We start from the raw sequence: 140988 nt of genomic DNA, 5'->3' as shown, positions 1-140988 counted from the left end.
TGGAAAAGGCGGGTGTCCTTTAACATAAGATTGTAGTAGCCAATTTTAAGTCAGAAGGATTCTGTGGAGTTTCAATGAACCTTCTAGAACAAACTGTTCTTTGATCAGGAAGGTTCAAAGTATTATGACGGTTTAAGGTGTTATAGAGTGCAACTATGCTTCGCTTATAGCACCGGAACATAATATCACACCATTATGACCCAATTTCAACCTCTTCTCTCAGCGCACATATACATATTCATGAACTCACTAATCAGAGACCAACTATATGCATGCAAGAAAGAGGAGATGTTAATTATTACCAGATGACTCAAAGAGCACAGAGTACTCATTAAGCGTTTGGTGCAAAATAAAGAGATGTATGTGTAAGTGCTGAAACTATGTTTTTATATTTATTTATTTATTTATTTATTTATTTATTTATTTATTTATTTGGAGGGAGATACCTGGAGAGATAGGAAGAAAATAAAGGAACAGTGCAATAAATTGGATTTAAAATACCCTATCAGTGTAAAACTAATATTGAAATATTAAATAAAGATGACAAAGATTAAAAAATATTCAGAATATGAAATAATGTCACATGGGAAAAAACACATACATACACACACACACATAAACAATATTTTTCCTTAAAATGCTATATATTAATGCATGGGACTAAAACTTTCTGATTTTGCTCACACTGGGTATAACAAATTATATTTAATATAAATAATTTTGATCTTTTTTAATGATTTTTTTTCTCTCTCTATTTTGTTACACTTGTGGTGTTCCAAGTCAAAAATTACTGCTCTATAAAAAAAAAAAAATCACTTGTACATTTTTTATTATGCTATATTATTACCCCATACTGGTTTTAATCTAATGAGAGATTTACAAGTGATTTTTAAAAAGTCAGGAACAGGAATTAGATAAAGGATTTTCAGTACAGCACAAGCAGAATTATATTCACTATAATAATTTTCTTTTTCAGTTCCATGAGGTGCCAATGCACACAAACATTCACAAAATCATTACTTGTTTCCCATTCAATGCCAGCTGCCATTCTACAGCGGATATGTCATATGCAATGAAAAGGGGCAATGGCAGGAAATAGGAAGTTGGAAGCTTTAAAAAAAATTACCCATTTCCTTGAAAGCCTTATGCGATCTCCTATGCAAAGTTAGAAATGTCAGATGTTCCTTCATGTAAACAAACACCCAACATCCAAAGACTATAAACACACACTGCACCTTTTGCAAACTGTGGACTTATTCAAATCTTTCATAAAATCAGTAATGTTTTACATTATCTTTTGCATTCTATCATTTTGTATTTCAACGTCTTGGAATTACAAAAGCACAAAATGTCTAAAGCACAACTGTTAAGTCATTTAATTCCTAGTTCCTCTACAAACCTGCTGCTGTCAACAACGCATTGAGCCGCTATGATAGAGGAATTATCCCACAGACAACAGCGAATCCTAATCCTGTTACTCTGGGATACCAACCGATGCTAATGTGGTTTGATGTAAACTCCTTCCCACAAAATACATCAAAAGAGATTTATGAAAAGAATATGAAGCAATTTAAAAGACAATATTTTGTTATTGATTTACAAAGGAGGATTTCTTTGGATAACTTTTAGATTCATGTGTGGAACCAAATAATAATCCTGTAAATAGAATTCAGTCTAAGGCCGGGGGGAATTGATAATTTAATGGTTGTATAGAATTGTTTAGTTTCAGCTACTGAACAAAAAACAACAAGTGGCACAAACTAACATGACTAGTTGTAATATAAACATGGGTGGAACTTTTAAACGATGACTATAAATTTAGGAAATTTCATTTGTTTACTCATTCATACAAAAACAGCAAAAAAAAATAAATAAATAAATAAAATTGAAAATGCACTAATGTTCAAATTTTGTTGCTCAAAAAAAGCATCTTATGCTCTCCAAAGCTGCATTTATTTGATCAAAATACAGTAAAAACAGAAAATAATTAAATATTGAAATGAAATATTACAATTTAAAATATAAAATATATTTTAAAATGTTACTCATTTGATGGCAAAGCTGAATTTTCAGTAGGCATTACTCCTGTATTCAGTGTCACATAATCCCACAGAAATCAAATTAGGTCTAAAACTCAGCTGAACTGGGATTTTTATTTTAAAGTTAAAAAAGGGATATTTTATTCAAATACTTAAAAGTATGTGCTGTATTCATGAAACAAGGCCACATACTTGTACCAGACATGTGTAAATTGAATGTGAAAAAGCACTTTAAAGCTGTAAACATCACAAGACTATGTTTAGGATGAAAACAATAAATTTAGTTATATTGGTAAAATCACAAGAAGCATTAAAATACATCAGCACACACTTTCTTTTGAGGGATGAATACACTCTGCTTAAAATAGACTGAAAGGTCAGATACATATATATATATATATATATATATATATATATATATATATATATATATATATATATATATATACATACACATACACACATATCACTCAAGCCTCGATGACAGTGTAGACAAGGATGTGAGACCTGATATCAAGTGAGCACAATATCATAAAAACCTCAGGCAGACACACAGTCCTAGGCTATATCAGCATATAGTATTATGATCTCACATCACTGCATATGAGCAAACATTACTGTACATCTATGCACATGTGCATAGGGACATCATTAGGGGAAACAACTGAGCGAATGACTGTGTGTGTGTGTGTGTGTGTGTGTGTGTGTGTGTGTGTGTGTGTGTGTGTGTGTGTGTGTGTGTGTGTGTGTGTATCCATATACCTCACAGAGGTGTGAACTAAAGAGTTCAACTCACAAAGCTCTGCTAACTTCAGATCCGTTTCCATCCAATCGGGTTCTGAGTAGCTATAACCTCAGGGAGCTTGAGCAGCTCCAAAAACTGCAGCGGGGAAGATAAAACAGGAATTTGTCTAGTTCACTGACTGTATCATCTTCACTGCAACCATAAAGAATTGGAATCTGTTGAACTGCATCAGTCACTGCCAAATCCTTGGCTTTACACCCTAAGGAAATTCACAATAGCGATCAATAGCGACCGAGTGGCGGGTCAGGTCTATAATAGGCATCAGCTGAATATAATAGATGAATCTGAAGATGAAAGTACAGTTTCACTGCTCTTATGGGAGGGATTGTGTATGATTCTTGCACATTCTCCAGTTTGATCGATGCCATCACAGACATTACTCATTTTCTGACCCTACTGACTGCTCCACAGGGCACAAATAATAAAAAGCCCTCTGGGGAACCGACCGCTAAATAACGACTTATCCTGACATCAGTTTCCGAACTGAACACATCTCTTAATCTGAGGTCCACACAATGGAGAATACATGGGTGTTCCAGCAAGGGTATACAGTAATGACAAAGGTAAATAGAGTACAGGCTGCTGCAGAATGTTGTTTCTAAGAAATATTTTTCTGCTTTTGCTCTGCAGTCGATAACTCATGTTAAATAAACTTAAACATTATTTATAATGTAGACAGTGCAAAGAAATTAAAACTAACATCACAAGTGTCAGTGCAAAGGATGCAACAGAGTTAAAAGTTGTTGACTTTGTGTCTTCAGTTATCAAATACCCACAAAGCTAACTCAAAAAATAGAGCGGGGTAAAATGGGTCACCGTGTTAATCCAGCACTGAGAGATGTACTTCAGAAATACATTAAGAACTTGTTTTAAGCCAATAACTGTTAATAACTGTTAATAATAACAACATTTTCCACATGGCATTTGTCCAAACAAATTTATCCCACTCTAAAAATTTTGACTTGCATTCAAAATCCTGGGCTCAGTAAGATTTTTATTTTATTCATTTTTATTTTTTTTATTTTTGGAAAGAAATGTATACTTTTAGCAAGAGTGCGTTAAATTGATTTAAAAAAAGTAAGACTTTTACATTGTTACAAAAGATTTCTATTTTAATTAAATAAATGATGTATTTTTGCAATCAAACAATCCTGATAAAAATGTACCATGATTTCCACAAAATTATTAAGCAGCACAACTGCCTTCAACATTGATAATAACGTTTCTTGAGCACCATGTTAACATATAAGATTAATTTATGAAATATCATGTGACACTGATCAGATAAATGCAGCCTTGGTGAGCATAAAAGATGTCTTTCAAAACTATTTTAAAAATCTTACCGACCCCAATTTTTTTGACTGGTAGTGCTGTTGAATCGCCAGGATATAAAACACTGTCTTTTGTTTTGGCTACAGATTAGACATGAATTATTCAATAATGCATTTCTGTTTAAATGGTATCTGTGGGATACAGCGTGCCAGATCCTTCAGGGTAAGCGGCTCCATTAGTGAGCTTTGCATCCAAATTCAGGAAATGTTAAATATCATAAAATTATGAAAACTGTTTAAATATATTCCAAATATTTAAACTTTTCAGACTGGTTTATAATGCTTAGTAAAATAAGACTTGGTAATGAGAATTTACATGTAGCATAGACTTTTATCCAAAGTGGCTTAAAAATGATAAATAATAGAGGCTGAGGCAAGTAGAATCATGTCATTTTTAATAATTTTATTGAATTCTCTGTAGCTAAAAGGCAACTTAAAACATTAAAAAAGTACTCTAAAATGATTGATTGTAAATTGATCTTTTCAGCATTACATTGTTTTTAAACGGTTAAGTATTTCCTAAGTATTTCCTTCACTTTCATGAAAAAACGTTATCAGCTTCAAGTGCTGGGAATTCACAAAAAAGCCCAAAAATCTGTGCAATTTCATGTTGTTTGGAATGGCTGTGCCATCAATACAAGAAACATCAGGGACAATCACCAAAGGCAGTGCCACAATATGAATGCTGCATGTGTAACATTTGAACTTTTCTTACGTCAGCAGCATTCATGGCTGGATATGCTAATGAAGGGCAGCAGTAAAGCAGGTGAACAGCATATGTGATAATGGCTGTTTACTTTAATCATAGCAGTGCCCTGCACTGCCCGGACAAAGCCCTCCACTTAAAACCCATCAGCAATTATGCTAAATTGCTTTATTTTCCAAACCAGCAGTTGTCTATAAACAGGATGTGCTGCTTTTTCCCAAAGACCTTCTGTAGAGGTAAGGGATGTCCGGGCACCAAGCCCAAACTCAAACAAAGCCATTAGCAAACTCAAAAGAGTTACACGTGCCACGAAAGAAATCAACACTAATGGATAGCCAAAGAGCAGCAAACCATTTCCTATTAACTTCTCCTATTATCTCTGTTAAGCCAGAAATAAAGAAAAAGAGGCAAACAAAAAAAAGAAATTATCACTGATGTGTTCTTAATTACTTCCTCATATTTGTGACTAATTACTCCGGACAAAGCCTCAGCCTCCACTCCAAAAATTTATGAATGAATGAATGAATAAATAAATAAATAATATATTTTATGCAGATTTGAAGGTAAATGTAAGACTTTAAGACTTTTTTATGACCAAGTTTTTTTTTTTATGTTGGGGATAAATTTAAAGGAACACAATATGTCAATACGTTCTCTAATGTAAATGTCTGGGGAGCTCTGCTCCCAGACACTACAATATGGAAATAACTTTTATTGTACTTCTGACCAGTGATGTTCTTCCTTAGTATTTCTGTCTTGTTTTCTCATGCAAACGTTTAAAGATTCTAAAATCAAGATTTATTTACTTGAGATGAAAAAAATACATAAGATAAGTAGTCTTGTTTTCTGTGGAATTGATTAAAATTAAATGAGTTTATGCTTGAAATGAAATGACTTAAAGCTTAAAATGCTTGAAACAAGAACAAATTTCTGCCAATTGGCTCACAAAAAGCAACTTACATCTAAGAAAAAACACGTTTTTACAGTATATCCGACTGACAATTAATTGTTCTAGTTTTAAACATAAACTAACTGTATTTTGGTCGATTTTTAAGCTACATTTACATGAGATGCAAATGTTAAACAATTTAAGGATGTTTAGGTATTTTTATTCAAAAACTTTTTTGCAATGCATGCAACATTTAATGCTATGACTTAATGTCATGACACAAATTTAATTTACTTGCTCTAATTTAAGACTTTTTATGACCTTATCCCATTTTAAGACCCCCTGAAAAAATATAACTGGAAAATATCTACAGTACTATAATGAAATATGAATGATATACTTGTTATGTGCAAAAAAACTGGGTCAGAAAAAATGATTGCTTCTGAATGGGCTTCTACAGCATGGGATAAATAAGTCATGATAACCAGACAAACCTTGACCCCTTGATCCCTCCAAACAAATTTATCATCTTGAAATCCAACAGAGCAAAGATCTCTGAATTTCCTGGTGTGGGTTTGATGAAGAGAGGCGTGCAAGTTCGCTCACTTCCTGCAAGGTGAGAAAAAATCGTTCGGCGCTTAAGAAAACAATGCTGCAATCACACAACCGTGAGCTGCAGCAGAGGTCAGAGGTCAGAAAAGATGATGAGAGGCAACAAAACATTGGTCTGAGTGAGGAATAAATTCCTTTGACAAAAATCACAGTTGAAGCCTTTGATTTGCTCTAGAGCAAGATGACCTGTTGTTGGTTGTGTCTTTCTTTTTGGAAAATTCTGAGGAGGTGGCACATAAATACAGTGGGCCCCAAAAAAGTATTTTACTTTCAAGAAGCATTTAGGCATTTATGAATGGCAATGGCAATGTGTTATATAATGAAATATGAAACCATATTTCCAAATAAATATAGCACAAACACATTTCAAGCAAAACATTTTACAAAAGAAGTTTGTTTTACATCAACAATAGAGATGCTGTTCATACAGTAAATTATTCAAAAAGTATAGTACGTCCAGATTATATTCATACTACAACACTTTTATACTATACAGAATGTTCTTTTTTAATGGTTGCAAAGTAATGACTTTTTCAAACAAAATACCTCCTTAGAGAGTATGTGATTTTGGATGCAACCATGATCTTAAAATAACCAAAATGGCTAAGAAAAGCGAAGGCACTTCTGAGAAAGGTCAGTCATTTGTTAGCAGATGCCATCTGGTTTGATATTTTGCAACTAGCGCAATGACATTCATACATTTTTATGTGTGTCTTAAGTGTCTAAACACTTTTTTGGGGACACAGTATATTCACTGGGGAGACAGAAAATCTCCAGATTTCACTGAACAGACAGAAAGTGCTCAAACTGATCTAATAAGAAGGTCTGTAAATGACACTGGCTGTACAATCACATTAAAGTAAGCAAAACCAAAGATATGCCATAAGTGCACATTTCTTAATGTACACGTCAGTTTTATTTGAAGTAAGCAATGAACAATCTCAAATATACTGCTGAAAACTAATTATGTTTACCATGTGTCAAGTATGACATACAGTATTATTACATTCCCAATCAAAAACAAATAAAATGAAAACTGAAATAATGGTTGCATTGAAGATTAAAGCTGGTCTTAAATTAAATAAGGCACTCTTGGTAAAGTGTTTTTTTTTTGCATTTGTGCTGTTACTGTGCTAGGTTACTTTATAGCCTATACTCCAACTAAGATTAACAGCCCTCAGCAGTGCTTTTGCTACAGATTCATAGGCCTTCTGTGGTGGCAGTTTGCTTATCAATGGGCAAACAGGTTATGGGTTAATACCATTATTTTCTGAGACACACTTTTCTGAGATGACACTTGCTGGATTAAACATGTAACAAAATAGGGTCACAACAATGTAGCATACTGCTAAGTAGTCTACATTTCAAACTGTGCTATATATACAGTACTATTCCATTCCCACAAAATGCATTATTTTGTGGAGGAATGAACTTAGAAATGCTTTAGGTCTGTTACATTTAGTAATCAATAGATGAGATAATTTTGTTAAAGCGATGTTGTGAATTTTGAGTAAAATGTTAGCGAAGTTTGGCAATTAACATAAATGTTGCAAATGTTCTCTATGAATAAAAACTTAATTAAAACTAATGAGTTTTCTTGCTGCTTCTATGCACATCAATTCCAACTGAAACCCAGAGAAGGAGAACCCGGGCTTTTTGGTTATACGGCTTAAAATATAGATTAAGTCCTAGTAGTCTACCAAGGTGTTTTTTTTATTTTTTATTTTTTTACATGTAAACTACCATTAAACCATAAATGTAATAAAAAAAGAGATCAGATCTTAACTATATTTAAATTATAGGAAATCTGTCCAAATCGAGGCGTTTTTGTGACACGTTTTATTTACATTCAACACCATCATTATGCTTATAAATTAAGTAAATAAGTGAATTTCAACACCATATATTCCATATTCCGTGTGTGTGTGTGTGTGTGTGTGTGTGTGTGTGTGTGTGTGTGTTTGATGACAAACTGAAGAGCGCAGAAGAGCGGCTACAAAGTAAACAAGATCAATCATATTGCATATGCAAAAAGACAGAGCCCAGGGATTTATCAAGTACCTTTACAGCACACTGCTGTGTCTGAGTAATATATTCCATCCATTACTTCACACGTCAGGTTTGGCCAATAAACGACATACAATAAATCAATGGACTATTTTGATAAAAAATGCAAATGCCGCGGAATTTCTTATTTTTTTAGGCAAGTTTTAGATTAGGCCTGTGAAGCACAAACATCACATGCTATTTTCCAGAACAATGGAAGTGTCCTAGTGGAAGCTGATTCTTCCACGCCTGCTGTGAACAGACAGCCTCATTGAATTCTCTGCTGGTGTGTTTTGACGATGCTGTGCGCTTAGGAAAAATTAATCTGTCATATTTACTGCTGTATAATTTTATTTATAAGGCATACTACATTATGAGTTCTGATGGGAGGCAGCCATCTGGTGGTGAAGCTCCTCACTGCATACTTAATAACAGCACTTGATAAAAAATACAAAAAGCAGCCTACATGCACATATTGTGAGTGTGTTCAGCGTTGACAGGGGTTTCCTTTAAAGCCCCAGTGTAATGGCTTAACCTGTGCCATTTTCTTACCTGTAGGTATATTTCTTATTAAACCAGAGAAATTTGTGGTGGGACAAATTAAAAGGCTCATTTCTTTTTATTTTTTATTTTTTACCAAGCATCCATTAGATAAGTCACAACCGCAAACCTGTATTTGATTTGCCATAGGCCTATGGTATTGCTAATCAGAGACTGACCAACAGAGCACATTTACTGCTGGTTTGCAGAATGTAGAATTAGATGTGAGTACAAGGTTTGTGGTTAACATTACATTTTATTCTATTATATGAATTAAACAATGACATAAGTGAATTTTGATGTGTGTGTGTGTGTGTGTGTGTGTGTGTGTGTGTGTGTGTGTGTGTGTGTGTGTGTTTTAAGAAGCTGTGATTTGCTACAACCGCTACCACAGTGAGAGTTAAATGCTTGTCGATTCAGGCAGCCTTTCTAGCAACTTATTAGCAATAGTTTTACATTTGAGGTATTACTCTGTATAATTTATGTTGCAGAACAAAATGTTAAAATCCTAAAAGCTAAACCAAAATTCTGAGTTCTTTAAATTGTCATTATTGAGTGAAAAAAAAAATATTAACATAAACAGAATAAATTTAGAGGATATACATTTAAAGGATACATTTGAAACATTATACCAAAGTGAATGCAAATCGTGAGACCAAAAATTTATTATTTTGAGTTACTAATATCTAATAGCTTAATGATGTATTGTTGGAATTAATGTTAAAGGGGTCATGAAATGCCTTTTTCTTTTCTTTTTTTGTATTGTTCTCTGAGGTCCACTTATAGTGTTATCAAGTAATAAAATCAATAAAAAAAAATAAAAATATATATATATATATATAATCAATCAAGAAAAAAAAAAAAAAAAAAAAAAAAAAAAAAAAAAAAAAATATATATATATATATATATATATATATATATATATATATATATATATATATATACCCCCTCATCATAACGCCCTGTTTGAGGCGTGGCGGATTGTAGAATCGGAAACACACCTATATTATTTTCTGTCCTGTTTTGACCCCCTCATCATAACGCCCTGTTTGAGGCGTGGCGGATTGTAGAATCGGAAGTAAACGCACACTGCTATGTTTGGCTAACAGTTGTGCATGTTTAAGACGTTTTAGGTTAAAAACCCATAAATACTCAGTTCATATCAAACGATCTGTAATAACAGACAAAGCAATAGTGATCACGTAATAAAAACAGTTACTCACACTTGTGTGGTGCCTGTCGGATACAATATAGTCGGCACAGCATCGTCTTTTTATTTCAGTCTTTCAGAAAATCCTGCGTTGATTTGTCCCTTGTTTGTAAATGAATCCGCGGTGAATTGAAGTGAACAAACGACCAAACTTTTACTGACGCGGTCTGGAACTTTATTAAAAATAAAGCTAACTATTTCCTAATGTTAGGATCTGATGGAAGGCAATGCAAAGACTGGGTTTGTCCACAATGTGGCAGTGCAGCATCTTGTTGTCTTCGGAGCATCTTTTCTTTGTTTTCTGTGTAAACCTGCGTTCCTCTCTCTCACTATTTACACTACATGCGCGAATCAGTGGGCGGGGCTAAACAGGCAGTGATGTAGAAGCAGGTGTTGATCATCTTCTAATCAGAAAGTTTTGAGTTCTTAAACTTACATCATAAACTTAAAGAATACCTCTTACAATTAAAAATAATAAGTCAAAATCATTTAGGGAATTCTCAGTTCATGACCCCTTTAATATAAAATGTAAATCTAAAAAGTGTAACGTTTTGTGTGACTTACACAGCTCTACATGTACTTGCATTCAAGTTTATCATCATAACCCACCTTTTTCTGCATTTCTTTGTGCTTTGAGATGGTCCAGCACATCTCCACTACTCGTCTGATGTTTCACAGTAGCAGAAAGGCAACAGAAGCCTGACAATAATCAAAGTTGTGTCACAGAAATGGCATCTGGCTTGTATTAGCCAGGCCAGTGGTCTTTTTCATACATACATGAAATGCAGAAAAAATATTTGAAAAGACACGCTTTGCTATGTATACTTTACAGAGGTCCGTAATAGAAGTTCACAATTTGTCAAGAAATGATGCTGTAAAATGTAGCTTGTGCATTGTCAAAGGTTTTGTTGCATAACTGAGGAAAGGCTTCCAGGATAACATGTTTTTCAAAAGTAGATGTAAATCTTAAGATCTTTTTGTGCACTATTAAAAATCTATCGCAGTTGAACAGATGTTGCATTGCTGTTACAGCATTGTGTGATGCTCAAGGGTTCTGTTTACATTATCAGGCTCGCAATGCATTTGATATCTTTGTAATTCTTGACCTACAAAGCAAAGGCTTCACATCACACCCAAGAGGAACACAAACATCAGAGTGCAGTCTTTATTGTTGACAAATTCCCTTCTGAGCAATAAATTCCTGACAGAGATATATTGTTTATAACACTCATGAAACCTCATTAGTAATGATCTCTCTTTTATTCTTTCTTTCCTCTTGTCCTGATGGACATTCTTATTTTTAGAATTTAAACTATAACTTCAAAAAAATAAAATAAATAAATAAATAAATAAAATATGTTTTTTATATATATATATATATATATATATATATATTATATATATATATATATATATATATATATATATATATATATAGGATTGCAAGGGACAGCAACGGCCACTAAGCACAGAGATATCCATAAAAACACCCTTCACCTTATGTTTATGTCAAAGGTCCCCATACACAGAGACTGAACAAACTGTTCCTGCATTTAAAAAATTCTGCTGTGTTACATAGATTTGGTAAGAGGTGTTGACTACAGCTTTTTATAAATATAAAGAGTTTGTGTTGTTCCTACAACACAATAGCTGTTCTTTTACTGTGAAGTAACAAACATATCTGCTTACAGCAACTAAGAGAACAGGTTATTGTTGCCACCTTATTCCTCATCTTAATTTACCATTAATAATTTAAAAACTGACACCTTTGTTGGCAACAATGTTATTTCAGACACTATTCCAGTGGTGACGATCTCCCTAGCCTTTGGACTTCTTTGAAAAAGGCAGATTTAATCATTTTCTTTTAACTAAATGGCTATTATATAAGAGCTGTCTGTAGCATTGGATTCTGAACTAGCTTTTCAATTGGTCTGGTTTTTTTTTTTTTTTTTTTTTTTTCTTGAAAAACATCTACAGACTTCTAACCTTGCTGGATATATGTAAATTTAATAATGGTGAATGAGAATATGCTTCCAGCCCAAGAGGCTGCCAAAATCTACCACACCAACTATGTTAGAAATGCCAGGGCCATCGGTGTCTTGTGGGCCGTTTTCACCATATGCTTCGCCATCATTACCGTGGTGGTCTTCATTCAGCCCTATTGGATTGGTGATAGTGTTAACACCCCGCAGGCAGGATACTTTGGGCTTTTTCACTATTGTATTGGCAATCCGATCACCTCCGAATTGGTCTGCAAAGGAAGTGTGTTTGATTTTGGTTCGATCCCCTCCGGGGCTTTCAGGACTGCTATGTTTTTTGTAGGCACCTCAATGCTCCTTATCGTAGGCACCATTGTGTGCTTGGGTCTTTTCTTCTTCTGCAACTCTGCAAGTGTGTACAAGATATGCGCATGGATGCAAACATCTTCAGGTGGGCAAAGTGTTTACTAGGTTAGCCTTGCTAATAAGCATAATTTAATTAAAGCAGTTTAAAAAGATGAAATTAGGCTACAAAATAAAAAAAAAGTGAAATATTTTTATAAATATATTTACTAAGGGTAGACGCCTGAATAAGGTTAGACATTTGTATGTACTTATTTATTTGCTATTGATCACGAGGCTGTGAGGGATAGTCGCACGTTCCATTCAATGACGTGTACTGTCATAACAGTCTCCTGCCGTTCTTGTTCGATACTAAAAAATGAGTTAAATTCGCACTGAGCCGCGGAAGAGACTTTCCGTACGTGTGCGCGACTCGAGACGGACTGATTATAGGCTACTTATATAGGCAACTTTTCCTTTATATGTCAAAATGTCCGTCTGGGTGAGTTTTCACTAAACAGTCAGTTACGTCTTTAGTAAAAATAAACAGTTTGAAAGGTATTTGAATGCTAGTCAGTAGCCTATCTGTGCATTCCGTGACAGCATCATACCTGCTGTTGTCTGTCAGCATGTAAAAGCATTATCACCTTGTGCGTCTATCATTCACAACCCCGTTTTCATTCGTGAAAAATTCAATATTGCCTCTAGTACTACCCTAAATAAATGGATATTGTAGGCATTTAAAGGAAAAAGTTATAGAAAAATGTAACCTTTGCACTTGATGTTGTAGCTGTGTTGATGGTGATGGGTTGTATGATTTATCCGGACGGCTGGGATGCTCCGGAGGTGAAGCGGATGTGTGGTGAGAGGACGGACAAGTACACGCTGGGGAACTGCACCGTTCGCTGGGCTTATATTTTAGGCATTATCAGCATCCTGGACTCAGCGTTACTGGCACTGCTTGCTTTCACTCTGGGCAACCGACAAGACAAACTGCTGCCAGACGACTTCGAGGTGGAGGGTAACGGTAAGAGAAGTACTAGAATGATTGGGAGATTAATTAAAATGTATTCACGACTCATAATTCAGAGCAGAACATTAAGTTACACTGGCTGTGAGCTCGACAGATTCCCACTTTGAAAACCCAGAGTCAGAATGTGCCGATAAATTGATTATTAATGTATCAGAAGATTAATAATATAATAATTATCCATAAATAATGTCAAGTTTGTGTCCTACTAAATAATTCATGAATATATTTAGGTTGCAGTAACTTGTAGAATTTTTAAATGCACAATTTTAGTGATGTTGTTGTTTCCTTTTGTTTATAGATAAAGCCTGAATCCAAAAGATCTGAACTGCAGTGCTCATGGAACTGGACATTCAAAGTAAAGGAAATTATAACAAAAATTCCCAGATTGACAACCCGTTTCACTGTACTAAAATGCTATCGAAATAATCATTTGTTTTTCTGGACTTTTTTCTATTATTTTGTTCATATTTAGCAATACAACAATTATTTAATCTTTACTTTTATCTGTCCAAAAGGTCAGTGTGCATTACAATGAAAAGTACCCTGCTTTTTCACCTCCAATTTATAACATATCAAGGTTTTTGTTTTGTTTTTTTGTTGAAAAACGCAAATCAGACAAAAGGGTGCACCCATCTTCCAAATGCTTTATTAAAACACTTCTATCTGGCTAAATAATCTTAGCTTAGATGCAATATTAGGATTTCTTTTAAAAACTGTACATGGCTGTAATATACAGATCAAGGCAAACTCTTTGGTACACATATATACAGACACACACGCATGCACATGCGCCCACACATAAACCATACATACAACACACACTCGGACAATAAATTTTTTTTTTTTTTTTTCTTATGGTGGTCCTTGACAGATACTCACTTTATGTGGAAACATCATGTACACAAAATGTACTGACCATGAGTGAGAAGACGTCAGCTCTTTAAAATCTAATCTGCGGCAGACTAGATCAAAACCTACTGAATTAATAAACACAGTTGAGAGAGGTGTGGCAAATCTTGACACAGAACAGAAACAATCTTAATTTATACTCTACACTCATAAAGGTAAACCAAAAAATTCACTTTTCATAAACCACCATTACTTTCCCACTCAGAAAACTACAAGTAACAAAATTATCTCTTTTGCATTGCACTGGAGCCTGAGTGGTCGGTACTCAGGAAGACTGGACTGTATCTCATATTAGTACTGCAAAAAAAAAAAAAAAAAAAAAAAAAACTTATCAGCCATTGCAATTTTGTATGTCTTCAGAAAATACCCCAGATACCTAAACAGGTCTAGATTTCTAAATCTAGCTCTAGATTTCATCCTTTGCCAAAATAAGAGGGATGGCAATGGGATTAAGGCAGGAGTAACCCTCACAAAAAAACCTCTCAACTCTGGGAAGAAAAAAAAAAAAACAGCTAAAACAAAACCAGGCAGGTTTACTATTCCTCTGATGAGCCAAGCAAATGAAATCACTCAAGTTAACAGAAGAAAAATAACTATGCCGATATGCTCTATAAACTGGAAAGTGATCTGTTGCAGTCTCTTGAGTTCAGGGCCTGAAGTATGTGCAGTGACAGCAAGAGGACACTAAACGGCAAGCCAAGGGTGTCGCAGACAGTCAGCAGCAGTGGCTCTTTTCTCTGGCAGGAGTTCCAGCATTGGAAGCAGGAAATCAGTGAAGATCTCGGCCTCCTCCCGAGGCCACTCGTATTTATCCATCAGTACTTCCAGTAAACCCCACGGCTTCAGTTTAGTGATGTGCTTCAGGTCACCTACAGAAGACACACACTTAGAGACCAGGCTTCTCATTCCATGCAGTACTCTAGCACTGTTTTTTCTTTCCTTGCAACATTTTGGCAGGGTTGCTCTGATGAGGATTTTTGCAGATGATACAGAGTACCCATTTCTTATCATGGTGATCGGCCAATCAATTTAACTTTAAAATAGCACTGGTTAGTCTTCAATGTATGAATAAACAATGACAGACAGCAGCAGGTTTTTTTAGGTTGCTGTCTCTTTGAGACCTCGTACACAGGTCTAACTGTTACACAAGTTTTGTTTCTCAACTGTTTACATTCACTTAATAGCCTATATATCAACAGTGTTAAGTATAAATTGGTTTACGCAAATACTCATCAAGATGGTCATTTTGACATAATTTTGTATGTATTTGGCCATTTACGCGCAATAAGGCGCAACACAACTTCATTCTGTGTCCGGCCGGCACCATCCCGAACAAGCTTAAACACCATCGACAATGGTGGATGTTGCGTTGCTATTGATGTTCATGGCTTTAAGAACCTACATCAGCATCCAAACACAGCGAATCCAACATGTTCGTGTTTAGCTGTTATTTCAAATATGGTGGTTAAAAGTATTTTGTTGGTCACAGTAACCCCGGCCCCAGCCCCTGCCACAAGCAGTTCTTACTTCTAGCCCAGCAATGTTTTGGTGCTACTTACGAACCATTTTTCCTGGTTCAGAGCTGGTGTTTTGGGTGTCGAAAGACAAAGAACCAATTTGAAACCAGGCTCTACCATTCAAAAGTTTGGGGTCAGTATTTTTTTTTTAAAGCAGTTACTTTCATTCAGCAAACTAGCATTAAATTGATCAAAAGAGACTTTTACATTGTTCCAAAAGATTTCCATTTCAAATAAGTGTCGTTCTTTTGAACCTTCATGGTTTCCACAAAAATATCAAGCAGCACAACTATTTCCAACATTGATAATAAAAGTTACTTAAGTACCAAATCACCTTAAGTACCTTTAAGTAATGCTGCTTTGGTGAACACAAGAGACTTGAAAACATTAAAAAAAAAAAACATTTAAAAAAAAATGTTATCAACCCCAAACATCTGAACAACATTTAACACACAATGAATATTTAACATTTAAGTTTACAATGCAATTTAATCATATGAAGTGAAATCATGATGACTATATATAGAAATGTATTCATAATGGCCACATTACCTTTCTTGGAGAAAAACTCCTTGGAATATTTTCCGGTCAATATGAGTTTGCGTGGGACGGCTCCCAGCAGTTCAATGACCAAAGCAATGTGGTCTACCATCACACACAGAGAGGATTGGGTGGGGGGGTGAGAAGGAGGGGAGGACGAAACATTGGACAACTTTATCAGACAGTGTTAATACAGTCATTCACCCATCCTGAGAGAACAGAGATGAGAAGGAAGGCAAGGAGACACAGCCTTATCCAGCACAGACGGCGATCACATAGTGAAATATTTTCACATCAGAGATTCAGATGAAAGATTTTGAGAATTAGACTTGTGTAAGTGTAAGTGTTTTTGATGTTCTCCTGCCTCTTGTAGCGCTTCAAGCTAATTCAGCCGAATCATGCCACAATTCTGTGGCTTTGAAGCTACAACAGTTCATCTATTGTTATGAGGGCCCCCTCAAACTTGTAAGAAAAGCCTCTTTGTGAACAACTGGATTGTTGTGCCTCTTTGTGAACAAAACATGTGCTGTCAATGGAACTGCTGGATCTCCTCTCTTCCCCTTCAAAACGCTCCCTCAGGGCAGGGCTCTTCCTGACTGACAGGCATACCTTTATGGCTGAAATATTCCTGTGAAAATTTCCCACTCAGAGCATAGTGATGGGGGATATTCCCCAAAAGCTCAATAATCAGAGCAAGGTGGTCTGAGAGAGAGAGGGAAGACAGAGACAGTAAGAGAACATGATCATGGAATGGAGACAAGCAGAAAGAACCTGGACAGGATCTAACAACAAAAAAAAGAAAAAGAAAAAAGGACAAACTCAAGGCAAATGACAGTGGGCCAGAATGACAGATTACAAGCTTAACAGGGCATTTAACATCAGTGTCTCCAGTCAGCATATTAATGTTTATTACATGGCTCTATGGAACACAATAATGAAAATTATGAAAATTTAAACAACAATCATTTTATCTTAATGATCTTGTTTTCATAATTGTTGGAAGCCAAAATCATAACTGAAAATATCATTTGAATAATTACCCGGCCTGACCACAGAGACATGACTTGGTGTCTCCCCGGTGTACATAAACAGAACTGGAATAAGCAACGGATAGAATAGTGACTGGAAAAAAAAAACCATGAGACACACAGAAAGGCAAGGTTCTCTGCCGATAGGAAAATTCAATAACTACCTTTCTCTTTGACATGAATTAAACTGGAAGGTTGAAGTGTGATCTAATTCTGCTCACTCCATTTTAAGGAAAATTACATCAGCTGATTCAAGTGCAACTGTGGTCTATCACAAGAGTAAGAACACAATATGTTCTAAGCAGAAGCATAATGAATCATTACTGGTCTCTCCAGTTTGACTTCTGGTCTGACCAAATCCTGCTAAATACCTTGCATATATACAAAGTGAAAGCATAGCAAGGCACTATTTACAACCAAATGCTTAACCTCTGTAGCCTTTATACTTTGAGCGCCATGAAATTATTTGCCTTTGAAATCAATAGAATAATCTGAAATTTCACTTGGTAAGTATTGAGTTTCTCATCGCTTTTGTGTATTACACCTAAAGCAACAACCACACAGTGGCTCAAAGCATGCAAATTCTGCTCATTACTAACATAACTGCCAAGGTCTGTTTAAACAACATTTCCACTCCAGTGCAAAGACAACTAGATCACAGATGACAGAATGCCATAGAAACTGTTAACTAAGCTTGACGGATGGATAATAAATTAGGTTTCACGTTTACAAGTTCTTCCCACACACAATTTCTAAGGCATGCAAAATTTGCATCTTTCTGTCTTAGTTTATTTAGTTACAGCATCAACTAACAACAGAACACCAGGAGGAACAAAGAAACATTGGTCAAAAGTGGAGGTGGAGGAAGTGAATATCAAGAGGTTAAAAGAAGAGACAGGGTCTCCCATGCATTTTAACAGCAGGCTCTGACTGTTAGCAGGGAAATAATCACAGGATTACAGCTATTGAAGCACTGTAATATCAATACATATTAAGACAGAAGAAAACAACAAACAATAAATAATTAAGCAGGTATTTAAATTATATTGCATAGTGGCTGTAGTGAGACATTAATATGATTGTCAGTTAATCCCAGTAAATTGTCAGTCACATTAAAAATTAAATGATTGGGTATGTCCTTCACTGTAGGCATGTACATGCATCTGTAATCCAGATTAATTATTACTGTACATCTTTCCTCAGTAAATGTAATGGAGGGAACATTCATCATTTTTTTGTATTTCAGGCAGAAGGAAGAAATATTGCATTACCTTCATCTCTGGAGTAATCTTCACCAGAGTGGGGCTCAAACAAATAATCACCAGTGGCCAATTCAAATGCCTGAAAAGAAAAAGAGCCATCCAATATCAGGTCTAAACTCTAACCAAAGTGATTTACCTGTTCCCACAAGGATGCCTGTGGATTTATGTAAAAGTAAAGCTGATTAACAAACTGATGAACGACCATGTGTAGCTTCTCACCATGCAGGCTGTGCTCCATATGTCAGCGGGTGTGCTGTACCCTGATCCCAGCAGCACTTCCAGAGAGCGGTACTGTCGGGTCTGAATGTCTTCAGTAAAGTGCTTGTGCTGAAGAGCAGAGAATTCATATCAATAATCATATAGAGTATTTGGGAAAAAAAACATGAAATCAACTTCTATATTTTCTTTCTTAATAAATGTCTGTGCACCATTTATCAGTCCACACTCAACCAAATAAACGCACACTACCGTTCAATAGTTTGGGGCCGATAAGATTGTTTTAATGTTTTAAGTTTGAAAAAAAAAAAAAAAAAACCTAATTATTTTTTTCATGGTCACTAAGGCTTAAAAATACAGTAAAAAAATAATATTGTGAAATATTACTATTTTAAATGACTATTTAATTTAATTAAAGCATCACGTGATCCTTCAGAAATCATTCTAATTTGCGTTTTTAGAGATAAATGACTACAATTTGGATTCCATCGCTTTAAGATTCTAAGATTCTTACCACCCAGCAGGCGTTGCCAAGGTCAGCAATCTTGACCTTGATCTTGTCTGCATTAAGTGGGTCCAGTGGATTGATCAATAGGCTTCCAGACGACAACTTATCTGAAAAAGGAGGAAAAAGCTAATCAAAAACAACCTTATGTGGTCACTATGAATTGTCATTGTAAAATGTCTCATCAAAAATGCTCACTATGTGTTTACATGAAAATAACAGTATTGCAGGTTAGGAACGAGTGTGAGCAAATAATGGCACTTTTCATTTTTATGTGAACTACCCCTTTAATACAAACAGTTACCAGCATGTAAAAATAAAAATCTCTGAAAAACCTCACTAAAAGAACTAAAAAGCCATAGAAAATAGGGATGTGCAATTAATCGCATTCGATTGTCATGCGCATCTCATCATTAAAGCCGGTCCCGTGATTAGTAGTAAATCACCATCACCTTCTTTCAGACTGAGCAGCTTTCACTAAAGAGAGCCGTAGTTCACTGAAAAGCTAGGCCATATCGCGTTCGAAATCGAATACAATTCATCTAAAATTATGAGGGCAATTTTGCCTAACTGTCAGTGAACTACGGCTCTGTGTAGTGAAAGCCGCTCAATCTGAAAGCAGGTGATGCTGATTTACTACTAATCACGAGACCGTCTTTACTGACGAGATGCCATGACAATCGAATGTGATTAATTGCATAGCCCTAATAGAAAATTCACCATTCTTTAGCTTATCCTTGTTCTGTTCCCTGGCTCTGGTTCTAGTCTTCTGCTGATCTTGCTCTCCAGGTGGCAGCACTCCCTCCTCCGGCTGCTCTCGGCCTGAGGTGCCATTACTGTAGCCGGCCTGGTCCAGTTCAGGGGACTCTGCCCCATTACAGTACTTGTACATGCTTTGAGCTGTGTCCTCTGGGCCTGTGTTTGCATTATGGTGGTCCTCTTGTAGCAGTTGGCCATGTCGCTGGTCTCCTTGATCGTCCTCCTCAGGCTGTGTTTGACTGGAGTGCATACAGCCATTACAGTTGAGCTCAAGTGAAGCATCTGAGGTTAATCTCTCTCTAGTCTCCACTATTACACAAGAGGCAGAGAAACAGAAATATAATGGAGATGTGTTAATGGCAGCTAATTTGTACTTAATAACAGGTTGCAAATAATATCTAACTCTAAGCAACTTTAATTAACACTAGCACTATAAGAAAATTATTGATACAAATAGAAACTAACTTATTGTGTCCTCATTAGCAATGTCCTGCAGTGATGCCTGTCTTAGTGGGACACAGGAGGGGGATTTGGGGGATTCTGGGTCATCCTCCTCTTCCTCTCTGCCTTCAGGCCCAATCTCCATCTCCTCCAAGTCCATAATGCACTTCTCTAAGAGCTCCGCTTGACGCTTCTGCTTCTTCTTTAGCTTCTTTTTCTTGTTTTTTGACATTTTTGGAGCCTGAGGAGAAAATTCTAGGTTATATGACAAATAAACTTACACTACCATGCAAATGTTTAGATTATTTTTTTTGTCAGACGTTTGTCAGATGAAACAAGACTCTCATTCTTAACAAGGCTGCATTTATTTGGTAAAAAATAAAAATAAAAAAAAAACCGGTATTATTGTGAAATATTACTCCAATTATTTTTTTTTTTAAATGTTCAAATGTAAATAATTCCTGTGATGGCAAAGCTGAATTTTCAGCAGCCTTTATTTCAGCCTTCAGTGTCACATAATCCTTCAGAAATTATTCTAATATGCTAATTTCCCGCTCAAGAAACATTTATTACTATAAATATTGAAAACAGTTGTGTTGCTTTATATTTTTGTGGAAACCATGACATGTTTTTTATCAGGATTCTTTGATAACATTTATTTAAAATAGAAATACTTTGTATCATTATAAATGTCTTCACAATTACGGTGGCAAGATTTTAAGTTGTAAATAACCCAGAACATTCCTGGAATTGGGAACAGCAGCTCAAGATTATATTCAGAGGGCTACAGAAAGAAAGAGAATGATTGAATAGTTTTCTTCAGGACATTAAAATAATAAAAATGAATTGAAATGAAATGTATAAAAATATCTGCTAAAGAAGGCAAACATACCTGTTTAGGTGCTGGGGCAGTGCTCACTGGAAGATAAAGGTCAACACAAGTCATTGTAACTCAATGACGGCTTGCAAAGTAAACCAACTTTAAGTGCAGAATGCTAGAGGGTAAGAAAGCTAACCAACAAGTTGTGTTAACGAGAGAATGTGAAAAACTACTAGCTAGGGAAAAGTTTACACAATCAATTGCAACTGGTTGAAGCTGTGTAAAAAGTATGCTTCACTGTTTGTGTCTGTAAGCAGAGCTGTCGTACCTGCTGACCCAGAAGGAGGGGGAGCGCCTGCTTTCTGCCACTCAGTGGCTTCTGCAGCCAACCGCCTGATATACAGCTCATCCACGCTCATGAGAATGTTCTCTGGCTTAATGTCTGTGTGGATGATTTGACACTTGGTGTGCAGGTAATCCAGACCTTGAATAACCTGAGATTTCAAAAATGCAGAGACTCAAACAACTACAGAAAATATATATTAGCACCTTTCTAAACATCCTGGAGCAACACAACATATAATATTCAACAAGCATATAAATCACAAAACCAAAAGGTACATAATATAACGCTGAATATTAACAATACAGTACTTTTACAACAAAGCAACACAACATTATTACATTATTATTATTGGTTATTAACAGCTCTCTGAAACAGATGACTCTGACTGCTTCCGATTCTAACTGAGAAACAATCCCACAGGATTTTTTTGTTTGTTTGTTTGGTTTGTTTTTGAAAGAATGCTCACCAAGTGTGCATTTATTTAATTAAAAATACAGTAAAAACAGTAATGTTGTCTTCAGTGTCACACGATGCTCATTCTAATATGAAAAAATTCTTATCAATTTTGAATACAGGAATTTTTTTCAGGATGTCACTTGATGTCACTTTTGATCAATTAAATGCAGTCTTGCTAAATAAAAATATTAAATTCTTAGAAAAAAACTTCTGGCATTCATGCACATTATCCCTTACAAACATGTCTGTTCTAGTGGTTTCATTAAAAAAAAGATGTGACAAAGTAAACAGGTTTTTCATTATCAAATCATTCTGAATTTTTTATAAAACCAAAAACGTTAAGCAAGACTGTAAACCCATAATAATACATCTGTAAGTGATCCACTGAATCCAGGACAGCAGTTAATTAGTCAAACTGTAATTATGTTAAAACTGATCTGGTTGTGCGGTGATGTGCTGACTTACCTGTCGAATGATGCTCTTGACACAGGGCAGAGGTAAGCCTTGATAGTTGGACTTGATAATCCATTTAAGCAAGTGGTGCCCTAGAACCTCAAACACCATGCAGACATCTGAAAGGTCAAGTGAAGGTCCAACGCTTTTAAAATGGAATCCGCTGTTGGTAGGAATAAATGTAGAACTTCTAACTGAAAAACATGTCTAATCTCTGCTAAGCTCTGTAAAATCGCTACAAAGCAACAACTCTTTCAAAGTCAGCATTCACAAGTGCCCTTGTAAAAGTATTTGCAGTATCTAAAAATAGCACGAGACACCTGCTTTAAGACTTATTGACACATTTTCTCTCTCACACACAGATACACACAACATTCTTCATATTCAAGGATACGAGTCCCATTGACCCCTGAGACCTTGAAGTCATCCAGTAGCTGCACAACCATCTCTCTGTTTGGATCATCAGGGTCTGTATTTCTGACCTGAATACAAAACGCAAACAAATAAATAAATAAAATTAAGCATCGTGGTTCAGTGATATACCAAAATATGCTTGCCTGGAAAAAACACACACACACACACACACACACATACACATATATATATATATATATATATATATATATATATATATAAAAAAAAATTGTATATTTAGATTAAAAATAATTAATATAACTGATTAAAAATGATTTAGACAATCTATGTGTCATCTTCATTGTTTTAACCTTTCCTTTTTTCTAAAATAATTATTTAAATAATTTCAGTTTCAGAAGTTTCTTTGGATACTTACAGATCTGAGTAGCTTTATTTCATCCAGAGCTGTTTCAGTGTAATGCTCTGCACTCTTTACAACCTTCATGGCAACAAACCGCTTCCCTCTGCAAAGAAGAAAAAAGGGAAGAGAAAACCTGGATCATGCATTTGCAATTTTGGCACATTATAATGTGTCTCATGTTATTTCAAATGACAAAGCTCATACTGGATGTCCCAGGCCAGCCACACAGTAGAGAAATGCCCCCATCCCAGCTTCCGGATCACGTGGTATTTGCCATTTAATAGGTCCCCTATTTTCACATGGTGATATCCTCCTGAACAAAGCAGAACAACAATCCTTCAGCTTGTATTCAGAAAGCTCATCGATCGTCATTTTGTTAGGGACTGATTTTGAGCAATCATTTTAAAGTACATTTAGACAAAAATAGAAATTAGAACTTGACCAGACTTTTGACATTTTAAAATAAGTAAATAATTAATAAAGTAAAAAATAATAAAATAATATAAAACAATAATAACATCCATTTTACATTAAATAAATAAATAAATAAAAATCACAGATATCTGAAACACGCAGAGAATGATGACATTTCTTTATTTACAGCACCAAATATCCATTTCTTTTGCAGTTTACAGTAATTATGCACTTTTAGGAAGAATTTTAGTTTCACCAACAGATACTTGCAAGAAAAAAAAACTAAAACAACAACAACCATGAAACAAGGAAGTGCCTCTAGTCATGTCAGCAATTTTAAGTCTCGTCTATATATCAAGCTGTAACTTCTGCTGTTAAAAAGAACGTATAGAGCTTTGTCTCCAACCTTTGCAGTAGTCATTAGGATCTTCTTGCTCTTCATCGTCAGAGCCCAGGATTTCCTCATCAGGCTCCTGTATCTGGGTCTCTGTAGGAGGTTGCTGCTGTTGTGATGCCCCACGTGGAGGATGTGCTGGCCTGAGGGATGATAGCTCATTTCATTTAGGTCAATGGACAAGCATTACAGCACATTCTATATAGGCAGGTCCTCTTACAATTTTAAACTCTCATAAAGCAGATATCTTACATTAAAAACCCCATGATGCTAATTTTTACAAGGTATAAATATTCTGACAACCGTTTCAGCATGAGATTTTCATTTCTGACATGCTACAATCAAAGGACCTACATAAAAACGCCTTTATTTATTCAATGAGCTCACTAAATAGCCAAACTGAACTGACCTGAATAATGCAGCTATATAATCTTTTGTAGAATTGCTTTTTAGGTTAAACAGAAGTTGTAATTATAACTAAAATTACTGAATCCTGGTCAAAAAACTTGCTGCTAAGCTGCTTTAAAATAATCTGTATTATAAAAAAAAAACAACAACAACAAAAAACACTTCATTCTGAAAATTGAAAGTTCTATATTTTAATTGTTAGTTCCATGAAGAACTTTAAACATTCATGGAATCTTTCCAGTCCTAAAAAGTTTCTTTACAATGAAAAAAGGTTCTTTAGATTATTAAATTAAATTAATGTTCTTGACAAGAAGAAAAAAAGTTTTATGCCAAAATCCCCATGGAACCATTATTATTAAGTGTAAATAAATAAACTTGACTTTTTGACTTAACTTGACTAAAAAAAAAACAACAAAAAAAACTCTGCTAAATGAAACTTCATCTGTATCAATCAACTGAATCTAAATCCAAGAAACACAATGTGCACACAGCCAGTGTTCCGTTTTCTACCACATAAACTCTTTCAATAAATACAATGCTGACACACTATTGAGTAAAAAGTCTACCAGGGTTTGAATGCATTTCACTAACTGCATGTATCCATGCTTGGTTTAACCCAAGCAAGAAAATCACTCGTTACATCATTTTAAAAACTGAAGTGAAAGTAAGTGCAACTAGATACTGTGCATGCCAAAAAGATGACTTCATTCTGCCAAAATATTATCAAATGAACCTGGGTTAACAGGTAAGACTGAATAATCAGAGCAAACTCGAGATGACTCATTCTGTACACATTAAAACAGTGACATCTAAACTGACACTGCATTTAACAGCCAACTCTGCAACTTCCAGGACATAATTAAAAACAAAACAAAAAAAAAGTCTACAGACACAATTGTACACCATATTATGGTTCCTAATATCATAATGTCCAATAATCACATCCCAGAAAAGTGTTTAACTGTGCATGATCCAGTTTACATATAGGCAGTCCTTCTTAGGTCTAGTAACATTCAAATTTTAAAAATCCAAATGATCAGCCAAATAAAAACTATTAGGAAAAAACAAGGAAATAAAGAACAAACTCACTTCTTGGTCGACTTCTTGGCTTTGACCCTTTTCTTCCTTGCCTGAAGTGCCAGAACTGGTGTGACAAATGAGATCCAGCATATGACAATGAAACTATTAATAAAAATCACTTAAACTCAGTTGCTCAAAGGCAGTTAAACATAGCCTGACCATAACACAGGGGAGACACAGACCGGTTATAGTGATCTTATGTAATCTTATATAATGCACATAAACAATACACAGCGGGGTGTTTACATTGTGACAGGAACTGAGCGCTTAACATGCGTGCAGACGTGGCTCTTTAATAACATGAATGTTTTTATCTATTCTCACAGCGCCAGAAACATGGATGCAAAAACGAGGCTGAAGGAAATAAATTCCTGAAGTTTCCACGACAGCAAGGAGGAAAACACAATCTTTCAACTCTCATCCAGCTGATACGTGCACGCGCCTAACGTTACTCATCAAATTAACGTCTATTTAAAACAAAAAAAGGGATTTGACATCGCTTAAAGTGAAGCAGATACAAACCGACAATAAAACATGTTTTTAGGGCGTGATGAAAATAAATTTAGCTCACTTCAGCTGCAGACTGAGTGGCTAACGTTACATGCTAACGCTAAAGACACCAACCCATGCGTCCCAATACAAGACAAAATGCGCCTTTTTGCTTTAATATTACACTCTTCGTTTGAGTCAGAATGGAAGTTAGTCACCTTGCCTCATGTATAATCGCTATAGCTTCAAACAAGGCAAATATTATTCAGAGAAAGTCAAGGAAGAGATTACCTTTTCTCTCCATGTTGGCCCCTTAGTTAGCGGCTTGGGTGGCACTGCGCACGCGTACACCTCCGGACACGCGCGTCTTGACTCTTGCACGGTCACGGTCAATTTTTTTTAATTTGTCACAGTCATTTTTTAATGTATGTGCTTGCGCAATTATACATCGAATGAAAAGAGGTGACAGAAGTAGCCAGACGTGCGCATTTTAAACTACCAAACGATGATTTCGATAAACACAAAAACAAAGCACAGGTTAATCCACGGGACAAAAAGTATCATGATAGCCATAGTTACAGCGGTTACTATGGTAAATTATGGTTACTGGGTAATTTTTGTAAGAGATTGCATCTTATCTCTTATCTTGTAAGAGATAAGAATTGACATTTGTCATAAAATGCTTTTGAAAACACATTTTAAATTAAATCCAGACCCAAGGTGTTGCATAGAAAAGGTCAGTAATGACCTCACACTCTTTTGTTCAACCTAAAACAAACATTCAAAACAAAGAAGCAGAAGTTTCTGAAAAATATCGGCCTTTATTTTCAGTAAACAATGGTGTGTTTGATTCCGTGTTTTCTGTCAGGTGCTAAGGGAGTTGCAGCTTTTCAGGTTCATAAATACCACCTCAACAGTACAAATATCTTGCTCTGCTTTCATATTTGAACATTCAATTAATAGCATTTTAAAAAGAGCTACTGGAGGCAGAATCAGATCGAATATAGTTCATAGTAGCAACCTCAGGTGGACACACACACACACACACACAACCTCACACTTTCTCTCCCCATGAAACATACACAAACAATGTGAAAAAGATCAGAAATAAAACAGCTACAGATTCCAAAAGCTTTATGAAAAGAATAATTTACAAATAGCCTAAACTTATCACCGATATCCAATGCAACAATTTACATGTTTCATCCTAGCTCTACCAAAGGAGCCTCCAAAAAATTCCATCTTTATGAAAACTGATTGAGGAACACTGTAAATCGTTAAATACAATGCCCATTATTTGATTGGAAAAATATATATATTAACAGAAACTAAATGAAGAATGTTTTCTGAACGTTTTAAAAATACTGCAAATGTGACGCATTGTACACAGAAAGAACAGCACAACTAAATACTACGAAATTTCAGGGAGATATTACATTTACAAGTAGACTTGCATGACTGTCATATATGAATACCTTGGAACTGACCAAAGCAAATTGTTAAAAAATAGTTGTTGATATTATTACCATCACATTCTTTTGAAGAGATTCAATGTGTAAAATAATATTTTCTGTCTTCCATCCTGTTTGGCCCAGAAGACAACATGAAAAATATGAAAAGAAACAGTCAAACATTGTACTGACTGGCTGATTACAATACTGCCAAATGACAGCATTACTGTAGAAGCAGTACAGTTGGTTTGATTGCCATCCAGAAGAAAAGGTCAAGATTCCATTTCATCTCCGTCAAAGACTGGCGGCTCAAAACTTATCACCTCTTCATATGTCTGACCTGAGCAGGAACAGAAAACAAACAATAAAGGTTGTGATTGCAACATACATTAAAACATAAATCTAGATTATCCTAAATAATGGCTTTATCAAAACTGAACTGACATAGCCCCTTATTTTCGTCAACTAAAACATTTTTTATTAACTGAAATAAAGCTGGGGGAAAAAAGATATATACATATTAGATAAAAAAAAACTTAAACTTGAATTAGAAATATTGCCCAGGCAACTAACTGAAATCAATTTTAAGCTGAAGCACTAAAAATACTAACCGGAAATTAATAAAAACTAAAATGAAAATACCTAAATATAAATATTTTAAATACAAAAATTAATAAAAAAAAAAGAAATGACAAAAATTTTATTAAAATTAAAATAACTATAAAAATAAAACCTAATTCGATTAGTAATGGTTTATTATAAAAATAATTGTAAATTAATATAAATATAGTATAATAATATATAAGTATATAAATGATACTTAAAAAAACATTGGTTCAAGGTGGGAGGGAGGATGGGGTTTTGGAGAGAGAGTGTGTTGTTGATGGGATGAGGTGGTGGTCTAACTCAAAGCCGCAAGTGAACAAAACTGCTTAAAGCACTTGTAACTTGTGCCAACTGGCATTTTTTTGTATATAAACAAACCAAAAATCCTTGACTCACGTTTCCACTCTTCAATATCAAGCTCTCGGCTCTCAAAGCTCTGGTCGAAAGGCTCTGCCTCGGGTTCATCATCTGGGTCATGGTACTGAGCAAAGTAAGGGTGAGCCAGAGCCTCCGCCGCTGTGATGCGCTTATCTGTGTCCAAAACCAGCATCTTTTCTAAAAGGTCCACAGCTAAAACAAAGAATCAAGTATTTTATCAAAATTAAATATTTCCAGCTTATTTTTCTCTAAAGTATTTGTTCAAAGTAACCAACAAAATCAACAAAATGCACTACCATACAAAAATCCTAATAATTTTAGCAAGGACATATTATATTTATCAAATGTGACAGTAAAGAAAAGTTTGAATGTTAGAAAATATTTCTATTTCAAATAAATTCTGTTCTTCTGAACTTTTTGTTAAATCAAAGAAAAGAAAAGATTTTACAGTTTCCACAAAACAGCTTTTTTTTGACAGCTGCTGAAAATTACAGGAATAAAATGTGTTTTTTTTATACATTAAAATAGAAAACAGTTCTTTTAAATTGCAATAATATTTCACAATATTACTGCTCTTACAGTATTTTTGATCAAATAAGTGCAGTCTTCTGTGGCCAAAACATGCCAGTTTTACCTTGTGGATTAGCCCCGATAAACACTTCAGAAAAATTCCTCTTGGGCATCTGAGGAAGTGAGTTGATGTAAGTACGAGCCTGTGAAAAATAGACAGTTGAATCATGAGAGTTAATAAAATAATGTCATTATCAAAGTATAAGCTATGTTCATTTAAAGTTATCATTACAATTAAGAATTGAGCTTGTTGGTAATTCTTGACCTGATCACCATGATAACTGCTTGTGTTTTGCACAAACATTGCTAACACTGTGAACCCTAACATTGTGGTGTAAGCATGCAGTGCCATTTGAATGCAGCAGCAAACAAACAGCTTCAGAAGCCAGAGGGGTCTGTGCTGTGCTGGTGATAACAGACAGAGATTTCAGCTCACACAGATCAGTAAATATCTTCACAACGGCTCAGCGGCAAGCAGTGAGAAAAGGAGAAAGTGGAGAAGATGGAGGAACTAAGTTGTATGCAATCTATTATCACTATTACATTTGCTTACATTCTCTACATAAATTTTAAGCTGACTTGAAAATGTTCTAATTAATATTTTAACGGTTTGTTTTGTTCTCCGGATTTGATTGGCTGAGTGGGTTTTCAGTCCAGTGTCGCTATTTGTATCACTCAGCTTTTCTGAGTCTCCGATGTTGAATTGTGCAGTATTTTTTGGAAGTCAGAGTAGCAGTATTTTCTCTAACTTTAGAAACACTCTGAAGGGTACTGAGGGGTATTCTGCAAACAGGGCTGGACCACAGCGAGCTCACCTCATGGCTAGGCATCCTGCTTATTAGAGAGGCAGGTGGAGTTCCTGTAAGTCGCATTATCTGTTGAAGCTGGTTTATATCTTTGAAGGCCGGGTCAAGGAGCTCACGGTCAACACATTTATTTTAATGCATATATATCAAATGTTATCTGGACATTATATTGTGGTTCGCCACTGCTCTAAGGAGGAAGACAGGATCAAACAAAGAGGGAGAAGGAATTGGCATGCAATTTGTGTTCATATACAGCAGAGAGGAATGTCATGCTTTGGATAGTAAGACAAGGATTAGAATCAGTTCAGAAACACATCAGCAGAGCTGGAAGACAAAAATTAGGCTTGTCAATTTCAGTTTAGATGTCATGATTCAGTCCCAAACAGAACCTCAAATCAGTCCTTCATCTAAAAGTGAAGCCAAATGCTCAAAGTTTAGTTAGAAAATACTGGAAAAAAAATATACTTTTTAAATTAGCGACAATCAACACACATTCACAATAGTAAAAAACATCAAAAACCCTTAACTGTATTCATTAAAATCCCAAAATATTAAAAATTACATTAAATACATCAAAAAAACCAGAAAAATATATTGCAAATAAAAACTTTTTTTTTTTTTTAACTTCATATTGAAAGAATCCTGATCCAGCCTGGACCAGATAAAAGCTATAACAGCTGCCAGCTTAAAATGGATTTTCCACTTTGAAAATCAACACAGACAGGCGTTTTTAGCAAGTACACACTTCCTAAATATATCAAACTCACAGACTCCGATGATATTTTCATTAACAGCTCAGGTCCTGGAGTTCCAACCAGAAGCATAATAAGCTTCAACTGATCGATGTCTAGTAAAATAAGATGAAGGAAAACTAGTGTGGCTCAACAAGGAACAGGCCACAAAAACAAAGAAGGAAACGCTTATTTTGGTTTCATGTGTACTTAAAGAACAGGAAAGCATAGATGCTTTGGTTACATCTGTGGAAAGGTGAGCAAGCTAGTAAAGATATAACAGGTTGAATATTTTCAGCCTGCCCAGCAAAAGCAAGTTAGAAGTAGCTGCACAGGTGTGCTCTGCCTGTGAGAGGGGGGAAACATTTGGCAAGTGTTTCTGTTCCATGGGTTGTGGAGCCAGATGGATTTAGAGTAGCAGTCATTCAAGATACAGAGTGTCAAATATGCAAAGACAGAGGGAAAACACACTGCAAGAGCTGAAACCTGAAAACATTTGGCATTGGAAATTAGGAGCGAGATAGAGAGAAACAGGCATGTCATTTCGTGCAGCGCAGTTTATTGTGTTATCATAATGATGGATGATATTATGTTTCAAATCACTGTTGCGTCTTGGGGCACAGATTGTAGGCGGAGCTTAAGCGAAAGGACAAAAGTTCAGTTTAAGACAAGAGGCAGACAGACCTGCTAGCTTCTGCCATAGCACAAATACACAGAGAAAGAGGAGAAAAATGAAAAAAATAAACTAATGTGACTATCCATAATTTGTATACATATAAATCAGCATGAGAGCAAATACACACTTAAAAATCATGCATTTTCTGGCTTGGAGCCATGGTGCAATTTACAGAGAGTGTTTTGCAGGTCAGTGAAGGGGAAATGAGAGGAAAAGGATACGATCTGTGCCAGGGAACAGAGTCCTGCCTGTCAACAGCTCAGCCATGATGCAGCCCACTGACCAAATGTCCACTGAAAAGAAATCAAGAAACAACATTAGTGGAGAGGCAGCAAGCACATGTTCCCTCTCTTGTGTCCTGACCCAGCTGTCTTGTCACAGAAGGCTGTAAAAATTGCATGGATCAACAGCCACAATCCAACATTTACACCGTTACAAAAAAATTCTGTTCAAAATAAAAGCTGTTCTTTAATATTTCTATTCAAAATCCTGAGAAATAAAAAAAGAAAGAAAGTATTGTGGTTTCCAAAAAAATATTAAGCAGCACAGCTGTTTTCAAAATTGATATTATAAAAAATTGTTACCTGTCATGTTGTAGTGCATCCAGTTAAGCATGATCTCTGGAGCACGGTACCACCTTGTGGCCACATACCCTGTCATCTCATCATCTGTGTGTCGAGCCAGACCAAAGTCAAGGATCTGAGAAAAAAATAAAATAAATAGGTGTCATTATTATTTACAGGATGTATTGAGTAACCACATTACAAGCAAAAGTATAACATCTAACAAAAAAAAATAATAATGACATACTCACTTTAAGTTCACAGTCTTCATTTACTGCCAGATTACTGGGTTTCAAGTCCTGGGAAACAATTAGTTAATATTACTTAACAGTTTCTTTATACTACTACAACCAACTGTTTTCAAGGAATATTTGCAGCTATTTATGAATTAAATATATAGATGTAACATCTTCTTACATTTCAATTATCACTGACAAAAATTTCAAATTTCAACTTTCAACCTTCAAGTTCATACAATTTTTTTTTTTTTATTAAGCGATATGAACTCATAAACAAGAACATTTTATAACAAAAATAGTTATGTGAGCTGTAATGTTGTCAAAATCTTTTCAAGATGGACTACTTTCAGATTACCAATGTGACTTCTGTGGAACATTTTTTCATTCTTTTCTAGAATTCATTTCTGGCCATTTCTAGCTTTAGTCTTTGCACAACAACAGGCCTGAGCATACAACATGGTGATGCCAAGGAGAATTGGCTCCACGGGGCAGCACACAGTTTTTTGAGGGGACAAAAAGCCTGCAGGCCATTTTTATAAGCCTGAATAAACACTTACCCTGTGAATTATGTCAGCCGAATGGATGTACTGGTAAAATTAAAAGAAAAATCATAAAAAAGGAGAGTTAGGCTATACGAGAGAATCAAATTCCAGATAAATTCCAGATTAAGTCTTATTTACATCAGATTAAATAGATTCCTGTTTGTGTTCATTACAGGATTGAAAAAGGGCAGTTTCACCTTAAGCCCTCGCAGGATCTGGTAAATAAGGAACTGAACATGATCGTCGGTCAGCTTCTGACACTTCACAATATTATTCAGGTCAGCACCCATTAGATGAGTCACCAGGTACCTGCCAAACAGAACACAAGAATGTTTAACCTGGTATTGGGAGTGGCAGCATAGCATGAAATGTAGGGAACATTTAATTCTGTTTTGATAAAAATCCATTAATCTTGTTTTGCTTTGAAGGTTGACTGTGCTTCCAAAGTGAAGCAACAGCTTAAGCTTTGGCCATGGAGGAACTTCTGACTACTGTCAACATCAGGATTTGCCACTGGATCAGTTTTCATGTAAATATCCTGGGGTAGCTGCTTGCACATATTTTAATGCTCATTCTGGGACTGTGAGAGAAGAAACAGGAAACTAAAGGGAGATTTAAACTAGAGCTGTGCTTATACAATCATATAATAAATATTTCGCATTTTATTATTATTTTATTTATTGGCATTCATAGAATGACCTCAGAATATAATTACACTACTCTTAAAAAATAAAAGTTTGGTGCCACTGCCAGTTAGATTTTTTGTTTAAATAAATAAATGATGCATTAAGCTGAGCGAAAATAATTGATAGTAAAGACATTTAAACTGTTACAAAAGAAGTTCTTTGATCCTAACAGAAAATGTTTCTAGAGTACCAAACTGAATTATTCCTGAAGGATCATGTGACAATTACTAGAGTAATGGCTGCTGAAAAGTCAGTTTGCCATCACAGGAATAAATTACATTTTCATACATATAATACAGAAAACCTTCATTTTAAATTGTAATAATATTTCACAATATTACTGTTTTAACTGTACATATTAAAAAAAAAAAAAACCATATTATAAAAGAAGAGACTTCTGCCAAAAAAAAAACATTTTTAAACTGTAGCATGCATATAATAAGTGATAAATAATAAATATATATTATTACTTAAGGGCTGTTATACTCAAGTGGTCACTTAAAGGTAAAACCAAAAGAATAGAGATGCAAGGGTTAATTTAAGGGAGTCAATGCTTTGATTTTGCTGATTTGAAACCGTACTGACCATTGAACCTGGCCAGCTGCTCACAGTATATTCAGGCACATTAACAATCATTACAGTCTTCAACCTATTAAACAAATGCCTCAATGGTAACAAACAGCAGAGTCTAAATAAGCACCGACTCTTAGCATGAAGGTGGAGCTACAGGTCAAACAGAGCCACTGTGGTGTGACACACAGCAGAGCTTAAAATAAGCCCTACTTAATCCCAGAAACACTTTCCACCCAATAAACACACTCAGCATTAGAGATAATCAACAAATACATCCAACCCCCACAAAGATTTGAGGAGGAAAACAGATTAGAGACAGTAAACAAACATACATCACTTCTACTTGCACAGACAAATGAAAAACTGAAGCAAAGTGCGAATGCCCTTCATCAGGTCTATTTTTGGCAGTTGAATCGATGTGAAGTCACCACAGCATTTGGTTTTACAACCTGGCTGTGTCCTTAGCATTCCCCACTAACCCACGGCTGCTAGGCTGGAGCCAGGCAGCACAAAAAGCTGTCACTGTGCAAACCCGGAGCTCCATAAAACCACAAGAGCCCGAATACATGCTTCTAGTCATGTAACAAATGGCACAAGATAAATAATGCATTATTCCATTTAGTGTATGAGAAATTAACGCTGCACACACAGGAGTGATTATATTAAAGCTGTACTAAAGGACGGGTAACAGTGCATCAAAACCAAATCACTAATTGTGATCAACACAGTTGCTTCCACAGGAAGCATCTGATGTGGTGTGTCACACCTTCAGTCGGCAGACAAAGACTTTCTTTTTTTGAGGTGTGGTAGCCTGTTTGCAATAATTTTTTTTTTTTTTTATAATTTATACTACCAATCAAAAGTTTGGGGTCAGTAAGATTTCTTTAATGTTACTGAAAGATGCTCACCAAGGCTACATTTATAATTTTAACAAAAAAATCCAGTAAAACAATATTACTGTGAAATTATTACGGCCTTTTAATTTTCAGTCATTACTCCAGTCCTCAGTGTCACATTCTACTGTGCTAATTTGGTGCTTAAGAAACATTTAATATTATTATCAATGCTGAAAACAGTCGAGCTGCATAACATTTTCATGAAAACGGTGATGCATTTTTTCCCCCAGATTTGTCCAGGATTCTAAATAGATGGTTCAAAAACACAGCATTTATTGACTCACACATCATTAAACTCCTCCAGGCTGGTGGCAGGTGTGAAAACATCCAGCAGGCCGATCACCTGCAATCACAAAGTGCAAAGAACGCATATCAGAATCATTTAGTACAGCGTGTACAGTCTTGCATTAAGATCTCATTGCATGACCTCACAGAGAAATCTAGAATTAGGCAGTTATAATATATGCTGTTTTCAAGGATACAGCCAGAATAATGATGTTCTAGAGCCCCTGGATCAAACAATAGCTCAGTGACAGGGATTGATTTAAGGGTATAATAACCCACATTTCCAGTTGCACATCACTGCTATTTTACAGTAAACATCCTATTATTGAGCTATTCTATTTTATAATTTCCAGCAATCATTGTGAATTATGTTGGGAGACCCAACACAGAAAGGACTTTTGTCTTGTGCAGTAACTTGTTAACATCTAGGGATGCACGATAAATATCGCGCAATGCGTATGTCATCAGTAAAGCCAGTTCTGTAATCAGCGGTAAATCTCTACACGCGCGTGCTTTCACGTGAAGCAGCATTTACTACACAGAGCCGTTGTTCACTGACAAGCTGCGCAAAACATGAACGTGGTTTTGCGCAGCTTGTCAGTGAACAACAGCTCTGTGTAGTAAATAAAAGCACAACACTTGTAGAGATTTACCGCTGATTACAGAACCGGCGTTACTGACGAGATGCACATTAAATATCGTGCAATATTTATCATGCATCCCCTATTAACATCCTATTAATTTAGATATTCTAGGTTGCCTAATTCACTGATGGTCATTATGTTGCCCCATAGACCTTAATAAGGTTAGAAGCCATATTGAACGTTAGCCTTTGGGACTAACCATTGGGATTACCATCCACTCCTCTGCATATTAGCCTTTTCAGGTTGATAATACCTATGATCCAAACTCACATTCTCATGTTTCATATGCTTGAGTAGTCGCAATTCCCTGTAGGTCCGCTTGGCATGGATGATGGATTGAAACGGCCTTGACAGCTTCTTCACGGCAACCTTCAATCCTGTCTTTTCATCATATGCAGAGCTGAAACACACGATTCAATCATGTTGTCACACTTCACTCTGTTGCACAACCGAAACTCCAACATGCTACAACAGGACCAACCAAAGTAACAAAGTTAAAGACGGTTGGAAGTAAAAGTCAACATAAAAGGCACTGATTTAACTGGCCATACATTTCAGACTGAAACAAAAACCGACCAGATTCTCACTTCCTCATGGAAATAACTACCACGGTTTACAGAAGGAACTAAACAGCAAAAAGTACCTATTGCAACCAATCACAAATTACCTTTCCAAGGACAAATTTGTTTAAAATTGTTTAAGAATTTGTCACACAATGAGCACTACAAGCTATGCAGTAGTCCTAACAGTGAGGGTCATGATAGAACCTTTTAAAAACCATAGGATTTTTACATGTATAAGTAACTTGACTGAGAGAACTAGCTAATAGATCTTTTTAAAGAAAATCTCAGTGCTTCCCTTTTTTGAATACACTGCATGAGCTGAGAGATGAACCTGGCACTTCAAACCCAGTGCAATCTGTTCATCAGATATTCAATTACACAGACACAATAAGCGGGCCCATGAAATATAATCTAGATTGCATGGTTGCCTAGCATCGCAACTTCTAACAGTCACTTTGGTGCATAAACAACCTGTCTGCCCTGAGTAGGAGTAATTTAGAAAATGAGCCTGGCCTTCAAACACCTGTCTGTTTAATATCACAGAGACCTTTCTGAAAATCATTTGCAAACATTAAAAGAGTGAGATAACGCTTGTTTTGAGTTTAAGCAAGAAACCAAAAAAGTCTCTCAATGTGCACAAACATGACTGGTTAAAACAAGGTCACATCTCCTCAGAAAAACATTGTGTCTTGACAGTGTGTTTGCTAATTACAACAATTTAAAAGCTTAATTGTTATGCAATGTAAAAATATTTTCACTTTAATATACAGAAACTATTTGTAGGTTGATTCCCTGAAAACATTGTGTGACATCCCAGAGACAATGTGTTTGTAGATGGCCATTTTTAAAATAGAATTTTAATCATTTTTGTCTGAAATGATTGGCTCATTTATTTATCTGTAATGTTTTGTTAATTGGCAACAAATTACTGAGTGCACCTTTAAGTGAATCATAAATCCAACTGTGACCGAGAACATCAGCACAAAACCACAAACTTCCTCATCGCAGCAAAACAAACCAAACGAGCAATCCAGAGGAATTAATCACGAGATTAAGATATTAACATAAAAAGACAAACCCAGTGATTCACCTCATCCTGGGTGTTACTAAAAGCAAACGAGAAAATTAAGTGCTACGAACACTGACAACAGTCTTGAAATTACAAGCAGCTCTGGCTGCGTTTCAAAACCTATCGAGTTTCCTACAGAGACAGCAATTTTGCGCATCAAGTTGGCCAAAACGACAGCTGCCTTGGTTCTGGGACACAGGCATGATGCATCATCTGTGGGGTGACCTCATTCAGGACAGACCCCACCAGATGTCCGCATTAAGACCACACTACAGCACGAAGTAGGGCGAATGAAGAAAAGTGTGGCTCTGTTTCATAAATAATAAACAGCTTTGCAGGGCATCGAGTTCATATCTTCGACCTGAATCGCTAGTTACAATTTTAACGTATGCATCGAATTGCCCATCCACCGCAAAGGTTTATCACTTTGCAACTGAAGTCGCATGCATGCGTGCGTGCACGCGATGTGGCATTCGCAACATACGCGGCTTTAAATGTTTAGAAAGCGTAAATTAGACGCGATAAAACACTTTGCAACACTACAAGCACTTTTAACCCGCTTTTTGTAACTAGCAATCCGTCTTGCATAACAAACTACGGACTTTGGTCTTATTAGCAAGTTTGCTAACACAGTGCAATGCTGTACGGGCCTCTAAGAATGAATGGGACACATCGTTCCGCCATCAAAACAACAGATAAATACACAAAAAAAAAATCAATACACACCAGAACCGACGGGAGACAAGTTCTGATATCGCACAGGGACCTCCCATATTGTCTTGTTGACCTCCTGTCGATGGAAAGTGGGTCTTTCTTTCTGCGACATGCCTGCAGAACGAGCGCCCGAGGCGAGTTGAGACTTCTGCTTGCCTTGGCTTGCCTGCCTGTGATTCAAGGCGGTTGAGTTTTCGTGCAACAATCAAAAATGGATAGTAAACGACCGATAAAGTCGAGCGTGCACGCGGGTACTAAAGACCGAACCACATCGATGTGTTTAGTTCATGCCAGTCAGCGGCTCCAGATATTCTTGGAATGTGAGTGAGAAGTTGCTCAGTTCCGGGTCGCGGTGATTTCGACCACTATCCCGTCTGGTCTCTCCCTGCTGCTGCAAATGAAAGTCACAGTAAAAAAAAAAAGCGCGCCCCCTGCAACACATTTACACATACACAGGAGGATTTAACAAGGCAACACACAGACTGTTGATCTACTACAACGTTTAATGCAAGTCTCTGAGTTCGATATATACCACCCTAAACGTTTTAGGTGGTTTGAATTTTACTTAACTTTAATGTATAATAACATATTGTTATATAGAATCGTGATATAAAAAGAAAAACAAACAATATAGCCACAGAATGCAGTAATGAGCAGAGAAAAAAGATCATAAATTAACACTGCAGTCTGAACCTAACAGAGCAATAACAAAATAAATCAGTGGTTAGAGCAAGGAGAGAAGATATTTGTCTGAAGATGTGTTTTTAATTGTGCCTTAAAATCTAAGATGCATGAAATATATTTTGAAGATTTTACTGCACTGAAATCCATTACAGTCTTGTCCTATATTTATTAAATTAAATATTTGAATATAATAGGCGAAATAAAAAAAAAAAAGTATAAAAACCTGCTCGTATATGGAGGAATTATTTGGTCAGATTATAAACTAAAAGTCTAAAACTAAAAGTCTTAAACCAAAACTAAAAATCTAAATTTGAAACTTAAAGTCCAAGTCGAAAATTAATTTGGTATTTAGGATTGGGCATTTGGTATTTAGGATAGGGCATTTTGTATTTAGGATTGGGCATTTTCTATTAAGGGTTGGGCATTTGGTCATTTAGCCATTTAGGATTTAGGATTGGGCATTTGGGGATTTAGGATTGTGAATTTGGTATTTAGGATTGGGCATTTAATCATTTAGCCATTTAGGATTGAGGATTGGGCATTTGAAGATTGAGGATTGGGCATTTGAGGATTGAGGATTGAGGAATGTATGCAAATTAGGAGGCGTGGCCCAAATACTGGAGGCTGGGTTTGAAATGGCTGGTGCGCAGAGGCACCTTATGGACAGCAGAGGGAGCTCCCAGTGCTAAGGAGCACACTGTAATGAAGCCAAACGGAGCGAGTGAGCGGCTTGAGCGAGGACTGTGTGATAACTTCAACTTAATGACAGCTTTGTAACATTTGTGGCCTCAAACCGAGCGTACTACTGATGCTTGCGCGCGCGGTAAATCACCTCCGCGAGATGAATTGAATGAGATGAATGTAAATGGGCATTTCGGTCTTTTTCGTGAGCCGGCTCGTTTGACTCAGCTCACTGAAAAGAGCCGACTCTTTTGCCTCACAAACGGCTCTTTAAAAAACAATAATGTTTTGACTATGATAGGTGTGAAAACAATTCTAGTAAATTATTAAATGAAATCAAACTCACAATGTCTCACAATTTCTTTATAAATGCATTGATTTGTTATGAAAAAAAGAATACTATTAAACATTTGCATTTAAATTACAACTTTTTAATGTATAGAAACAACAACATTACAAAACAAATACAATCTGAATCTGAACAACATAATAGAACCCATATTAAAGAAAAATAAATAACTGAAAGGATTAAACTGGTCCATCTTTTTTGGCATGTTATATAACCAGCATGAACTATCTCACTAGTTATGTTTTGTATAACTAGCATGAACACACACACACACACACACACACACAATGCTGATCATATTTTTATTTTATGATAGATTTGCATTCAGAAATGCAAGCTGCCTTACTTTCGAGGGGCTGATGCGGTTTCTTCTACGAGTTTGACACTGTGTGTGTGGTGTGTGTGTGATGGCCCGGCCCCTCCCTCATGCCATATAATTGGTTGACCTCGTGTATGATTGACAGGAGCAGAATGTGAGGCTGTTCAGACGAATATGTGCGCCTTTAGGCCTATATAATTTTTTTTTTGTTCTTTGAATTAGTCAATTATTTAAAAAAAAAAAAAATTCCTCCATTATTTCATTATTACATAATGATTTAATTTCTATAGGTTATATATATATATATTTTAAATAGAGTCGGCTCTTCAGATATGCGAGCCAGCTCTCGTCGTTCACCAACAAGAGCCGGCTCTCAGAGTCGGCTCATTCGCGAACGACCCATCACCACAAAGAACATTTACCGCGCGCGCAAGCATCAGTTGTACGCTCGGTTTGAGGCCACAAATGTTACAAAGCTGTCATTAAGTTGAAGTTATCACACAGTCCTTGCTCAAGCCGCTCACTCGCTCCGTTTGGCTTCATTACAGTGTGCTCCTTAGCACTGGGAGCTCCCTCTGCTGTCCATAAGGTGCCTCTGCGCACCAGTCATTTCAAACCCAGCCTCCAGTATTTGGGCCACGCCTCCTAATTTGCATACACTCCTCAATCCTCAATCGCCCAATCCTCAATCTTCAAATGCCCAATCCTCAATCCTAAATGGCTAAATGATTAAATGCCCAATCCTAAATACCAAATTCACAATCCTAAATCCCCAAATGCCCAATCCTAAATCCTAAATGGCTAAATGACCAAATGCCCAACCCTAAATAGAAAATGCCCAATCCTAAATACAAAATGCCCTATCCTAAATACCAAATGCCCAATCCTAAATACCAGATTAATTTTTGACTTGGACTTTAAGTTTCAAATTTAGATTTTTATTATAATCTTAACAAATAAATCCTCAAAACTCTAAATTATAAACTAAACAAACAAAAAAACCATAATCAAAATTACTGGTACGTTTTATCTATCTATCAAGGCTATCTCTATATTTTGCTGCACGGAGCGTTCCTTCTACTCTGATGAGTCCCTCAGTCCCTGCCACTGAAAAACAGCCCCAGAGCATGAGGCTGCTACCAGCACACTTTACTTTTGGGATGCTACTGTGCAGGTGATGAGCAGAGATGGTTTCCTTCATACATGAAGGAATAATTGAGGTTCATCAGGGAGAAGTCGTGGCCTAATGGTTAGAGAGTCAGACTCGTAACGCAAAGGTTGTGGGTTCGAGTTTTGAAGGAAATGATCTCTCTGACTCCCTGCTTACCTTTTCTGTAAAGACGTAAAGAGTGAAGAAAACTAGAGAAAGCAAGGACGACAAAGGCTGATTGTATATATCACCTGAAACAACATCGTTCATCCATACCCTTTTCCCTTGCCCTTGTTTCTTTTGTTATTTCGGCATCTTCCGTCGCTTCAGACAACTATCTTATGATTTTTGAGCTGCAGGGGCTCATATTATGTTTACGTACGTTACTAATGAAACGGTCACTGAGCCACTGCGCTTACACAGACACAGCAAGAGAAATTATTTTTAATAGCAAATAGAAGCTAGACATTTGCGTTTTTATTCTTGTCTTTATTGATATTATTTCTTATTGTAGTTTGGTGTAATCATAGTTAATCTCAAGATTTAATAAACAATGGACACATTAGCTTTATCAAGTAGGCTATATTCTTTAAGAAACCCATTACAAACAAGATGACATTTCCTAAAGTACAAATAACATAACAAAAAAACTGTCCGCACAACAGAAATGCTAGTATGCCAAAACATTTGAATGGTTAAAAAAAAAGCAGCATATTGCAAGCACTTGCAGGTGTAGCTGAAAACATCTCACTGGCCCAAATGAAGAGAAAAAGAAAACAAATTTGATATATATCACAAAATGGCATGTCAAACAAATGCAATATAATTTTTCCAGCATTATCTTTCACAAACATATGTGTTTAGTATAAAAAAATGTGTAGGCCAATATACACAATGATTTAGGTCTTTTGTGTGTGTGTGTGTGTGTGTGTGTGTGTGTGTGTGTGTGTGTACATATGTGTACACACACACACACAAAGCATAAAAAATATTTTTAAATCTTCTTATGCAAGTCTTGCCTGGAATCCAGAGGAGATGCAATTGAAACAATCACAGGTTTATGAGGTGACTTGAATAAGGCAGACTTGTTTTTCAATATTTTTTCTTCACTCAGTCTCTTTGGGAATAAAAGTATTGATGTTATATTGTCAAATATAGCGTTGAAGATGTCTAGTGACAGGCCAAACATTTCTTGCTGGCTCTCCCCATATCTGAGAAGATCTAGTTCATCTCCATCTCCAGTGCAGCTGATGATTTTAGAGGAACAGAATCAAAGCCATCTGATGTTCTCTGTAAAATAACAGAACTTTGTCAAGAAATGCCTATTAATCCTAATATTATTGAAACATTAAAAACATGTATAGTGTCCATCACATCAAGAATATAGCTATAGAGTTTATAGTATACTATAGTATACAGCCAAGCTGAAGTCTGTCTTGTGACCTCCTTACCTCTCTGGAAAATGACTTGATCTTAGTGAAGAAAGACTTTTTGGAGAGGTAGATGAGGTCATCCTCTGCATCTTCTCCTTCCATGATGGCACAGCTATCTGCAGCTGGAAGTTCACACTCCTTATCTCCTGCAGTCATCATTAGCTTTGAGTACTTATACTGCAGCCTAAAGAGAGGGCATGAATACACTTATACATAGAGCACCCTTCATTTATCCCCAATTTATCTACAATTGGGCTTATAGAGATAAAAGGACACTTTCATATACACCTGTGTGACAGCATGAAGTTGTTCTTTTTGTCTAATTTCATTGGTTCACAAAGTCAGTGTTGTGCAGTACAGTTAGCTACTCAGATTTTACACTTAAATTCATGAAATTATGAGATTGAGCGCTACACTTTACTTTCGAGTGGAGATGAATTGATCAAAATATGTTATCAATATGATATAGTCTTGGCCAAAACCTAAAATTCCAGACGCAATGGGCTACAAAACGAAGAAACAAATAAATATTAACAAAATAAAATAAATTGAACAACATCTAGGCTATATATATATAATATATATATATATATATATATATATATATATATATATATATATATATATATATATAAATATATATATATTTTTTTTTTAAATATTGCAGAAAAAAAAACTTTTGCATCAATAATTCATCAAACTTCATTGCACATTTTCATTAGAACCAGTTAAACCTAGGTAATTTCACATGTATGTTGCTTTGTTTCCCACTTCAACAGTTTTATTGCTGGATGTTAAATAGCAATTTTTGGTCTAATTTTTAAATATCACTGGATGTGATTCGGTAATGAACTCTCACTTGCGTGTCCTTTTCCAGAAGTAGCAGCTGATGGTAATGAGCAATATGGCGGCAACTGTTCCGATAGAGACACCACACTTCAGCCAGAAGTCTAGTGTCACACAGGCACTGATCTTTTGAGGAGGCAGTGACACCCCACCTGTACACCTCAGAGGTTGCTGCCACACATAAGTAGTCCTCTGAGAAACATAAACACATTTAGCTAATAAATGGTCAAATAAAAGCATTCAGAGTGGGAAAATAGTCTCATTCAGAATCTGTGTGGTTTATCATAATGTGAGTTGACATATACCTGAATTCCTTGAATACAAGCGCTCACAATCTCCTTAATGTTCCTCTCAGAGCAGAGAGGACAGGCATACTGGGAGCGCCACAGGAAATGGAAGGAGCAGCCATCACAGGTGCCCTCTGAGCAGTTACTATAACAAACACACACACACACACACACACACACACACGGAAAACAACCAATAAAGACAGATATTAGAGATAGAGATTGATAATCACACTAAGCCATATCGCGATTTTGGTTTTGTGTTGATTCAACACGCAGACCTTCCCACAAGGAAATGCAATTTTCATATTTACCTTGGAAGCGAAACATGGTTCTTCAGTGTTACAGTTGGATCACATCGGAGCCTAATGGAGGCAGATCTTCCATTTTTACATGCTTGTGTAGTTTCTCTAGATCTGATGACACCATAATGGGAGGAACATCAGATAAGTCTGAACTAAATCAACTAAAGACTTGAATTTGAGGTTCACAAAAAGTGTTTGTGAAAATAATAAAAGCATTAGAATAAACTAAACACAGATCATTGTAAGCAAGTACACTCACCTGTAGTAGAATATGACATCAGGCAACTCTGATTCAACAGGAAAGTTGCCATCCAATGATGAGATGTCATCAAATTTAAAGTCAGTAGTCACTCCTGAGTATAAAATTTTTCCATTTGATGAACCCACAGGACCCACTGGGATTGATGTACTTGATAGAGATTTCAAAGCATTGGTAGCACTCACCGATTAAACTCTCTCCAATACTGAAGGGCTGAGAGGACACAACACTCTGACCCCTGACCTCAGAAGGCACTACAGTAGCCTGACAGATGTAGCCTTTTACATCCCTCTTGCTTTCAGTCACATTTTCCAAACAGGATGCAAGAGCCCTGTTCTAAATGGCAGAAAGACACACTTTAATGCTTGATTCTGAGTTTTTACAAGAGTTTTTTCAGACTTCACTACATACTTTACACTTTAGTCATTCATAAAAACTGAATGTGGTCTAATTTATTCTCTCACTTCTGTTCCACACAGTGCCACACTGAAATGGTGGAAATACTGTAGCCCTTTACTGGTGAAGCGTGGGCTGCTCTGGAAGCCTGTGACATTTGCCAGCGGAGAGAAATCATAATTCAGCATCTCCCCTTCATGATGCAGTGCTAATGTACAGTCACTCATGCATGCAGAACGGCCCTGTGAACACAAGCATATGTAAAAGAAGTGAATTGATATATAAAATAGTTGGAAAGTGCATGATTTGTGAAAATCAATATAAAGAAAGTTACTAAAAATATGAATACACACTAGTAACATATACTAAAAAAAAAGTAATCATTATTAAAAAATAAGGATATTCTTTATAGTAATATATTGTAAATTATTTATATATGCTATATTATTTTATAAATATACTAATAATTTTGAATCTTTATTAATCATTTCACTTTAGTAAGTATGCTTGATGGAATGAGATTTTCATTTTATGTAAGAAATTCTTCAATATGACTAGGATTTTTATGCAAGCAGCAAAAAGTACAGTGTATGAATAAGATGCATTGCAATGATGTGATTATGCTAGGGGTGTTTAACAATCATTAAAACACAAAGTCTAAAAGATTGGAAAAAAACTTTGAGTTTGACTATTTATACAAACAGTGCAATGCAGAATTATTACTTCTCTTCACCAAAACTGCCCAATAAATTATTATTTATTCTTGGGGTTTGCCACCCTAATTAATTTTCAAATAATTAAAAATATTAAATGAATGATTGAATATTCTACTACACCAATGCATTCAAGATGCATTTATTGCAATTTATTTATTAATTTCCTGAAAACTATAGAGTTACAAGGTCACAATGTAAACTGTGCACAATTTATTAAGCACAGGAGTTAGTCATATGTCCTCAAGATTGCTGAACAGTTTTATTGTTACCTCATCAGCGCTTTGAATCAATGTTTACTGAAGCCTGTTGACTGACAACAGTCCCACCTACTGGCCAGAACAGGTACTAAGCTTGCTGTATCAACAAAGGCTTTAAAACTGCAGTGAGCTCAAAGAACAGGGGCCATTCACAGTACACTTCTGTGGAATGGAAAATAACACTTGGACTAGAGACGAGTTTTGAATTTCTTTTGTTTAAAAAAAATAATGCTTACTTCATTACTGTAAGTATTGGGTCCACAAGGTATGCAGGCTTGCTTTCCGATTGGCTGCTCGGGCCTGATGATGGTATTTGAGGGACAGCTTTTACACACTCCAGTGCCATTCAGCATGTAGTGTCCTGGAGGGCAGGGCACGCAACCTGAGTCAGAGTCAACGGCAGCCAGAGCACACTGACGACATTCTGAAGCCACACCCCCAATCACATTAGTGAGGTGAACAGAGTAGATCTTAGCATAGTCAGAGCTGTATTCATTTTTCTGTAAGACAGACACATAGCCATAGATCATCAAAAGCTTTTTCTAGAGTCTAAAACCTCAGTAAATGGTTTAATCTTACCGTGCTGAAGATCCCAGTGCGCTGAAAACCCCAGGTGAAACTAATAGTGTTGTTACTTTTAATAAGATAAGAGTAGGATTGCTTCCCCATAGTGCCAGACCAACTCTCCACAATATTACTCCATTCATTTTGCCCCTACAGAGAAATGTCAACAAATCTTAGACATTAATATTATGTAAAATAAGGCCAAAACATTATTATGATTTTACCACTTAAAGATGTGGGATAAGTAGATTTTTAAAAATATACTTTCATTTATTCATCAAAAATGTATTAAATTTATCCAAATTGACAGTAAAGACATTTACAATGTTATAAAAGATTTCTATTTTAAATTAATGCAGTTTTCGATATTGATAATAAGAACGATAATTATTTGTTATTAAGAATACAAATAAAATGTCATATACTGTATATACAATGATATAAAATACAGCCGAACTCACTGCCAGGAAATACAGTTTACAATCAGCTGTACACTTTGTTTCAAACACAAATGTTATTCTGGAAAGCTGAACTCTCCCATTGTCTTCACTCAGGGAATGAGGCAGGCTGGGAAAAGGAAAAACCAGAATATACTGAGTAAATTTTTAGCCCATGTTTACATCTCTTGTATTAGCGTTAATGTTGATGAGGTCTTCATTTGAGGTATTGAGACCATTAATACAATGCAGTTGCTGTTTGTTAACATATCTGTGCTCACCTGTATCCAGGTACTGTGAGCGTCAGCATCATGTAGTCAGAGTCCTGATTGCTTGGTGTGGTGTAGATGTACTCACCCGCAACCTCCCAGCCTGTTACAACAAAACCCCCATAACTCACAAACAACTCTGTCTACAAAAACTTCAGCATATGTCCTAATCAATGGCTCACTTAAAATAACATATTAAATTATATAGAATTTACATCAAATTGTGTGGAGAGCTACTGATGAGATATTTAGGCCTACCCGTGCTCCTCTCAGTGCTGCTGTATTCTGAGCTGAAGACTGAACTCTTCATATTGCTGGGCATTTTGTTCCACCATTTATATTCAAAACCCACGACTGGTTCTGTTCCAGCGGGACACTCTGAACATTCTGAACACATGTAACATGATCATTTCTAATAGTAAGTTCTGTTATTGATGCACTACAATAATATATTAAAGCATACATTTAGTGTTATATACACATGTAGTGTTGTCATCTAGAGATATAACAGAGATGCATATGCTGTCATAGTGAAATCTTTAATTGTTGTCTGTTGGCTTTGTCTGTCTACCTGTCCCATTTGAGTAGAAGCCATGTGGGCAGGGTTCACAGGTGGAAGTGTTGCTGGAGAAGAATCCTGGATTGCAGGGAGGGCAGGCCATCATCTCCCCTGAGGCCGGAAGCTGCACTGCCCCCTCCACAGTCTCACTGCAGATTTTTGGCTCGATCCACTTATACATCAGTTGCGTCTAAAGAAATAAAGAAAGAAAGATAAAACAGTCAGTTGTCAGCGGGAGATGTTACATCAAATAAAAATAAATAAATAAGTAAAATCTCTTTAGATTTGTTGGATTTTTCATGGTACCTGACCACTGGAGTCACATGGTGTGTGAGTATAGAAGTAATCTGTTGTCTTGCAGGGCAGTCGCTGTAGACAGGTTCCAGATCCAATTCCTGGAGTAACACACAGGAGAGAGGAAAACGCCCATGGCATTAGGAAAAACACACACACACTTGTTTAGATAAAGTGATAAAACACAGTAGGCAAATCCCATAGAGTACAGGCGCTGGGGCGTGCAGGTCATTTACATGAACATTTACTTTTATGTGCTTACATTTAAATGCTTGATCACATCTATGCAGATGTAACGTTTAAAGCCCTTTACAAGGCATTTGTTGGGTGACCACCAGTCATTAAAAATAACTACGCTTAAATGCATTGCGAAATAAGCATTTTATAGTATATTCAGTTCAATTCAAGTTTATTTGTATAGCGCTTTTCAAGATGCAAATCATTGCAAAGCAGCTTTACAGAAAATTAAAGTTTCTACATTATATTTGACAGTATATTTGTTAGTTTAACCACAAAATCATTAAATTATTATATCAACAGTTAAATATATTTCAATATATATACACACACATACATACATAAATTTAGTTATTTATTGACAAGCCTAAGGATAGTTTATGCACTTACATATTATTCCAATATTTCACTTACACAAAACATCCTGTAAACACTCACATACATTTCTAAGTACAGAGGGAAAATAACAACTATGAGCAGAAATGAATGTGAAATTATGACAATAGCAGCCAATGACTGACTTGAATTAACATTAACATTGCTTTAAAAATTCGGAGACACACACCTGAATATTTGTCCGCCTCACAGGGTTGGCACGCAGTGGCTCCCTTATTAGAATACGAATTAGCAGAGCATGGGATACAGCGGGCAGCCCCTGGTTTATCACTATAGGTACCAGGCTTACAGTGAAAGCATTCAGATGTATACGAGACACCTGAAAAAAAAAAGGTCAAGTGTTATTCCTTAAGTAAATTTTTTCATGCATTTTAAAAGTAATCCATGCCATCCTTTTTAAGGTAGTGCACAAATAATAGTGATGGATAAATACCTGAGATGGCAATGTTCTTCAGTAGAACCGGTTTGGCAGTGTTGGCAGCCAGAGAGAAACCTGTTGTTCTCCAGTACAAGACATTGTTACCACTACTCAGCTGTACCTGATTAGATAGCAGAAAAGAAAAGGTTTTGAGGACTGAGACTTCTACTTTTGCTCAAAACACACACACACACACACACACACACAGACTTACATAATGATAATCCCAGTCACTTTCCGATATCTTCATCCAGCGACTTTGAGATTCTGTAGACTGACACTGGTCATTCTGGACCTGTTAGCACATGCATATCATATCCCATATCATGAAGTATCTAACATTATCAAGGGAATATAACACCAGAAACACATTTGTAGTGGTAATAAAACTCAATTTATTATTTTTATATTGCCTATTATATGTTATTTATATATTAAATATGAAAATGCACTATATACAAATACAGTTTAAATAACCTTTTTTTTTACTCTGTATACATATATATTTGGGAAAAATGTAACTGGCTAAGCCCCAGTACTTACATAAAACTCAAAAAACATGTGGTTGTCTGGATAGAAGTATTGGAAGGACACAGATCCAGGCTTCTTTAGACTCACAGCATAGGAAAGAGTTGAAGTGCACTCATCTGTGTTAGAAGCAATATAATCACCTTTCGGGATCCATGTTGAGCTGAACAAATGCAAGAGACACATGCAATGCGTCACCATTAAAGCAAATTTCCACAAATGTCTATTCTTCAGTTTCAATTTAATTCCAAATAATTCAAGGTCCTGACTCGTCAAGCACTTTTATGTAAACATTGAGTGCATGCAATTACAGTTAAGTGAATATTGAATGGCTCCACTTGATCTTGAATTTTAAGCACTAACACCAATTTGCATATCCTGAATGCAGTAGCTCAGATTTTTCATATACTGTATATATACGTTTCACTCACTTGGAGCAATTTGTGTGAGTGTATCCAGAGTTAATACTAATGCCATGGCTGATAAAGCCAGTGGGCAAAGTGTCCCACTCGTCAAAAGCAACACCCGTCCCAAGAGAATAGGTCCCTGCGACGCATTTCTGACACTCTTGAGTCCTCATGTCCAAAAATTCGCCGTCATTACAGCTAAACGCTGACAAAATTAAAAAAACACAACAAAGATTAAAGTATCTTTCTAGATTTGAAAACATTCACCTGGTAACATAGCATGCTAGAGACCATTCTATTATTTCTAGTGTGTAGTGTGTGTGTGGTAGCTACTTACTGCAATGGGTGCCTTTGACTGGATCAGGTAAGCCAGTGCAGGTCTCAGGCTTGTTAGGTATCGCCACTCTCCATCGAGAGCCCAAAACATCACAGTCTGTGTACTCAAAATGGTAATCAGACTGCAAAATAATGAAACATACAACAACAACTGCATTGAAAAGTCTTTCAGTCTCATTCATTTGGAAAATAAGACAAAACTAGGACCACTGTAAAACTGAGTTTTGTGCAGGGTTATACATTTGTTGGCATAATTAGAGATATCCACCACATCAACCTCACCACATCAAGTCATCCAATTACTGTAGGAAAAAACCCAAATCAGATTCATTGAAAAAAAAAAGAAAAGAAAAAAAAAACGTGGTTTGTTTAATAGGTGGTTACTTGCCAAATAAATAAATAAATACATGGAAATGAAATGTTGACTTGAGTAGGAATTATTTCATATTATGTAATTTATATTATCATAAAGCTTCCGCTAAGAAAAAGCCTTTCATTACAATACTATGTAACAGCAAAATTAAAACTGCAGTGGTCCAAAGTCTGTCTTTAAGTGCTTTTAAGTAATTTTCACTACAGTTGAGAGCTGAGATACACAACTTGTCATTTTGTGCTTTACAAACATAATACAAAATTCTAGTTACCAACATCTTGTTTATAATGTTCCTCTGGATTACATCTCCTTTTAAAATACTGTGTCAGATCAATATTTGCACAGTAGGCGGATCTACCCACTGGAGATCACCTTTAAGGAAGTCTTTGTAGCCTTGTCTAAACAAAAAGTCTTTAGCAGGTATTATTTACTCACCATTATGCAAAGCAGGAGATCCCGATAAAATAAAATCTTGAGTATATATTAACATCTCCAAACATCCTGTTTATCAATTTATCCTAATTTAACTAAGGACAACTGGTAACAAAATACTTAAATGCTTAAAGGTGTGGTTTAAATGAAACATTTATTTAAACTCAAAGTGGTTTGTATATGTTGAAACCTAACTACCCTAAAGAACAGGCAGCTGGCAAGAAACAAGAACCTAAATTACCCCGACTGAATGACACCTGAGGTAATAGCAGACACTTCACTTTCACAGAGCAAATCAGAATGACCCATGTGGAATGAAAGAAGATTAATAGTTAACAAGACCTCAACATGACAAGTGGTAGTGCTTCCTAAGTGCTTTGTGTTAGTGCTGTGAGAGCTACGTTCAGTGAGAAAAAAGAAAGAAAGAAAGAAAGAAAGAAAGAAAGAAAGAAAGAAAGAAAGAAAGAAAGAAAGAAAGAAAGAAAGAAAGAGTTGTGCTGAGCAAGCAGTCTACATCATAATCCCCACATCCATATAAATGAAGAAACCAAGAAACCAAGGCAACAGAACAGACTGACATTTGTTTCTATGGTATCTCTTAGAGGTCAGATTAACTGATGAATCTCTTACTCCCACAGAAAACATGGGCTGCAACCCCCATCCCCCCAAAACACACACACACACACACACACCCCAACAAGGTCAATGGCAATTTTCACTTGGTCTATTTTCAGTTATATTTGCAATAATAATTTTTTATTAAAGGGGTCATATGATGCGATATCAATTTCTCCTTTCTCTTTGGAGTGTTACAAGCTCTTGGTGCATAAAGAAGATCTGTAAAGTTGCAAATCCAAAGAGATATTCTTTATCAAAGTTAAGACTCTGCCACGCCCCCCTAAAACGGCTCATTCAAACACGCCCCCACATCTCTATGTCACTATGTGGAAATATTTGCGTAAAGCTGCCGAAATGTTCACGCAAAGAAAGAAGGCATGGTTTCAGTAACTGCAGTTAGTGTTGAAGCAGCCATGTCAGGGAGATGCTGTGTGTATCTAGGCGAGAGCAAAAGCACTTTATTTGGCCTTCCCAAAGTAGATGTATTTAAGAAGCTTTAAGATAACTTACAACAGAACAGCAACGCATTTTATGAACGACCGTTTCATGAACCTAGGAGAGGAGTTAATTCTGACTTTGCTACGACAATCTGGCGCTTCCGAATCAGCTACTGTAAGTATGTTTTGTTATTAGTTTAAGTATTTGCTTTTGACTGTTCAAATGCGGAGTTTTGCGCGTGGTGTATGTGTGTGTGAGAGAGACAGGGTCACACAGTGGAGTCAGCTGTCTTAACTGTCTGTGTTTCAAATTATGCTGTGCTTTATGCATTTGCCCTCTCTCATATTCATGTCATTTTCACTGTGTGCTGTATATAAAATGAGTGTTACCTTGGCTTTATTTAAAAAATATGATTCCCAATGCACACAAACTTCCCAGAATACTGAGTGCCCTGTTGGTTACAGTGTTTATTTCCTTTTTTAATTATATTTTTATTAAATATTTATTTATTTGTGAAAAACACTTTTCCAAGATATCGGCATCGGCTGTCAAAAAACCAATATCTGTCGACCACTACTGCAAACACACGAGCATCATCACTGTGTCTGTCACGCGACTCTGTTACCCTTCCGGGCTTGAACTGATGGTAAAACTAAGGACATTATTAACTGTCTTTACATTTATTTTGAAAGATGAAGCTCGCGATTAGGGAAAAGGGCTTTACATTTCCGACGAGTGCTTACGGTGTTCGGCCAATCACAATGCAATTAGTCAGTTGGCCAATCAGAGAGGCGGGGCATAGAGGACCTACAATAATGTACAGCATTTGAAAAAGATGTGTTTTTGAACATTAAAGCATGTCAACATATTCTGTTACTCCAAAGACACAAAATAATGATCTTTAAAAAAGCATCATATGACCCCTTTAATTTATATATATATATGCGCGAACTGTAAAATGTAAGGCGGAGTTGTTGTAAAATGTAAGGCGCTTTCAACAGTCTCGCGCAACAGCGCTTCAGACTGCTTCAAAGTGATCCTCAATCAATGAATAGCACACCTTTATGCCAAGCGATTGCTTATGCACTCGAGTTGATGATTTATGACAATGTCTACTTTATGACCTTTATATAATATGTTTTAGACGGTTGTAAGAATGCATATTTTCTCTCCCATGTGAAGGATCAGGACGAAATAGTATAGACATTTCAAAATAAGAGTCTCGCTGTTTTTTGGGCTTGTTTATAATTAAAAGTCACACGGTAAGTATTTTTTTTTTTTTTTTTTTTTTTGACATTATTGATATTTTGGTTACACAATTAATTGTATTTTAATTTAATTTCCATTTCATTCATAGTAAACTATTTGTGGCTGGAATGCTTACCCACAGGAAGAAAAGACTAAGAACATTATTTGACATATATTATTCAATATATAGATTTTACTAGTAAAATCTGTGTCCCATTCACTGAGAGAGACACTTATGACAAAGTAAGGAGAACTCTACCATTTAAATGCAGTAATTTTGCATAATTTACAATCCATATTATAGTGCATAATATTATGTAATTAAATGTAATAGTAGTCTTTGCAATTAAAATTAATTTAAATAAAATATTGTTAAAAATTACACATTATTTGTTATTTGTCACATGTAGTAGACCATTTTTGTACCGTGGGTAATAGGGGGATTTTCCACCCGGCTACCACCACAAGTATATTTCATACCAGTGGGAAGCACTGTATATATATTTATTTTGTGTCAAAGAGTTAAAGACAGGTATATCAGTTCAGGTACACCAACAGCAATGCAGTCTTTTGTTGAATGATCATAACAGCAGATGCCCCTTTCACACAGCTCTCTAGGGCAAACAGACAAGCTTATCTGGACATGATAAGGAAAGAGTGTCACCCATTTCCATGATTGTGCTCACTCTTATTCAAACAATTAATTTCTTGAGGGGAAAGAGGACAGAGAGCTAAAACATATATTTTCATTAAAAGTCAGCATATATCTTAAACAGAAAGGAAACAAGTTTACTGAAAGCTGATGTATGTGAGCTTTTTATTAACTAAGAAAAAAATCAAGCCCACATCCCTTGTTTGCTTTATTAACTGATATGAGCTCTCAGGCTTCTTCGTCTTCTTTTTTTCATTTGTTCCTGGATGGTTTCAAATTTTGTATGGTTTCTTATTTGTGAAGTGTCATCATGTGATACACAGGCTTCACAGTGTGAAGTCTGATGATGTGTGTACAATATGATCTCAGAATGTAATCAAATGTGCCTTTCAAGTGGGGAGAGTTTTCTACTATTTATGGACATTACACAATTTATATTTTTATAGAATGTACTGGCCTAGTTCTCTCCAGTCCTGCACAATAATGTTGGGTGTTTATAATAATCAATATTCCGTCAGCAGCAGCATTAGCTCACAAATGTGTTATTCTATTAATGTGGGTTCAGTTCAGTGCATAATGTAGTTCTAGCAGCTGTCAGAAATAAACAGCATACAATAAATAGTGCATCACATGAAATTGCATTATTTTAAAAGATTGTTGTAGTACCTAACGTCGCCGTCTCAGAAAAAACAGTATAATGCACAGTAAAGTAGCACCCTACCTCTTTGCAGCTGGGTAATTCCGTTGCCTCCGTTAAAAGTAAGTGAAGCAAAAAAATGACAGCAGTGAAAAGCACATGACTTAAAAACATTTCTGTTTCCAAAAGATACGTCCCCTTCAGGCAATGCGTGTGACAGTAACAGACGTGCTGTTAATTTTGCTGCGCTTTTATTTAGACACTGTTTGCACACGCTAAGCGTGTAATGCGCTCAGCTCTCCTATTGGTCAGTCTCTTTGGGATGGAGTCCCAACTGCTAACTTGTCCGTCTTGTATTGCCACGTCAAGACATTAATATTCGTTAAGACTCCAATAAAATAAAGACACACACGCAAACATTAAGAACATGGCGAAGTAACAAACATTAATGTAATGATATGAGGTCTCATATGAAGACTCATTTGGATATATTGTGGGAATATGCCACAAGAACGAGATCTTTTCCCATTAGAGGAGTGAGGAAATTCAGGTCATTTCAAATTATGAATTTAAAACTTTATAACTGCTCACCCGTTTCGTACGCTTATTGATTATTGCCTACATTTTTATTCACCTTACGTATTTCTCACTTTTACCTTGCTTGATCAGAAACTGCCATATGACAAGCCAACCCATCTCGCGCAAAATAACGAACCCTGGAGGAGACTCCGTAACACGACAACGCAGGCCAGCTCGCGTCGAAATATCTTTCATTATGATACTACAGTGAGTTGATAATATGACCTGGAAATAGGATTTGAATTTGCTGATTACTACTACTAAAATAACCATAGGCAAAACGGAAACATATGATTCAAAGCTCTGTGTTTTTGAAATGTACTGACTCTGCTAAAATGTTACAAGGCACCAAAGGACAGTCTGGACATTCATCTAAAATCTACATACGATCACCATCTAGGATTATTTCAAAACAAAAATCAAACCGTGACGCAGAAGAAAACCGCATTGCATTATATATATATATATATATATATATATATATATATATATATATATATATATATATATAGTATGTGTGTATACGTATAAAGAGTTCAGGTGCAAAAGCGCCGTCTGAAATTTTTCTTGTAAAATTGGTTAGGATTTGTATAAGGCTCCTTTACGTTCAGTAACGTAATTGATTTTAATGGCAAATAAAGTTAAATAACTGAACATATTACACGACTATGAGCCTGATAAAAAAAAAAAAAAAAATCAGACGGCACTTTTTATAATATATATTAAAAAAAGTTCTTTGCATTTTAAGAAACTACTTTTATTGGTACTTAAATAAAATAAAGACACAAACAAACAAACATAAACCGAACAACATAGAGTGTTATTTAGTTTCAGTAAGGCTAAAACTTGCAGCCATTTTGATTTTTTTTTCCACACAGGACACTGAAAAACAAAGAATCATAAGAGTCAAAGAGTGAAACTGAAAACAAAGGAATGAGAGTGTGGGTCGACACCCAGAATACCTCTATATACAGTATTAAAGGGTCCATAGGTGAGATTTAATACTCAACCCATAAGAGAATCTTTTTTTTTCTTTTCTTTTAACTCACACAGTCTCGTCACACCGCGTCTACAAACCAAGGTTACTCTCGTAAGCACGATGGCTGCTTTACTCGACGTGTAACGCAATACAAACAGGATATACAAGTGAGGATGCGCACCCGTATTCCCCGTCGGTTGATAAACAATGGTTGTCCGCAATACCATGTACAAGGGCTTGAAAAAAAAGGAAAATAAAAGAAACGTAGATAAGCCGGTATGGCCTCTTCTTTAAATGAACACGTTTGTCGTACAGCTCCGTGATGCTCTCTGACTTCAAGGACTCGCTCACTGTTAGAAGTAATGGTGAGATCAGAATCGCCGTTATACTCAGTGAACAAACAGGGCATAACGGACCGAGATCCAGCACCCTGTCTGTTCTAGTATATCTGATTGATTCATCATTTCTTACCACAGTTTCAACTGTGGATGCCCCGAGTTTAGAAAAGCCTCACGGTCATCGCTACAGAAGCTCACGAGTCGGTTATTATCATCTCTGTATCCGAGCAGGGCAACAACTCGGACCAGATCAAATAAGATCACGGTGTAGATTTTTAAAATTATCCCATTCACTCACACAAACACAAACATTCACGCACACAAACAACCACTCTCACACTCACTCCACACACACGCGAAGACATTCACTCAATGACCTCACATCCTGGTTGACTTCAATAAGTAGCACTATGGAATCATGGGAAACGTTTAAACAACCCCAAAAATCACACTGCCCTCTTGTGGTTGGTTACAGTACGCGCAATTTTTATAGTCTCATTTTTAATTATAATTCTTATAAATTAATTATTAATTAATATTTGAATAAATCAATTACATTTTGTAACTTAAGAGTAAAACTACATAACTTGGGCGAGATTTCAAATTGATAGAACAATAACCTGTTGGTTAAAAAAAACACGTTTTAACAGGCATTTGCTTATTTATCTAGCAAAGAAGGATGTGCGTCGGTGTTTTCATTTGTCTTACTGAGGAAAAAAAAGAAAGAGATCAAGACTTAATATTTCCAAGGAAGGAAGACAGTTAAAATCTACACTGATGTCTACGGTAATTAGTTAATCTGGCATCCTACGTGCCTCGTTCAGGTTGATCTGGAATGGCGTAATGAGTTTGAACGTAATGTCTGCAACAAGCATCACTGAACATAAAGAGCAAGCGCTGACCGAAGGCCACGGTCTCGACAATAGTCGCACAATGCTGGACCTGAACACAACAAACAAGCAATCAACTGTATGCGTGGAGGTGAGTGTTCTTAAAAATGTGGTCAAGAGTTTATTTAATGAATCCTAAGTGAATGATTGTCGGTGTTTGATAAAGTCACTCTCTTACAAAGATAGTAACTGAGTTTAGTGCTTTTATTTATTTATTTATTTTTTATTTTTTTGATGTATGCTGCAGGTATGGGAAGGTTCTTGTTATCCAGTTATTTTTCCATAGTTCATTTTATGAGGAACAACACTTAAAGGTGTTTGTTACTGTGTGTGTGTGTATATATATATAATATATATATATATATATATATATATATATAATATATAATTATAAATAACTAGACTATGTATATGTTCAGGTAAATGTCCCATGAAGCAGTGGGAACGCTAGAAAAGCTGTTATCCACTGCATTTTATGAAGCCTATTTACCTTGAACACCACATGAAATAGTTGTTTGTCTTTCAAATTTAAAATCTATTTCATGAACTAAAATGTTTCTGGAGTTATTTGTTGAATTAACAATGCACTTAGTCTTTACACTAAAACAAAAATTTGCTCCCATTTAATGGCGTCAGTCCCAGTAGGTCCTTTATATATAAACCCTATACAATATGGTGAGTCATGTATTTCAGTCGGTAGTCTGCTGTCATGTTGCTTCAAGAGTGTGGAGATGGGACAGGGGTGTGTTTGGTGTGTCTGACACATAAATGGTCTCTGAACGTAGCACTGTACCAGAGTAAGCTGGTTCGTCCTGGTCTTGGTTATAAACGCTATGCTGTGGGCAGGACCTCTAGAAGATTAATGTCTCATTAAGATGTGGACTCTTCTAGGTTCCTTAAATGTTCCTGTAGATCAAACCGTAGAGTATGGCGGTAACAATGGCAAATTCATAGGTTCACACGGAATGCACAGAGCTGTAATGTGTCACTTCAGTACAATGCAAATTGATTTGGATAAAAGCATTCAGCACAAAAAAAAAAGAAACTTTGATTTAAACATGGCCAGGACAAGGATACACGTTTCATATGTGAGTAGTATGTATCCCTTTTTTTTTTTTTTTTTTTTTTTCTTTTTTTTTTTTTTTTGTGTGTGTCTGACTTCTGAAAAAATTAATTCAATAGTGATCTAATGGTTTATTTAATAAAAATAATAATACTAATAACTTTGCAAGTCTGTATTTCAAGTTTGTATATAATATTTAATGCTTACTAAGAAAATCCAATTTAGAATATCTTTCCTTTGTCTTATTGGCTGTAGTCGTAAGATTTCAGAGCCTGTGTTTCAGAGGTCATGAAGTCAAAACTAACTTAAGAACGCCTCAGTGTTGAGCTATAAATGGCCCTCTTTGCTTAATTCTTCTGTGTTAGTAAATCAATCCAACACGCATTAGGAGGCAGAGCATGTCATCTCAGTCCACTGAGCTGGTTTGATTCTGTGCTTTCATCAGCAGGTGGACATGCTGGCACTGTTACTCCATTTTAAGTTGCATGCTAAATGTATTAAGTAACCCATTCATTTGGCTGAATTTATTTACTTTTTATTAATCTGGATTAATATTTTATAATTTGTAGTTTAACATTTCTCTCCAGCGCCCAGGATTCAGACATCACAGAAAAGGTATAGGCACTGACTGTGCCCTGAGTTTTATTTACATTGCATCATATAAACATGTAGACAATTTTATATATTACAATTTGCTTCGCAAATAAACAAATGTAAAATCATACCTGAATGTTTCTGTTGGCGTTCAAATAAGTCTAAATGTTTCCCCTCTTTGTCTTCAGAGAATTATGCGTGTCATCCTCCTGAGTCCCAGCAAAGCACAGACAGTGGAGATGAGTTCATTCAGCTCAGGAAACTGAATGGCTCACCCAGTGAGTGTCCCAGTCACCAGAATCTCCATAAGGAGCTTCTGCTCGGCCACAAGAGGTGAAGAGTGACGGCTAAAAGATGTTTACTTTGCAAATGGATTATGCCAACATAACCCAATACTTAAAAAAAAAAAAAAAAAAAAAAAAAAAAAAAAAAAAAGCAAAGTAAACAAAGTTGAGTTTTAAATGACATCAAACCTACACTTACCTGCATTCATCCATACAAACTTTTTTTTTTTTTTTTTTTTTTTTTTTTTTTTTTTCAGAGGCCTGTTGTTGGAGGAGAAACCAGAATTGCAGCGTGTGTTACAGCAAAGGAGGCTTGACCTACACCGAGAGCAGGAACTTGCCCTCCGACCTCCTTCTGACCTGGAACAAGAGCTCCGTAAGAGACAGCAGAAACTGCAGGAGGTACTGACCATTCTGTCCACTTAATGTTCCTCATTACTGAAATGGAAGTCAAAAGAGTTTTGCCAGATGTAAGGCAGTACATTTTGATTGTGCGTCGTAGTCTATGCATTTTGTTGACTGGACTTTCATATTTGAGTGTTTTTGTAAAGTTCACGGTTTTGAATATTTCTCCACAGTATGAGATGGAGGAACAGAGCCGTATAGAGGATGAGAAAAACGTTCCAGAATTTGTACGAGTGAAAGAGAATCTGCGTTGCATACAGTTAACAGAATAAAATAACTGAAGGGTCTATGCATAAGAAATGTGCCTTGAAATTTTTACTGTTTTCATATAATAAAAGAGGATGTTGAAATTAAGTGTCATACAGCTGAAATCAATGTACTTTAGTAACAAAGCACTGCATTTAAATGTACTGTAAATTTGAGTAAAATTAAAGCTATTTATGTCTTGTATAACACTACAATTTTTTTTTTGTTTGTTTTTGTATTTTTTTTTTTCTTCTGGGCACTTTCATACTGAAAAGCAACCAAATGACAATCTCCAGTCAAAATGCATGGGTTTTTTTTTTTTTTTTTTTTTGTTTGATTGTTCGTTATTTCATAGGAAAAACAACTTTTGTAGTTTACTCACTATTCACAAACCCCCCTTTGTTTTGTTTTTTCTTTACACTAGAATTCCCAAATCGATTCGGTGTCTCGTTGCCTTTGCATTTACAGGCTTTTCTGCACATCGCCGGTGCGGAGAGAAATCTCCACGGCCTCTTCCTTTCACATGGAAATGCCCGTTTAATTAGCTGATCTTTAAATTCGGGGAGAGGCACGAGGAAAGAAAGCCTGACCATCTGCCGTAGTCCGCCTTTATCAGGAGAGCAACAACAGGAGGCAAATAAGACGCAAATCGACAAAGAAACGTGTGCAGGAAGAAACTCGAGCCATGTTGTGGTCTCAATGTATATATCTTTACATGCTGATGACAGTTACGTCAAAAACACTTTAAGCAAATTACTTTGAACAGAACTTGTCGCCACGCAGGAAAACAATCAATTTGTGGCAGCGCGCCATTTCTGACACTATTCATACAGTCCAAAGCACTATTCGCCAGCTGTCCTCTTATTTAACTCGTATTGTATCGGTTTTCTCCCGCTGGCTCTGTTAGACACGCCTATCCCAAAAGAAGCGTGCGCTGCCTTCAAAAGATCACGCACGCTTACGAAGCATCTAGACAAACATTCGCGATAGGGGATGGTTGCAGTGGTATCGTCCTGTTTTGTATCTTTAAACTGGTTTACAAGCGCAATAAAAAAACAATTCCTATTTAGAATTTGAAGTGGCCGTCTATTAATTTTAATACTTAAGTTACATTATAAATACGAGGTGGAGAATATTTCAACTATATGACACACTCCCACTGCGCTAATACGGTTGGTACAGTCCAGTGGCTTTTGGCTGGCTTGAGCAAAGACTCCACATCCAGCCGCACTGTGGAGTCCGCAGGCACACGCGCATCTGTGGGTATGGAGTGAACGGAGGGCGTGTATTGGGTTGGATACTGCAAAGAAAGGTATGGTAAAGATGATAAATATTTGTATTAATATTACATTTATGCATTGTCCTTTTGTGGCACATGTATTTCATTTGTGGAAATTATATTTTATGTTAAAGCTTTGCACAATAGCTCCATGAAATCGTTAATTTAAAGGCATGCGCTAATTCTTTGATAAGCTCTGTGCTTATGTTCTTAAATATTTTTTTGAGTGCATTTGTTTTTGAGATCCAAACCTGCATTTACAACAGACATAAAGGCTGATCATTTCATTACATGTACTGCTTAGTAAGGCAGCCAACCCTTTCATAGCATGCAAATTGTTGAAAAGACTATCACTTCTAAAATCAAATCTGAATTGCATGATATTTTTATGGGCCCCGAGTTGTTTTTGATGTTGATGGCATGATTGCATTATGATTGATTAGATGGAACACTTACTTCAATAGAAACAAGTGATTCATTATAATTTGTCCTCTCAAACTTCATGCAATCAAAAGACATGTTTTTTAGTGCTTAGGAGTGTTGTTATAGATCCAGATCAACTGATATTGGTACAGCCATTCTAAATATTAGGTTTGTTAATTAAAAGGAACGTTTTGCTTACAGTTACGACCATTGCAAGGCTTACAGGGTTGATCTTTTTTTCCAGAGATCCATAGTATATCTTAATTGACTTTTTACTGGAATACAGATTGAAGTGCATATCCATTCATAAGGGAGAATGAGTCTGTGTTTCAATGGCAGAGAAACTTTCTTTAGCTAAAGGTGTTTTTGTCTTTGAGAGGATTTTTTTGTCATGCATTTTGATTAATTGTTTCATCTTCACTGAGTGGCATAATGTAAGGAGAGTAGTGGAATCACAAAGACTGCCTTTCAAGTCTCTTCACTCTCTCTATCACTCTCCGCCATGTTTTGCATGGCTTCATTAAAATTTGACTGGTTTTTGGCTTTGCGCCAGCTGTGGAAATAAGTCACACACTAAATTCTGTCACTCCCATATCATTTGCGTCTACACGATTCAGCATCTCTATAATAACAGGCTTTGCATACATTCTGGGTCGCGTTCAAGTCTCCCGTCAGACTTTCCAAGCTCTGGCCCTCTCTGGGAATTCCAGACCTGGCCGCAGTGGTAATGAAATTGGCCGAGCAGGCATTCCAATAGATCATAGGCTCATGGGAAAGGGTGTTGGGGAATCTGGCGGAGATGACATGAGAATTGCAGACTACTGAAAATGGTCTTATTCGCTGATGTCTCATCTTTACGCTTGACTGCGTGAGAGGATGGGTGGATCTGTTGTTATTCTGCTGCTGCTGAGATCGCTGTCGAGAAGACTACGTCCTGTCTGCTCTTCTAAGCTTAATGTGCTTTGTCATCAAGACAGGCCTAATGTGCTTTCAGGGTGGAGATCTTTGCAAGTGAAGTTTGTGGGTTTGAAGGAATAGGTCATCCAAAAACTTAAATCTGTCATCATTTACTCATCCCTTTATGATTTCCTTTCTTCTGTGGAACACAAAAGGAGAAGTTCTGAAGATTGTGCTGATTGATCTTTTTCACATTTACATCTCCTATCTACTTGAATGGGGAAATACTTAAATCTCAAAAACTGCTTGCCAAACTCACATTTAAAATAACATTTTAAATCAGGAATAAAATCAAATATGAACTGTCCAACAAATGATGGGCAAATTTCTTTTATTAAATTTGCTAAAGAATGTTTTCATGAATAAATCATGATTCACCAATCACGTATGTACTAAAATTTATTCTGAAATTTCTGAAAAACTGTAGAAACAACTGGAAACTTGTCATTTGGCTCTTTTATTTAGAAGGCAGGACTTGTATCAGCTTTATTGCGCATTGCAGTTTCTCCTATTCACAGTAAAATGAGTTGACGGTTTTCGACTACAATGAATGGGGACTGAAGCTTTAAAAAAATTATGCAAAAGTACAATTTTCCCTGGGCGCCGCAGCATAAATGGCTGCCCACTGCTCCGGGTGTGTGTTCACAGTGTGTGTGTGTTCACTTTGGATGGGTTAAATGCAGAGCACGAATTCTGAGTATGGGTCACCATACTTGGCTGTATGTCATGTCACTTTCACTTTTTTTTTTCACTTTCATAAATCTATCATAAACTTCTACCCATGTGCTATATTTTCATGGCATGATTGCATTATAATCTGATACAACACTTACTAGAGTGGAAATACAATTGTTTCTTTGTGGGAGGGAAAAAAATACTGAAATGTAATTGCATGGAAAGTGCAGCCAGCACAGTTTTTAATAATTCTTTGTGTTGCATGGCAGAAAGTCATAAAAGTTTTTGATGGTAGAATATTGGGAGTTGATTTTTGTTTAATAAAGCACAGTTTGTCACAGTGACCTAATTCCTGCTGCAGTTTCATCAGCCTTTCTTTTGCCCTCTCTTACCGACTAAGTCTTGTTGTATCAGCAGATACTATCCTCTCAGCAAACTGGCCGCCCGGTGTCTTGTTGACACAGAGCTTTGCTTGTACTCTTTCAGTCGTTGGAGTGTCTGATAAAGCAGGCTGGTTTCTATTGTGCTGAGCTGCATCCATCCACATGAGTTACAGAACTGAATGAGGATGGAGCTTTTACAAGCTCCACAATCACATCCTGTTAAATGTTCTTCCTCAGAACTCAGGAAGAGGGATGATAAGGATCCACACTGACTCATTAGCAGAGATGTTGTCCCTAGTGATGTGGGTGGGCAACCAGATTCCCCCCCAAAATAGCATTTATATAAATACAGTGTCTGTCCTAGATTTTTGCGTGCATGACACCAGAGCTCATTAGATATAACAAGGAGCCATGGGCCCTATTTATAAAACACACATACGATGGGATTTGATCCTAAATTCCATGGATTTCATCCGATATGTCAAATATACATTAAATAGCTATAATATACATTATAATATAACATTCTAACTGCTTCGTGATAATAATGTCACTTATATTAATTCATTATGTTATTAAGGGGGGAAGAACGAAATATATATATATATATATATATATATATATATATATAATATAAAAAAGAGGGATACATTTAGGAAAAATGTTCGTTCTTTTAGAGATCATTCATAGGAAGATTTTGAAAATTGTTGTACGTTCACATTTAGGATCTTTATAAATGAGGCCTAGGTCTGATAATGGTTGATATAATGTGCCTTTTCTTTCTCGGGAAATGAAAGTAACCTCAAAAAAAACAAAAAAAAATGCTGTGTTGCAGATAATGCAATAAATTGAGCTAATATTTTCCTGAAATCTTGTTACTGGATATTAAAGGATCCTTTGCAATCCTCCTGAATCTTAAAAAGATGAAAATCTGGGTATAATTTTCTCATATTGTTCCAAACTTGAGGCCACTTTCTTCTGTTGAACACAAAAGTTTGAAAAATTTCTTAGTATTATTTGTTTTCCATATACTGAAAGTCAGTACAGTTCAATGTTGTTTTGAACCCCATTGCCTTTCACTGTATGGATAAAAAAAAAGTCCATACAGGAAAAAGTTTGGAAGTAAATGAAAATTCTGCCATGATTTATTCACTCTCATTTTTTGGGTAAACTTCCCCTTTAAACATCTCAATTAAATTAGACACAAGTTTCCTGTGTGATTGATTCCTTTTTACATTTGTAAGAGGATCAGATGTGCCATTCAAACTCTGCCCAGTGCATTAACATGTTCCTTTACAATAACAGACTTTATGTAAATTTCAAAGCAGTATCTCCTCATCTTACTTTCTCAATACTGAGGCCTGCGAAATCTGAGACGTCACAGTTCTAGAGCCCTAAATGTTATTCCTAACAAACTCTTAGAAAAACTCTGCCTGTAAGTTTTCTTCATGGTAATAAGAGAAGCCCTGACATGGTTATCTAAGTTATTAACATCTCCTGCCTGCGGCTGAATCAGCATGGACACATTGTTCCACTTCAAAGCTGCGGTGAGTGGGCACTGAAAGAAAGAGAGGGAGTCTCGGAGAGAACAGGTGCAGTCTTTGGGAGGGGGAGAGTCCCTTCTGCCATCTGTTGAATTCTAGTTTTCCCCCAAACACACTTCATCACAATTCACACACGCCTGCTTGGTCATAGTGATCTAGGTTGCTATGGTGCTATATTGGAGGGCGTGCGGCTATTGTGTTTTGAGACATTCAAACATGTGGGGGGTGGGGGGTGCGTGTGTGTGCAGACTGAAATAGGGTTGGATGAGGCAAAAGACCAGTTGCTTTGTCAGATGTGGAGGAGACGCTGAGGTGCCTGTGAAGGGTTCTCCTCTGGAGGTTCGGTTTTACATAATCGCACAGCCACAAGCCACTATTTGGAAAGCAAATTTACTTAGTGGTTGTTGGACTGGAGAGCATTAGTAAATGGAGAGCGCTTGAAATCAAACAACGGATATCAGTCTTTTCTCTTCCCCATCAACAGGTCACATCTGCAGACTGAACTCGGATATTGTTGAAAACTGCAGAATAACTAAAATAAACATGGATTGTAAGGAGGAGATCAGTGACTCTGATAGCGGGGTCATTTTGAACTCTGGTGAGTGCTTTTATTTTGTTTTATTTATGTTAATGATAAACAAATAATATTAAGAAGAGAGCAGAAGTGCTGTAGTCCCCCCCCACCCCCCCCCCAAAAAAAATCACATTTCTATTAGTATATTGTTTAATAAACATTAGTTTCCCAGCTTTATTTTATTTAATTTCATTTTTTATTACATTTTTTTTTATGTTAATAATATAAAGAACTACTCAACTCTCATTGTAGTGCTACAGTTCAGTGTGTCAGGGCAGGCCAACTGCTAGCATATAAGTGTGCTATAAGTGTGTGCTGTTGTGTAATGAAACCTGTTGTGTTATCCAGGCCCAGACAGTCCCACATCTCCAGTAAAGGATCTGAGCACTCACACACGTGCCATGAGGCTGAAGCAGCAGGCCCTTGAGGACAGACTAGAGCTTTGTGTCCTGGAGCTAAAGAAACTCTGCATTAGAGAGGCTGTGAGTGACACAAAATGAGCCATCAGTACTGCCATCTATGCTAAATTCATTACATTATTTATATATATATATATATATATATATATATATATATATAATATATATATATATATGTGTATGTGTATCTGTGTGTGTGTGTGTGTGTGTGTATATATATATATATATATATACATATATATAATACACTAAAATAATTTCTTGGGTCAGAAAAGTTAATGTAATGAATTTAGCATAGATGGCAATAAAACCCCCTGTTTTTTATTTGTAAAGACAAAATTAATCAGGGTCTGCCAACACTTCGGGACTATAAAATAATTTCTTGGGTCAGAAAAGTTTAACCTTAACCTTATAAACTAATGAAGCATAATGACTTTTGATCAGGCTAAACAATTACACTACCATTTAAAAGCTTGGGTTTAGTAAGAAGATTCTCTTTGTTTGATCAAATATACAGTAAAACAGTAATATTGTGAAATATTGTTGCAATTTAAAATAACAGCTTTCTATTTTGATATATTTTAAAATGTTGCGCTGAATTTTCAGCAGCCATTACTACAGTCTTCAGTGTTACATGATCCTTCAAAAATCATTCTAATATGTTAATTTGCTGATCAAGAAACATTTGTTTAAAAAAAAACAGCATTTATTTGAAATAGAAATTATCTGTTAAATGACAAATGTCTTTTCTGTCACTTGAATTAATCCTTGCTGAATAAAAGTATTAATTTCTTTAAAACAAATTTAGTTTGTGTTACATGCAGATTTAATGAAGCATAAATCACTTTGCACACATAATGTGTCATAGTTTTAATAGGAACGTTTCAGTAGGAAAGTAAGCTGGCCCATAAGCGTAAATCAGATTGCTCTGATTAAGCTGGCTTTTTCTTCTTCTGAATACAGCCCTTCAATAGAGGCACTAAAGCCAATGGCCAAGAAACAGATGCTTCTTTGCAAGTTAGCCCACATGTCTGTCATTCACTATTGGCCAAGCAGAGAGAAGATTTAAGGGCCTAATCATTACACCATAGAAACCCCTTTGTGGACACTTCAACAATATAAAGACGAGCATCTGCGATTTTGTAGTTTTGTATTGACTAACACACATAAAGTTTGTATTCTTTGGCATTGTTTTTCTTTAAGTTTAAAATGCTCTTTGTTTTGACAGGAGCTGACTGGAAAGCTGCCCTCCGATTACCCTCTCCTGCCTGACGAGAAGCCTCCGCAGGTCCGCCGACGCATCGGAGCTGCTTTCAAACTGGATGAGGGTTTTATTTCACAAGATGGCGAGGTATAGGCCACAGTTTATACAGGAAGATTATTTTAATAGCTTTAATACAACTGACTGTTATTTGAGCCTACCTGGCTAGTTTTAAATGTTATTCGTGGCGATATTATTATACGTTCCACATACATGGAAAAATATATTTTTTTTGAGGTGCGTTTAATCCATATTTCAGCATTTTCAGTTTGTAATCATGCGGTTATCCCCTAAAATGTTTTTCTCCAGGATTCTGAGCTGCACGCGATCGAGGCTGATCTCGCTCTGCAGCGGCAGATTTATGAGGCAGTCAGAAAGCTCTCCCTCGAGGAGCACATCAGCAAACCGGTGAGGAAAAGCCGACTGCAGCAGTGTAAACGTGAAGAGAAGAAGCTGAAAGAACTGCAGGATGCGATACTGAAACACCGAATCAACCACGGCTGTGTCTCTCCACAGACCTGCTATTCTTCCAGGCAGAGAGGTCGGCCACTTGATTCCCATATAATCTAAATTTTATGCATTACAAAATTGATAAACTGTATTATTAAAATGATTTGTTGTGAATGAACAAAAAACAATTGTATTTTTTTGTCCATTCCAGATCTTTGTATGTCTGATGACAGCTCGCTGTCAGATGCTGTTGCCTTGGATGATGGTAAGTGAACGACTCTTTATTTTCATGTTAAAATAAACTTGAACAAACGTGTGCAGCCCACTGTATGTGAAACTATAATCTCTAGACTCTAAGAGTTTGCTAATGTCAAAAACTGGTCTTTTATATACAGACTCAGACTCTGCTCCCTTTTCTCCGGCCGTTCTGGGGTCTTCCACAGACAGCGGTTTCCAGTGTCTGACTCTCTTGCCCAATAACGGCCCAAAGCAATCGAGCTCCAGTTCCAGTCTGGACTATGATGCCTCTCCAATCCAGAACTCTCCATGGAAGGAATCCAGCTTGGACCAGCCATACCAGAAACAAAAACCTTCTCACTCTGCCTGCAGCAGCCGCTCAAGGTATTCTGATGATTGATGTTTAATTGCAATACAAGCAAAACTTTACTCTGTGTTGTAAGATCTGTTTTAAATGTCCTTGACCAATAATTTGTTATATTACATATACCTTACTGTTCAAAACTTTGGGGTTGGTAAGATTTTTTAAGAATGTTTTTGAAAGAAGTGTTTTGTGCTCATCAAGGCTGTGTTTATTTAGCTTACAGTAAAAACAGTAATATTGTGAAATATCATTACAATTTAAAAGATCTGTTTTCTATTTTAATATTTTAAAATGAAATTTAGTCTCGTAATGGTAAAGCTGAATTTTCAGAAGCCATTACTCCAGTCTTCAGTGATCCATCATAAATCACACCAGTATGCTGATTTGGTACAGAAACATTATTATCAATATTCAAAACAGTTGTGCCACTTAGTATTTTTCAAGATTATTTGATGAATAGAGAGGGGAAAAAAACACAACATTTATTTGAAATAGAAATATTTTGTAACATTTTAAATATTTTTATATTTACTGACACTTTTGATCAAATTAATGCATCCTTGCAGAATAAAAATATATATTTTTTTTTTACAAATTGTACTGACCAAAACTTTTTAACGGTAGTGTAATAGGTCATAGGTGTGTGTTTTGGCAGATATCTTGTACACAACCATTACTGAACAGATCAGGTTTGATTCTTCTATTTAAAGAACTTTGTCACACTAATGATCCAATTAGCTGGTTTGAGGTTCGACACTTTAGAACAAAGCACTGTAAGACTATTTTAGATACATTTATGAGTTGATAATCTTAATGATGATATCTTGTCTTTGTGTCAGCAGCAGTCCAACAAGCTCACCAACAGACACAAGAATGGCAGAACTTCCTCCAGCACCCCAGTTTGTGTTTAAGAGTCTGCCAGTGCGAAACAATCAGCCAAACAGCGCCCCCTCCACCCCAGAGATGCCACTGCGCCGACAGTTCTCACAGTCCTTCAGGTAATTACCATATTGACCCGAATATAAGACAATGTTTTTTGCTTGGGAATACATCTGAAAAAACGCGGTCGTCTTATATTCAGGGTCTATACTTTGACATGTCAGTAATATTGTAAAGATCGTGAGTGATAACAAAAGAAAAAGAAAAGCTTACAGCTGCAGCACTTCATGTGTCAAACATCCTCAGGATTGTCTGAAGACACAATAAGATTTTCATCAAATTTTAATTTTTTTTCGTAGGCTACTATGAGATTGATAATTCAGATAATTGGAAAAACGGAGGTCGTCTTATAATCAGGGTCAAATAATTTAAGAAAAAAAAAAATTTTCTAAGTAAAACACAAGATTTGGTTTTTAAAAAGGCTTTTTCCAAAAGGTACATCTGGAAAAACGGAGGTCGTCTTATAATCAGGGTCGTCTTATATTATTATATATTATATTATATATAGGCAGCATTTGTCCTTCAGGATTGTCTGAACACTGTTCATCAAATACATGTTTCATAATAATAATAATGCCTTCTAAAAAAAAATAAAATAAAATAACACAAAATATATAACAAAAAAAAAAACACACAAAAAAAAAATAATTAAAAAAATTAATTGCATTTAACTATTTTTAATTGAACTATTTTAATTACATTTGTGTTTCTATTCTGTCTGCCACCTTGGCAGCAAATTTCTAACCTTACTTATCATCTTTTCTCAAATAGGCTTCCCAGGAGCAAACCAGAATTGACCAAGGCCAGCTCAGACCTGGGACGGGGCCGGACCAAGTTACCGCGTCGACGAGTGACCGATTTTGCACTGGCCTACTCAGTTCAGCGTTTATATCAATGCAGCTCTGAAGACAGCAGCTCCGAGCTTTCCATTTCTTCATATAGCAGTTCCTCCAGCCGAGAGACGACCAACGAGGCACCCAAACCCTGCCCGCCTCCATACGGCTACCACCGCACCGCTCCAAATAAAGGACTGGGCCAGCTCAACACCCACAGTACACTCAAAAACAACAACAACAACCCCCCTCACCTCGTGCCCAGACCCAATGAAGTGAAGATTAGCAATGGGACACCACTTCAGGTGAACATAGGGAGGCTGCAACTCGGACCGAATTCACAATCTGATCCTGTACATACTAATAAACCCCAACAAGTTCAGGTTACTTCACCCAAACGAATGCTCAAGCCTCCCCCACCGTACACAAAGGTGGTCCGCACGATGTCGTTAAGAGAGTATCCCAACCATCCCAGCCGTGTGCTTCCTCGAGAAGTGATATCCGGGGAGCTTAAAATCTGGCACCAGAAAAACAATATAGCCATATCCAAACCTTGCTCACTTGAAAGGCAAGGATCGATTAGAATCAAGTGCCCAGAGCCGCCACCCTATCACCATATTCCCTCTCATAAACAGGTAAAGATCTGGACAATATGTGCATTTATCATTTCTAATTTCATAAAATGAGTGCCATAAATTGAATCTGTTCTTGGTAAATGATAAACATACTTGTTTTTATCCAGGTTTCTCAGAAAGTGATTCTGCAAAGGGCTTCCGATGGAACACCGCTGCAGTGGTACGAAGAGGAAGACTCCGAGATTGTGAGTCAGGTGTAACCAGGTAGAAGAAACCTAGAGGAAATTAAACCGAGAATTAGTGAACTCTAATTGTACACCATCTTTATTTTTATTTATTGAGCCAATGGACTCACTGATGTAGTCTGATGATGTTAATTCTCACCAAGACTTTTTGACCAAGTTGGAGCTGAGCCAGTGAAGTATATGCCTCAATTCCATATATGCCTACATTTGTGATTACATTTAAAGTCTAAGACTTCCTTGTAAAGGCATCATGCCAGATATTTATGATGAATGTATAATATAATAGTGATTTTATTGCTGTCAGGAGAGTGTGGCCCACCTTTTGCATATGAACGCCCACAAGGAAATGACATCATTTCGTATATATTTGTGTCTGGTACACGATTCTTCATAATTAAAGTATTATATAATGTCTTAGTTTCCCCATGATTTAATTTAATTTAACACATTATGAATTAATATATTATTTTTTCTATCTTATTTTTTATTTGTGAATTAATATGGCCCCTTTCCTAACATTTTTTTTTTAATTAGTGAAATGTTTCAAGAAGTGTTGCTCTGCTACTGTAATATGCATTGTAAGAATAATCCATCTGTGATTTTTAATACCAAATGCAGATGGTTTACTTCCTGTTTGTACACTAATTATGAAATATATTTTGTATTATTTATAATACACTTTAATAAACAATATCACAGATCCTCAATAATATGTTGTGTGCATTTTTGTCACATTTCAAAATATTTCACATTGACATTGTAGAAAACGGATATGGAGCATACACTGACATGAGTGCTAGTGCATGAATTTTATTCTGAGATAATTTCAAACTATACATGCAATAGCTTCCCATAAAACAAAGTTAAAACGTCTTGCAAATGGTAACTAAAAGCTATCAACAGTGCTTTTAACATATTCTATAATTATAATTTTTACATCCATAAGATGGGTGTTTGCAGCAACCATACTAATATGGCTAATATAATGATGGAGCAAAGAACAGTGAGGTAAATGGCAAGAATTATCCAGCGGCAATGATACATCCCCTGCATAAGAGGGCGCCGTCTGCAGATGGAGTCACAAACAATACAAATGATCAGTTAGCACCGAGAAATGAATGGATTAATAATTGAATAAATACAAGAGTAACTGAAAAAGCAGCATGCAAATGAATATCACTTGTAACTCACAAGCTACTGACACATGTATTACAGTCTCGGAGGTAGCTCTCAGATCTCTTGAGCCAGGCATGACTGTGCTCCAGTGATGCCTTCCTCCTCAGCCTTTGATGAGGTAACACTGGCAGTGAACTTGTGTTTCTGTTATTTTAATCATGATGAAACGGTTAATACACCACTCTTTGACTGTAACAGACTTAATATTAGCACTAAATGCATGTGGTTTGTTTATGTCAGTAATGTTACATTAAAGGTTCATTTATTCATGAGATTTCTTCTCCAGGACTGTCAAAAAAAAAAAGTTTAAGATGCCCATGTTTACGGTGACCTACTTTTTTACAAAGGTGGGGTCCAGCTCAAGCCTCAGAGTCTGTTTGGGATGAATTTGGGAGGATCTTCTCAGTAGCATCCACCGTGACAGTTTGTGAGGGACTGTCATCTTGAGGTTCTTGCCTATGGAAATGTGAGACTTTGGATGTGGTTATTAATCACACTCATACTGTAGTATTTCAGCATAAAACATCATTCACAACCTATTTCATTTCCAAAATGTTATGTATTCCCAAGTAAAACAGGATATGAAACAGGACTTAATTTTTATCCTTTAGAAATCTGTATAAAGTCAGTCAACAGGTTAAAATTTGATTTCATGTTAACAATTGTGCACAATAAGCTCAAACCAACAAAAGTTTATGATTCTTACACATTCTGTTCATCATTATAATGTTTACAAATGAACACAACTTTCATTTATTTTGATGTAAATAAAAAAGGCAGAAGTAAAAATCTAAATGCAGACTATAAATGAACTACACCACGATCGCATGACAACTCTTTCAGTCTGTTTACTCTGAAAATTTGAGTTAGAATAGTTTGCAAGAGTGCGATTATAAACACAATGAGGCTGTGAAAGTGGACTAGTTATTAGATGAGTTAACCAGTGCGATGTGATGCCATTTAACAACTTCTGCAGTCCCATTTAACCACTTGTTAGCACCTGCCTTTTTCAAGACAAGTAAAAGCTTTAAAAAGAAAAAAACATCTTTAATCTTTCAATTTTTTTGTATTTTAGGTCATAGAATACATAAAAATATCTTGAACTTGTGTTAACCACAGACATTATTTTAAGCTTTTAACCAAAACCCAGTGAAACAAGGGCAATGACCTCAGGACGATAGAACTGGAAGTGCTAAAATGCTAACTTGTTTCTGGGTTTTGGCCTACAAAAATACATCATCCCTCCAGCTGTCTATACAGAAGAAAAGACATGTCACAATTTCTGTTACATTGCAACTATAAATATACAAATGTATCCAAATTACCCTCTATTCATTTGGCAGTCATCTGTGTGGTCAGGTTTCTTTGTGGTTGATTTGATCTCTTCACTAATCTCACTGGTCACTGAAGATAATATAGCTTCTGACTCCTTCACTTTTTGCCTTCAAATAAAAGAGAAAAGAAAATTACAAGTGCTCTTAAATTAAATTTAGACTAGAATGGATGAGACTCATTGTGCACTGACCTGGATTTGCTTTGCAATGATGTTTGTACTGATTCTACGCCGTAACTGTGGCTGAGAGTGAGACAAAAGAAAGAGATTATTATTAGATGATACTCTAAACAAATCATATAATTCACATCTGAACAATAAACCATTTATATATCTACTTCAATCAAGAAAACAAACAATAAAATCATTTTTCAGGATGAAAGCCAAACAAGTATGCCGTCAATACCTTCTGTAGGTCTTTTTCCAGCTTTTCAATAGCCTCAGTTTCCTCTGCAGTGACACAGATACATTTTTTTCCAAAATGCTAGTGGACGCATCATAACTTTAACATTGTGAAGGAACTGAATGGGTGTTTCCTACCCCTCTGCTCACAGACGTGCCGCTCTCTGCTGCTTTTCTCCATCTGTTTCTTCATCTCCTCCAATTCAATGCTGTTCCTCACATGATGGCCCTTCAGGTTCTCCACATGAGCCACCATGAGTTCCACTGCACGGCTCACTTTAGCCTCCTACTCACAGAAACAGAATGGGATTTAACATATTAAAATATTTATTGAACCACCAGTCTAAAGGGATCTATTGTACTACCAGAGTAAAATCTAGTATCGATCGATACCTGATGCACAGCCCCAAGAACCTCTGCTGTCTTGGAGATTCGTCCGATGGTGCCCCCGATAATGTTAAGAGACAACTCAAGATGCTGGAGAAGCCCGGCACGTTTGATATCTAAACACATTCCCTTGAGTGTCTAGTGATACAAATACAATCCTAGAATTGGCATAGGCTAAATCCAAAAAAGCAATGATTAATATATTCTCAGAATATAGTAGTCATACTTCAAGCACTTCCATGCCTCTTTCCACTTCCAGTTTGAGGTTGTCCTCAGCATTGTCCCGAGCGTGTTCCTCCATCTCCAGCCTCTGACACAGCGTGTACTGGTCACAGCGAAAGGCCAGAGACAGCTGAGAGAAAGCAGCCTGTGTAGGGGATTGTAAAGTAATGAAAAGCTAAATTAAATATTAATAATTATTAAAAAAAATTAACTCTTCAAAACCACCAATTCATGTTGATGGTACAAATGTCCATTTATGTATCCTATGTATGTATGTATCTAAATCAAACAAGACCAACCTCCAGTTCCTCCTCTGTCATATCAACACTATGATAGAGTGAAATAACAGACATTATTGGAATTTATGTCCACAAATCAGAAATAAAATATTTGAATAACCAAAATAAATGGCTGATGAAACTTTATAACTAAAAAGCTAGCTTTTGTTTATGTCTGAGTAAATCACCTGTTAGGACCCAGCCTCACCATAACAGACGACTCTTCTAAAGCCATTTGGTCCTCATGTCTAGACCCTTCAGAAGACAAAAAGTCACTTAAACTTTAATATACCATATATAGCAGGAAAGTATGGTAAGTAAATTGTTTTGTTGAGGCATTACCCTCCTCAGAGTCATTCTCACTGGTCTCTGTCTGCTTGTTGGTCAGGACTTGCTTTTCTTCACAGGCCTGACCAGACATCTTATTTAACAAAATATATCGTTATATATACTATAGTACATAATGTTATAAAAATATAGTAATGACTGGATTAGAGTTTAAGAAAATGTTGAAAAGTTTTCAAAACATTTAGTTCATTTTTACATTAATTCCAAGTCGCAAAATAAAGAAGAGTCCAAAAAAAAAAAATAGATCCAGACTATAGTAGCTTAACAGATGTGTATGCTTATTTCTCCAGCAACATTAAGTAAAACATTGGTTTTAAACATTACAAACAAGTTTTCTACAGAAGTTATTAATTCTGCCTACATATTCTTGCCTATGAACAAAAGCCATCTACTTACACTTAAATGCAATCCAACCTCAATAATCACCCATCTCACATGCAGATTTACTGCTACTGCTCAAGGTAACGTGAACAAAGTGTAGAAAATAGAGACAAAAGCTTGCTTACCATGACGTTTGCTGTGATTTCTTGCTCTCCACCTCTCCTTACTCCTAACAGACACTACTTAATCTCATTAAGAGATAGTCAAGGAAACTGGCAGACTAATGACGCTGTTTGAGAGAAGTCATGGCTGCCACAGACACTACTATGACAAAACCAGAACTGAGCGAAAATTAAAGCTACAAAACGGCAAAATATGGTGTGCATGCTACAATACCCCATGAGGGTGAGCCATCTTGCAAAAGGTGCCTTTAATATTTTAGCCAATTTAATATAAAATTCTTAATTTATGCATGTGAAGCAGTTTTACATCAAGCTTTTTCCAAGAGCTACATGGCACTACAGCCTCCTCAGTCTATAAATATTCTAAAAACCTTTGAGACAATTCTAATTAATTTGTGCAACTTTCACAATAATACTGATCAAATGAACACGTAGAAAGAGCACTCATTTGAAAGGACATTAGGAAAGACACAACAACAGACAAGATTTGGATCAACTCATTTATTGTAGAAAACTGAGGAACAGAGTCTCTAATAGAGGCGCTGTGGCTTTCCCATGGTGCTCTTGATGTAGAGCGCTCTGACATTCTGCCAGTTCTTCTTCAGCAGAGACACCAGGAAGTTCACAGCCAGGTGGATGTTGTAGACCAGCTCTTCCTCAGTCATCCTGACATGACCAACGCCCACAGCCAGACACAGAACCTGAACGTGACAGAAGACCATTATCAACTTCAAGTAATACAAATTCAGGAGTTCTTAAAATGAAGTCTCTCAATCAGCATGTACAACATATCGTGATTAAAATTAGAAATATACACTTCAGGAAATATGGGGTCTGTATGAATTTTTTAAAATGTGTTTGAAACAAGTCTCATGCTCAACAAGGCTCCATTTACTTGAACAAAAATACAGTAAAAACTGTAACATTGGGATAATCTATTAAAAGGTACATGTGACGTCACGGACACTACGTCCATGTTTTTATACAGTATGGCAAACAGTCACATTTTTTCAGAATTTTTCTCTATTGTCACTTTATCAATTCAAGGTTTCCATTGATGAGCAAAATCAATCTCTTTAATAAAACATACCTTCTTCATCTGGAATTTGATGGTGGATTTCACTTCATCCACCTTGGTGGCCAGGTTCTCGTTGTGGGTGAGCAGAGAGGGGAACTTTCCAGCCTTGTTGAGGCCAGGTCCCAAGATACGAGGAATCTGCTTGATCAGAGACTCAGAAGCCAGGAAAGCATCGTACTTCTTTGCTAAAAAGAGAACCAACAAGATGCATTAATATGTAGGTTCAATCCAGAACACAGACTATAGCACTGAACACATGCATGTCTTATCGCTAATGTTCTCTTGAAAGGAAACTCACCCAGCTTCTTGACCAGTTTCTTGTTCTTGTTGAGCTTTTTAAGAGCCTCGATGTCCATGTGTGGAAGCTCAGCGGCCTTGGCTTCATCACAATGCTGCTGGTCACCAAGGATGCACACGGAGAACTTGGGACGTGGGGTGGTCTTCAGCCTGCGAGGTGCAATGGAAAAGACTTACTGACAAACAAGAAGGATATAAGACCCCTTTTGACCAATGTGAGGCAGAACAGAAGACTCTTACCCATACCACCTCAGCTGTAATCAGGTGTTGATAGCACAGGCATTTAACAAAATGGTCGGCTTAGGTATGACGGCATGAACGCCGTCACCTATAGCCTCCCCTCATGTTTTAAGACCCAGGGTAGGGGTCCGCCTGCTTAACCAACCCAGAGAATGGATGGTTCAGACAGACTACCCGAGGCTGTTCTCTACTGCCTGCCTTTAACCTCCCCATTCATAAAATTTAATTGAGTAATTAATTCATGTCAAGATATCCAGACATTTATTCAGGCAGAGCAAAGGGCAGGCAGACAGAAGGCTGGGTGATACAGTAAATTTCCGAACCTGACAGTGCCTGAGAAACGCTTGTCCTTCTGGGGATCGTAGTTCTTCAAGCTGATCTGCAGTTCCACAGTCTCAAGAAATTAAATATAAAAGCCACTATAAATATTGTGTATGCAAGTAACCGCTACATAATGAGGATAAACACTTGGGGCTGTTAACTAATATACAGCTGACATTTAAGCATAAGTTACATTTTAATGGCAAGCAGTTAAACATTTATTAATTGAACTAATAGGTGTTTAACTACTATCAAGTAACGCAGTAACAAGTTTGTGTTGACCAGAAATGAATTTTCAATAGTACTAGTGACTACTAATCACTACTCCATAACTACTGGTCAGAGAGACAGAGACAGAGACAGAGAGAGAGAGAGAGAGAGAGAGAGAGAGAGAGAGAGATCACTATTAACTACTCAGAGACTACTACATACTTCGTTACTTGTAACGTCACCAAGCGCTACAAGTATGTGTTCAAGCTTCACTAGTATGTATTTATTAGACAGTAGTTCAGTTTAGTATGAGATATCAGTATCAATCTCTACACAATGGTACTAAATAATAATAATAATAATAAAAATAAATAATACACATGCATGTATACACATATAAAATAGCTGTCCATAATTTAAATAACTGCTAGCAAAAAATAAAATAAAAACCTATAGTACTATAAATAACAAAATTGGATACTATAAACTTATAAAGGTTTGTGTGGCCTTATGCTGTCAGCTAATGAAGAACACCGGAATCTTACTTTCTCTTCTTAAGACGGGCACCAGCCTGGACCTCCCGAACAGCCTCGTACAACGTGTCTCTTGAGACCTTGCTGTTTAAAAAACAAATAAGTAACAATGATTACTTGCAGGACTAGTTTGTTTTGAGTGCATATATATCGCGATGACTACGTAAGACTGACCGATGAACAAACCATTAACGTGCCTCCAAACTCCGTTTATCAAACATCAATATATCGATATTACTTAGGTTAGATATGAATAATAACAGTTAGAAGAATAATAATTTCTGATTAAGTTAAGTAATCGTCGGATTAAACCGGATTGCATTCCAGATAACGCGCTTTGCTGCGCGGTACATTAGCTCTGAAGAGCTGCTCGAGCTCAAGGAAAACACATCTGTGTCTCTGACTGACACTGCTTGGTGATATATTTGCTTCTATAGCTTTTAAACGATAAAAAAAAAAAAAAAAGTTTAGAGGATTTAATACATCATATATTATATATGAACATTTCTCACGTGCCTCATTTTGCCGAGACGCCTCTCCTTTCACACGGAGCTCGAAAAAGGAAGTATGAAGGGAAGTTGCACCGAATATATGCGCCGAGTGTGAAAAACGGACTTCCGGAGCCGCCATGATTGTTGTGGCCACAGAACAGTAACCAGAACAGAAATTTACATTCCACAAACTATTGTTTTTAATGTGTCAAAAAATTAAAATAAACAAATGTGTGTGCCATGCATAAATACATTACATTTTATATATATATATGTGTGTGTGTGTGTGTGTGTGTGTGTGTGTGTGTGTGTGTGTATATATGTATGTACCCCCATACACACTACAGTTTAAAAGTCTGAGGTTGGTTCAATTCTTGTTTTTATAATAAGTCACTTATGCTCACCAAAGCTGCATTTATTTGATCATAAATATAGTAAACAAAATAGTATTTTGAAATATTTTTATAAATATTTTTCTGCAGCCATTACTCGAGTGTTTAGTGTCACATCACCCTTCAGAAATCATTCTAACATGCTGATTTGCAGCTCAAGAAACATTTTTATTATTATCAATAATGCAAATTGTTGTGTTGCTTAATATTGTTGTGGAACATATGATTTACATTTTATCAAGATTTTTTGATTAATAGAAAGTTCAAGTATTTATCACTGCCACTTTTGTTTATTTTAATAGTACTTGCTGAATAAAAATCATTTAAGTTCTTAAAAAATTTTTTTGAACCAGTAGTATATATCGATTAAAATAATTTTAAAATCGTATCCTGTGCCAATTATGAATGTACTGTACTAACTTTAGGCAGCAGAAGGTGTGTGATCAGATCACATGCAGTGATGTGACTGAGGTCTGGCCACGGTTCTAACAGGCAGCTACAGAACTGAGATAAACTCTGTTCAGATGCTTCTGACAAACACACCTGTGATCAGATACAACAAATCCATAGTGATGGAAACATTTCTGGATAACAAATCTAAAAAGCAGTTCATTTTCAAGTAAAACCACAAACCTCACTGGGGTCACATTCACAAAATACTTTCAGAGCAGACACAGAGCTCTCATCCCACTGGGAAGGAAAAAATAAATGTTAAAAAACGTATACTAAAAAAAGATAGAAGCAATTAAATTTGCATACTAAAACAAAATTTCTGTATCTAGTAATTCTTTGATCACTGGAACAGCAGCCTAAAAAGGGAATGTTAAAATGTCAAAAAAAATAATAATTCTGGCACAAGAACATGAATCAATCATTTATTTATCCTTAAGAACTGCTATCCTTAAGAACAATCCTGGAGACTCCTGCAGGTTTGGAGCGGAATTACAATAGAGAAGCCCTCTGGCGACATTCTGAACCAGTTTTGCCATAGTGTTGTCTAAATTTAAAATGGAATTATTTATAGAAAATAAATTCAACTTCTCCAAAGTGCCCCCCACCCTCCTCAAAAGCATCTGTGGCAGCACACATACAAATTAAAAAGACAGGATCAAGTAAGGCAAACTGTGGAACATTTTTTATTTTCACTTTTCTTTGAATATAAACATGTAGTAAAAGTAATAAAATGTGACATCAAGTCCTGGTATAACCTGTTAACACTGCTGAAGAGAACAATATAATCAAAAGCCTGCCGACAGGTCGCACATTTAGTGTTTTGCAAATACTGGCAATAATGTAAACTACTACACAAAGTATATAAAATTAAAATCTAATTTCATATAAAGGTATCAGACAAAAGGGTGCAACAATCAGGAATCCGCACAGATGGAAGTACTAAATGATCAACAAGTGAAAAGCAAGCTGTAATAAGTGATGACGCATTCAGTTAACATTAACTTTTTTTGCCCTAGTTTCTCCTCAACTAAACCTGAAGAGACACTCAGTTTGAGGTTTGAGCATTCAAACTCCTTCCACCCACTCCCTTAAACTAAAGGCAAAAGACTCACACTCAAAAAAAAAAAAACAACACACACACACACACACACACACACACACACACACACACAACAACCCACACACACACAAAACATAGTAAATCTACACGGCTAAACAATTAGCCAAACATTTAGGACTACCTAAAGTGAAGCCAACCCCCAAAAGAGACCATTAGATTTCAGTGCAGAAGATAAGCAAAGTTCACTCAAAGCTGAGCCAACATATACATGACTCTAGAAGGTCCTTAATCATCAAGAAAATCCAGAAGGTCTTCATCGTCTTCATCCAGCAAAGTTAGGGCAAAGATGTAGCTCCAAAGTTGGATGCCATCAATGCCCAAGTCCTCCAACATCTCAGCTGTGTCCTAAAAACAACTCCGATTAAAATGGCTAACTGATGATGTTCAATACAGCAAGCTTAGCAATGCGGCATAGTGAACATTTCCCACTTATAAAAAACAAAACAAAAAACAAAGCCACTACAAACTGCAGTTTACAAACATGGGACATAAAATGCACAAATAATAAAGTAAAATTAGTTAAACAAACGTTACCCTGGATGCTGAGCGCCTGCGACGGTGTGTATGATTAGGGGGCATGTCATGGCTGTAGATACACTCCGATTTAAAGGGGCAGCATCCATGACGCATGAAGAAAGTGCACTTTAACTTACTAGAGATAAACAAGACTCCAGAATCAATGTTAAGGATCACATAAAACATTACAAAAGAATTGACAGCATGAATGTGAACCATTCTAACCGGCTTCTTTCTTTGAAAGCGGCTATCAATGATGCCTTTTCCTCCCCATCACAGACCCAGTGCTTGCTGGGAATGTAAAAGGAGGATTTCACTCTGCACTGTGGACAGCCCCTGTTCAATTAAAAAAAAAAAAAATTTAAGTTAAACAAAAGAAATTTAACATACATACACACACATACATATACATACACATACATACATATATGTATGTAAAAATAAAAACACAATCTTAAAAAAAAAAAAGAAAAAAAAAAAAAAAAAAAGAAAAAAAAAAAAGAAAAGAAAAAAAAAAAAAAAAACTCACTTGATGACATCTTCCTGGAAGTCCTTTGTTTTTCGCCAGGTAACAATGCAGCTGATGCAGAAAGCATGATTGCAGTTGGGTAGGATGCCATAACGCCGTTCCGGAGTGGTGGATTTCTCAGAAATCTTGTCCATGCAGATGCCACAGGCCACATCTTTGCTTTGGTCAAAGGCCCTTGAATGCTGTTGCTCCGTTGACACTGCAGAGCCACCCTGATTTGGTCTCTCTGGTAAACCAGTCACCTATAATCCAATAATATTTCATTAAACCCAAGCCTATGATCTACAAATAGAGCAGTCAAGGAGCTAAGGAAACATATAGTGTTTGTGACCTGCGTTTCAGCTTCAGATACGGTTACTTTTTGGACTTCAGCAGGTGTTGCGCCAGGCACAAAGGTTGATGAGCTGTAGTTATGCGAAGAACTGGAGTCTGTAGCACTGATTTGTTGCATTGGTCTCATTGCACCTGAAGAGGACAACAAAATTAAATTCACAAAAGGAAAATGTGACGTGTAGTTTCAAAGAAAAGCATGAATAAACAGTAATACCTTGCTGGGGAGGTCCATCTTCCACAACCCCAAACTCTTCCTCCTCTGCAATACCTGTAGTCAAGCATTCAAAGTTCTGCTGCAGCACACTCATACTTGTGACCAGAGGCTCTGAACCCCTCCGATTCAGGCCGTGGGCTCCTTGAGGTGGGAGAAGAGAGGGCTCAGATCCTCGGCGGTCAGCCAGAGAATGGCCCGCCAGCACAGAGGGGAACCCCGCAGGTGCTGAACCGCGTCTGCTGCTCCCTGAAGAACCTTCACCGGCTTGAGGAACGTGGAGATACCTGCAAGACATGCAACTCGTAATCCACTTTTCTAATAACATATGGTGTTCAAAAAAGGCCAGCTGGCTCCTTACCTGCAACGGTCACCAAACCAGCAGCCACCTTTCTGGAAGTACCTACACTGAACCTGAAACGAAGGTCCTGCAGGAAACTCGTGCAGATAGTAACAGCTCGGACCATAGCGACAAGATCCATTGATGAACTGCCTGCAAAACACAACAACATGCTCATTACATATATCTGTTGACAACTGCAGCACATGTGTTTCACAAGTTCTCGAAAAGCTGCAACATTTAATAAAAAAATGAAAAAGGGAGGAAAGAAGTTTTGAACCCTCGAGCACTCGTTCGTGTTATTGATTACGGCAGTACACGGAAACTGTAGGACTTTACACGTTTAGGAACTAACAAATCTTGCAACGGACTCTTCAAACTAAGGTTTACGTTAAAGTTCAGAAGTATAACAATATCATGATGTTTGTTGTAACTGCAATGGTCTTTCTACTACAACAAAAACAAATCTCTCGCTGCCTTAACCGGATGTAAACATCTGCGCCGAGAAAAGTTAAAGCAGGAAAAGTCACTCTTTCAAACAGATGATCGGGGCTAAAAACGAACTTTTCATCCGATCGAAAACACGAAACTACCTGCAGACTTCTCGTTCCACATTTGAGCTGCCTTTTCTCGACTGTCTACACGGTGTGCGATACCGATTCATTGTTAGAGCCTCCAAAAACTTGAAGTTGTTGGAGCAAGTAAACGGATTGAAGAGTTGGGGGGAGAGAGAGAGAGAGAGGCGCTGGAGACCAAAGTCAGCTGGAGACCCACGTCACGCAGAACGCACGCTGACCAACCAGGGACGCCCGTGTCTTTTCTATAGATTAAACAGCGAATTTGGAGGGAGACAGCTATACAAACGAGACTTGTGTCTCACAATTCGTATATACTTGCAGATCTTTGTCTTAATATATTATTTCCCTAACTGTTTGCTTGGTGGCACTGTAGCAATCCAACAACCACTGAGCTGAAGAACATACCCACCTACACACTGCACTGTTGTTTCCTGGGCCTTTGGATGATTGTGCTTCCCTTTCCATCTTGCGCTTGTCCCTCTTTGCCTGATGGATGGCTAATGACATGCGCACTTTTATAATTGTTGGGCGGGGCCTTCCCATATAAACGTGTGATGGACAGTAAGGGCTCCACACGGACCGATTCAGTTCGATTCGCAAGTGAATCAATAATTCAGACCTACTATTAAGTAGTTCAAACACGTTTATGAAGAGGTTCATTGAAAAGATTAAAAAAGAACGATTCGTTACGATGCCAAGGAACATTTCATGCAATTTTAAAGGTGCAGTATGTAATATAGACAGCTAGTGGCGGAAATGGGTACTACAGTCCAAAATCAAAATACTGAATCTGCGATCACTGATCCAGTTCATCTGCTGGCTTCAATGGCTGCCTGCAATACGCTGTATTTTCCCCAACTGGCAACCCGAGGTATTGAAATCCTATTGGATTAACTGGCAGTGGGCGGAATCACTCAGACCAAAACAAAAACAGACATTCCGACATGGAATGCACATTTTCAAAGTAAAATAACTGGCTTTAGTATTGTTTTTCGGAGAAAAAAATATGTGAACTAAACATGTTTCCTAAATACCTGCAAACCTATTATGGTATTTTTATGCTTTAGTACAGTCAAAAAATTACAAACAGAACATTTAAAGATGACAAATGAAACTAAAAGTTAAAAGTGAAATATAAGATTGTGCCAGATAAAACGGCAGGTTTAGTCACTCATTAAAGGGTTATTCATTGACACCAATTTGTTTCTTATGAAAATGTTTCATAATTTTTCACACACTTTAATTAGTAAACCTAGATTTTTAAAAAGATTAAACTAACATTTATATTTTATAACTTCAAATGCTTGTGAAATGTTGGTATATCTGGAGCTTTTCATAAATCACAAGAAACTTAATAGCTGTAAGAAACTGTTTTACTGTGATCCAAATAATATCCCACAAATCATTAACACTTGTGCATCTTGTCCGCTCTTGTCAGTGAAGCAAGACATTGCTGGGATCGGCAAGACTGGAAAAGTAGAACAATATTGGTGAATGTCTGGTGTGAAAATGGATGACAAAAATGTTAAAAATAAGAAAAGAAAAAATGCAATTTCTTATAATTTTATATTATTGTGCTCTCTAGTTTCACAGCAATAGCTTTCTACATGATCATAGATCTCTGACATCAAGTTCCATCTTGAAAAAAACTGATCAGAAAAGCAAATTTCAGCCATAAGAGAAAATCTCAGATATTTCTGAGATACTTCTGGATGTGAAATGGTAGATGTGTTGCACATCATATTAATACCAATTAATGTAATTCAACATCAAAACTGCTTTTTAACGCGTGTACACTGAATTCCCAAATTATTCAGCACTGTTTTTGACAAGACCCGTACTAAAGTCAAAAGTGTCCAAGTTACTTCAATAAAGGACAACAGATGTATCTACTCAAAATGCATTCCATTCATTTGCAATACACATACAACTATCATGACATAATCGTTAAGTAATTAATTAATGCACTGATTTAAAGAATGAATTTAAGTTTATATGTGTACTATACATGTTCTAGTTTGAATATAATCACAGCCTGCTTGCTTTCAATCACTCAATATATATTCATAGTCTAGAACATGTTCAATCAACATATAATGGAAGACATAATTTAATACAACTGCTTATCAAGAAGACAATGAACTCTAAATGATGTTGTGTCTCAAATCAGTAAATATGACCTCGAGACTGGTACCGGACAGTATGCCAAAATACAAGTACCATCATGGTACCAATGTTTAACAAAGGGATCAGCACATAAGAATTTCATAAACAAAGTGAAAAAACATTTCCTTCCATACAGCTGAAATTATCATGCTGTTGTAGGTTTATCCCAAAGAGTTAAAGTGAATTATTAAGCAGATCTGTCTTCAGTTTCAATACCAGTATATATCTGTAGCAGCTGAAACTGAAAAAAACATCCTCAACAAAGTAACATAATTCCAAAATAATATAACCGACTGCTGTACAGTTTTGTTTAGAGTCTAACTTTTACTTTACTTTAGTAAAAGTGCATAATCAAACAGAATCAGGAGGAAAGAAGAACTACAAAATATAAACCCTACAAACACATACAGTAAGTGGCATTTCAAGAGCTTGACTGTTCTCTGATCTCCTCAGAGAAACATACTAGATATCACTTAAATGTACTTGCAAACCAAAACCATGATGGAAAGACAACTTCTAAAGGTGTTAGCCCTCATCAAGCAAATTAATAACAACATGATGATAGTAGTAGTAGTAGTAAACGATGACTAGATGTTCTGCTTCCTTGAGTTTAAATAAAAAAACACTCTGCAAAAATAAGTGAAAATGTCAGTATTCCAAGTCAATATTTGTAAAAGTCCTTTACAAAATTTCATTAAAAAAAAAACAATGGCACCATGGCACCATTACGATGTGTGCACTCTCTCCGTTCAGAAGGGAACTCTGAAGTCCATTCTTCAGTCAGGTCCTTGCATGTCAGTACATGTCTTTATAGATCTCCTGTAAAAGTGGATGGAGGGAGGTCTCAGATTCAGTCTTTTTGATCATCTGAACCAGCTGGGCGTTTTCTGTGACCAGCTGTCTGAGGTCGGCCATCTTCTGGAGCAGTTTGGGGAAGAGATGAAGAGAGTCAGGGTGGTGCACCTGAAGATGTTGGTCCAGAGCTTGCAAGATGCCATCCTGGATCTGTTCGACCTGCTTCACGTTCATCAGCCCAGGACGATCTAGAGCAAAGAGAAACCATTTTCAGCTTTCTTTATCTTGTTTAGCTATTTTACCATTTTACTTTATTCATGTGATAAACAAGCTTTTGAGCTCTTCTTATGTTTGGTTCTCATTTTAGTGTCACTACTCCATAAATTCTTTGTGGATGTAAATTGTATATAGACAACTACAAAGGACATTTGAAAACATGCTGATCAAACAAGCAACGCGGCCTTGCCTCCGCACAGTATGATGGCTGCTACAAACAGAGCCAGGTCACTGTCATCCAGCTCCAGGGCATTGAATTTCACCGCAAACTCAAATTTGGGCTCCATGATCTCGCCGAAAGGTTTGCGTAGACTACGCAGAAATTCTCTCGTCACAAAGCCCTTCCCATTGGCCACCAGCAGCCCGTCTTTATTCATGAGCGATGGGAGCATCGCAAATATGGCCTCATGGACTCCATATTTTAACAGCGTTACCTGAGAGAAAAAGTGGGAGATGAATTCAGTGGAAAAATATGTGTCAATACTTTATTCATGTGTGATAATAAATACAAGTAGCCACTAAAAACTGTCAAATATGTGTTTGTATTTAATAATTTAGCAGGATTTTTTAAATGAGGAAATGAAAAAAAAATGTGAAAAAACAAGTGATTGCTCTAATGTAGCCACCAAAATGACTAATCATAACAATAATCTTTTTTTTTTTTTTACAAATGAGAAAAAAATCCATTCATCTTGGGAGTCACAAGTCAAAATGAATAAACCACAAGCAATAGATTTAAAGGGATAGTTCACCCAAAAATGAAAATTCTGTCATTAATTACTCACCCTCATGTCATTCCAAACCCATAAGACCTTCGTTCATCTTCAGAACACAATTTAAGATATTTTTGATGAAATCTGAGAGCTTTCAGACCCTCTCATAGACAACAAGGGTCCTTACACGATCAAGACACAGAAAAGTACCAAGATGATCGACAAAGTAGTCCATGTGACATCAGTAGTAACTGTAATGTTACAACGCTACGAGAATACTTTTTTTGCGCAAAGAAAACAAAAACAACAACTCTATTCCACATTTTTGTCTCTACTGCACGAAGATCTTACAGGTTTGGAACGACATGAGGGTGAGTAATTAATGACAGAATTTTCATTTTTGGGTGAACTATCCCTTTAACAGATTACAAGTTAATAAGATAACATGGATCATTCTCACCTGATCATTAAGGAAGAGATCCACAAAGCCAGGGATGTTTTTGGCAAACTCTGTGAGCTCTCGCACGGTTTCAACTGTGGTGCACTGGCAGCGGTAGAAGACATGGACTCCAATCTCTTTGTTGGGTGGTGCTCCATTAAGCTGATTCCAGACCAGCCCGTTTTCTGCCTGCCATAGTGAGTCCATATCATGGATCACAAAAGGCTGGAGATGAAATGAGAACAGAATTAAAAAACAACTGGAATAACTACAAATCAATCATATACTATTTTGTGTTAAAAAAAAAAAAAAAAAAAAAAAAAACATTTTAAAATCAGTTTTAACATCAAAATAAATACTGGCTTAGAGTATCTGCCAGAACTTTAAAATCAATCCACTTGCTAAAATAAAACCATATGAGAAAACTGAAATTATTGTTGGCATCTCACTGAAAGCTGAGCACATACCGACGTGCAGCTCGTCTTGCCCGTGAGGATGCTCCGAGCTTTTTTCTTGGTCATGTTGAGGTTCCTCAGGTAGGATGTGTTGACATGCTTGGCCAGTGTTTTGAGGTCAGCTCCACTAGAGCTTTGCAGTTTCTCCCCAGCGATGAGCCCTGCCACTAGCTTCTTCTTCTCCGCCTCTGGCATACGTCCGTACCTGATTGCTGAGGCAAAGAAACAAAAACGAGCTCCATTTATTACAACATAACCCAGCACACATTTAAAAATAAAGCAACAATTTATGAATGCTTAAATATTAATTGAAGAGTATGACTATTAAAGGGGACATTGGATGCCCAAAGCATCCTCAGTGGTTCAGATTACAGGTGAAAATGAAGACTACAAAACAACTGCATTGCTTACGAGACGTTGTTGCTACAGCTGCTCGAGCGTGGAGAAAAAGGAGGACAGCACATAACTGACTGAGGGTGGAAATATGCTAATACGGGACAGTCCGTTAATATGGCGTCATATTGCTCAGAAATTGAAAATGCCTTGATAATTGAGATGGTTTAGGTTTTTGGGGGATTAAAAAAAGAAGTGAATGGATTTTTATGACTGTGTGGTTGTGTCCACACACTGCTGAGGCACATTTTACATGCAAAAGTTACTTATATAAAGCAAAATTTAATTATATAGCACATTTCATACACAATGGTAATTCAAATGAATTTTGCATCCGATGTCCCTTTTATAAAGGAATAGTTGGCGCAAAAATGAACATTTTCTGAAGATGTACCCAGCCTCAGATCATCCAAGATGCTGATGAGTTTGTTTCTTCATCGGAAAAGATGAAGTGAATGGGTGCCATGATAAAATAGTGACGTGTAAAGTTAATCACCCTAATGATGAATCTGTTTCTAACAAACACTTCACACTTCACTTCGGCTTTTCACTTCACAGGACATTAATTGATAAACTGGCATTGAGGATTACTGTGATGTTTTTATCAGCTGTTTGGACTCTCATTCTGACGGCACCTATTCACTACAGAGGATCTATTGTTGAGCAAGTGATGTAACGCTAAATTTCTCTGAGTCTGTTCTGATGAAGAAACAAACTAACTTTGGATGGCCAGAGGGTTGGGCTGCACGATTATGACAAAAATCATAATTGTCAATTATTACCTTGAAATTGTAATTGCGATTATTAATTACGATTATCAAAATTTACACTGAATGATGTTTATACCATTATTTGATTCAACTGCATGCCGTATTTTTATATGAAAATAAACAAGCTGAAAACACTCTAACTGAAAAACTTTTAGTGCTTTTCTATGGTATTAAGCCTCAAATGTCAAATATACATTGGATTGGTTTCTTCTTTAAATTATAAAAAAAAAGTATAAAATATGAATGGTATTATAATTTTATACTAAAACAATGGAAAAACACTTAAGATAACATGTTGAAAGAAAAAAAAAACATATCTTAAGCATGCAGAATAACATAAGTGGACTTTGAATGATTAATTGCTGCTTTGAACGATTACATAATTGTGGCATCCATAATTGTAATCTCGATTAGAAATTCGATTAATTGTGCAGCCCTACCAGAGGGTGAGAAAATGTTCAATAAATGTAATTTTTTGGGTGAATTATTCCTTTAATATACAGTTTTGCACATATTAAGTGGATGTAAAATGAGAGTGAAAATTCTGAATGCTTTTATGTGCCCCTATTATGGTTTTGTTAATAGTACTTTTCATGCAGTGTAAAATGCAGCTGTATGTGAATGTGAACAGTCTGCGAAGTTGTAAAGCTTAAAGTGTATCGTAAAGTTATTGTCTCTCAAACGAAAGAGTTAACTGAACCACTGAAACGAGTCGTTTTAAATTTGAATGCCATTTCGTGAATTTCACGTCACAAATTCTTACATGCCTGCCTACTCTGCGTGGACATCCCGCGAAAACAAATGCTGTTGCTGGTTCGTGTGGATTACAATGTCAAGAAGACGCTGTGAAAGCGAAGTTGTGCTGTGCTCTGAAGAATCAATGGTTAAAATGTATATTTACTAAGATACCTAAGGAGTATAATCACAACTTTTGCTGTGTTCCCATCATTTCACTTATGACTGCTTACCCAATCTCTGCAAGTTCAACGCGGGATTTGTAAACCGGTTGTCCTTGAAAGATGGACACTTTGCTCCTCTGAATCACAACCTGTAAGTGTGATTAATAATCATTGCTTTGATGTTCTGTCGAGCGTGCAAAATCTGTCATTTTGTGTGTTGTGTATACAGTCACTGCAGCTGTGGGTCTCTGGCTAACTCACGTTGTAGTTCTGCTAATCAGCTGTGGGCCCGCTATTGTCTAGAAATGTGACGATAAATATAGAATGTGTGTTGTACTTGGAGTCATGATAAAGGATGGAGCAATACGTTGGTTTACAAACTGCAGTGCTTCATCAGAACTCTTTGAACTCTTCAGCTAATGCATATACCATTATTGTTTGGGTCTTTTTTATTATTATAATAGGATGTATTATTGATAAACTGTATTCCAGTACTGGTAATGGGCATTCCGTTTCCGACGTGTGCTGTAAACAGTAGACCATTCTTAACAGACTGGGTCATCTGACCAATCAGAGCAGAGTAGTCTCACTAAAAGGAAGGGTTTGGAAAGATGAATTTTCTAACTAATCGTTTGAGAGTCGTTGAGAAATAGAGCAAAATAAAATGCTCATTATAAGGAAATGACAGTGTTTTTGGATCTTGCATGCATGTAAACCTGTTTTTGGGGACACCCAAAACCAAATTATAAACATTTCAAATAGCATAATAGGGGCACTTTAAATTGTGGTTATATGCATGCTGCTCACCATCATGTGACATGCCCAATGCCAGGCACTTCTGGAAGCGACAGTACTGACATTTGTTTCGGCTCTTTTTCTGGACTTTACAGGCACGCTCACACCGCTCATACTCCAGCTTCATACGAATGGTGCGTCTGAAAAAACCCTTTAAAAAAAGATGACACTTCCTCACTGAAAAACAGCAATGCAAATATGCACTTGTATTGTATTGGAGTTATTTTACCACAGAAATACAACTTTAAGCATTAGGAAGCGCAGTGATTTAAGATAAAGAAATAGAGCGGTTTTATTAAAGATGCTGTAACAGCTTTCAGTCATTTAGCTAAAATTACAGTCTTTAATTACACTGTCCCATACCTCCAACACAAAAACCCCACAAAAATTCTCCAAAGTTGTGTCAATCCACATGCAGACCAGGTTTTTGATTGGTTGCTTGCAGATAGTTTTGGCTGTTTACAGAACATCTATTTTTGTGATATCTGCCAGATAGTATCGCTTACAGCACCTTTAATGTTAGAATGTTATAGATGGCTGTTTCTTTAAGGCCATAAATCCACCCACAGTTTAGTGAAAAACCTTGACTGCAGTAGTTTTGACAAGTTCAGCAAAATTACCTTGCAGCCTTCACAAGCATGTACTCCATAATGAAATCCTGAGGCTTTATCTCCACATATGCGGCACTCAACATTCAGGCCCAAAGTACTGGGGTCATCCCGACCCAGCCGTAACTGGTCTGACAGCGAGAGAGAGGGGGTCTGTAATGAATCTGTAAATAAAAAAAAACTTCTTAAAGGATCTCTTATCAGAGAACTGCAAAAGTCTATATTTTATGGATAAAACACATATAAATGTATTTATTTTAACATCAGAAAGCCTGACAGGAAATAGTCTGACATAAATCTTTTTTTAAAAAATGGATGTCTAATGTTAGGAAACAATTCTCTATCATATTTTCCTATTAATTTATTCATTTTAATCTTCTATTAAAGGGGTCATGAACTGAGAAATCAAATTTCCTTTTGACACAGCAGGTCAATGTACTATAAAAACAATCTTTAAGTTTCAGAACTAAACTTTCTCATTAGTTTAAAAACAGCTTTTATTGAAACCAAGCTGAGAAAATGATTTTTGGAATTTGTAACATTACGACGTCATAGTTCAACGAAAGACCGCCTCAGTAGAAGAAGATCAATGCCTACATCAACCTCATTAGCTCGTTAGCTCCGCCCACTGGTTCACCCTTGTAGTAGAAGGTGAGGAAACACTAGAGAGAGTGCAGAGTATGACTATATTGGATCCAACAGTAATGTCGTAACACATAAATGTGAATAACGTATTTTTACCACTATTACATTGTCTTTTCCAGATCAGTTGATATATACCAAGTAATTATATGTTTTTAACCCAAATGACCCATGTTGTTTTCAGAGTACATCACAGCAGTGTCTACCTATTATTTTAATATGTGAAACTGTTAGCCAGTCATAGCAGTAGGCATTTATTTCTTGAGTCTTGAATGCGCCTTACCTATAAAAACAGATTATTCTGCAGACAGGCTCAAAAACAGAATATTTCTAATTATTACTTCTAAATTATAATTTTTTTGAATGTTAAATTCTTGCTTACATTATAAGTGGACCTCGGAGAACATCATAAATAGTAGTCGACCGATATTGGTTTTTTGACAGGTGATACAGAAAGCAGGGGGGCCAATAGCCGATATAAAGCAGATATAATTATTATATTTTAATTAATATTCAAGAAATTTTAAATCATTTGACAGTGGATAAGAATAAATAAATGTGTAAAAGAAACATACTTTATACACTCTAACGTATTTTTCACAAATAAATAAATATTTAATAAAAATATATTTAAAAAGGAAGTAAACACTGTAACCAACAGGCCACTAAGTATTCTGGGAAGTTTGTGTGCATTGGGAATCATATTTTTTTACATACAGCACTCAGAGAAAATCTCATGAATATGACAGTGGGCAAATGCATAAAGCGCAGCATAATTTGAAATCACAAGTTTAAAGTTTAAAAGCATTTAATTCACACGGACCGACCATCACACAGAGAACACGAGATCATGCTGGATAAAAATACACACTTCACAAGATCTCACAGCTGGATTCGACTAAGTTTACAAGGTTTGTGATATTAAATGTTCATTTGTCATTCAAAGATTTGTTTAAATTATATAAATGCATATTTGCTTAATGCTGACGGCAAACAAAGAAAGTATTATAATGTTTGCCCTTCTATTACTAATAATATAAAAGGAATCGTTTTAATACTTTTTATATACCCGCCTCGAACACATCGGCCAAGCAGAAAAACTTATCGGCCAATGCCGACATTTAAAAAATGTTAAATATCGGCCGATATATCGGTCAACCACCAATTATTAAATAATACAACAATGCAGTTCATGAGCCCTTTAAGTTTCAAAGCCAACATAGGATAAAAGCAGGTCATAAATAAGTCATACTACATAAACAATAATTACATTAATATAATCATGTTTAATATTAATAAATATATTGAATTACTATTATAAAAAATCATATGTATATATATATATATATATATATATATATATGTATATGTGTGTGTGTGTGTGTGTGTGTGTGTGTATGTATTTCTAATATAATTATAAAATATTTTATAAGTATTTATTATATTTATTATATTATTTATTAAAGTTAAATTTGTTATAAGTAATGCTATTTAATTTTTGATTAATTTGATGGTTGAAATATAACTCAAATAACTGCTGTATTATATATGATTAACACCTTTTATGAAATAGAAAACATGATTAAATATAAAGTACAAATATAAAGTTGTGTAAATACAGTAAATATTCAATATCAATAACAATTTAAAGGTTATTCTTTTCAGGAATACATTGAAAATGTAATGTAATAATGTAAAATGTAAGAATTTGGTATTGAAAATAACACTCTTAAAAGGAACAATACTTCTATAGCTTATATTAACCTTAGTTAATCTTACAAAAGGAATCTTACAAATTGTAAAGTGTTATTTCATATAAATCCAAGCAGTCATGCTTAAAAATGGCCGTTTAAACATCTACAGAAAGGCCATAGCACTGAAATTTCATACGTATTTTGTATGTATACACTCAAAATTTTTTTTTTTTTTTTTTTTTTTTTTTAAACACTTGATGATTGTAGAAATCAAAATAACAAAAAGCACACTGGACAAAAAGCGCAGCACATCACATCTATAACTCGCAGGTTTCACAAACAGGCAAAGGTTCACTACAAGAATGAACAAAGTGGCAAAACAGAAAGAGAAAGCACGATCTAAACTGTAGCTCTCTATTTGAAGCATACAGAAAGACAAACGTTTCACTGAAAAATGCACAATACACAATCTCCCAGCCTTGGGTGAAGTCATTATACAACAATCTGGGACAAATATAATGGAATTTAATGGAAAACTATGTGAGTGGCCATCTCTCTGCTGGGTGCATGAACATATCAATAAGCTTTCTCACGTCACTAGCTTTAAATATGCAACTTCAATGGATAACAAATGCATAAAAGTGACCAATTGGATATAAACTAATGCAAATAGATGGTAACAATCATGACATCAAACATTTGAGTCGGACTTAAGTGTGTTTTGGTCAAACTGTTTCAAACTCTTGAGTTACTATCCTAGTAATGTTTGTGTCCTCTCAGCCTTGATGGCAAACATACTTCTGTTCTTTTACTACTAATGCAGCATCTAGTCAACAAATTTAACTACTTTATAATGATACGAAAACATGTACAACCCTGTGAGAAAACCTTTTTATTCAGTTAACTCTTTTAAAGAGATCTTTAACAGAGTTCAAACAAATACAATTTAGTTTTTAGCAAAAATAAATTGCAAAAATCTGATATAATTTAGACATAAATTTTCTCACCATGAAAATAGCCACACTGTAAAACCCGATAAGTTCAGAAAACTCAAATTTTGTGGACACTGATTACCTACTAAAATTTAAGTAAGCCAACTCAATTTTTTTAAGTTAACATTAATTATGAAAAGTTAAATTTTTTTTTGTTTAATGTTTAAGTGCAGTGTACTTATCATACGTAATGTTTTTTTTTTTTAATTACCAATTATGTTGATGCAGTGGTGCTAAATTAAATACAAATACTAACACAAAAAATACATTTATGCATAAAAAACACACGCACAACTGTGGTTATACAATTGAGGATTTTTTATTGAGCTTTTTTTAAACGGTGTGAACTGTGTATTTCTGAATGTCAAACACTGGAAGATCATCTCATCACAACTGCAGTGCTTTCGTTGTCCACGATAACAAAATCAGCATGAGAGGTGTTTGTGTCGATGTCTGGCTCACCCAATTCCTCCTGGAGTAATCACAGGGGTAGAACTTTAACTTCACAGACTAAAAGTAGACATTTCTATTTACTGCCAAGAGTCGGGGAACAATAGCGTCAGAACCCGGAAGAGTAATTCGCCGTGGGTTCCTTCTAGATTTTCCTGTGGTGTTTTTCAATTAAAATAATGCCTGTGGTAAACATAACTTGACGATACTTTTACGTTCTGTTGTACAACGTAAATTACACACATCCATACCCAAAATGCAAATTTTGGAGCAGTTATGTTCATTTTTAAAAACGTATGTTTTTAATAAGTAGTTAGATAAGAAGGTTTATTCTGTGAGTGTGTGCAGTTTACACTGTAGAAAAAAAAAAACGTAGAAGTATCGTCAAGTTATGTTTACCACAGGCTTTATTTTATTCATAAATTGAAAAACCCTTATTAAAGAAACCCATAGGAAATCTGGTTCTGACGTCATAGTTCCAACATCTGTGAAATCTTGCTGGTGTGTGCCACTTTCTCTGATATGGTGAAACTCAGCACAAACCTAGAAAACCACAAACATGCACAAGTAAGTGTATAACCAACAATGGATGTAGAAAAGAGAAAGCCAAGTCTGTGTCCTGTTACATGAGGACACATCACACAACTTGCTCTTCAACTTAATAGAAGTTACCTTAAGTGTTGAGGCTCACTCTTTTGTATTCAGCATCCAGCTCAGCCTGCAATTAAAGAAAGTTTGTAAAGGTTTACTACAAATGACTGCTTTTGTAAATGTAATATATTCCAAATCTGCATAAGCAAAAAAACAATTAAACAAAAAAAAAAAAAAAAAAAAAAAAAAAAAAAAAATACCAAAAAAAAAAAAAAAAAAAAAAAAAAAAAAAAAAAAAAAAAAAATCACATTTACCAGGGCATTTCCCCCCAAAGGAGCATTGTATGGCTAAGATGATCGTAGAAACATTTGCCACCAAATGGTCAACAATCGACTTAACTTTAGCTCATGATGCTTTTGACAAACTTAGCCCTAAACATCGCAGTTAACAGCAGACATTCAAAACGTACGTTAGGACTGCGTTTACTGAAAAATACCAGCTAACGTTAACATCAGTGCCCTTTTTTGACGTTAACATTATACTATAAGTAGTGACGCTAAAATAGCATTCAAAATGCACATTCAAGGTCACTAGGGACACACCGTGTTTTACAGCGATGTGTAAAAACGGCGTTTCCCAAAAATGAAAACATTCCTTTATCATGATATTCTTACAACACTCAAAAAGCAAATAAGAAATTTTCACAGTTGTTTTGATTTACTTACAAGTTGTTCCATTAAGTTTGCTCCGGTCGCTTGCGAGTCTCTGTCATGTTGAATGGATTCTTCTCTGAACGTCAGTTAGAGCAACGACGTTACGTCACTTTACGTCACTCAGTAAACTTAAAAATAATAATTTAAGTAGAAGAGTTTACTCAAAACTGTTGCGCTACACAAAAATAAAACAAAATTCCTCGTTCAGAAAATGTAATTGTTATAAGCTGCATCAACAATTTAACAGATTTTAATTGCAGTGTTCTTATTCATTATAAGTTAGTAGTACTGGTCGGGTTTACAGTGCACAGAAGCTGGCATGGCGTTAAACACAAACAAAGAATGAAAACATGTACTGTAGTATACTGTATACACACCGCTTCGTTGTCTGTTTTAAATCCGCGTCTGAAGTGTCCAGCTCTGTGCAGCACGCAGCCTCACGTGTCAAAACAAACAGCACAAAGTGTCAGTGATTCCGCCTCTAGAGGCTGCTCTCGTACTGTAGCCGCTCCAGCAACGGACACAACCCAGAAAAACTATCGGTATGGATTTTTGCAGATCGCCGATCTTTCTAGCAATTAACTGTCAGTGCCGATTTATTGGCAAGACCGATCAATCGGTCAACCTCTAATTTATAGGGTTAAGTGGAGGCAAAAAATCTCTCTGTCAGGATGTCATAATACTTGGCCCTGATGTCTAAGCGCAGTTTTACCTGGAAACATTTGAGCTGTTACAGAAGTGTCACTATTCTGTGGAGGACTCTCCTGTGGTGTTCTATCTCCATTCTGTAGAGTGGCCCCCCGCGATCCCTTGTTGCCAGGTGAAACTTCTAATCCTGTGACATCAGACGTCTCGTTGCCCTCCACGTCCTCACCCGACACTGAGCTCGGCTCCTGTATGTCTGACATCCCTCCACAGTCGGAGGATGCAGTCTGTCCCTCCTGGACTGCCATCCATGTTGTGTCTACAAGAATCTGGTCAGGGTTCAAGTCTGTCCGTGGAGACGATTGGCCCTTTGTAACTCCTGTGAACATGAGGGGCTCCTGGGCTGCCGCGACGTCTACTGGGCCGTCACATTTCATTTCTGAGGTAGGTTGCTTAACCTGTTCCATGGTTCTCCTGTCTGGCTACTAATACTCATAACCATCCATCACGGGACATTGCCTATGAAAAGACAAAAGACATGTAAATAGATGTTAATTATTGTAACAGTGCCTCAATAGAACACGGTATCAGAATATGACCATCATCGCTGGTGTGTAGTGCACATGCTCCAGAGATTACACGGATGACCTGAGTCTGACCTCATATCCAGTACCGCTTGGGTCATTTCCTGACTCCACCCCACGCCCCTTACCTCTCCGCTGACTCAAATAAAATTAAAGGGAAAAAATTTCATCATGATGATTTTTAAAGCACTGAAAGGCTTTGTTCACACTGCATTAAGACCACATTAATCTGTTTTTTCTATTATTAAAAGTATCCTGATACATCATAGTTTCCACTGAAATATTTTAAGCAATTTCAGCATTGCTAAGAATAAGAAATGTTTCTTGAGTAAATCAGCTTATTAGAAAAATGACCATGTGACACAATATATTTATATTAAATTGTAATAATATTTCTCAGTATTACGGTTAATTTTTACTAATTTTAATAACTGTATTTTTGATTGAATAAATGCAGCCTTGGTGAGACCTTCAAATACATTAAAAAAATGACAGTATTGACTGGTAGTGTATGTAATGTAAAAAACACAAGTTAATAGTTTTATATGGCAATATTTATTTTGATTGTTACATCAATTCCAGTGCTTCCATTGATGAGTAGGTCATACCCTTATATTGGTTTTGTCTCTTTTTTGAAGATTATTTTTTATATATGTATTTCATAAATGTGAATATACTGCCGAACCAAGGCTGCTGAAAAAATGTGAATTATTTTTTTTTTCTTTTTTTTTTTTTAGGCCTGGCTCAAATGCTTATAGGAAAAGAGAATCCTTAAATGTAGAGAATCAGAAAGTAGCTTTTGTCTTAGCTAGCTGGCCTTTCGTTCATTCACCACTTCCGATTACATGAACTTTATCTTTTTTTGAGACAGACACAAACTGTGTCATAAGCAATTACAGGTCTGTGGCATATTTTGTCTACACAGAGTGAGAGGTGATAAATCCATTATGAGACTCTGCTACGTTGTTTACTTAAAAAGATAAGATAACCCTGAAAAAGATCAAGCAAAAGACTTCGGTGTTACAAAACTTACATAATCTGGTCACCCGAACAAAAATGGTGTATCAAAGCAGAATGAAAAGAGAAAGAATAATGCTGATCGTGATCTTCCTTCCCTAAGAGACACAGACATAACTTGCATCCTAACAGAGGACATCACCTGGGCAATGAGCCATGTCAAACACTAAGACATGAATAAATGCTATTCGTAAAATACTGAAGAGATCCATGATCTCACTCATGACCCATTTGCATGAGCAAACACAAAAACCAATCTGTCAACACAAAGGTCAAGATATATTGTGTTTCATCTCGTAGGCAATGTACTTTCTCAGACTACAAGGTGTTACAGAATGTCTTAAAGGGATAGTTTACCAAAAATGAAAACCCTATCATCATTTATTCCCCCTCATGTCTTTTCCAAACCTTCCACTGAACAAAAAAAAGATAATTTAAAGAAATCTGGAGACACTGAATAACATTGATTTTCATTGTATAGACCAAAAAACAACAACATTTTTTTGTGTTCCACAGAAGGATGAAGTCATACAGTTTTGGAGCAACATGAGGGACAAAACTATTAGACACTGGATGAATGAGGTCGCATTTGTCATAGCTCTCAGTGTGAAAGACGTTGATAACAGATGTGAGTGTTTGGTCATATGGAGGATTGAGACCCCTACCAAACAGACTGCATTTGTAATCCACGGATTCTGACAAGAGGATTACCCAGAAACCACATCAATGTGTGACTAACAAAGTTACTGAACCACACTGGATAACAACAACAACAAAACAGCACTACCATACATGTGCAGGCTTTATGTTAACTTACATACATGCACAGTAAATGAAGTGATCAGAAACACTTTGAGCCTGTGTTTAGACTTGTCAGCAACCAGTCCTTCAGGTTCTCAGCCTGTTTGCATTGTACTGAGGTTGCATGCTAGAGGCGGCCCGCACAGAGTAACTAAATGAGTCAATGTGTGGAGGTTTTGACAGACATGCATTCCAGTGTCTGAATCTCTCAGTTGCATCATCTTTGTTTTTAAGGCAAGACACTAAGGGAAAAAATATATTTTTTTTTTTTTTTTTTTTTTTTTTTAATGCACAGGTCAATTTTGAGATGTTGGACTATTAGGCTTCCAAAAGTGTCTTCTTTCAGACTAGAACATGTCCAAAATACACATTTAAATGTTTATTTTATTACAGTTTATCTATTTGATTTGAGTCAGAAATCTTCACTTATTACACAGTAGTACTTACCTATATTCTGAAGTTTACAGAGGGGTTTGTTCCTACATCATTTACCTATTTTATACAACATTTTAAAAACTTTTTTTTTTTTTACTCTTGACAGTATTCTCTGATTTTCTGAGTCATAAAAGGGATATCCAAAGTCCCCTGTTTAAAAACCATTAACTCTAATATGTCCAATGTTCAGATTTCTGTTCTGGAAATGTATGCAAATTAGTGCACATTTAGTAAATCATTAAGTGTGCATTATTTGCATATTTAAACATAACATTTCAGAAAACTTATAACACGACTGCCTTATTGTACTGTGGTTACTAGTCAACTAGGTAAGTAAAGTGATATCTATTAGTTAAAAAAATGGCCTTTTTCACCTGTGATGTCTTGCCTTTAGAGTTAAAGGGCAGGAAAAACTCAGGGCACTACAAAATTAATAATGAACTAGTATAAAACAACTGGTGAAGAATATAGACAGTAGATCTTCACCTTCATTGTTAAAACTTTATCTTTGGAATCAGAGTGAAAGTAGTCTGTCTTCAGTGTGCACAAGGTCACACTTGATACTTCTACATGAAGCCTTTCAAATACAAAAAACACAAACATAATAGTAAGTTTATTATATAGTAAGTATAATAATAGTAAGTAGCTTCTTTTAATCTCTTATCTATTTGATCCAGAAAACAGTACTCTAGCCACACAATTGCTTACATTTATCTATAATAATGTGTTTCTTTAAATGCCTGGTCAGCAATTTTGGAATTTTGGAACTAAAAGATGTTTTAATAAGATGACGTCAAAATATTTGTAGAATGTGCCGACTAATGTATTCCTTGTTCCTTAAATTGTTAATAGTAAGCTGTTAAAAATCTAACTTGATGTTAACATGAACAGCGCCCGTCTGAGGGAGCAAAGCTCAGAAATGTTTAATACAGATGGTGAAACTTCAACTAATGAAGAAACAGTGACTGACATGAAGCCCATTGCTGAAATAACCTTGACGACTGTATGCTGACAAATAACACAAAATAGCCAAAAAGCTAGGCAGACTGAGTGGAACATCAACCTGACAGACAACAAATCTAGCTAGCTGACAAAACATGATGTGACATCAACTGTTTAACAGACTACAACATACACTTATTCCGATATGTTTACTTGGTTAGTAATCGGATGAAGCAGAAATGTAAGTTAGACTTTAAGCAAAACAGCGAGTTTTGGCTAATTAGCTGTTCTGGTTTACCTTGGTGTTTACGGGCCAGCTTCGAAGTTTCCCAGCGGTCGATCAAATACAAATATACTTTACATACGTGAAGTTAAGTTGTTTTGAGACTCAAATGAGCTCATAGTCCATCGGTTTACATCGGTTTTGTCATCACTGCGTCCCCGTGTCTCTTATTCCACACATGCTAGTCCGAGGTGAGCACTAGCTAGCTTGCCGCTAACATGTTTTTGTTTTGTTTTTTATTTTGTTGCGCACGCTTTCAGATTTCTCCTGGTAAAACAAATACGACTAAATAGGTTTAAAATAACAAATACGGGCTTTTTCATTCCAGATTTCTGTTATATCCATTCTGCTTTAAAATCCAATTAGAAAACGGATCAAGCGATGATCATCGCGCTGTTATTCCTACGACAACTTTTGCTCAATCTGGTCTAGTAACGCCAGGCACTTTAATTACTCGGTTGTCAGGGATGACAGAAATAAAGGAACTAGAAAAGATGCGTGAATTCTATATAAAATAGCCTGAAGGGGTCGCTCTTCGGCTCAAAGTTGTCCATAAGGTCACTGACTATAACGCGCAAAAAAAAATTATCGAACTCAATTTGACCACTTACATATAGTACAACCGTATTGAAAATGTATAAAAATGTGAATAGAACTTAATACGCATAGAACAATTCACCTCTATAGGCTATTTTTCTGCTTGAGTGTAACAAATGTCCCACACCGCGGTTTGGGTTTGACGTATGACCTCATCACGTGATAGGCGTTTGTCCAATGACAGCTCGAGCAGAAGGGTTTAGTTCAGATTCTGTTTTCCTTTACAGGTTTTACAGGCTTTGTGGTTGACAGCTAAGGAAAAAAGCATGGCGTGAATGTTACGTAATAAAAGGTGGTTAGATTCCGCCAGTAGGAGACAGATGAATATTAATGAAGCTGTATGAATCATAAATGTTATTTCTAGGGCTGAAACCGTACCGAGACGAAATAGTTGCTCTGTGCTCCGAGCTACTGGAAAATTCCATGTAATAAATGTTGTTAAATGTTAACAAATGAGCTCAATTTAATACATTAATACTAATAATAGTCATCGTAATTGTTTGTCTTTTGTGCGTTTTAAAGTGCTCCTCTAGATGGGGCCATTAGATCGGAGTCTAACAGTAAACAGATGGTCTTCAAGTTAAATATGATGATGCATCACCAAAGAAGATATTTAGCTGAATGTCCTGCTCTTTCCAAACAACGAAACAGGAGTGTTAGATATAGAATAGATCAAACACGAAGTCGTTCATTTATAATATTGTCTTCTGTAAATAGCCCTCAAATCTCACCTTGGACTTAGAACACAAAGCATTTGAGGGCAAGTTTGTGCTCAGGTTTTTCTTTAGGCTATATGGTGTCGAGAGCACTGCACTTCCTATTGCTCTCATGAGGATTTTTAATAATAAAACTACACAACAATTGAACAAATGAAAATAAAATATTGACAATAAATGCAGATGTTGGTCATATGCCACACCCACATTATGTTTTGTGGGATGGAATGGATTTAAACATGGCAATATCATTTCACTGGTAACATAAAGCATAATCAAAGCTGCTCAGATATTTGACACTATATCATACAATGGGTGAGGATGCATATTTTGTGAGTCACAGGCATTCTAATCCATCAGAAATTTGTGGCGCTTTCAGATTCCACATGACCAGTGTTGGGGAGTAACTACATGTAACGGAATTACGTAATTTAATTACAAAATAAATGTAATTGTAACCAGTTACAGTTACTGAGAAAAAAAAATGTGTAATTAAAGTACAGTTACTTATGAAAATGTTAACAATTAAAAAGGGGTTTACATCTGAATTTTTTCACACACACACACACACACACACACACACACACACACACACACACACACACACACACACACACACACACTCAAACAAACAAACACATTTTATTGATTTCTTTCATAAATTGCATTGACTGCTCTTAAATATGAGACATCAATGTCACATGCTTATTTGAAAACTTTTTATTTCCTATTTGGGTTTATGTATAGGCCTATGCTTTATTTTTTAACATTAACTGTTTTTTTCCAAGGCATTGTTGGATTCCAGTGTTTCCTGTCATAGCTATGCAAAGATTTAATTTCAAAAACAGTATAATAGCTATTAAACTATTTCTTGTTATGAATTTAAATCTGTATTTAATCTTAATTTTTATAATCTTAATTCAAGTAATGAAGGATTTTGAAAGTCAGACTAATTACAACCCCAATTCCAGAAAAGTTGGGACGTTTTGTGAAATGCCATAAAATCAAGAATATGTTATTTGTTCATGCTCTTTAACCTTTATTTAATTGACTAAAGTACAACGTAATTTTATTTTGTAAATATAAACAAATATTGATTTTGATGGCTGTAACATACTCCTAAAACACTGGGACAGTTTATTACTGTGTCACATCAACTTTCTTTTTAATTACCGTTTAATTGTTTGGGAATTGAGGATACTAACTGTTAAAGTTTTGCAAGCAAAATGTTTGTTCAGTCTCGCTTGATACAAGACTTCTGATGCACAGCTGTCTGTGATCGTCAGTGTCTGATTCTCCTTTTCATGACTGGCCATATATTTTCAAAAGGAGATAGATCTGGACTGCAGGCAGGACGTGATGGCAGTTTATGTCTCTGTACAATTTCAATATATGCCTCCATGTCAATGGTACCTTTGCAAGTATGCTAGTCACTCATGCCATTTGCTTTGCTGTACCCCCATATCCATAAAAGTCTGGATGGTCCCTTTGGTTTTTGGGACTGAGAACTCAACATCCATTTTTCTCAGAAAGCAGTTGAAATCATCTGCAATGCCATCTGAGGGCTCAAAGGTCATGCACACTCAACACAGATATCTCTCCTTACCCCACAAACCTATACACAACATTATGTATAGCAGTTGGTGAAAACCCTAAATTCTTTGTGATTTGAAAACCATAAATTCTATTTTAATTTGTCATACACATATCTTAATAAAATTTGTTTGACACCTCTCTCATAAAGTTTGGCACAAAGTGATGAGCCATAATCCAGCTCTGCTTGCAAAATGAGATGCTCCTTTTATACCCAAACATGACACCCTCACCTATTACCTATTCACCTGCTTACTGTGATATTCAGTAATGGATATTCTATAACCTTTTCACTTTAATTTAGCTTCTGTCCAAACTTTTTTGGAGTGTGTTGCAGCCATCAAAATCAAAATTTGTTTATATTTACAAAATATATTTATTTTGGTCAGTGAAAATTCGGAAATCTTTTCCAAATTAAATAAAAGTTAATGTAAGGTTAACCCTGTAAGGTTATGTTAGGTTAACCCTGCCTGGTTTAAATGTTTGAATATGACTAACTGTTGAAAACATTAAAAATTTAGAATAGTAATTAAAAAATAATCAAATGTAATCAGTTCCATTACTTTAATAAAGTAATTGAAATAGTTATGTTACTCATTACATTTTAATTAGGGTAACTCGTAATCTGTAAACTATTACATTTCCAAAGAAACCTTCCCAACACTGCACATGACTGTAGTTATTTTAGTGCATAACTGGTAAGAACCTAAAAGTGATTACACAATGCATAAAAATATGGTTGTGCAATATTCAGCTGGAAAAAACACTAAGCTTTCGTTTCATGTAGTGGACTTTTTCCTTTTTTGGCTGTGGTTTGTTGTCAGTGTTGGCTAATGCACTGCAAACATGTTTTAAAAAAACATCTTAAGTAGCATTAGATATATTTACACAGTCTGTTTAATGCAGATCAAGGGTGGCATGAATGCGCTTAAAACAATTATAATTTCATAAAATAATGTTATGAAATTAATGTTTTAAATATAACATTTTGAACTTAGGAATATGAAAAAATAATGGGGGGAAAATAAATTATGTTTAACTATGAAACTAAAACCGACAGAGGTGGCGACAAGCCACTGTCTTAAATGAGTCAAAGAATCATTCAATTAGTTCAAAGGACTGATTCATTCCGGAAAAAAATGACTGTTGATTTTACAAATGGGTAATGTAGCCTAATTGAATCATTCACTTGTTCAAAATATTGATTTATTCAGGAAGCGAACACCTGTGTTACTTGGAAATGAGCCACAATTCTGCTGTAGGTTTATTTGGATTTTTCATTATATGATATAGAGCAAAAAACAGACAATACTGTGTCTAAAATGTAAGTCACTTAATATTAACTTCTTGCTTCTGAACTGTATGAAATCAACATCACATTTACAATTTAACGTTCGGGAAAACAGAAGTCTTCTTCCTCTGAAGTTGCTTAACTTTAAAAAAAACAAAACAAAAACAAGAACTCGTACATACAAAAGTCACTGTCACTGTGTGGGAAAACGGACATAAGGCACGAGATAAAGAGAACAGAATGAGCTGAATGAGTAAAAGTTGGCAGTGGGACTCATTTTCAGCCCTGGAGTTTCATGCCTTAGACTGGCCCACTTTAGTTCACAACTGACTATAGGCCTATTAAAATAATGTAATTTAAACCTCAGTATATATAGGCCTACGTCTGCAATAGTAAACGGTTCCCTACAGCCTTGTATTTTTGCTCACATATCTTCAACAACTGATGTTTTTTTTTTATTATTATTATTATTAGCAAGGAGCCTCTGTCAGGGGAGTCAAAAGATAATTATGTCATCATTAGGGTTGCCAATTAACTTCAGAAATGGAAAATAAGGTACAATTGTGATTCTTTATAAGAAAATAAGGGAAGCTCAAAAAATTGTACTGTACCATAAAGTCTAAAAAAAAAAATATCAACAACTTAAGTACTATTAAAGCATAACAAACAAATGCACAAAAATTCTAAAAAATAATGTAATACGCCACATTTCACTGCTGGTTATATATGCTCTATATAATTGTGTATGTGACAAATAAAAATCTTGAATCTTGAATCTTGAAAAAAGGTCATCGGCCTGAGTAAATCATATAGAATTGTGACTGCACAAGTAGTTAAAATACTGTGAAATTACATAATGGCATGAAATTTTAAAGCATAACAGCTGAACATCTATGAAACATCAGTCAGTAAAGCATTTTTTTTTCCACAGTATATATATTTTTTTCTATATGGAAGTCAATGGCAACCACCAACTGTTTGATTACCAGCAATCTTCAAAATATCTTCTTTTATGTTCAACATAAGAAGGCAATTCATACAGGTTTGGAACGACATGAGGGTGAGTAAATGATCACAGAATTTTCATTTTTGGGTGAACTATCCCTTTAACTTAAAATAGTGAAAGACGTCTTCCCTCGGGTAGATTGGATGCTTTCCTGCCTTGCTGGATGTTGGGCTCATGATCAATAAGCTGTTTGCATTCTCCCGATCCTCCCGATTAGCCAATCCGGGCCTGCCTGTGTCCATGCGTGCTTGTCTGCTTGTTCCTTCAGTATTCGTTCACCTATTTATATAAAGTTGGTATATGCTACCAGTCGACTGACATTTTATCAAAAGTTTTGACACGATAGAATGTTTTTAATGATAGTTTCTAATGAACTTTGACATTATTAGTTTGCTGTTTACCCTTATGTAAAATGGAAAAAAATCTCTTTTGTTGAGAATTTTTTTTTTTTTGTACTGAACGCCCCCCACCACCACCCCTAAAAGGAAACACACACACACACACACACACTTGGACGGGTCGGGTAAGTTTGTTTTGCATTCAGACTTGATTTCATGTATTATGCCGCTTTTATCTGAAATAATGTTATATGCTTGCTGGTGGGTTAGTACACTTGAAAGAATTTAAAGAAAAGCTTTGACCGGACGTAACTGTGCTCAACTGTTGAAGGCGTGGAACTGAAACTATTTTACTCTTTTACAAACCAGAAAGTAATTCTGATGAATCTGCAAAATCATTATGGAATAAAGGAAGCAGGTTAACCTATTTCACAATGAATAATTCCTGTTTTCATAAATCAGCTCAGGTTTTTGCAAGTTGTTGAGGCAGGGTGAAACAAACCACTCGCTATTACAGTGATAAACTGCCACAATATAAGGAACTGTGTAAGGTAAGTGGCAAATTTTACATTGGTTAAAATATTGAATTAATAATGTATGAACTTAAAATCTGAACCCTTCATTTGTATTATCAATTCATTTATATTACTCAAAAATCCACACCCACATTTCTTTGAAGTTTCAGTTTTTTGCTTTGACTAGTCATAATTTTACAGTGTTTTTACTTGCAGTAATTTTATTTACAAGTACTTCCACTTTCAGAATCAAGCATTTCTGTCACTGATTCAGCCATGAATCTGATCTTGTGGGGGATTGTGCTTCTCGGGATTTACGTCCAGCAATCAGGTTGGAAATGTTTTATGACAATATATAATTATTCAGTCATATCTAAATGAATATTAAGCAAAAAATATGGCTAGCTGACAAACCTTTTTCTCAAAAACATTTTGTTCCATCTTTATTTTTATCTTTACTGAAACAACTGAATAATACAATTTATTTATTTAATATTAATGCATGCTGGTCATCTGTGCCATGACACATATCAGGCAATAAGTGTAATAAGTATTTTATTCTTTCATTAATTTGGTTTGTTTCTAGTCTCGCAGATGGTGGAGTGTTTTTCATCATTTACCCTGTCCAGTGGGAAATGTGGTAATCTTTTGGGTCCGGTTGAAAAAAACTCGTGTTGCTTAAACCCCAGCTATGGCTACAAAGAAGCAGATGGCGATTGTAGGTCCTGTGGGTAAGCTTCGTTGATGTGATGCTTATAATGTTCATGTCCAAAACCTGTTATTATAAATGTCACATTGAGCTACATTATTGTTTATAAAACAGATGATAATTTTAAGTTGGGAGAACTATTTCCTGTTTACTATATCTGATCCAATCATCAGCCGATGCATAGAACCAAGCCGCCACCCTAATTTTTTTCTTTTTCTACAATCTGTTACATTCTGATGTACGTCACAATATGGCAGAGATGATCTGTTGCTACTTCTGTTAAATCACAACTTTAAAATAATGCAATGTTAATAGTCTTTTTTGTGGAAACCTTTATAAATAGTAATGCATTTTTTGTGCAAAAAAATATGTATATATTGGAGACTTTCACCAATCACCATTTCAGATAATTTAACTCTTCAGGCTACTGAATTAGCTGAACTGAAATGAATGAGATCAAATGCGTACAACATATCACTTAGACACATCTTGAATGTTAACCTCCAGGCGGGCGGCATGGTCTGAATGGACTCCATGGGGCGAGTGCTCAGTGAGTTGTACAGAGGGAGTCAGTCAAAGGCGACGATCGTGTCACGGAATTGGCAATTGCTTAGACCCTGACAATCTGGGAAAGGTTCAAACTAAACCATGTGTGAAAAAAGCTTGCTGCCCAGGTAAAAAGAACATTAATTAATTGTTACATTTCAACATAGAGGTTTCTATGTCCTTTCTCATATTTCTGTATATATATTGTTCAGTGGAAGGTGGCTGGTCAGAGTGGGGGAACTGGCAGTTATGTTCAGTCACATGTGGCGATGGAGTTAGAAAAAGGAGAAGAACATGCTCTGAACCCTTTCCACAATGTGGGGGCTCCTGTAGCGGTGCAGAGGAAGAAATCACCCCTTGCTCCACTGAAATAATCTGTCCAAGTAAGTAGTTTTCTTTCTCTTTTTTTTAAATTACAGAAGATACTGAAAATTAAGAACATGCTCTCATTTGACGTCTAGCTCATGGTGGTTGGTCTAGTTGGGGAAGTTGGGGTCCATGTCCAGTTACTTGTTTTTATGAAGGACACAGTCCTCAAAAAGAACTTCGTAAAAGGACATGCACCAACCCTCCTCCATCTACCGTTCCACGTGGCAATCTTTGCGAGGGCTCCGACACAGAAAGCCGCCCTTGTAGTGGTCTACCATTCTGCCCAGGTCTGCCTTTGTTTTCTTCTATAAAACAGCCAAACATACAAGAGGATTTTAGAAACCAGAGCTTTATATCTCTGCTCCATAGTTGATGGAAACTGGGGCGCTTGGGCAGGTCACACACCCTGCTCTGTGACGTGTGGAGTGGGTCAGCAGACTCAAAGACGGATTTGTGATTCTCCTAAACCAGCACATGGTGGAAAACAGTGTCGAGGTGAAGAGCAACAAACTGGTATCTGTGTCATTCCTGACAACTGTCCATGTAAGTATAGTGACAGAATGCAAGATTTATCTAAACAAACAAACAAATAAAAAAATTGATCGTTTAAAATGTAACATTTTTCTCTTTGTCTTTTTCTCTAAGTAAATGGGATATGGACTGAATGGGGCGAGTGGAGTGCTTGTAAACCACCTTCTACTAGAAATATCAGATGCAGATACAGGGAGGGAAAACGAAGGAGAGAGAGGGATTGTGTTGATAGAAAATACAATGGAGACTCATGTGATGGAGAGATTGTTCAACATGGCAGCTGCTATGACATTGAAGACTGTGAATGTGAGTGCAAAGAAAAATCATAGCTGTCCGAAATTGCATTCTATCTATTAGGCAATACATGTGGTTTAAAACTTACTTTACAAAATAAAAAAATGATGCTCTATATAGTATTAATATAGGTAGTATGAATGAAATTCAGACATACTACATCCACCATGTTGTCACTGTCATGTGACCTACCATCCTTTACTGCCATTCACAAATCCTCTTCTGTGGCTTCATGGCACAGTAAAGTGTCCATTGGATGCCCATTTCAGAATCTCAAGAGAATTAGTAGTTCATTCAGGTACTTTTTGCCTACTATTTTTTGAATACTATGAATTTGGACATACTACTCTTTTGTCATACTGTTTTGCGCATTGTTGTATTATTGTATAGTTAGTATTGTAGGCATATTCAAACACAGCACAGCTACACAAATCCAAAGCATGCTCATTTTTATTGTTTAGCATCAAAATGTGTCATTTTGTAAACTGAGTGCTTAAAATTAGAATTAAAGCTAAAATTAAATTTTATAATCTCTACATATTGTGAATGATGATGTTAGATAATGGTTGTTCCTAGTTTCAGACAAAATTAGGATTTTTCAAACCATCGCAGGTGTAAGGTTTTGTAGGTGTAAAGTAACAAACAACTCTCTGACTGTGTTCAGTGAATGGCGTCTTGTCAGAGTGGAGTTTGTGGAGTTATTGCAAACCTGATTGTGGGCCAAACTCTGTTCAAATAAGAGAAATGAAGTGTGTTGCTGACCTCTCTTCATACAAGTAGGAGAAAAACATTTCATGCTACTTTTTGAAATAAGATTTTGTTTATAATAAATCATATAGTTATGTAATTCCATTGCATTGTAAGTTCTGCATTGTTTCACAATCATTTTAAATATTCTTTGGCTTTCTTTATCTCCCATAGCTCCCAAGACCCTGCTATTTTTGCAGGGGATCCACGTGTTAAATGTGACGGTCTGAAAGAACAAACAGAGAGTAGACCATGTAAAAATGTTCCTGTGTGCATGGATAAGGTTGTAATGTTATGCTCAGAGCTTATGTTTATTCATTTTTACTAATTAAAGTGCATACATTTTAATTTTAACAATATATTCTTACTGTTTTTCAGTAGTAGAGTGCAGAGTAGTTGTTGAAGACAAGAGGACCAGTTGCCGTACACATAACCTCACCAGCAGTTGGAAGAACCTCAGCGTGCCAAGCTCTTCTCTAATGAAATATTCTACTAACAGAAAAATACTTGCTTTGTCACCCTTTATTATATGGACTGGACTGATTGCTGATTAATGCACAAATTTGTAAACTCTGCTTTGTTGCCACAATAAAATATTAAAGGAAAGCAATATGATGTAATACATGGGATAAAATAAAGTTCTCCAAAGTAACACCTACAAACGCTTTTACTAGTTAATCGAATACAGAAAAGATACGAGCCAGCCAGGAGTCGAACCTAGAATCTTCTGATCCGTAGTCAGACGCGTTATCCATTGCGCCACTGGCCCTATGAAAAGCAGAGGGGCCACGTGACCCTATGTAGTATGACGATACAAGCGGGCTCATTTAGAAGACTGCAGTGCCCTCCTGTGGTCGCGTTTGATGGCCTCATTTCAGAAAAGTAACAATTATACTCCGAAATAAAAATAATAATAATAATAAAAAAGGAATCACAATAATTTATTCCTCACGAGAAATAACAAACAATTTTATATTGGTTACTTTTCTGAAATTAGACATCCTCGATAATATATGCAGCCGGCCGCCAAATACGAGCACAGGAGGCGCTGTAGTCTTCGAAATGAGACACAGCGACCATAGATTGTAATTGTCATGATCGTGTGAAGCCTTTCTTTTCTTGCAGACTATCTCGGTCTATAAATATGTATAAATATAAATATGTGTCTTGCATTAAATAATTACGTATGTTTAATAGTAATAGTTATTAATATTTAGTGTTAACAAATCTGAGCAAGATGAAATATCAAGGCAATAAAATGCAATATCAATAAAATTTATAAATTTTTTAATAAAAAAAAAAATGCTTTTAAAAAAACACTTAAATACAGTGCAAACAAGGCAAATGCTTGTGGTATTTTATTGGACAAATGGAAATAAATTAATTTAAAATTGTAGATTAAACAACAACAACAACAACAACTACAATAATAAAAAGTTGTAGAGAACACAAAAAAAAAAAAAAAAAAGCCATCCACCTGTTTAAGGAGATCCTTGCTCCCATGGTGCGTTGCCAAGAGATGATCATTGGCAATTCTCATCAGTTCTGTCCATCTACTATGGTCCAACACAAAGACCACCCGGTTTGATGGGTCCAGTGCGAGCTGAACGGGGGGAGGCAGCTATGGGCAATGGTGTTGTGCTCAGCAGTTCTACAGAAGGTGAACAGAATTATTTAAAATATTTGTCCTTGTGTGCACAAGTGAGACACAGTAAACACACATTAGTGCCTGTATGAATAATTTATTTACCTGCACCTGGAAGAAACACTTCTGACCTTTGATCCTTCAGTGTCAAAGTGCTTGGTGTGATGTTATGGTGGCATAAGATCTATTCTGTGGGACTTGTCAGAGCATGCATCATCTAAACACTCCTGAAATATAGCTTAAAATAAAATATATCAAATGTATTTTATAATTTATATTATATATAATTTATTTAAGAAGCACAGAATTCACTTTACCTGCTTGGTGAGAGTATCACGCTGATCTCGGATGTAAAAAAAAAAAAAAAAAAAAAAAAAAAAAATACTTGAGGAAACATCTGAAGATTCCTTGCGACAAATAACAAATCAATTACGTAAAAGTGAATAAAGCCGAGGTAGTTTAACAGTGTACAGGTCCTTCTCAAAAAATTAGCATATTGTGAAAAAGTTCATTATTTTCCATAATGTAATGATAAAAATTAAACTTTCATATATTTTAGATTCATTGCACACCAACTGAAATATTTCAGGTCTTTTATTGTTTTTAATACTGATGATTTTGGCATACAGCTCATGAAAACCCAAAATTCCTATCTCAAAAAATTAGCATATTTCATCCGACCAATAAAAGAAAAGTGTTTTTAATACAAAAAAAAGTCAACCTTCAAATAATTATGTTCAGTTATGCACTCAATACTTGGTCGGGAATCCTTTTGCAGAAATGACTGCTTCAATGCGGCGTGGCATGGAGGCAATCAGCCTGTGGCACTGGTGAGGTGTTATGGAGGCCCAGGATGCTTCGATAGCGGCCTTAAGCTCATCCAGAGTGTTGGGTCTTGTGTGTCTCAACTTTCTCTTCACAATATCCCACAGATTCTCTATGGGGTTCAGGTCAGGAGAGTTGGCAGGCCAATTGAGCACAGTAATACCATGGTCAGTAAACCATTTACCACTGGTTTTGGCACTGTGAGCAGGTGCCAGGTCGTGCTGAAAAACGAAATCTTCATCTCCATAAAGCTTTTCAGCAGATGGAAGCATGAAGTGCTCCAAAATCTCCTGATAGCTAGCTGCATTGACCCTGCCCTTGATAAAACACAGTGTACCAACACCAGCAGCTGACATGGCACCCCAGACCATCACTGACTGTGGGTACTTGACACTGGACTTCAGGCATTTTGGCATTTCCTTCTCCCCAGTCTTCCTCCAGACTCTGGCACCTTGATTTCCGAATGACATGCAAAATCTTGCTTTCATCCGAAAAAAGAACTTTGGACCACTGAGCAACAGTCCAGTGCTGCTTCTCTGTGGGGAATGCGGCACCTGTAGCCCATTTCCTGCACACGCCTGTGCACGGTGGCTCTGGATGTTTCTACTCCAGACTCAGTCCACTTCTTCCGCAGGTCCCCCAAGGTCTGGAATCGGTCCATCTCCACAATCTTCCTCAGGGTCCGGTCACCTCTTCTCATTGTGCAGCGTTTTTTGCCACACTTTTTCCTTCCCACAGACTTCCCACTGAGGTGCCTTGATACAGCACTCTGGGAACAGCCTATTCGTTCAGAAATTTCTTTCTGTGTCTTACCCTCTCGCTTGAGGGTGTCAATGATGGCCTTCTGGACAGCAGTCAGGTCAGCAGTCTTACCCCTGATTGCGGTTTTGAGTAATGAACCAGGCTGGGAGTTTTTAAAAGCCTCAGGAATCTTTTGCAGGTGTTTAGAGTTAATTAGTTGATTCAGTAAAACGCGTCTCTTCTCCTTCCCAGCGAATGATTGACAGATGACTATCAGCTGTTTGAATTCCCCGCCACGGAAAAGGCGAAACAGCACCACGAAATCTACGCGTGGCCAAAAATATATTGCATCCGTAGTGTTAAGCACTACCATAATGGACAAAGTTAAGGGAAGTTATTTATTTATTAAGCCAATAAATATGAATCATCAAATCCAATCATCAAAATGCTTCCAAGACTTAACATTTTGCTGGGCATTTCAAACACAATATATTGGAAATCTACTCATTTCTTTCAGCAACAAAAAGCTCAATGGCCTATGGTGTTACAAGAAGCAACATAACAATAAAACCATATAATAATAAATTCATAAACAACTAAAAACTAAAATTTTCATGCCTAAGCAAGTATAATGTCTACCACATCATATCCACTTAGCCAGGAAAGCAAAAATCTTTCTCTTAGTAATCACTTATCCAAGTGACCATCTATCATACTCTAAAAACCAGCTCGACCAGCCAGTTGCGAGTTTGTCGCTGATCCAAGATGATCTACCACCTTAGACCAGCTATCACGTTCCAAAACAAAACAAATTAAGAAACATTTCCATCAGGGATTGCATTAAATCTTTTTGTGTGCAAAGAAAGATCCCTGATCAATTAATATTTAGTGAATTTATTGTATAAATAGGAGTATTGCAAGCATTCAATCTAGCAAGTCTCTCCATGGGTATGAGTAAAATACTATCATACAGAACCAAACCAAAATCAGAGAAACAAACATACATGTATACACAACGCTGATGAACAGTACTCATCACTGTTCCACTTTTCAGGAAAATCATTTTTTAGTCCATGTGCAGAGGTTTATCATTTTAGCACTTAGAAAAAAAGAGAAAAGAACATTTATTAAGACAAAGGAGTCTACAAGGTCTTCAATAAAATGCATTCTGCTAAAGGCATTAAACACTTTTGTAATACTCACATACATATATACATATACATATACATATACATATACATATACATATACATATACATAACATTGATCCTTGATTGTTGCCTCTTGATGATAAAGTTGTTATGGCAACGAATGAACAGACAAGCCTTTGGTGGAAGTATGAAAGCAATAAAAATTATATTTACACAGAAGAAAGAAAGACAAAAATACCTAATTCAGGGAAACGAGGCACTTCTCCAACAAAGGCGAGGATAAGTGAAACCAAAGTACCAGCCATTCTCCATGTTTATCCTAGTAAGAGTGCTGCTTTACCAAATCGTCCACTGCATGTAGAGTTACAGCTGACAGGTTAAACAGCTGTTGTACAGTAGAGACTATTTCTACTTGTAGTTCAGAGATCAATTCAAGATTGGGGCTGAGTGTTTCCTATTCTACAACAGAAGTTTTCACATTGAAGGGATACTGGATAACACATCAGCACCATCTCGGGCCAAATGTTTCATACAAACAAAAGTCAAGGCTTAAGGTTCTTATAAAGCATAAATGACAAGTATCAGGTATTACAAATACACCTTTGCTGCTGGCAATGTCAAACAAATTCATGATAAATTTCAGGGAGCGTCTCAAAAGCTTTACTTGAGTAAACGTTCTCCTCCCTACGACAACAGAGCCATGATAACCTCAGAGGATGCTGATGCCATCCTTTTCGCCAAAATAAAGATTGCACACAGAGAAATAAATAACAGTATAATCTTGTTGCTTTGTTTTAGGTAAGTTAGGTTACTATAACATGTTTTACATGTCCATAATGTGCCTTTCAAGGTGTTATATACAAAGTGAAATGAGACACAAACTGGCCTGCCCTTTAAAAGGACAATCAATAAAGTGCAGTAAAAAAGATACAGTACAATGAACGGGGCTTGACTTGATGGACGGGGAAAAAGAGACATGAGGAAGTCACTAAGCTGTGGTTGTTAACATAAAACAACACAAGTCTCATTAAGCATGTGTAAAGCACAAAGGTACGCGGTGACTCTGCAAGGTACAGTAAAACTTGCTTATGGGTCTGTTTGTGGTCCAGAGCTGGTTTCTAGAGATAATCTACTACTGCACAGGATCAGGAATCAGATGGAGAGAGGGCAACAGGAGTTTTTGGAGAGGGAATGGTATTGGCCAGATTATATGTTGAATTCGGTAAGGTACCCTGAGAGGGCTGTACATTGAGGAAAGGAGGTCTAGTGGTGGGTGTCTGGGGGGATGTTGCCGCTGTAGTTGGGGAGTCCAAGCTGACTTCATCCCCTTCCTCTGAGTCCCATACCTCACTCTGCAGGTAGTCTGCAAAGAGGGCTTTAGCTCGCTGCAGAATACGCCCAAGGTTGTGGCGACGGACCAGGCGGTCAAAGTGCATGGCCAGCTCATTGTAATCCAGGCTGTTTTTGACAATGTGGTCACGGTGTTCCAGCAGGATAGACAGGCAAAGGAAAAGCATGAAGGGATTCCCTTTCCCAAACTCTTGAGGAGGAGGAAGCGAGCAGGGTTTAATTCCGCCTCCTTCTGGTTTGTTTGTGTTTGGAGAGGTTATGCCAGACCCGGTGGGCCTGCATGGCGAGGGAAGATTGCTGGAGAACGCTTTGGGCAAAGATGGGGACTTGCCGAAGGATAAAACCGGAGAAGAGAGACGCGAACGACTGGAACTCTGCGATGGAGACCCCAGTAAAGATTTCCCTGGGACCACTGATGGGGACTGAGCCCCAGGTTCGTTTAATACAGCTTGTGAGGACGTGAACCCCCCAGGAGGTTTATCAGGAGACACAGCTTTGTCCCCACTAGAGGAAGAGGATGTGCATTTTAAAAGGTCATCGGGAGACGCCGTTCTCCAGCTAGATGGAGAATTAGATGATTCCGGTGAATGATAAGAGCTACTCTTCCAATTTGGTAGACCGGAAGGAAGAGATGATGCTGGGGAAGCCGCTTTACCATTGGGAGAGTCTCTCTGTCCTGGAGAAGACGGCGTATGATTACCGATAAGAGGTTCCTGCTCTCCAGGGTCACCCTCACTTTCCTCTGTGGACTGACGGACAGAGAACAAAAACTTCCAGTTTCCAAAATGAAAATGTACTGGAGATAATGTAGGATCGGAGCAATCGTTTTCATTAATATCAAAGCTGTCCTCGCTTCGGCCACTATAGTACTTGAATTCCCCAAAACTTGCCTGTTTCTCAAATGAGGGAGCTGGAGCTGTGACATCATTCTTGACCATGTCATCTACACCGTACTCTCCTTCACCTTCCTTCCGAGGCCCCTTCTCCTCCTCCTCTTCGATGAGGCTACGTCCCCCATCTGCCTCCTCTCGGGACGGTCTTAGCATGTGACGACGTCTCTGCCTTTCCTTCTGCTTGTCTTCCATCTCCTCCATGTCCACATTCTGATGGACATCCTGTGAGCCATTGGACTGATCTGCCTGATGTGGTGGCCCCTGAAGCTCCACCTCTGTCTCAGGTGGATCAGGTGGCAAGGAGCTCCAGGTGACCTCAAGCATTCTCAGAGCATCTTCAAAAGCGAATTCACGCTTCAGCTCCAAAAGCAGCCAGCGGTAACAGAAAAACAGATCGTCTGCACCTTTTGAGACTAGGTAGGCATAAAACTCAGGGTCTGAATACTGCAGAAGCAACTTGAGATGCTGGAACTTAATGGACATAAGTTGTCCGTCAGGGCGGAAGTTGCCCTCAAGACGTTTCATAATGCCACAGAAGCAGATAAAGGCATGAGCCTCATTGTCCATGACTGCTAGAATTGGCGAGGCAATGTCGCTCATGCCTTGACAATAAGACACCTGTTAAAGCAAACAAAGACAGTTTATTTCCCACAGAGGTCAAGGCGCATCTTAGTGTTATCAGATGGGATTACTGCGTGTTTACCTGTGGGTGTGTAATAGCAAAGGTGGTGAGAAGGTCTGTCAAGGCGGTGAGATGTGGGCTGTCCTCTGATCCTGCATAGTAAGGATGTGCTCGGTCTGTTCGAAGAACATCTTTCAGAACGTTTCCCCTGATGAACTCCAGGTCCTCTGCGCTGACCCGTTCTGTCCATTCGCTCTTCAGCTGGTCGTACTCTCTGGTCTTCCTCTTCATGTAGTCCATTCTCTCTTGTCCTGTTAGACCATCTGGGTACACATTAAGGAGGTATCGCCAAACAACCTGTCACAAAAATACAGAGGAAAAAGTCAGGTAAAAAGAGGACTCCTTGCCACATCATACTCTTTAAAAAGCATTTTTAAATATATCAATATATGTAATATTTTTAAAATGTATATTTCTAGGTCTAAATTAAAAATTATATATTAAAGATATTATATATATAATATATAATATATATATATATATCTATATATATATATATATATATATATACATATAAATACATATATATACATATAAATACATATATATTACATATATATAAATACATATATAGATATACAGGGCAAAAACAGCTGAAATATGATTAAACACAAGCACAAATACACATATATACACAAATAAACATAAACACACACACAAAAACACACAAAAAAACATATATATATATGTATATAGATATATATATATATATATATATATACACACACACACATATATATATATATACACACCATATATATATATATATACATATATATACCACATATATATACACATATATATATATATATATATATATATATATACATATATATATATACATATACACATATACATATACACATATACATATACACATATACACATATACACATATACACATATACACATACATATACACATATACACATATATACATATATACATATATATATATATATACATATACACATATATATTAGTGCTGTCAAACAATTAATCGCATCCAAAATAAAAGATTTGTTTACATAATATATATGCACTGTGTATATTTATTATGTATATATATATATATATATAAATACGCACCCAATACAGTAAAAACTTGTATGCGAATATTTACATGTACATATATATAATATATATCTAAATATATGCACATATAAACAAGATGTAAATATATACATGCATGTGTTTGTATATATATAGATAATAAATATACACACATACACAGATTATACATAGTAAACAAACTTTTAGATGCGATTAATATTAATTGTACAGCCTCTAATATATATGATTTATATATATATATATATATATATATATATATATATATATATATATATATATATATTATATAAGTATATATATAAACTATACTATTTTGTATTCGGAGATTAACAAAAATTAGATATAGAAAGTAATATACTACCCTTTAATGGTAGATTAGTTAGTTAAAAAATGTCAAAGCAGTCTGGTTACCTTGCGTAAGGATGGTTCAACCCCACCATGATATATACGAAGTCTAAGATCCTCTGGTCGGGTCAGTTGTCCTTGGCTGTTCAGGTAACTGTGGAACTCAGCATCACTTAAGGGAGGCTTGAACGGTTTCACCTCCTCCCCATAGGACCAACTCAAGGCCTGCTGCACACGCGATAGAGTGCGACCCACCTGAATGTGGAGGAAGGTACAAAGTACACAAAAATGTTTACTATTTATATAGATTTCTAACTAAATCTATGGTATGAGGTGGAAGACAGGTTGAAAGAATCATTCCTATCTGGACCATGATTAACTAGCTATCAGTGAGATGCAAAAAAATTTCCTTCTATCTTCAAATTAATATATCAGTTTGTCAGCAAAAAAGCAGCACATAGCTGCTACTTACAAGAGCAAATGTGCTCTTGCCTTTAAGGACTCCTGAAATATATAATGACTTCAATTGTTTAAGGGTAAATGCCATTAATTATAGTATAAAGGCAGTAGACTGTGAACCTGACTGCAGCAGACACTGGCTGGTAAAGCAGCTGGCTGAAAGGGTAAAGAACATCATAAGTAACCTGGGACAGCAGCGACTGTGTGAAAGGAAGTGCGGCAGAAGCCAACGACCTCTTCTCTCCCTGCAGCTGGTCTGAGCCAATCACATCCTTAGGGCTGATTATGTCCCAATCCTCCAAAACAGGACCAGGAAGAATAAATTTAAAAAAAAAAAACATAATCGAAACTGGATTAGAGTTATTTACAGGTAAATGCATAATGTTTGTAAAATAATTATTCTACCCAATAAAGACACTGTGTAGACTCTACAAAACAACAGACATACTGGAAAAATGTCCATGGTCCCGGGAAAATACACAACCATTTGAACTAAACAACAACTACCAAAAAACAACTTAAAATTAGACAGTTTTTAATTTATTGATTGATCGGTTATTGACTTGTGGGTAATGAATGAATGGGAAATAAATTGTAGAAATCATAAAGGAGAAAGAGCAGTCAGAGATTTTCAGGATCTACAGAATTTGACATACTTTTAATACCCTCTAAATAGAAGGATATGGAGTTCACTCACTGTCCTCTGATGGTTTGATGTCCATCTTAAGTTGGAGGAAAGGCTTTGCAGCACTGACAAACGCTGCATCTAAATCCCAGTCAGACAGCAGAGACACATAGACCTCCACACCTCCGCGGTCACGGGACAGGTAACTTATCCCAAAGTTGCGTTTTCTACAGAGAACCAAGGAAATAAAGACTGCAACTTTGTTTGCTGCAGTTCATTGCCCTATCATTGCTATTAAACAATCATAATAACAGGATTACAAGTGTTTCTTGACAATACATCTAAATGGCAATTAGCACAAAACAAATATATTTCACAATTTCACACTCACCCATTCAGCTCAAATGCTCGTATCAAGATATGCTGCAACACCTCCAGTGAGGTTATTTGAGGATCAACAGCAAAGGAGCGGAACTCCGCCGGTAACACCCCTTCACACTTCTGCAAACAGACAGATTTTAAAAGGAACGATTTTAGAAAAACAAAGAAAACTGGTAAAAATGCCTATTTTACTTAACCCTACTTTGTTAATTATTCTGAAAGGCTAATCACTCCATCCTCTGAAATGCAAATGACCTGATCAAGTGACACATTTATTCAGGTGGATTTACTGCCTGTTGAGTCTCTGTTGATGTTGCAACCAGGCGTGGGAAACAGACTCTGGCTGTAAAGATTACTTTGAACTTTACCAACACATGCTAAAACTGCAAAACACAGCACTGCAAGGTCATCTGTCCCAAGCAGACCACACTGCAGCACACATCTGTCACAGTTCACACTGAACCTAAATTCAATAATTGTTCAAAACCTTGTGACTTCGGTTGCCATTTGTTACTGATTCTTGGGTGCTGGGACAAAAACATATGAAACTTGTTCAAGGAATAATTTAAATAGTATCAAAATGTTCAGATATATTACACATACTAATATCTAGGTGCGTCTCCAGCTTTTTTCTCCCTTGCCAATATGTGGTTTACTTGTTATTTCAGTATTTCTTATTTACTATCAGAGTATTTATTAATATTTTGAATTCTTTTATTTTTATATTTTCAGTTTTTATTTTAATTTTTTTTTTTTGGTAAATTTTATTAGTGTTTGTTTTTTGTATACTTATATTAATCCTTAATTTACATTTATTTCAGTTTTAGTTATTTTAGTACTTAAACTTATTTCAATAAATTTCTGAAATTTACCAAGTTGTTTTCATCTAATAATTATATTTTGTGTAACTTGAGCTTTGTTTTAGTTAATTGAAATTAATTGAGATTAATTGAGATTTAGTTAATAACAACAATTGTTTCATTAGGGATCAACACTGTGAGAAACAGAAGCTATGTGGCATAAATCATGCCAAATCTAGTATACACTTCCATGAACTAATGAATTGAGGATACAGGGTGGTTTCTCACTGATTTTTGCAGCTCCATATTTTCAACCACTCACACAGTCAGACACAGAAAATCTTGAAAATGCTGACTTAACCATATTTTACATTTCATATACATCAAATAACGTTTTGTTGGTAACTTTTCTGAAAATTATTTAAAAATTACAAATTATTTATTTACAAGCTCTGTGACAGAGTTGACAGAAAAAAATAGTGTCATGGCAGTGTAGTTTACTGATTAATCAAAAGTTCTCTGTGTTTAAACTAAAATTCAGTGACCCAAGTTTTTGTCCAAAGAGACTTCTTAAAGAACAGAGGTGCAAAACCGCTCTGTTATAAAACGGGCCGACACGTTAAGTGCATTTAATCATTTATGGCGGATCTAGTAGGCCTGGATCTGAAATAATACTTACATGGCTTTGAAAAAGCGGATACACTGCTTTTCGTATTCATTAAAGCAGTCTGTACATCTGAGAAACGACTGAAAAACAAGCGAGGCAATTCATGGCAGGTTGATGATCATGTGACACTTGAGAGCAAACATGACTCACTGTCAGGTCATGAAAGTCTTTCTCTTTAAGATGTGACTTCACAAATACATATACAAACAGAAACAGTATTACTATAGCACAGAATGATAACGACCAATTTGTATATGTTGTCGAACAAAATAACACGAACAATAAAACCAACTAAAACATATTAAATTTAACAACACATAAATATATTTTTACAAAATGTATGTCACATAAGGATTAAAGCAGTACAATTATTACACACCCTTAAAGAATGCACGTATGCCCTGTAAACGAATGATTAAGATGCGATCACGATTGTAAACAACAAAGATGTCAGCGAGTAAAGTGATCCACATGAAGAGCAGCTCCTCGACACAGACTCCAGACACTGTCCCCTGGCCTCTGTGTGTGTGTGTGTGTGTGTGTGTGTGTGTGTGTGTGTGTGTGTGTGTGTGTGTGTGTGTGTGTGTGTGTGTGTGAAATTAGGGTTTGTACCTGCCGCTCGTTCCCCACAATTTCTCACCTTGACCTGAACACGAACTACCCCCCCCTCCTCCTCAGCTGACATGATGGGTAGTCCGCTTTGGGGGTCCCGTTCAGAGATGCGTTGTCGTCATCCAGTAGAAAAATTGAAAGTAAAATAACAATGGATGCGGGAACCCGTTTGCCTCTATCTTACTGCTCGGCAGGTTCAGTGAAAAGTACGTTAACAAGAGACTGCAAAACAAGCAACATCCTGCGGACACGTTTCAAAATAAAAGCCCCGGTGCAAGACAGTAAAAGGCTTTCGTGTCTTAAAATGAAGTTTGAATGTATTATAATGACAGTTTGGGTATGATTGACTCGGTGAATTAGTGTTTCGTCCATTTAGATCAATATCACACATGATGTAAGTAAGAGGGCATTACGTTTGCTACATGACATCGGACCAGTTTTAAACAGCAGGATATGACGCCACATTGGCTTCAACAGGGAATGTATGATCCATGTGCAACAAAAAGAAAAAGAAATCCTATGGTCAGACAGATGCATTCATTTAGGTAATATTTAAAGGGGTTTTAAAAAATAATTCTTACATTCAACGATAACAAACAGTATTAAGCTATATGATCATTCATTAAATATTCTCAAGCATTTTTTAAGCAAATATAACTACACAACGATGTATGTGTGTGTGAATTACATCATGAAGCAGTAGTAGGCGTTTTATCAAACACTGCAAACAAAAAACGCTGGCTTTGCCTTGTCTTATTGCCGTGACCCGGATTCGAACCGGGGTTGCTGCGGCCACAACGCAGAGTACTAACCACTATACGATCACGGCGAGCTACTCGGCAGCCGCTTGTTAAGAGCAGATTTAGACCATGTGATTGAACGAAATATATCTATAGCAGACTGTATGTATGTAAAGTTATACGAGTATATGCTACTTGGCAGCTCGTCGATGAATTTGTGAATATATTGACACTTTTTAGGATGTTTTTGGATTCTTCTTAAAAAATAATTTTAAAAGAAAAACATTTATTTAAAATTGAAATCTGTTGTAACATTATAAAGGTCTTTACTATCAGTTGTGATCCATTTAATCTCTTTGCTGAAAAAAAAGCATCACATTTCTTAAAAATCCCCAAACTTCTGAATGACAATGTATCAAGGTTTCCTCAAAAATATTAAGCTGTTTGACAATAATAAGACATGTTTCCTGAGCATCAAATCTGCATATTAGAATGATTTCTGAAAGATCGTGGGACACTGAACACTGGAGTAACGGCTAATGAAAATTAATATTTCCTAGTATCACATGAATAAATTAGCCTACATATGCATAGAAAACCGTTGTTATGGTAATTTCACATTATTACTGTTTTTGATCAATTAAATTGGTAATCAACTTTTAAGATTTGTAATTTGTGGGTTATGTTTCATCACTTAAAGGTATAAGAACCAACACAACATACTAATGCAAAGCCTTTTATTGTAGAGCAAGTAATGTTAACGTTACATACAAAAGATGACATTTTTCTTGTTCCTGGGAAACTGAATATAGCAGCATAGCTATTCACAGATTTAACTGTAAGCAAACAATGCTCTGGTTGTACAGAAGCTTAGTCTAAAGCCACAAACAGTGAGGGCCTGCAAGGTCAAAAATAACAACAGCATTTGGTTTGGCCCTCCAGGAGCTTCCATGTAGGTAAATACACCGGTCATAAAAAAAATCATTTCTCCAGTAATAAAAAGCTGTTGACACTTATTTGTGCATGTTTAAATTTTGAGGCTAGGCTACATTGTTACTGTAGTGTGGGGAAGGTAAGTAACATTACAACTCCAAATCTATGAAGCTATTTGACCTAATCGTACATGTAATCAGACATACTGTATTTGTAACTCATAATTGTGCATTTTTGGACAGCGGCTCAATACTTTGGCCTACCAGAGTAAAAAACAATGTCTGGCTACACCAAGTATAGTATATTTCATTCTTCCTGCTATCACGATTAATGTTAATACAAACATCACCCTGTTGCAACTACAAAACTCATGACATACAGGTTGACAACCAAAAAAAAAAAAAAAGAGAGAGAGAACTGTAAACCACTGAACATCTAACTATGTTTAGTAAGACATAATGCAAGAGCATCAAATGTAAAAAAAACAAAAGTTAGAGATAAGAACATAATATCCACAAGTCCATCAGCAAGCCTTTCTTTCAATGTCCAAGGCTTGAGAACATTGAGATGCATTGTAATATAACATCCAGCAGGTGGCCCCTTTATATGTGGGTTTGCGCAAAAAGTGCCACGTCTCCAATGCCATAGAGACACACACCCCCCTCATTTTACTTTTCAGTTCATATTTGCACATTAAAACTTTGGCAGTTTTAACGAATATGGGCCATCTCCTCTAAGAAGGGCGTCTTCATGCAACCAGTGCAGAGCTGGTCCATCCAGAGAGGGGCTTCGTGCTGCAGGGGGGTTCGGCGAGGGTAAAAGGTGTATGAGAGGTCGTAGTTCAGCAGGCAGCTGATAGAGGCCATGTAGAGGTCTGAGAAACGGCACAGGCGGCGGGAAAAGTAGGTGGGGTTGTGGCAGGTACGGAATATGCTGCCAAAGTGAGGGTTGAAGAGGTTCTTGGTGACTGCCCTGTAAAAGGAAAATGGAAGACGCGTTAGAATGGCTTTAGTTCTTGATCTGTTCATCTAGTGAGTTTTTTTGTCTTTTTGTCTTGCGTCACTCACCGTAGCTCCTCTCTCTCTTTCAGCCACTCCTGCAGAACCTTCTTGGACTCTGGATCCCGATACATCTGAAAACCAAGACGTAAATAAGTCAGTTGTCTAAAGAAAGTGTTTTTTCTTCAAATCAACAGGGAAAACATTTTTGGAAGATGATACAAAAGATATATATATATATACACACACACATACATACATACATACACAGTATAATAATATAAACACTTTATAATTTTTTTCTAAGAAAATAATACTTTCATTCAGCAAGGGTGCATTAAATTGATCAAAAGTGACAGTAAAAACACTTTTAATGTTACAAAAGATTTCTATTTCAAATATTCTTTTGAACCTTCTGTTTATTAAAAAAAATCCAGAAAACAAAACTACCACATTTTCACAAAAAGAAAAAGTAGCACAACTTTGTTTTAAACTTTAATAAGAAGAAATGTTTCCTAAGCAGCAAATTGGCATATTGAAGGCAGAAAATTTAATAGAAAATTCAGCTTTACAATAGCAGGAATAAATCACATTTTAAATTATATTCAAACAGAAAACAGACTGAAATTTTAATTTTTCATAATATAATTTTCCTGTATTTATTTTTATATATATATATATATATATATATATATCTCAAACAAAGGCAGCCTTGGTGAGCAACAAAAACTGATCACTTCATGGGATACAGTCTAACAGTGTCAGATTAAATTTTTAAATTTTATTCCCTTTCATTCAAAACCCAAATAATTCTGTAGCATTTTGAGAGGCTGAAATTTTAGTGTAGCACCATTTAAAACAATTATCACCCAAAACATTGACAAAATATGAGGATGAATGGATTCTGGATTATACAAACAGAAAAACCGATCACACCAAGCTTTTCTTACATAGAGAATCTAACTTTGGAAAGGAACATTCGGAACAATCCATTCAGATCAATATAAAGCGAATGGACCTCTGCCAAACCTATCAGGTCATTCCTATGCAACCATATACTGTAGAAGCACATGTAATGCAGATGTGTTTATTTTGCTCTCTAGAAACTCGCTTACAGAAATACATTTTTTAAGTAAAAAAAAAAAAAACAAGGAAAGTTTGATTAATTAATATGTTTTTTTTTTTTTTATGTGAAATTGAATAAAAAGTAGACATTTATCAGGATAAATATTTTTGTATCCTAAACAGGAAGAGTGTTGATGGAGTACCTGCATGCGCTCCAGCAGTCCGGTGAGCGCCTGCAACCACGTGAGGCCTTGAGCGTACTGCTCTGTGTTCACCACCTTCGTCTCCATCTCAAGTTCAGGCACGATCGCTCCTGTCCTCCACCCATGACGCAGCATCAGGTCCTAAAATGCCAGGACACAGGATGTTTAGACTATAGTCCACTTCAAGAACCTTTTTACAATCATTGTTACTGTTAGACTCTGGAAAACAATGATCATGAAAACGATAGAGTGAGATTTACACTGTGAAGAAGTAAAACCAAAAGGAAGAGACGTATGTGCAACAAATGTGAACAAAACAGAAGTATGAGGATCACTCACTGCCAAGTCACTGTAGAGATGATCTCCAAAATAGAACACTTTGGATCCACGCCATCCTGTAAGCTTCAGAAAATCTACAAGGTTTCCCTGAAACAAAGCAAAACGATGGTAGTTTTATTAGCCAGTTGCTAAAACTGCGATTGATTTCAAGGTTTTGAGCTATAAAACACAACACACTGTAGTTTTTTTCACCCAGTACTCCTTCAGGTTTTGGGAAGTAGCGAGTTAACAGACCTTTCATTGGTTTTGTATGGCAGGAACAGTTTCCTGCCAGGGAACTTCCTCGTAAGTCTTTCCCAATTTAGAATGGTTTTCACATGCTGCTTTAACTTCATCTAGCCTGAGGGTGGGCATGTAGACAGGCTGTTTGAACATGCCTGACACCGCCAAACTGTGTTAAATTGATTTTCCATTCAGACTGAACTTGACATTGCCACCTTCTTTTGTACTTTTTTCAAATGAAAGATCCAAATTAAGTGGATAAATCAATCTACAATTAACAGAGACTCTAAAAGGTTTGAGTTTATTCTCACGGGGACAGGAAAATGTTAAAAGTTTAGCGAAAAGCTAACCATGCAGACTTTAAAATTACATGTTTTTCACAAGTTGAGGACTTCTAAGTAGGCCAAATGTCCCAGTAATTCTGAAAAAATTCACCAGATGTATTTGTAATCCCTGACTTAATCCAGACTCAGAGATGAGTCAGCAAAAATGAAATAGCAACTAAAAGCTTCTCATCTGCCTGTATTCTGGTAAGATGATTATGAGCAATAAATAGATATGATGCCGTGCAAAACAAATCGGTGTTACCTGTTTATAGATCTGTCCCTTTTCCAGAGTCTTGATTCTATCCCACTGTAAGTCTCCATTGCTGTCCAAACGCCTAAATGGTCTGGAAAGTTAAAAATAGAGATTCTTTAAATCACTGCAAAGTGGTAATTCAGGGTTGGGTATCAATACATTACTGTTTATTATCCATTAAGGTTCAGGGTCAGTCATTTTTTACTTTTATTCGGCAAGGATGTTAAACTGATCAAAAGTGACGAAGACATTTATAATGCTATGAAAGATTTGTATTTCAAACAAATTTGCTTTTGTTTTGAACTTTCCATTTATCAAAGAATACTGAACAAAAATATTAAGCAGCACTTGATACCAATATGAAATGCTTCTTGAGTACAAATCAGCATATCAGAATGATTTCTGAAAAATAATGTGACACTGAAGCCTGGAGTAAATGCTGCTGAAAACTTTAAATGTCATTTAAAAATATAACAAATCATAATATTTTACATTATTAAAGCTGTACTGTATTTTTTAATCAAATAAATGCAGCCTTAAAAAGAAAATGTTTGAATGGTATTATATATTATGAATCACCTCTTCTAAAGTACACAATGAAACATTTTAGTGCAGAAATGTCAACTGACTGTAAATGAGATATTTTCCATTCACAATAAAGCAGACTTACTTTATGCAGTCATTAAAAAAATGAGGTTTGTCAGCTTGAACAATAACAACGTCAAAGAAGTCCCTCCACTCCTTTCCAACCATGTACTTCATGCCTTTATCACTGAAAAAATACAGAAAAAAAAACAATTACTTAACGATAACAGTGCAAAAATAATCAATATAAATATATAAGCTAATGTATAATTTTATGACTATATGAGAAAATTTTGGGGACAAAAAAGAATTAGGGGTTCATAATAATAATAATTTTATATATTATTATTATTATTATTATATCATATTATATATATATATATATATATATATATATATATATATATATATATATATATATATATATATATATATATATATATATATATATATATTATTATTATTATTTATTTATTTATTTATTTTTTTCAAAACTGTAGAGAGAAATCTGGAGTTTCACTTTGAGGACCTTTATGAATTAATCTGCTGAATATGATACAACAGAAGAAAACTCACACAAAGCTGAAGGGGCTGTTGGTAATTAGGAAAAGCTTCTTCCCTTGACTAGCCAGCCGGTGCAACACAGCATATGTCTCGTCTCCTCTGAGAATGTATTTCTCTGAGAACCGAATAAGGAAGGAAAAGGGGTCACAAAAGGCAGAAAAAAGATAGTCTTTTAAAACCAGTTCTATTCTATACAGACTAAAATCGAAACAGACCTTTTTTCAGACTATGATGAATGTAATACAGAATCTGATCAAATCTGTTTTCCTGTTTGCCTTAAAAGTGTTTATACTGAAATGGAAAATCTGTGATAAGGATTTGCTGTTTCCTTGCTTGTCCGCAGGGATACAACAAACATTAAAACCAAAGATTAAATTGGGCTAGCCCAACAAAACCGCTTGCTTCCAATCTCATTCTCCAGAGAGGTCTGATTATGCAACAGTCTGCTCTGAAAACAAAAGACTGCTCTTCACCTATATACACACCACACACACGCACTGCACAGTCATATCTGGAGGGTCAACTTTAAGTCTGGATGTCATTAGCTTCAGGTTTCAGTAACATGATCTTCACTTGGCTAAAGAAATTCGGTGCAAATTTTAAGATTTTTAAGCCATTTTTGGGCCACATATCTTGGTAATGCACATAGTAAATATTTGTTCATACTCACCAAGATCTTGCATGATCCATTTATACATGTAACCCTTGATGTGCACCATTCCAATTGCATCCTGAAAAGACAGATTTCATCCGTCAATTCAGTGCTCATATTTCTCAAACTATAAAAGTTTAACAAACACTAACAGAAGTTTTCATGAACCAGTGTTTTAAGGCAAACTTTCTATTCTCTTTTTTGTATCATTATATCCTTTTTCCCCTTTGTTCGTAAAAACTCTTTCACAAGTTTTATTTTGATCCGCTGTCAGGTTTCCGGTTCACTACGTCATCCTACGTACTCACACGCCACACTGCAAGTACAGAACAATCTGTTCTAGCAGCGCGGACTGAAGTCAGAAGACAGAAAAGCTGCGCTTGAAAGATAAACAAAGGCAGCTGATGCTCTACTTCCTGACAAGCACTCCAGTGAATGTGTTAATGAGGTAAACCCCCATACTGCAAAAGAATTTATTTGATTCTTGCTGACGCACTTTGGCGGTCTGAAATATTTTGGATTTTAGCCATTTATTGCTCAGCTAAGATTTCTATTTTCTACTAGTCAGCAAAAGCACGAGTGAGGAGGAGTGGAGAATGAGGCTTAAAAGCAGAAGTGAAAGACAAGACCACATTCTGCAAGTAAACTGACCCAAAACAGCATGAAAAAACAAAGTTGCTCTGTAACACAATTCAGGACCACCGTGATCTAGGCTGAATGAAAACAAATCAGTCAGCTGCAGTTAACCACAGAGTGAATCCGCACAGCTTGACGACAGAGTTTACAAAACGACAGACAAGAAACAGCTCTCACAGTTTTAAATTACAAAAGCAGTTTGTAAACTATTCCCACAGTCTGTAAAAACAGCCTGGCTTTATTGTGCAAATGCTCTTAATCGTCAAGAAGACAAGAGGTTTGATCAGGATTCACGGAGGGCATATTGACTTCACACTTACTGAGACATCTTTGTAGAGATGCTCTGGGTCGTACTCTATGTCATTTGAGATGAAGTAATCGTTTGCAGCTGCCAAGAGAGTCATTTCGGGGATGGAGAACACATCCATAAACTGCTTCATTTTGGGACCCTGGAACAAATAAAAATAAAATGCATGAGTCATATGTATCGTACAACAGTAATAAATAGGCAAAGCTTCATTCCTCTTTATATGTAAATAACATGCCTTTTCTAAGAGAAGCTGGAAATACTGTTGGGCTTTTGTGAGGAAATTGCAGGTCATATATTTTAATGACCATTTTAGTGGAAGAACCTCACACACACAAAAAAACAGTTAACCAGTATTTAACAAAAATTTCCTAAGCCATGAATGTTTATGGCCATATCAGTCATTTGAGATAAAAAATAAATATATAAAGAAATTCTTCAATGCAGTGGTTCTCAACTGATTTTAAATCGGACATTAAATGGCAATACTAAAATGTAGTACTATTAGTGTGTTAAAATTGTATTGGAAAAAAAAGCAAATAAACGTTTCTTTAAAATCAAACATTATTAAAAAAAAAAATTATATATAATTATATATATATATAATTCTTATTATCATTACCATTAACTGCATGGCTTTAACAAACATCATAGCCTGTACAATTCAGCAGGACTGTTCATTTCTTTTCAGTTACTTTTTCCAACAAAGTTTTATTATTTGAATTTTATTATTCACACTTTCCCTGCTGTCTGTAACCTCATCAGAACCACTGCTCCAATGAATCATTCATAAAGATTTGCACATCACTTATTTTTAATTGACTCAGGAATAGAAAAAAAAAAAAAAAGTCAGACAATGCTGGGCAAGCAAGTTTAACGGCATCCTAGAGCAATATTTAGCTAATGAAATGTTTTGCAGAACAAATTCTCATTAAATAATCTATGACTTTTCCAAGTCTGCAAAACATAATTTTATAAATCCCTGATACATTTGTGTTTCCCATGACCATGGGAATCCTGCAGAGAAGATAACCATCTGAAACAGAAAGGACTAATGTTTTTGTTGCAGATTTATAGTGTACAGCCACTTACTCATGGTGGCTGGACACACAAAATCAGATCTGAGCTCCTGACAGGGTGGCACCACTTTAGCCTCACTGACCTCTTAGTAATGAGGCACAAAAATGTAAGCATGGGAATAATGCCATGTAAACATCTGTTCTCTCCAGTGTAAAACTGAAATTAGATGAAATTAAAATGCAATGTGGAACAATCACCTTGCCGTAAAATCCACTGACTTGGTGGAGGGGAACATGATTTGAACCTCCATAAAGTTTCATGACCTCATCATCAGGGACAGGCTTCAAACCCCTGTGAACACAAGAAACAAAGCCTGTGAATTACATAAACTGTTCTTCACACAAACTCACTAACCGAGTTGATCAAATGAGGATCAATTTACCTATAAACAGTGCCCAACTGAATATAATGGAAGGCGTCGATTTTCATCAGTAGTCCCTATGGCATTGAATAATAATAATAAATAAATGGTTTTATTAATTTTATTGCACATCTGCAATTAAACAATGCTGCAAAAACTCAAGCACAGAAGGTTAAATGCACCTTTTGAATGTCGTAGTGAAGTCCCCGAGCTGCAAAGTTGGGAATGTAGTCGTACTTACTGATTTCCTCGGGATACTGGTGAAAGAAACAAAATTTAAGTCATCTCAAACATGCCAACCTTTCACCCCCCACCCCTTGACTCCACATGACAGCTCAGACAGGTAACCATCATTAGAACAATTAAGCAAGCAAAACAGAACTATACACAATCTGAGCACTTGAGCCGAAGGCCCAGGACACATTTGTTGCATTAGGTGCCATTCACACATAAAATGTTTTTGTGTTCCACTGCACTGCTTTTCCATTGTTTTTTCAATGCTAATACAAGCTAGATGGACATGTTTAGACTGCTGCGTTCGCGTCTTTTCCAGTGCCTCACACGTAACACAGCGCTCTAAAAATGTGCTACTTAAGTTAAAAAAAAAAAGAAAACACAAAACAAGGTCTCGAGACCTTGTGTTTTTTTCACATTCCAGTGCTTTGTGTCTCCCATTTTTAAACGCAAAAATGCATTCTGTATATGACCTTTTAAACTTTCCAAGGGTCCGCACACAGAATGCGTTTTGTATTCCACTGCACTGCTTTTCATTATTTTTCTACGTAAACATGAAAACGTTCGCGTCTTACACAGTGTTCTAAAAACGTGGCGCTAAAATGAAAATAAGTTTGACTTTAAAAAAAAAAAAAACCAAATAGCGCACTTATGCACATCTGAAGTTTTGTAGCATAAATAGTTTAAGTAGTGCGTTCACACTGAAAATTTCAAATAGAAAACGTGCACTTTAAATACCCGGATGATGCACTTAAATAACCGAAAAAAATGTGGAATGTTGAACACTTCATACACTCGAAAGGGGAGGGGCTATCAGACTCGGATTATGAATGACAAAATAACCTTATATAATTCATACATTACATGGTTGAGTACATAGTGCATAAGTGCGCCATTAGGGACGCGGCATTAGACTTTGCGTTTTTTTCCGCTACCCTGCGTCTTGCATTTTTAAACATAAAAGCGCTGTTGCGTTTATTTTTTGTAGCATTCTAAAAACGCTGCACTAATGTTAAAAGTTCAACTTAAAAAAAAAAAAAAAAATTGTTAAAAAAAACATGTTTTTTTTTTTCATTCCACTGCCCCGCCTCTTTTTAACAAACATTTCGTGTTATTGGACCACAAGTGTTTATTTTTTGGCTATGCGTTTTACCTCATAATGACGCTTCATATTTATAATTATTTGGTTTAATAGCAATGAAATATGCAAGTCAACAGGTTTATATGGCATTAAGTTGGATGTTTTTCTCGGACCTTGTAGTGCTGGACGAGAAACTCTCGCGCCTTGTTGTATATCATCTCGTCCAGCGCGCTGGAGTACAGCGCGAGCGTGTAATCATAGTCAAACCCGTAGATGTCCACCTCTTCCAGATTCACCTCATTGTTGGCATAGATGGTGGAAGGGTTCAAAAGATTGCACACCCCAGGAGGAATCAAATCTGTGAGGCGGCAAAGGGAGATTTGAAGTTTATTATTACATATTTAAAAGCATATGTTTTAAATACCTTTTCTTCTGTGCATAAACAAGGCAATTAAGAAAAACCAAGTCTCTGACACATGAAATAGTTGTGAAAATAAAATGTCGTTCATGCACTGGACATGTGACTGGCAGTTGGCAGTTGTTGTTTACAAAATGTCCAGAGGCCAGCGCCTCTTTGAAACGGAGAAGTGGACGAATAAGTTTTGCCACGAGTCCAGAGATTACAAAACATCACATCTGAGTACGGAAATTAAATCAACATACCGTGCACAAGCCGTTTCATCTCATTGTATCTCGCCCACAAGTACGTTTTATTGTTGATCTGCGGGGCCGTGGATGAGAAAGCCCTGCCAGATTTGGTAAGAGATTCTTCGCCTCTATTTTTGCCCACGATCTGATGTCTGTGCGATGTGACTGCGGCTGCAACAGGGTTATGATTAGCTGGTAAAATTTTCGTCGGTCCACAATTGTGTCCATCTTTGCAGCATTTCTGTCCGTTCATTGTTGAACCAGCCGAGGCGAAGCTTCCACAAGCAAAAGCAGGAATATTCAATCCTGCGCACAGCGAAACGGTGCAGCTGGAGCTTCTTTGCCACATTGCGTTACTTAAACTGCCTAATTTTCTGCAAGCCATGTCTAAACTATACTAACAGAGTTGTTTACTTCTTTCATTCGTACTTGCCCCGCGTGTTCAGTAGGATCGCTTCTGTGGTCTGATACAGCTTCGCTGAGGGCGTCGTTGGTCTGGTGCAGGCTATTACATTAACCAATCATATACCAGCCTTGTAATGATTGACAGTTGGTTAAACCAATAATACGTGGATTCTGCTGCGTTGCTTATATAGGGGTTTGGTTCAGGAGAAAAACGTGTTTACGTGCTAGTCCAACCAATACGTTTCCTTGTTGAAAATTTTGCAATATTTCATGCTTTATGATTGGTCAGACGACCTGGCAACTGCCTACATGTGCTACGTGACTGAATATGCTTACCATACTTTTTGTTCCTAGAGACATAGGCATGTATGTACAAGATGTGACCATAGAAGCAGCTGGTTCTACTTAAAAAACAAGGTTTGAAGCGTTTAGGGTGTTGTTCTATGCTTGGCGTCTCATCAAAAGACTTGACGAGTGCTGCCCAAATGCGCTGGAACAAAGGGGACGCGTTATGACTGCGGTTCAGTGCAGTAACAAAAAGGCTGAAGTAATTAGTTTTCCGCTTTTGATCATATGTTCGATTTATGTTACTATCTTATCCTAACTGATAGGCAAAATTGATTTTTATTTATGAGGCCCTTCCGGAATGCACACTTTTTTTTTCAGTGAGTCGATTTTAGGGGTTCTGTAACAAGGCTAAAGTCACGTTTTACACACATTCACAAGTTGTCTTAAAGGATTTACCCGGCTAATCAGCTGAGAGACATAAAATAAGGAGTGTAGAATAGCTAACATGTTGTCACTTTATGGCCATGCGTGTCTGAAGTAACCGTTTGTTCACAGATGCATGTATTGACAATCATACAGCATTCATTTGAATATGTGTGGAACAGGGTGTGGGCAGAGGGAACAGAAGCGTGTTTTGTCAATGTCCCAGGAAAATCCTCACGAAACTATGTAGAAACCTGTCAACATGTCAGTATCATATTTCGCTGCAAAATGTAATATATAATTTTTTTTTTTTTTTTTTTTTTTTTATAACAGAAACATGAGAAAACGACACCATTTTCGTTGTTCGTCTTGATTTTTCGTTTTTACATTCAGGGTAGAAAATGGATAAACAAATGCACTTTTTCCAACTCTCGCGAGACAAGCAACTGCAGCTTCAAAAACAATTATTTATTATCATCAGTATTATTTATAATCAATTATTTATTACCAATAAATGAGCCTGCAACATATTAAACTGAAACCACTTAAAAAAAAAGAAAAAACAGAAGTGTATTTTACAAAAATCAGCAAACTACAACAAAGCGGGAGGTAGGCATTATCCACTCATTTCCAATCAGCTGTGAGAATAGGACTGGAGAGACTTGAAAAGGAGAAAAAAGACAAGGGAGCTGTAATATAGCCACATTTATAGCCTAATAAAATATATTCGAACCAAACGTATACTGTTAGTATAGGCATATTTGTTTTTATTATATTATACAAAACACTATAGTAAACAAACAAAATAATTTTTTTTTTTTTTTTTACCTTGTCTACTACTTTCATCGCTTGGATTACAGCGTCACACGCCTTCGTGTTGAACGTGATTTTTCTCCAATGAGGGGGAGGAATGTTTGACGAATACAGCACTTAATATTATTGCTGATTACTGATAACTGTGAGCAGACAGTGTCAATCAATGCATTGGAGAATACGGCGAACATAAACGGAAAGAAGAACATAAATGTAAAGAAACGATTTTCCTAAAAAAAAAAAAAAAAAAAAAAAAACGCAACCCCAAATTTTTTGTAATTCCCGCTGGGTTTATTTCTATAATGAGTATAAGCTGATTTCATATTGGACACAAAACGCACAGCATGGTGTTTTTTAATGTATCTTTTAAATTAATGGTTCAATCACTCTGTTTTGCCCCTGAACGAATCAGCATTTTAAACGAATTGGTTGAATGGATGACTCAATAACTACGTTCACACTGTCAATTTTTGGGATTGACAACCACATTTTCTTTACAGGTGTGAGTCTCGAAATGTCCCATTCACACAGCATCTTACAGTTGTGTTTAGTTTCTGTATGAACGTGCAAAGGGAGTCAACCCATATTCCTTACCAGTAACAATAGCGACAGTGACCAAAGTAAAATGATGTTGACGTCCATAGAACTGAAAGTCTTATCACTTTCTAACAAGACAAGAGTCCAATCGAGCCACGAGTTCGTTCGTCAAATCTTCATTAAAGGGTTAGTTCACCCAAAAATGAAAATTAGCCCATGAATTAATCCTCCCCACCCAATGCATCCGCTAGGTGTATATGACTCCATTCAGAGTTATATTGAAAACTGTCTTTGATATTCCAAGCTGCTTAATGGCAGTCAATGGGTGGTGCAGTGCATCAGTCCAAAAGTAGTAAAATAAAGCGCATCCACCCATAATAAAAAAAAGTGCCTCACATGGCTCCAGAGGGTGAACAAAGGCCTGTAGCGAATCAATGCATTTTTGTTAGAAAAATAACCATATTTAAAACATAATAATCAATTTAATCTAGCTTGCACTCACTGAATGATGCACATGGAAACGCAGCGGTGAGATCAAAACAAAACAATGGTCATGAATTAGAAGTACAAAACGAGGATTTGTAAAGAAGAATGTCAGAGGATTTCGATGTAAGCCAAGAGGAGACTGGTTTTCCTTTGCTAAAGTAAAGAAACTTTGTCTCCTTTGCTCCTGTTCCTGTTAACATTGGTTTTCACGAGACTCACCGGCGCATACGCAACGCTGTCATCCTCCTGGAGCTTCTCCCGTTTACAACAGTGTGCGCAAACTAGATTAAATGGATTATTATGTTTTAAATATGGATATTTTTCTTAAAAAAACACATCGATTCACTACAGGAGGTCTTTGTTCACCCCTAAGAGCCATGTGAGGTGCTTTTTATTATGGATGGATGCACTTTATTTCACTTCTTTTAGCCTGATGAACAGCAACACCCGCTGAATGCCATTAAACAGCCTGGAAGATCAAATTTGATTTTTAATATAACTCCGACTGGATTAATCTGAAAGAAGGAAGTCATATAGGCCTAGGATGGCTTGAGGGTGAGTAAATAAAAGGCTAATTTTCATTTTTGGGTTAACTTGCAGCTATTAAATTTGGGCAGAGAGTGGAGCATTTGAATTGCGCACAGAACTCAAAACTGACGGGAGCCGCTCTGGTGGAAAACCGATGGGCTCTAAAACATTCAGAGGACTCGCAACTCATTTCTCCATCACTGTAATTTACTGAAAACTCATGTGAAAACATGTAATACACATTAGACACGCGTTTGTGCGGTTGAGCAGCTCTCTCTCGCACTGTATGATGTGACAGACAACTAGTTATCCAGTCCTGTTCCGTTCACACAGTGCATGTGTTCCGAGAATGCGGTTGTAAGTCCTGAAAATTTACGAGTGTGAGTTACAGAATGCGGTTATCACGCACATGAAAAACCGAACTGTGTGTGAACGTGACCATATTAAGGACTCAAAAACAGGACTGACAACTGTATTCTGCTGTGTGAATGTGGCCAATTACTCATTCATCAACAGAATTGTATTGACTTGCCACCATTGAATTTTGTCATTCATTTTATATTTCTGTATTCAGAAGTTTTTGTTCAAAACATTATTTGCATTACATTATGCAATTGTAATTGCTGCCTAAATGCATTTACTGCCCTTTGACCAGCATTAACTGTGTAAATACATCTAAAATCAACTTAAGATTCAGCTTTCGGTGCAAAAATGGCTTTGGTTGATACTGTTTTAATTGGTTACACCTATAATGTCATATTTTTTTTTTAATATTGACTAAATTTAGGAATTTAACAATAAAGTAAGAAAAAAATCCTTTTTATAAAAATAAATAACATTTAGGAACCTCAGCCTCACTTTTTGTGTTGTTATGTCAGTGTTACTTCATATAATGTTATATGTTGTTCTAGTTGAGGTCATGTAGAGTAGGTCAGGCCCAAACAATGACTCAAACCTAGGCCCCAGCCAACTAAGTCATACCCTGGGTATATCCATTTTCTTTGCCTTTTTAAAGCGATATTGCAAATTGGCATCTCAAACCAGTTTACCTTTTTCATTAAACCAAGGTGTCAAATTACTCATGCCAATGAATTCAATAATTGAAACAACAACACTGAAACAACCATTGAAGAACAAAAAGCATATATTATATTGCATGTGTAACATGCCAGTCGGATAATGACATGATGCATTTGTATGAACATCTCTATGAAAAAACTCAAAATAATAATCAAAACCAATAGACTGCTGCATATTTACACTAGAATCGATAATGGCCTACGCTTCACTATAATGTAAATGCATTCGTTCCGCGAGGTCCATCACGCAGCTTTGTTACACAGATTTTGATGACTGGACAGCTAAATAAAATGTGCAGCGTGCCAAAGAAGTAGACTATGGGATAATGTGGGTGTAGATGCAAGGTACATTCATATTTCTGAAATGTACACTTAATATTTGCCAAAGAGAACCTATGCCGACACAGAAGTAAGCCCTGTCTAGGCGCTGGCCCAGTACGGTTTGTGTCAAGCCTTTTGTTAGTCTGGTTCGTTGATGAGAGAAAGATAAAATAGAGTTGTAATTAATGCATCAACTATTAGCAGTGGAGGACTATTATTCTGTTGCGCGGAACCGAAGACCTGATGACGGCACCATTTGATCTTTGCTTGAACAATAAGCGGAAAGGGGCGTGTCATTCTCTCCCACATGTGGAAATCTAACATTCAAGCTGTTTATCCATCGACTTTCTACCCCTGAATGTAAAAATGAGAAAAATCAAGTTGATTTTTTTACCTTTTCTTTTCCATTTAGTTCATTTAAGGAACAATAAAAAAAAAAAAAGAAGAAGAAAGAAACGAGTGAACACAACGTACAGTTCATGGACCTGGCTTGTTTTCAGGACCTTTTCTTTTCCATTTAGTTCATTTAAGGACCATTTTCCCTTGTTAAGCTGAGCATATTTTCGTGTCAATTATATCAAACATTTGTTGTTTAAAAAAAAAAAAATTAGAGTGAAATGTGAGTGGTAATTTTTTTTGTCAGATTTAATCAGTTGATAACTTCCTCAGGACAGTAACTGGTAGCAAAATGGTGGAATATCAGAACATCATGTTTAGAGATTGAGCAGATAAATTACAAAACATTCTTTTCTATACAAATTTGCAATTAGACCTTTTACCCATATGGTGCAGCCCTACTCTAAATTTCCAATTGTTACAGCAACGGTGAAAAAACTGCCTTAACAAGTTAAAGGGTCCAATATCTTTACCTAATTTTAAGTCAACCAAAAAAAAAAAAAAAAAAAAGACAATAACAACCGATAAAAATGGTGAAAGATCAGAACATCTTGTTCAGAGATTGAGCAGATGTATACAAGTCATGGTAAATTATATAAAAAAAAAAAATTCTGTGTAATTTCCAAAATCAATCACTCCAAAGACAGGCATAAACTATTAAAGTTATGAAAACCTGTTTGATTGGGACAATCATCAGTGTTAGTCAATCAGACACTTAAAAGTGTTTACACAGCTTTCCTACAGTCAGCCTGACAAGAGTACATTTTTATCATAGAGGCTCAATGTCAATATAACTTTTAATGAGTATTTGAGCAGTTCTATGGATCCATCAGAGCCAAACAAACAGATACGTTATCAAATTTATGCTTTAATATGAAACAGGGAGGCTGTTCATGAGTATTAACTTGTTATAAACCTACTATTCTCCAAGCTCAATCAAACTGACTGAATTTTGTAATGTTCATGAGCAGCTCAACCCATATGAACAACAACAATCAAAGGTCACTGTTAACGGACACTTTCATGTACATAATATGGTTATCGCCGTATAACAAAGACGTTGTTTTATCAAGCCGAAGCACCGGTACTGGTCCTTTTCAAATTATTGCAGTCCAAGCTTTTTGTTAAAAAAACAGAATCTCATCACAATGATCAGAATTAGTTTTAACTAACACTTCAAATTTGTGTCATTTTG

The 140988-nt window shown here is 36.2% G+C and overlaps 14 protein-coding genes and 3 non-coding genes across 32 annotated transcripts in view; 4 read left to right on the top strand and 13 right to left on the bottom strand.

Annotated features, from left to right (window-relative positions):
• Positions 1-11978: 11978 nt before the first annotated feature.
• Positions 11979-13842, top strand: LOC109097093 (LHFPL tetraspan subfamily member 5 protein-like). Its single transcript, XM_042763033.1, has 3 exons — positions 11979-12609; positions 13291-13527; positions 13832-13842. The coding sequence occupies exons 1-3, from the start codon at positions 12192-12194 to the stop codon at positions 13840-13842; spliced, it is 666 nt and encodes a 221-aa protein (XP_042618967.1). The 5' UTR covers positions 11979-12191.
• Positions 13843-14157: 315 nt separating this feature from the next.
• Positions 14158-26748, bottom strand: LOC109067165 (SRSF protein kinase 1-like). 3 transcript variants are annotated; one of them, XM_042762227.1, is made up of 16 exons: positions 26637-26746; positions 25866-25920; positions 24381-24511; positions 23765-23873; positions 23576-23663; positions 23180-23267; positions 22798-22904; positions 21859-22024; positions 21603-21628; positions 20735-20951; positions 20231-20578; positions 19520-19620; positions 19009-19116; positions 18799-18868; positions 16512-16604; positions 14158-15311 (listed from the first exon to the last, which is right to left on the bottom strand). In XM_042762227.1, the coding sequence occupies exons 1-16, from the start codon at positions 26647-26649 to the stop codon at positions 15127-15129; spliced, it is 1905 nt and encodes a 634-aa protein (XP_042618161.1). In that variant the 5' UTR covers positions 26650-26746; the 3' UTR covers positions 14158-15126. The 3 variants fall into 3 exon arrangements, with proteins under 3 accessions (XP_042618161.1, XP_042618162.1, XP_042618164.1); XM_042762228.1 differs by lacking the exon at positions 26637-26746 and adding an exon at positions 26564-26618; XM_042762230.1 differs by lacking the exons at positions 14158-15311; positions 16512-16604 and adding an exon at positions 16623-17201 and having other exon boundaries at positions 26637-26748.
• Positions 26749-27146: 398 nt separating this feature from the next.
• Positions 27147-38759, bottom strand: LOC109067201 (mitogen-activated protein kinase 14A-like). 2 transcript variants are annotated; one of them, XM_042762232.1, is made up of 13 exons: positions 38342-38759; positions 37543-37553; positions 36262-36391; positions 35347-35405; positions 33105-33216; positions 32923-32952; positions 32378-32425; positions 32148-32262; positions 31785-31856; positions 30924-31003; positions 29415-29493; positions 28799-28972; positions 27147-28136 (listed from the first exon to the last, which is right to left on the bottom strand). In XM_042762232.1, exons 1-13 carry the CDS (start codon positions 38447-38449, stop codon positions 28069-28071), a joined length of 1086 nt encoding a protein of 361 aa, XP_042618166.1. In that variant the 5' UTR covers positions 38450-38759; the 3' UTR covers positions 27147-28068. The 2 variants fall into 2 exon arrangements, with proteins under 2 accessions (XP_042618166.1, XP_042618165.1); XM_042762231.1 differs by lacking the exon at positions 30924-31003 and adding an exon at positions 30166-30245 and having other exon boundaries at positions 38342-38757.
• A 3229-nt stretch (positions 38760-41988) lies between these two features.
• Positions 41989-55895, bottom strand: LOC109067191 (endosome/lysosome-associated apoptosis and autophagy regulator 1-like). Its single transcript, XM_042762216.1, has 22 exons — positions 54947-55895; positions 50466-50586; positions 50153-50333; positions 49737-49884; positions 49408-49488; positions 49209-49314; positions 48945-49094; positions 48155-48243; positions 47861-48038; positions 47548-47676; positions 47302-47392; positions 47045-47150; positions 46599-46733; positions 46256-46519; positions 45115-45288; positions 44836-44986; positions 44651-44744; positions 44401-44502; positions 44105-44231; positions 43813-43991; positions 42972-43137; positions 41989-42810 (listed from the first exon to the last, which is right to left on the bottom strand). Exons 1-22 carry the CDS (start codon positions 55034-55036, stop codon positions 42742-42744), a joined length of 2931 nt encoding a protein of 976 aa, XP_042618150.1. The 5' UTR covers positions 55037-55895; the 3' UTR covers positions 41989-42741.
• An 891-nt stretch (positions 55896-56786) lies between these two features.
• LOC122146034 lies at positions 56787-57162 on the bottom strand. Its single transcript, XR_006160726.1, has one exon.
• A 424-nt stretch (positions 57163-57586) lies between these two features.
• Positions 57587-60447, top strand: LOC109067198 (protein FAM107B-like). 2 transcript variants are annotated; one of them, XM_042762226.1, is made up of 5 exons: positions 57587-57739; positions 59299-59326; positions 59494-59638; positions 59847-59991; positions 60168-60447. In XM_042762226.1, exons 1-5 carry the CDS (start codon positions 57602-57604, stop codon positions 60264-60266), a joined length of 555 nt encoding a protein of 184 aa, XP_042618160.1. In that variant the 5' UTR covers positions 57587-57601; the 3' UTR covers positions 60267-60447. The 2 variants fall into 2 exon arrangements, with proteins under 2 accessions (XP_042618160.1, XP_042618159.1); XM_042762225.1 differs by having other exon boundaries at positions 57592-57739; positions 59281-59326.
• A 96-nt stretch (positions 60448-60543) lies between these two features.
• On the top strand, positions 60544-72122 carry LOC109067168 (innate immunity activator protein-like). 3 transcript variants are annotated; one of them, XM_042762221.1, is made up of 10 exons: positions 60544-61552; positions 65986-66099; positions 66424-66557; positions 67723-67845; positions 68065-68296; positions 68417-68470; positions 68649-68826; positions 69646-69804; positions 70517-71213; positions 71321-72122. In XM_042762221.1, the coding sequence occupies exons 2-10, from the start codon at positions 66045-66047 to the stop codon at positions 71411-71413; spliced, it is 1725 nt and encodes a 574-aa protein (XP_042618155.1). In that variant the 5' UTR covers positions 60544-61552; positions 65986-66044; the 3' UTR covers positions 71414-72122. The 3 variants fall into 3 exon arrangements, with proteins under 3 accessions (XP_042618155.1, XP_042618151.1, XP_042618152.1); XM_042762217.1 differs by having other exon boundaries at positions 68601-68826; positions 71321-72121; XM_042762218.1 differs by having other exon boundaries at positions 68601-68826; positions 69649-69804; positions 71321-72120.
• Positions 72123-72193: 71 nt separating this feature from the next.
• On the bottom strand, positions 72194-76386 carry LOC109067167 (inositol 1,4,5-triphosphate receptor associated 2). 2 transcript variants are annotated; one of them, XM_042762222.1, is made up of 12 exons: positions 75539-76386; positions 75385-75451; positions 75218-75245; positions 74923-75063; positions 74703-74834; positions 74448-74595; positions 74314-74357; positions 74100-74150; positions 73900-74018; positions 72910-73030; positions 72590-72718; positions 72194-72464 (listed from the first exon to the last, which is right to left on the bottom strand). In XM_042762222.1, exons 1-10 carry the CDS (start codon positions 75615-75617, stop codon positions 72934-72936), a joined length of 906 nt encoding a protein of 301 aa, XP_042618156.1. In that variant the 5' UTR covers positions 75618-76386; the 3' UTR covers positions 72194-72464; positions 72590-72718; positions 72910-72933. The 2 variants fall into 2 exon arrangements, with proteins under 2 accessions (XP_042618156.1, XP_042618157.1); XM_042762223.1 differs by lacking the exons at positions 72194-72464; positions 72590-72718 and having other exon boundaries at positions 72925-73046.
• A 147-nt stretch (positions 76387-76533) lies between these two features.
• Positions 76534-79352, bottom strand: LOC109067206 (60S ribosomal protein L10a). The gene is made up of 6 exons (XM_042762224.1): positions 79243-79352; positions 78738-78810; positions 77986-78065; positions 77424-77572; positions 77138-77310; positions 76534-76748 (listed from the first exon to the last, which is right to left on the bottom strand). Exons 1-6 carry the CDS (start codon positions 79245-79247, stop codon positions 76578-76580), a joined length of 651 nt encoding a protein of 216 aa, XP_042618158.1. The 5' UTR covers positions 79248-79352; the 3' UTR covers positions 76534-76577.
• A 1370-nt stretch (positions 79353-80722) lies between these two features.
• Positions 80723-84242, bottom strand: LOC109067204 (probable E3 ubiquitin-protein ligase makorin-1). 2 transcript variants are annotated; one of them, XM_042762214.1, is made up of 8 exons: positions 84099-84242; positions 83133-83264; positions 82775-83058; positions 82559-82692; positions 82228-82469; positions 81924-82034; positions 81717-81834; positions 80723-81527 (listed from the first exon to the last, which is right to left on the bottom strand). In XM_042762214.1, exons 1-8 carry the CDS (start codon positions 84230-84232, stop codon positions 81408-81410), a joined length of 1275 nt encoding a protein of 424 aa, XP_042618148.1. In that variant the 5' UTR covers positions 84233-84242; the 3' UTR covers positions 80723-81407. The 2 variants fall into 2 exon arrangements, with proteins under 2 accessions (XP_042618148.1, XP_042618149.1); XM_042762215.1 differs by lacking the exon at positions 84099-84242 and adding an exon at positions 83705-83847.
• Positions 84243-85044: 802 nt separating this feature from the next.
• On the bottom strand, positions 85045-102349 carry LOC109067203 (peroxisome proliferator-activated receptor delta-like). Of its 4 annotated transcripts, none has more exons than XM_042762210.1 (8): positions 101804-102349; positions 97794-98245; positions 92011-92162; positions 91403-91541; positions 88546-88745; positions 88100-88303; positions 87117-87360; positions 85045-86898 (listed from the first exon to the last, which is right to left on the bottom strand). In XM_042762210.1, exons 2-8 carry the CDS (start codon positions 98191-98193, stop codon positions 86651-86653), a joined length of 1587 nt encoding a protein of 528 aa, XP_042618144.1. In that variant the 5' UTR covers positions 98194-98245; positions 101804-102349; the 3' UTR covers positions 85045-86650. The 4 variants fall into 4 exon arrangements, with proteins under 4 accessions (XP_042618144.1, XP_042618146.1, XP_042618145.1 ...); XM_042762212.1 differs by lacking the exon at positions 101804-102349 and adding an exon at positions 97459-97517 and having other exon boundaries at positions 97794-97927; XM_042762211.1 differs by lacking the exon at positions 101804-102349 and having other exon boundaries at positions 97459-97936.
• Positions 102350-107495: 5146 nt separating this feature from the next.
• On the top strand, positions 107496-111650 carry LOC109067196 (properdin). 2 transcript variants are annotated; one of them, XM_019084203.2, is made up of 12 exons: positions 107496-107514; positions 107792-107880; positions 108092-108175; positions 108431-108575; positions 109061-109227; positions 109312-109482; positions 109561-109755; positions 109838-110011; positions 110114-110305; positions 110958-111069; positions 111215-111323; positions 111422-111650. In XM_019084203.2, exons 3-12 carry the CDS (start codon positions 108121-108123, stop codon positions 111422-111424), a joined length of 1323 nt encoding a protein of 440 aa, XP_018939748.1. In that variant the 5' UTR covers positions 107496-107514; positions 107792-107880; positions 108092-108120; the 3' UTR covers positions 111425-111650. The 2 variants fall into 2 exon arrangements, with proteins under 2 accessions (XP_018939748.1, XP_018939747.1); XM_019084202.2 differs by lacking the exon at positions 107496-107514 and having other exon boundaries at positions 107796-107880; positions 108099-108175; positions 111419-111650.
• An 86-nt stretch (positions 111651-111736) lies between these two features.
• Positions 111737-111809, bottom strand: trnar-acg. Its single transcript has one exon. It is a non-coding gene; the product is annotated as a tRNA-Arg (tRNA).
• A 3320-nt stretch (positions 111810-115129) lies between these two features.
• LOC109067166 (TBC1 domain family member 25-like) lies at positions 115130-123532 on the bottom strand. Of its 4 annotated transcripts, none has more exons than XM_042762207.1 (8): positions 123291-123527; positions 122691-122758; positions 121222-121331; positions 120903-121057; positions 120391-120515; positions 119813-120001; positions 118349-118624; positions 115130-118263 (listed from the first exon to the last, which is right to left on the bottom strand). In XM_042762207.1, exons 4-8 carry the CDS (start codon positions 120925-120927, stop codon positions 116548-116550), a joined length of 2331 nt encoding a protein of 776 aa, XP_042618141.1. In that variant the 5' UTR covers positions 120928-121057; positions 121222-121331; positions 122691-122758; positions 123291-123527; the 3' UTR covers positions 115130-116547. The 4 variants fall into 4 exon arrangements, with proteins under 4 accessions (XP_042618141.1, XP_042618142.1, XP_042618140.1 ...); XM_042762208.1 differs by having other exon boundaries at positions 123319-123527; XM_042762206.1 differs by lacking the exon at positions 122691-122758 and having other exon boundaries at positions 123319-123532.
• Positions 123533-124047: 515 nt separating this feature from the next.
• On the bottom strand, positions 124048-124119 carry trnah-gug. The gene has a single exon. It is a non-coding gene; the product is annotated as a tRNA-His (tRNA).
• Positions 124120-124753: 634 nt separating this feature from the next.
• LOC109095302 (5'-nucleotidase domain-containing protein 2-like) lies at positions 124754-135049 on the bottom strand. The gene is made up of 14 exons (XM_042762205.1): positions 134533-135049; positions 134043-134227; positions 132737-132811; positions 132576-132631; positions 132391-132484; positions 131127-131255; positions 130189-130249; positions 129531-129633; positions 129040-129141; positions 128379-128460; positions 127569-127655; positions 127230-127370; positions 126031-126095; positions 124754-125935 (listed from the first exon to the last, which is right to left on the bottom strand). Exons 1-14 carry the CDS (start codon positions 134900-134902, stop codon positions 125674-125676), a joined length of 1812 nt encoding a protein of 603 aa, XP_042618139.1. The 5' UTR covers positions 134903-135049; the 3' UTR covers positions 124754-125673.
• Positions 135050-140318: 5269 nt separating this feature from the next.
• The window catches only part of LOC109095303 (coiled-coil domain-containing protein 22-like), a 14239-nt gene continuing 13569 nt past the window's right edge, over positions 140319-140988 (bottom strand). The window contains exon 16 of the mRNA XM_042762204.1: positions 140319-140988. This exon is cut by the window's right edge and continues 297 nt beyond it. The gene's annotated coding sequence lies outside the window, so the exon portion shown is untranslated.

Source organism: Cyprinus carpio, chromosome A8 (genome assembly GCF_018340385.1).
Source record: "Cyprinus carpio isolate SPL01 chromosome A8, ASM1834038v1, whole genome shotgun sequence".
Classification (NCBI taxonomy): domain Eukaryota; kingdom Metazoa; phylum Chordata; class Actinopteri; order Cypriniformes; family Cyprinidae; genus Cyprinus; species Cyprinus carpio.
Note: the sequence above shows the minus strand (reverse complement) of the source record. Positions and strands in the feature narration are given on the sequence as shown.

Bases quoted from the DNA above. Each gene is read 5' to 3' on its own strand.
- LOC109097093 (XM_042763033.1), top strand. From the start codon at position 12,192: ATGGTGAATGAGAATATGCTTCCAGCCCAAGAGGCTGCCAAAATCTAC. The intron at 12,610-13,290 runs GTGGGCAAAGTG...TTGATGTTGTAG, and splicing joins ATGGATGCAAACATCTTCAG to CTGTGTTGATGGTGATGGGT.
- LOC109067165 (XM_042762227.1), bottom strand. The intron at 23,874-24,380 runs GTTGGAGACAAA...TGCTTTGTTCAG, and splicing joins TCCTAATGACTACTGCAAAG to GAGGATATCACCATGTGAAA. The intron at 21,629-21,858 runs GTACGACAGCTC...TTTATCTTCCAG, and splicing joins CCCTCCTTCTGGGTCAGCAG to TGAGCACTGCCCCAGCACCT.
- LOC109067201 (XM_042762232.1), bottom strand. From the start codon at position 38,449: ATGTCGCAGAAAGAAAGACCCACTTTCCATCGACAGGAGGTCAACAAG. The intron at 32,426-32,922 runs GTAAGTGTTTAT...ATTGTTTCCCAG, and splicing joins CGGCTGACATAATTCACAGG to GACTTGAAACCCAGTAATCT. The intron at 29,494-30,923 runs GTGAGTTTGATA...TATTTTTCACAG, and splicing joins TGAAAATATCATCGGAGTCT to GCTCGTACTTACATCAACTC.
- LOC109067191 (XM_042762216.1), bottom strand. From the start codon at position 55,036: ATGTTTTTAAGTCATGTGCTTTTCACTGCTGTCATTTTTTTGCTTCAC. The intron at 50,334-50,465 runs GTAAGTAGCTAC...TAATTTTGTCAG, and splicing joins AGTCAAAGGCACCCATTGCA to CGTTTAGCTGTAATGACGGC. The intron at 44,745-44,835 runs GTGAGTGCTACC...TTTTATACTCAG, and splicing joins TATTGGAGAGAGTTTAATCG to GAGTGACTACTGACTTTAAA.
- LOC109067198 (XM_042762225.1), top strand. From the start codon at position 57,602: ATGAGTTTGAACGTAATGTCTGCAACAAGCATCACTGAACATAAAGAG. The intron at 57,740-59,280 runs GTGAGTGTTCTT...TATAATTTGTAG, and splicing joins AATCAACTGTATGCGTGGAG to TTTAACATTTCTCTCCAGCG. The intron at 59,992-60,167 runs GTACTGACCATT...ATTTCTCCACAG, and splicing joins GACAGCAGAAACTGCAGGAG to TATGAGATGGAGGAACAGAG.
- LOC109067168 (XM_042762217.1), top strand. From the start codon at position 66,045: ATGGATTGTAAGGAGGAGATCAGTGACTCTGATAGCGGGGTCATTTTG. The intron at 66,558-67,722 runs GTGAGTGACACA...TTGTTTTGACAG, and splicing joins AACTCTGCATTAGAGAGGCT to GAGCTGACTGGAAAGCTGCC. The intron at 68,297-68,416 runs GTCGGCCACTTG...TGTCCATTCCAG, and splicing joins CTATTCTTCCAGGCAGAGAG to ATCTTTGTATGTCTGATGAC.
- LOC109067167 (XM_042762222.1), bottom strand. From the start codon at position 75,617: ATGTCTGGTCAGGCCTGTGAAGAAAAGCAAGTCCTGACCAACAAGCAG. The intron at 75,064-75,217 runs GTTGGTCTTGTT...TCCCCTACACAG, and splicing joins TGACAGAGGAGGAACTGGAG to GCTGCTTTCTCTCAGCTGTC. The intron at 74,151-74,313 runs GTATTGACGGCA...TCTCACTCTCAG, and splicing joins TGGAAAAAGACCTACAGAAG to CCACAGTTACGGCGTAGAAT.
- LOC109067206 (XM_042762224.1), bottom strand. The intron at 78,066-78,737 runs TAAGATTCCGGT...TTTTATATTTAA, and splicing joins CCCGTCTTAAGAAGAGAAAG to TTTCTTGAGACTGTGGAACT. The intron at 76,749-77,137 runs GTATGTTTTATT...TGTCACGTTCAG, and splicing joins TCAAATTCCAGATGAAGAAG to GTTCTGTGTCTGGCTGTGGG.
- LOC109067204 (XM_042762214.1), bottom strand. From the start codon at position 84,232: ATGGGAAGGCCCCGCCCAACAATTATAAAAGTGCGCATGTCATTAGCC. The intron at 82,035-82,227 runs GTGAGTTTTTTT...TTAATTGAACAG, and splicing joins TTCCAGGAAGATGTCATCAA to GGGCTGTCCACAGTGCAGAG. The intron at 81,835-81,923 runs GTTAGAATGGTT...GTTTATCTCTAG, and splicing joins GCTTTCAAAGAAAGAAGCCG to TAAGTTAAAGTGCACTTTCT.
- LOC109067203 (XM_042762210.1), bottom strand. From the start codon at position 98,193: ATGGAACAGGTTAAGCAACCTACCTCAGAAATGAAATGTGACGGCCCA. The intron at 91,542-92,010 runs GTAATTTTGCTG...CTTTTTTTAAAG, and splicing joins ATGCTTGTGAAGGCTGCAAG to GGTTTTTTCAGACGCACCAT. The intron at 88,304-88,545 runs GTATGTGCTCAG...TTTCATCTCCAG, and splicing joins GCAAGACGAGCTGCACGTCG to CCTTTTGTGATCCATGATAT.
- LOC109067196 (XM_019084203.2), top strand. From the start codon at position 108,121: ATGAATCTGATCTTGTGGGGGATTGTGCTTCTCGGGATTTACGTCCAG. The intron at 108,576-109,060 runs GTAAGCTTCGTT...GTTAACCTCCAG, and splicing joins GGCGATTGTAGGTCCTGTGG to GCGGGCGGCATGGTCTGAAT. The intron at 110,012-110,113 runs GTAAGTATAGTG...TTTTTCTCTAAG, and splicing joins CATTCCTGACAACTGTCCAT to TAAATGGGATATGGACTGAA.
- LOC109067166 (XM_042762206.1), bottom strand. From the start codon at position 123,363: ATGTCAGCTGAGGAGGAGGGGGGGGTAGTTCGTGTTCAGGTCAAG. The intron at 120,516-120,902 runs GTGAGTGAACTC...TTATTCTTCCTG, and splicing joins CATCAAACCATCAGAGGACA to GTCCTGTTTTGGAGGATTGG. The intron at 120,002-120,390 runs GTTACTTATGAT...CTCCACATTCAG, and splicing joins CACAGTCGCTGCTGTCCCAG to GTGGGTCGCACTCTATCGCG.
- LOC109095302 (XM_042762205.1), bottom strand. From the start codon at position 134,902: ATGGCTTGCAGAAAATTAGGCAGTTTAAGTAACGCAATGTGGCAAAGA. The intron at 129,634-130,188 runs GTGAGTATGAAC...TTCGGTTCTCAG, and splicing joins ATGGATCATGCAAGATCTTG to AGAAATACATTCTCAGAGGA. The intron at 126,096-127,229 runs GTACTCCATCAA...CTTGGTTTTCAG, and splicing joins GACTGCTGGAGCGCATGCAG to ATGTATCGGGATCCAGAGTC.